At 45.6% G+C, this 144,179-nt stretch overlaps 1 protein-coding gene across 2 annotated transcripts; it reads right to left on the minus strand.

Moving 5' to 3' along the window:
• Positions 1–18,392: 18,392 nt before the first annotated feature.
• On the minus strand, positions 18,393–62,299 carry LOC138666937 (zinc finger protein 585A-like). Of its 2 annotated transcripts, none has more exons than XM_069755132.1 (7): positions 62,224–62,299; positions 61,099–61,245; positions 60,790–60,969; positions 60,583–60,706; positions 60,402–60,499; positions 55,335–55,425; positions 18,393–21,651 (listed from the first exon to the last, which is right to left on the minus strand). In XM_069755132.1, exons 2-7 carry the CDS (start codon positions 61,174–61,176, stop codon positions 19,202–19,204), a joined length of 3,021 nt encoding a protein of 1,006 aa, XP_069611233.1. In that variant the 5' UTR covers positions 61,177–61,245; positions 62,224–62,299; the 3' UTR covers positions 18,393–19,201. The 2 variants fall into 2 exon arrangements, with proteins under 2 accessions (XP_069611233.1, XP_069611232.1); XM_069755131.1 differs by having other exon boundaries at positions 18,393–21,654.
• Between the last annotated feature and the right edge of the window lie 81,880 nt (positions 62,300–144,179).

Genomic DNA, 144,179 nt, shown 5'->3' on the forward strand with positions numbered 1-144,179 from the left:
CTATGGACAACTGGCAAGGACTAATGAATCCTGCACACCTAAATAACCCAGTCAGACTGCAATCAGCAGATACACCTGACCAGGACTGCAACCCAGGGACAACTGCATTACCACCTACAACCACCGGAGGGAACCCAAAAGCAGAATTCACAACACCTTCTGCCTCACCAGGCGGAGTATCGTATCTTTGTCTCTGCAGTTAAGAAGACGCGCCAAAAAGGGCCAGGGTGGAGTTCCGGGGGGGGGGGGAGAGGCCTCGTTGGAACCCTATGGGCCCTCTCCACAGAAAATGTTGAGGAGAATCCATCTCCCAGGGAGGTTTTAAGCCAGTCCTCTAGGAATTGCTCAGGTTGCTGACCCTCCGAGCGCTCTGGCAGGCCAATAATTCGAATGTTATTACAGCGCAGTCTATTTTCCAGGTCGTCTGCTTTTTGTTTCCAGGCATTCACGGACCCGGCGGCTTTTGACAGTTTAGTTTCCATAGGGGTGATGGTATCTTCTATCTGAGACACTCTTGTTTCAACCTCCGAGATACGCCCTCTCATAGCTTGCATATCATGTCGCAAACGACCCACTTCAGTATGTACGTCTTCTATTTTCTCAGTAAGAGAAGATCTGGTGAGGGATATGGCCTGCATCAGTTGCTCAGACGCTTGTAATGACCGCCAATACGTCTTTTAACTGACCTGAGATATAAGAGAATAGCCTCCCATACAGATGACAATCCAGCATCTGTCGGTTGTACACTATAGCTGACAACTTGCTGTACCAGCCACGATCAGTATTTGCACCATCTAAATCTGTTTAACCCCTTAGATGCTGCTGTCAATAGTGACTACATCATTATAAATGGTTAACAGTGTGTGGGGGCTTCTTCTTTGTCATAATTGGTGCCCTCAGATCATGATTTTGTTGTCCTGATGTTTGCCATGGCAATTCATGACCAAATAGTGGCCTTAGAGTCTGCCGGGTGTAGTAATCTGTTTAGAAGTTAGCAACATTTAGGTGGTAAAAATACACATTTTCATTTCTGTCATACCACTTTGCATTAATTCCTGTAAAGCACCTGAAGGGTTAATAAACTACCTGACAGCAGTTTTCAATATTTCTGGGGGTGCTGTTTTTAAAATGGTATCACGTTTGTGGGTTTCCCAATATATGGGACCCCTAAAGTCACTTAAAACATGGATAAGTCCCTAAAAAAATAAATTTTGTACATTTCTTTGAAAAAATGAAAAATTGTTGCTACAATTTTAAACCTCCTAAAATGCTAACAAAATAAAATAACATTTTACAAATGGTGCTGATGTAAAGCAGACATGTGGGAAATGTTATTTATTAATGGTTTGCTGTTGTATGACTATCTGGATTAAAGGGATAATCATTCAAATTTAGAAAATTGCTCATTTTTTAACATTTTTCTAAAATTTTTGATATTTTTTATAAATAAACACAAAAAATGTTGAACAAAATTTACCATTATCATAAAGTATAATGTGTCATGAAAAAACAATCTCAAAATCACTGGGATTTGTTGAAGCGTTGCAGAGTTATTACCACATAAAGTGACACTGGTCAGATTTCAAAAATTTGGCTCGGTCACTAAGGGGTTAAGAGCCAGTTCGCCCTGTTCTCGCTCCTCATTACTGTCAGAAAGACGATTTTTGCGTTGGTTCTGCGTGGGATTATTTCTGAGAGTGCGTACATTGTCAGAGGCGTCTTCTCTGGCATATTTCTTTAATTTGTCAGCAGCCCCCGCTCCTTTAGAGTGCTGCATGGCGGTTAGCAGAAGGACCCTTCAGAGGGATCACACATATAGTTATAGCTGGTCTATTCCCCAATAGCTGATCCGGCAAAGTTAAATACTGAAATAGATCCTAGGGAGATCACCAGCCAGATAAGGGGATCGTCAGATATTTATAGAAGCAGCAACTCAGGATTCACCCAGGCACTACGCCCCAGAGCAGCCCACAGCTTCCACAGGCAGAACAGCAGGGAGGGAGGGGTTAATCCCTCCAAAGTTTATGGCACAAACAGGAGCTTGTCAAATAAGGGGGGTGCAGGGCCCAATCTTCCAGGGCACACACCGCACTACCCCTCTATTATTTCAGTGATGTGCTCACCTCCTGAGTTGTACCGTGGTCATGCTGTATAGCGCCGCTCTCCTTACTGCTGGAGAGCGTGCTGCAGTGATGGCTGCCGTCTCCCCAGGCACCGCCCAGACCCAGCACCTGTATATCAGCGTTCCACAGTGCTCCCGCTTCAGCGCAGGTGTCTGCCTCCTCCAGGGGGAATATATCTGGCTCCGGTAACTGCCAGCGCTGTGTCCTGTGTGCTGGAACACGCGCCCCAAGATGGCCGCCGCAGCACAGGGATTTTACCGCCCGTCCAGGCCACTTCACCTCCCGGCGTCTCAGGGCTCCGAAATTGCCACTTCCGGGGATCGACGGTCTCCTGGGGTCCTGAGAGCACCGTTCCAGCTGGTGCAGTCGGTGAGTCAGGGGATTTATGGCAGGATTAAGTTCAGGATGACCGGAGCTCTCCCGAGGTGCGTCCTCTCTCCTGGACTACATAGCCACGCCCCCCGACCCCCCTAATTTTGCCACTAAAAACTGGGAAAACTTATTGACTCGAGTATAAGCCTAGGTTTGGAAATGCAGCAGCTACCGGTGAATTTCAAAAATAAAAATAGATGCTCCATACCGTTCATTATTGCCCCATAAGATGCTCCATATAAAGCTGTGCCATATATAATGCTGCATACTGTTCATTATTGCCCCATAGATGCTTCGTATAAAGCTGTGCCACATATAATGCTCCATACTGTTCATTATTGCCCCATAGATGCTCCATATAAAGCTGTGCCACATATAATGCTCCATATTGTTCATTATTGCCTCATAGATGCTCCATATAAAGCTGTGCCATATATAATGCTCCATACTGTTCATTATTGCCCCATAGATGTGCCATATAAAACTGTGCCATATAGTGCTCTGCACCGTTCATTATTGCCCCATAGATGTGTCATATAAAGCTGTGCCATATAGTGTTCTGCACCGTTCATTATTGCCCCATAGATGTGCCATATAAAGCTGTGCCATATAGTGCTCTGAGCCGTTCATTATTGCCCCATAGATGTGCCATATAAAATGCTCCATACTGTTCATTATTGCCCCATAGATGTGCCATGTAAAGCTGTGCCATATAGTGCTCTGCACCGTTCATTATTGCCCCATCGATGTGCCATATAAAGCTGTGCCATATAGTGCTCTGCACCGTTCATTATTGCCCCATAGATGTGCCATATAAAATGCTCTATACTGTTCATTATTGCCCCATAGATGTGCCATATAAAGCTGTGCCATATAGTGCTCTGCACCGTTCATTATTGCCCCATAGATGTGCCATATAAAGCTGTGCCATATAGTGCTCTGCACCGTTCATCGTTGCCCCACAGATGTGCCATAGAAAGCTCTGCCATATAGTACTCTGCACCGTTCATTATTGCCCCATAGATGTGCCATAGAAAGCTCTGCCATATAGTGCTCTGCACCATTCATTATTGCCCCATAGATGTGCCATAGAAAGTTCTGCCATATAGTGCTCTGCACCGTTCATTATTGCCCCATAGATGTGCCATATAAAACTGTGCTACTGGTATATATATATTGCTGCGGCTGCTGCAATAAAAAAAAATGCCATACTCACCTCTCGCTGCCGCAGCTCCTCAGCTTCCCGTCTCGGCGTCTCTCCGCGCTGACTGTTCAGGCAGAGGGCGGTGCGCACACTAATACGTAATCGCGCCCTCTGACCTGAACAGTCAGTGCAGAGGACGGGAAGACTGAGCGGCGCCCGGCGGGTGGAACGTGGACAGGTGAATATGTAATACTTACCTGCCCTCGGCGTCCCACTCCTTCTCCCGGACAGCTGGTCTTCGGGTGCCGCAGCCTCTTCCTCTGTCAGCTGTCACTGGCACCGCTCATTAGAAAAATGAATATGCAGCTCCACCCCTATGGGCTGAAAATCTCAGCTTATACTCAAGTATATACGGTAGTTTTTGCATCACCACATTTTGAGAGCTATAATTTATCCATATTTTGGCCCACAGAGTCATGTGAGGTCTTGTTTTTTGCGGGACGAGTTGACTTTTTTATTGGTACCATTTTCGGGTATATGACATTTTTTGATCACTTTTTATTCCAATTTTTGGGAGGCAGAACGAACAAAAACCAGCAATTCCTGAATTTCTTTTAGAGGGGGCGTTTATACCGTTCCACGTGTGGTAAAATTGATAAAGCAGCTTTATTCTTCAGGTCAGTACGATTACAGCGATACCTCATTTATATTTTTTTATGTTTTGGCACTTTTACACAATAAAAACTATGTTATATAAAAAATAATTATTTTTGCATCGCTTTATTTTGAGAGCTATAACTTTTTTATTTTTCTGCTGATGATGCTATATGGTGGCTTTTTTTTCTGCGGGACAAGATGACGTTTTCAGCGGTACCATGTTTATTTATATCCGTCTTTTTGATCGTGTGTTATTCCACTTTTTGTTCGCCTGTATGTTGATAAAGCGGTGCTCACTGAAGGGGTTATCTAGTGGGATAGTTTTATAGAGCAGGTTGTTACGGGAGCGGCAATACCAAATATGTGTACTTTTATTGTTTTTATTTTTTATTTACATAAATAAATGGATTTATTGGGATTTTTTTTTTTTAATTTGGGGATTTTTTTATTTTTTTTATACATACTATTTTTTTTACTTTCTAACATTGTCCCAGGGTGGGACATCACTATATTAGATCAGATCGCTGATCTGACACTTTGCATAGCACTGTGTCAGATCAGCGATCTGACAGGCAGTGCAGGAGGCTTTCCGGCACCTCCTCTGAGCAGGCACCGGCTAGCCACTTTACTTCAGGACCCGGAAGGAGCCCCGCAGTCATCTTGGATCCGGGGACTCCTTCCAGAACACCGAACAACACGATCTTCAGGTCTCTGTAAACAAATCAATATTCAAGGCAACATTTGAAACAGTTCTTTTAAAGCTTCTTTGTAAAACCAGTAGAAAACACCTCAATAGGTGCTAACTATGTACAATAAAGTTTGTGAATCATTCACTGTCCATGATACGAATGTCCTTTAACCCCTTAGTGACAGAGCCAATTTGGTACTTAATGACCAGGCCAGTTTTTGCAATTCTGACCACTGTCACTTTATGAGGTTATAACTCTGGAACGCTTCAACGGATCCCGCTGATTCTGAGATTGTTTTTTCGTGACATATTGTACTTCATGTTAGTGGTAACATTTCTTCGATATTACTTGCGATTATTTATGAAAAAAACGGAAATATGGCGAAAATTTTTAAAATTTTGCAATTTTCAAACTTTGTATTTTTATGCCCTTAAATCAGAGAGATATGTCATGAAAAATAGTTAATAAATAACATTTCCCACATGTCTACTTTACATCAGCACAATTTTGGAAACAAAATTTTTTTTTGTTAGGGAGTTATAAGGGTTAAAAGTTGACCAGCAATTTCTCATTTTTACAACACCATTTTTTTTAGGGACCACATCACATTTGAAGTCATTTTGAGGGGTCTATATGATAGAAAATAATGAAGTGTGACACCATTCTAAAAACTACACCCCTCAAGGTTCTCAAAACCACTTTCAAGAAGTTTATTAACCCTTTACGTGCTTCACAGGAACTGAAACAATGTGGAAGGAAAAAATGAACATTTAACTTTTTTTTGCAAACATCTTAATTCAGAACCATTTTTTTTATTTTCACAAGTGTAAAAACAGAAATGTAACCATAAATTTTGTTATGCAATTTCTCCTGAATACGCCAATACCCCATATGTGGGGGTAAACCACTTTTTGGGCGCACCGCAGAACTTAGAAGTGAAGGAGCGCCGTTTGACTTTTTCAATGCAGAATTGGCTGGAATTGAGATCGGACGCCATGTCACGTTTAGAGAGCCCCTGATGTGCCTAAACAGTGGAAACCCCCCACAAGTGACACCATTTTGGAAACTAGACCCCTTAAGGAACTTATCTAGATGTGTGGCGAGCACTTTGAACCCCCATGTGCTTCACAGAAGTTTATAACGTAGAGCCGTGAAAATAAAAAATCGCTTTTGTTTACACAAAAATGATCTTTTCGCCCACAAATTCTTATTTTCACAAGGGTAACAGGAGAAATTAGACCACAAAAGTTGTTGTGCGATTTCTCCTGAATACGTCGATACCCCATATATGAGGGTAAACCACTGTTTGGGCGCACCGCAGAGCTTGGAAGTGAAGGAGCGCCGTTTTACTTTTTCAATGTAGAATTGGCTGGAATTGAGATTGGACGCCATGTCGCGTTTGGAGAGCCTCTGATGTGCCTAAACAGTGGAAACCCCCCACAAGTGACCCCATTTTGGAAACTAGACCCCTTAAGGAACATATCTAGATGTGTGGCGAGCACTTTGAACCCCCATGTGCTTCACAGAAGTTTATAACGTAGAGCCGTGAAAAAAAAAATGCATTTTTTCTACAAAAATGATCTTTTTGCCCACAAATTTTTATTTTCACAAGGGTACCAGGAGAAATTAGACCACTAAAGTTGTTGTGCAATTTCTCCTGAGTACGTCGATACCCAATATGTGGGGGTAAACCACTGTTTGGGCGCACCGCAGAGCTTGGAAGAGAAAGAGTGCCGTTTTACTTTTTCAATGTAGAATTGGCTGGAATTGAGATCGGACACCATGTCGCGTTTGGAGATTCCCTGATGTGCCTAAACAGTAGAAATCCCCAACAAGTGACCCCATTTTGGAAACTAGACCCCCCCATGGAACTTATCTAGATGTGTGGTGAGAACCTTGAATGCCCAAGTGCTTCACAGAAGTTTATAATGCAGAGCCGTGAAAATAAAAAATATTTTGTTTTCCACAAAAAAGATTTTTTAGCCCCCAAGTTTTTATTTTCACAAGGGTAACAAGAGAAATTGGACCCCAAAAGTTGTTGTCCAATTTGTCCTGAGTATGCTGGTACCCCATATGTGGGGGTAAACCACTGTTTGGGCGCACGGCAGAGCCTCGGAAGGAAGGAGCGCCGTTTTGGAATGCAGACTTTGATAGAATGGTCTGCGGGTATTATGTTGCGTTTGCAGAGCCCCTGATGTACCTAACCAGTAGAAACCCTCCACAAGTGACCCCATTTTGGAAACTAGACCCCCCAAGGAACTTATCTAGATGTGTGGTGAGAACTTTGAATGCCCAAGTGCTTCACAGAAGTTTAGAATGCAGAGTCGTGAAAATAAAAAATATTTTTTTTCACAAAAAAGATATTGTAGCCCCCAAGTTTTTATTTTCACAAGGGTAACAAGAGAAATTGGACCCCAGAAGTTGTTGTCCAATTTATCCCGAGTACGCTGATGCCCCATATGTGGGGGTAAACCACTGTTTGGGCGCACGGCAGAGCTCGGAAGGAGCGCCTTTTTGGAATGCAGACTTTGATAGAATGGTCTGTGGGCATTATGTTGCGATTGCAGAGCCCCTGATGTACCTAAACTGTAGTAACCCCCCACAAGTGACCCCATTTTGGAAACTAGACCCCCCAAGGAACTTATCTAGATGTGTGGTGAGAACCTTGAATGCCCAAGTGCTTCACAGAAGTTTATAATGCAGAGCCGTGAAAATAAAAAATATTTTGTTTTCCACAAAAAAGATTTTTTAGCCCCCAAGTTTTTATTTTCACAAGGGTAACAAGAGAAATTGGACCCCAAAAGTTGTTGTCCAATTTGTCCTGAGTATGCTGGTACCCCATATGTGGGGGTAAACCACTGTTTGGGCGCACGGCAGAGCCTCGGAAGGAAGGAGCGCCGTTTTGGAATGCAGACTTTGATAGAATGGTCTGCGGGTATTATGTTGCGTTTGCAGAGCCCCTGATGTACCTAACCAGTAGAAACCCTCCACAAGTGACCCCATTTTGGAAACTAGACCCCCCAAGGAACTTATCTAGATGTGTGGTGAGAACTTTGAATGCCCAAGTGCTTCACAGAAGTTTAGAATGCAGAGTCGTGAAAATAAAAAATATTTTTTTTCACAAAAAAGATATTGTAGCCCCCAAGTTTTTATTTTCACAAGGGTAACAAGAGAAATTGGACCCCAGAAGTTGTTGTCCAATTTATCCCGAGTACGCTGATGCCCCATATGTGGGGGTAAACCACTGTTTGGGCGCACGGCAGAGCTCGGAAGGGAAGGAGCGCCTTTATGGAATGCAGACTTTGATAGAATGGTCTGTGGGCATTATGTTGCGATTGCAGAGCCCCTGATGTACCTAAACTGTAGTAACCCCCCACAAGTGACCCCATTTTGGAAACTAGACCCCCCAAGGAACTTATCTAGATGTGTGGTGAGAACTTTGAATGCCCAAGTGCTTCACAGAAGTTTAGAATGCAGAGTCGTGAAAATAAAAAATATTTTTTTTTTCACAAAAAAGATATTGTAGCCCCCAAGTTTTTATTTTCACAAGGGTAACAAGAGAAATTGGACCCCAGAAGTTGTTGTCCAATTTATCCCGAGTACGCTGATGCCCCATATGTGGGGGTAACCCACTGTTTGGGCGCACGGCAGAGCTCAGAAGGGAGGGAGCACCATTTGACTTTTTGAGCGCAAAATTGGCTGTCGTGTTTGGAGACCCCCTGATGTACCTAAACAGTGGAAACCCCCCAATTCTAGCTCCAACCCTAACCCCAACACACCCCTAACCCTAATCCCAACCTGATCCATAATCCTAATCACTAACCCTAACCATAATCACAACCCTTACCCCAAAACAACCCTAATGTCAACCCTAACCATAACCCTAATCAAAACCCTAAATCCAACACACCCCTAATCCTAATCTCAACCCTAACCTCAAACCTAACCCTAATCCCAATACACCCCTAATCACAACCCTAACCTTAACCCTAATCCCAAACCTAACCCTAATCCCAAGCGTAAACCTAATGCCAACCCTAACCCTAATACCAACCCTAATCCAAACCCTAACCCTAATCCCAGCTCTAACCCTAACTTTAGCCCCAACCCTAGCCCTAACTTTAGCCCCAACCCTAACCCTAGCCCTAAGGCTACTTTCACACTTGCGTCGTTTGGCATTCCGTCGCAATCCGTCGTTTTGGACAAGAAACGGATCCTGCAAATGTGCCCGGAGGATGCGTTTTTTGCCCATAGACTTGTATTGCCGACGGATCGTGGCGGATGGCCACACGTCGCGTCCGTCGTGCACTGGATCAGTTGTGTTTTGGCGGACCGTCGGCACAAAAAAACGTTCAATGAAACGTTTTTTTGTACGCGCATCCGCCATTTCTGGCCGTAACTCCGCCCCCTCCTCCCCAGGACATAGATTGGGCAGCGGATGCGTTGAAAAACTACAGCTGCTGCCCACGTTGTGCACAATTTTCACAACGTGCGTCGGTATGTCGGGCCGACGCATTGCGACGACCCCGTACCGACGTAAGTGTGAAAGAAGCCTAACCCTAAATTTAGCCCCAACCCTAACCCTAAATTTAGCCCCAACCCTAACCCTAAATTTAGCCCAAACCCTAGCCCTAACCCTAGCCCTAACCCTACCCCTAACCCTACCCCTAACCCTAATTTTAGCCCCAACTGCTGTTCTCCTGCCGGCCGGCAGATGGAGACAGATGGCGGGCGCACTGCGCATGTGCCCGCCATTTTCTTCTGCCGGCGGCCAGGAGGAGCAGCAAGAGGATCCAGGGACACAGGTGAGTATTGTAGGGTCCCCGAATCCCCCTATTTCTCTGTCCTCTGATGTGCGATCACATCAGAGGACAGAGAATTACACTTTTCTTTTTTTTTTTTTTGCGGTCGCCGGTAAACAGTTAATTACCGGCGATCGCAAAACAGGGGTCGGTAAAACCGACCCCGATCATGCTCTTTGGGGTCTCGGCTACCCCCGGCAGCCGAGACCCCAAAGATTCTAGCGGGGCCGGCCGGCGGGCGCATTTTGAAGATGGCGGGGCCCACCGGGAGCCACGAGGAGCATCGGGGGAGCTAGGTGAGTATTGGGGGGCCACCTGGGACCCCTTTTCTCTGTCCTCCGATGTGCGATCACATCGGAGGACAGAGAAATTAAAAAAAGATCGCGTTTTGTTTTTTTTTGCGATCGCCGGTAAACGGTTAATTACCGGCGATCGCAAATGCGGGGTGGGTTAAAAAACCCCCGAATCATGTTCTCTGGGGTCTTGGCTAACCCCGGCAGCCGAGACCACGGAGAAAATCGGCCTCTGGGGGGCGCTATTCACTTTTTCCACAGCGCCGTTAATTAACGGCGCTGTGGTTTAAGTACCCTTAGCGGCCACCGTTAAAAGGCGTATCGGCGGTCGCTAAGGGGTTAAACAACTGAACTCTTTAGTGCAAAAACCTTGGCCAGGTAAAACGAACTTTCAAACAGTTAACTTATTCACAGTCATATTCAAGCTTATCTATTTTGGCTGCTTCCAAGGCAACACTTGGCACTGTTACTTCCTGGCCTGGGAAGATCATAAGTCAAGGTTACGCCTGGTGACAGGTAGACATCATGTGTCTTGTATTCGTGTACAGTCAGGTCATGTCCTGCAATAGGAGTTTGCATGGCCTGGGTATGCGTGATCATTGGTACTGTAGCCACTGCTGTTTCAGTTGTGGTTATGGTACACACTGTGGTCTTGATGAAGGCTTTAGGGGTTGGTGTTGAAATTGGAGCAGTAGTGGTGACCACTTTGGCTCTAGGTGGTGCTGCTGGTGTCTTAGGTCGGGTACCCTTTAAATTAAAAGCTGCGTCTTTGCTTCCTTACGTTTAAGGCATACCATCCCTTGTCACCAAAATGCCGAGTGAAAGATACAGTGTCCCCTGGATATAAGTCCCTGTCCAGGTGGCCTTCTCCGAGGTGAGATTTCACATCTCCCCAGTTGACAAACACCTCAGCATACAAGCCTGGCTCCTTGATGGACCCCCATCCTCTTTTTAGCTTAAAGGCCACTACAGTGCCCTGCCTCAGCGGGGGCCTGGTTAGTCTGTTTGACCTTGCGGGCCTGAGCCTTAGCGCATAGATCTTTCATCAAATGCTTTGCACCCACCCTGGTACGCCTTGTCCTTTTCCTTCCACTTATAGGCGAGCTGCTGCTGATACTCCTCCCAGTTAAGGACCTCCATTATTTCTCCTTCTTGCCTTTCTGCCCCGGGGAACCCCATTAGACCTGTCCCAGGGTTTTCCCAGGGATACACTCTCTGTTCGGCGTATTATCTCGCCTGGCATACTGGTGGGTGGGATCGGGGCTCTCATAAGGCATTCCATCCCATTGGCCTGGTCCCATTCCCCCAGGATCTGAATCCGTCAGGATCTATAACATGGTGGTGCAGCTAGCGGGCCCACTAGGAGTTCCTCGTCTAATGGGGCACAGTCGGTCTCCTTACCTGCTGCTGTGGTGTCTACGGTGCCGGTCTCCTCCGCTGTTATCAGGGGCTGCCAGATAGGACGCTGCTCCTAGTTTCACTCCCAGCGCCGCCTTCCATTTGGTCTTGGCACTCAGCTGCATCCGCAGGAGTTGGTCGCTCAGCTCCTTCACCTCCTCTTTCAGGAACTCTGGTACTTCTGGTGACAGCTCACTGCAGCTTCCATCCTGGTGGCTGGGGGAGTCCTCACCTTCCACCCCACACTCCGGGTCCGGTCTGCTCGCCAGGTCATCCTTCACGTTCCTTGCTGCATCCTCATCTGGTTCCCGCTCTCTCCTTTGGGGGCGGTGCTTCATCTTCCTCCTGCCATTCAGGATCAGGAGGCGGATCTCAGTTGCTGATGGGCATGACCTCATGGTGCAAAAGTATTTGGAGTGGGCGGCCATTGCTTTCGCGCCCCACAGCTAGTCCCTGCCCATGATGGTGCACCTTTCTTCTCCAGCGCTCCTAGTGGCGCTATGATGGTGGCAGTTTTGGCAGCAATTCACAATTAACAGTCTTTCAGCACAACACAGTCTCTTAGGCACACATGACCCGATTCTCAGGGTCAGTCCATCCTGTTCGTGATGCCAAAATGAGTCACCCTCCAGGGCCTTGGGGTACCCGGTACCGGGTCCGGTGTTCACAGGGGGATGTCACGGTGGCGACCCGGTTCGTGGCCCTGGGCCCCCATGTAAAAGGGAAATTGATTAAAGTTCATATTCGTGACGCCAGCTGTGGTGTTCTGTCAGTGGGCATCAACGCTGCTTTAAGGGGTCCTCTGGGGAGCTAGATGGTACAACTTCCCACAGGTGAAGTATATCCCCAGGGCTCCCGTTGTGTGGATGGAAGATGGTGTATGGTGAAGTAAAGAATGAGGACACATGTTTGCAGTCTCTTTACCTGGTTTACTGAAGACTTCAGGCAGCCACAGTCTAGGGCACCAGATCACAGGACAGGCAGGGTCCCGCTGGCTTGGAAGCGAATCCAGAGTCCCCTTTACCAGGTGGAGTTAAAAGCCTTCCTCATAGCGCGGTGGTGTTGTAGTCCCTTACTGCCTATGATGTCTGATAAGGTCCTCACAGTTGTCTCTGTCCTCCATGAAGGTGGGACATAAACCCATATGGCAGGTGACTCGAGTCTTTTTACAGGATCTCTATCATGACCCGGGCTCTATGTGTCACTGTGCCTCCTGGGTATTAGGGCGAACAGGTGATATATAATCCAGCTGTCCTGCCGGTTTCTGCTGTCAGTCTTAGAGTCCCTCACAACCTCAGTGTTCCGGCTACCGGTAATCTGCACCAGCCAGGGAGGTAGCTAATTCACTGCTCTGCTCCACTGGTATAAATCTCCTGTGCATCGCGCTCCTGGACGCTCACTGCAATCTGTTCTGCTTTCAGTATAATCTCGTTTAATCCCGTAGAATGTAAGTCTGCAAGGACAGGGTCCTCTCCCCTCTGCACCAGTCTGTCTTTGTTTACTGTAAACGTTATCTGGAACCCCTTTTCTCATGTAGAGCACCATGGAATTAATGGCACTATATAAATAAATAATAATAATCTCTGTCCAAGAGCTGCAGCACTTTCTTGTGGCTGCACGGCCCCTCATATGTTCTTCCTGCCTCTGCTCCAGTCTGCTGTCCGGCACTATCTGACTCACTTTCCCTCCAAACCACAATATACTGTATGTATGTATGTATATATATATATATATATATATATATATATATATATATATATATATATATATATATATATACACACAGGGGAGTCACCTGGAGATAGGATCAAAAGCTCCCCCTTGTGGCCTGGAGGGTGAACATGTTGTGTGTATTGTGATTACCTGATAAAAGATATCCTTCATCGCTTCCAAGCGTAACATCACTCTCCCCGTGAGGAAAGCAATGCCACTGTAACCAGGACCCTGGGGTGTTACACTTGATTGCAGTTGTTGCTGCTAAGGGCGGCCCAACCAGTTATTAGGTTTAGAGGGCAATCACTTTTCACACAGGGCCCTGTAGGTTTGGATTTTTTTCCTGTAATAATAAAGACCTTCATTTAAAAACTATTTTGTGTTATCTTTATCTAATATTTACTTTTGTTTGGTGATCTGACACATGTACCTGTGACAAACAACAGACAAAGCTTTGTCCGCAGCCCCCAATGCCTCTCCTCTTGACTTCTCAGCCCTGTTCCAAAGCCAGCTTTTCCACCATGACAGATGATCAGCTCTCCATCCTTCTATCAAGATCACATCTCACCACTTGCACTCTTGACCCGCTCCCATCCCACCTCATCCCTACCCTCGCAAAAGTCTTCATCCCAACCCTAACACAACTCTTCAACTTCTCATTTACAAACGGTGTCTTCCCCTCATCCTTCAAACATACATCAATCACACCTATCCTCAAAAAACACTCCCTCGACCCATCCTGTGTCCAGGTATCGCCCGATATCCCTTCTCCCTTATGCCTCAAAACTACTGGAACAGCATGTCCATCTTGTACTGTCCTCCCACCTCTCCTCCTGCTCCCTCTTTGACCGGTTACAATCTGGCTTCTGAACACATCACTCAACTGAAACTGCCCTAACTAAAGTGACCAATGACCTACTAACTGCCAAGAGCAAGCGGTACTTCTCTGTCCTCCTCCTCCTGGACCTGTCTTCTGCCTTCGACACTGTGGACCACTCCCTCCTGTTACAGATCCTCTCATCTCTTGGCATCACAGACTTGGCCCTATCCTGCATCTCATCATATCTAACAGACCGGACATTCAGTGTCTCCCTCTCCCACACCACCTCATCTCGCCCCCTGTCTGTCGATGTTCCCCAAGGCTCAGTTCTAGGACCCCTTCTCTTCTCCATCTACACCTTTGGCCTGGGACAGCTCATAGAATGCCACGGTTTACAATATCATCTCTACGCTGATGACACGCAGATCTACCTATCTGGACCCGACCTCACTTCCTTACTGACCAAAATCCCACAATGTCTGTCTGCTATTTCTTCCTTCTTTTCTGCTCGTTTTCTAAAACTGAACATGGACAAAACAGAATTCATCATCTTTCCCCCACCTCACTCTACCCCTCCACCCGACCTATCCATCAATGTCAATGTCTGCTCACTTTCCTCGGTCCCGCACGCTCAGTGCCTCGGGGTGATCCTTGATTCTACCCTCTCTTTCAAGCCACATATCCAAGCCCTTGCCTCCTCTTGCTGATTCCAACTCAAAAACATTTCCCGGATCCGTACATTCCTTGACCATGTAACCACAAAAACATTAGTACATGCCCTTATCTCCCACCTCGACTACTGCAACCTCCTACTCTCTGGCCTCCCCTCTAGCACCCTGGCACCACTCCAATCCATCCTAAACTCTGCTGCCCGACTAATCCACCTGTCTCCCCGTTACTCCCCAGCCTCTCCTCTCTGCCAGGCCCTTCACTGGCTTCCTATTGCTCAGAGGCTACAGTTCAAAACACTAACAATGACATACAAAGCCATTCACAATCTGACTCCTCCATACATCTGTGACATGGTCTCCCGTTACCTACCTACACGCAACCTTCGATCATCTCATGATCTCCTACTCTACTCCTCTCTCATCTCTTCCTCCGACAACCGCATCCAAGACTTCTTCCGTGCTTCCCCTATACTCTGGAACTCTCTACCCCAACACATCAGGCTCTCACCTACCACGGAAACCTTCAAAAGGAACTTGAAGACTCACCTCTTCCGACAAGCCTACAACCTGCAATGATCCCCAGTCTACTGAACCGCCACATGACCAGCTCTACCCTCACCTAGTGTATCCTCACCCATCCCCTGTAGACTGTGAGCCCTCGCAGGCAGGGTCCTCTCTCCTCCTTTACTTGTGTGTGCCTTGTTTTACTCATGTTTATTGTACTTGTCTATATTTGCCCCATTCACATGTAAAGCGCCTTGGAATAAATGGCGCTATAAAAATGAATAATAATAATAATAAAACATGCAAAATAGGAAATGTGTGTGCATATGTCTATGTATACACATATATATATGTGGGGAAAATGGAGAAGACATGCTAAGTGCTAGCTCACAGGCCACTGCAACGCATGATGGAGCTTGTAGTATTAGAAAACAGTACACCTGGGGACAAGAAGTGATTGAAAAACATCAGAGTTGCATCTGGCAGACACCAAGTGATGCTATCTGCATGATAAAGGTATATATCTATAATAGGAGTATGGATGCATTTACTGGCCCATAATAGATTAATAAATAAAAAATGAAACGAATTAGGGTAGTGGATAACGTTTTAAATATTTGGTACAGAAACCTTTGTTTGAAATGACAGAGGTCAGACATTTCCTGTAGTTCTTGACCAAGTTTATACACACTGCAGCAGGGATTTTGACCCATTCCTCCATACAGATCTGCTCCAAATCTTTCAGGTTTCAGGGCTGTTTCTGTGTAACATTGATATTCAGCTCTCTCCAAAGATTTTCTATTGGTTTCAGGTCTGGAGTCTGGCTAAACACACCAGGACCTTGAAATGCTTCTTACGGAGCCTGTTGTGAATTCTGCTCTTGTGTTCCCTCCAGTGGTTGTAGGTGGGAATGCAGTTGTCTCTGAGTCTCAGTCCTGGCCAGGTGTATCTGCTGATTAAAATTCTGACTGGGATATTTAGGTGTGCAGGATTCATTAGCCCTTGCCAGTTGTCAATGCTCCTTGTGAAGTCTTGGATCACTTTCTGGCTTCTCCTGCTTAGCTGCCAAATTCAGCAAAGATAAGTGTTTGGTTTTTGTGTCTGTGGCACACTGCTGTGTGCTTGTTTTTGTTTGTATTCCTACTCTGATTGTAGAATTCGCTGGAGTTGCAGATATACGCTTCTACATCTTTAGCTAGATGTAGGAAGTTTTTGTATATTCTGCTGTGGATATTTTTGAAGGGTTTTAATACTGACCGCACAGAACTCTGTCCTATCCTGTCCTATTTAGCTAGAGTGGCCTCCTGTGCTAAATCCTGTTTTTCTGCCTGTGTATGTTTTTTCCTCTCCGACTCACCGCCAATATTTGTGGGGGGCTGTCTATCCTTTGGGGATCTGCTCTGAGGCAAGATAGTATTCCCATTTCCATCTTTAGGGGTATTTAGTCCTCCGGCTGTGACGAGGTGTCTAGGATTGTTAGGTACACTCCACGGCTACTTCTAGTTGCGGTGTTAAGTTCAGGATTGCGGTCAGTATAGTGACCACCTTCTCCAGTGAAAGTTCTCATGCTGCTCCAAGGTCACCGGATCATAACAGGAGCCATTCCTTAGTTGCTCTTGCTTTGTGTTTTGGGTCATTGCCATGCTGAAAGACCCAGCCACAACCCATCTTCAATGCACCTACTGAAAGAAGGAGGTTGTTGGCCAAAATCTTGCGATCCATGACCCATTCATCCTCCCTTCAATGTAGTGCAGTTATCCTGTCTGCTTTGCAGAAAAGCACCCCCAAAGTATGATGTTCTCCCCACCATGCTCCATGGTTGGAACAGTGTTCTTGGAGTTGCACTCATTCTTCTTCTTCCTCCAAAAATGGCGAGAGGAGTTGATAGCAAAAAGTACTATTTTGTCTCATCTGACCACATGATCTTCTCCCTTGCCTCCTCTGGATCAACCAGATGGCCATTGGTGAACTTCTAACGGGCCTTGACATATGCTGGCGTGAGCATCAGGACCTTGCGTGCCCTGAAAGATTTTAATACATGACAGCGTAGTGTGTCTGTAGTACTACTACTGACATCCCTGCATGGTGTCCCCTTCCCCCTCCATGCAGGGACGCCGGCTTACTCACTGCCCCAGACCCTAGGCACAATCATCTGCATTTTCTTGCTTCCTGGTTGTGTGAGTGCTGCAGCGGCGCACCTAGTACACACATGTGCACACTCCTTCATTCTTAAAGGGGCAGCACAAGCATATACTAAATACCCTCCAGCTTGTTTTCCAGAGCTATTTAGTATAATTACTACACCTGTAAGATGGCTTCCAGCCAATTGCTAGGAGTTATCCTGTTGAGACCTTAGCAATGATGTACAATGTGTGGGACATAGGAGAGACTGTTGGGGATAAGGGAATACTCTAATTTTACCCCATTATGGCAAAATCAGCAACTGGTGGACTTTGACAAATTTACTGGTTTCAGAGGTTGGGAATCAAGGGGAATTCAGACTTTAGATCAGTTAGTAGGAAATGTAACACTTAAAAGCTTTAACAAACTACAAAAAAGAGTTTGGATTGCCTCACGGCCTCGTCTTTCGATACCTACAACTTAGATCTGCATGCCTAGCTCAGTTTAGTGCTGTGGCACCGGATATACGAAATAAATATTTACTAGACTCAATAGCAGCGGCAAAATACACGACCGGCTTAATTTCAAACATCTATCAGAAACTCTCTCACAGTCTCGCATGGGAGTCCATCCCCTGACAGCTACATTAAAATAGGAAGCAGATGTGATACGAATTATGAAGTTTTGAATCCCCAATGGCTGTAGATCTTTCGCGAACATTGTATCAAGCTTACAAACTTATTGCACAACATTGGCCAGATGCTCAACCACCGACAGTTAATAAGTTAATAAATAAGCAAAACAATATTATTTGGTTGGAAATTTGACAACATCTGGGGAACCTGGTTGAATGTTCGATGTCTACCATCTGGAGGATGGCAATTTCTGGCTTCATGAACACTTGTAGTATCATCAATCCAGGTTAAATTAGATAAGTAGGGCGAGTACACATGCAAACTAATTATGATAACGGAATGGCAGATATTCTAATGTATACACACCACAAAAAAAATATGAATACAGATTTCTCTGGAGTATTATCGAGGGAGGGATGGTTGTATTAGTTTGAATGAAAAACAAAAAAATCGAATCCTTGGAAGAAGACAACTTTATTATATTTTATGTAGAACAATAACATATAATGATACCATGTAACATTGAAAATATCTTTGTCCTACCGATGTCTCTTTGTACAAACTATTGTGTCATTTTCTTAATAAAAATGATCTCATAAAAAAGTGTGTCTTATAGACCAAGAAATATAGTAATTTCTAAAGTAATTTCTCTTTCTCATTCAATAATAGGTCTGTCTGTTATATGTTTTTGTACAATTTGTCAATAATGTATTTAGTTTGAGTTATTTTTGATGGTCAACAAAATACTATTTTCCAGTAATTCATTTTTCACACTCTAGGTATGATAATGTCATTTCCTCTGTATGGGATTTTGAATTCTCATTCCTCATCTTTGGTCCTGTTAAAATATAAACACTTCTATAAACCTCCCATGCTGGCGCGGTTCCAGCAGTGTCAGCACTTGCATTTCGGGGGCTCAGGTTTTTATGTCATATGAGCCCTGCTTCCAATTAGCGCTGCCTTCACTGTTCTCACCTTCAGACAAATCGAACAATAAGAGTTAGTCAAAGAGAAGTCACAGCACTGGCTTCATGTTCATGTTCAATACATCGAGGGCAGGGACAGTGAAGCTGGGGCTGATTGGGCACAGGGCTTGTGTGATGCAACAACCTCATATGAGCCCCAGGAATGTGAGTGACGATACCACTGGAACAGCACTGCTACGGAAGGTGAATATGATTTTTTAAAATTTTAACAAGGCAAAACATGATGACAACTCCTTTAAGAAAATACAATTTCCGTTTAAAACATTTCCCACATTAAGAATGTGAAAAAGGCTTTTCCCCTGTGTGGGTTCTCTGGTGGTGATCAAGAACCGATTTCCGGGTAAAACATTTCCCACATTCTGAACATGAAAAAGGCTTCTCCCCTGTGTGAATTCTCTGGTGCTTAAGCAAATCTGATTTCTGGTTAAAACATTTCCCACATTCTGAGCATGAAAAAGGCTTTTCCCCTGTGTGGGTTCTCTGGTGGTGAACAAGATGCGCTTTCTGGTTAAAACATTTCCCACATTCTGAACAGGAAAAAGGCTTCTCCCCTGTGTGGGTTCTCTGGTGGTGATCAAGAACCGATTTACGGATAAAACATTTCCCACATTCTGAACATGAAAAAGGCTTTTCCCCTGTGTGAATTCTCTGGTGCTTAAGCAAATCTGATTTCTGGCTAAAACATTTCCCACATTCTGAGCATGAAAAAGGCTTCTCCCCTGTGTGGGTTCTCTGGTGCTTAAGCAAACCTGATTTCTGGCTAAAACATTTCCCACATTCTGAGCATGAAAAAGGCTTCTCCCCTGTGTGGGTTCTCTGGTGGTGAACAAGATGCGCTTTCTCGTTAAAACATTTCCCACATTCTGAACATGAAAAAGGCTTCTCCCCTGTGTGAATTCTCTGGTGCTTAAGCAAATCTGATTTCTGGCTAAAACATTTCCCACATTCTGAGCATGAAAAAGGCTTCTCCCCTGTGTGGGTTCTCTGGTGGTGAACAAGACGCGCTTTCTCGTTAAAACATTTCCCACATTCTGAACAGGAAAAAGGCTTCTCCCCTGTGTGACTTCTCTGGTGCGTAAGCAAATCTGATTTCTGGTTAAAACATTTCCCACATTCTGAACACGAAAAAGGTTTCTCCCCTGTGTGAATTCTCTGGTGGTAATAAAGAACTGATTTTCGGTTAAAGCATTTCCCACATTCTGAACAGGAAAATGGTTTCTCCCCTGTGTGAATTATCTGGTGGTCATCAAGAACCGATTTTCGGTTAAAACATTTCCCACATTCTGAACAGGAAAAAGGCTTCTCCCCTGTGTGAATTATCTGATGGTTAAGCAAACCTGATTTCTGGCTAAAACAATTCCCACATTCTGAACAGGAAAAAGGCTTCTCCCCTGTGTGAGTTCTCTGGTGCTTAAGCAAATCTGATTTCTGGCTAAAACATTTCCCACATTCTGAACAGGAAAAAGGGTTCTCCCCTGTGTGAATTCTCTGGTGCTTAAGCAAATTATGTTTCTGGCTAAAACATTTCCCACATTCTGAACAGGAAAAAGGTTTCTCCCCTGTGTGAATTCTCTGGTGGTAATAAAGAACTGATTTTCGGTTAAAGCATTTCCCACATTCTGAACAGGAAAATGGTTTCTCCCCTGTGTGAATTATCTGGTGGTCATCAAGAACCGATTTTCGGTTAAAACATTTCCCACATTCTGAACAGGAAAAAGGCTTCTCCCCTGTGTGAATTATCTGGTGGTTAAGCAAACCTGATTTCTGGCTAAAACAATTCCCACATTCTGAACAGGAAAAAGGCTTCTCCCCTGTGTGAATTATCTGGTGGTTAAGCAAACCTGATTTCTGGCTAAAACATTTCCCACATTCTGAACAGGAAAAAGGCTTCTCCCCTGTGTGACTTCTCTGGTGCTTAAGCAAATCTGATTTCTGGTTAAAACATTTCCCACATTCTGAACACGAAAAAGGTTTCTCCCCTGTGTGAATTCTCTGGTGGTAATAAAGAACTGATTTTCGGTTAAAGCATTTCCCACATTCTGAACAGGAAAATGGTTTCTCCCCTGTGTGAATTATCTGGTGGTCATCAAGAACCGATTTTCGGTTAAAACATTTCCCACATTCTGAACAGGAAAAAGGCTTCTCCCCTGTGTGAATTATCTGGTGGTTAAGCAAACCTGATTTCTGGCTAAAACAATTCCCACATTCTGAACAGGAAAAAAGCTTCTCCCCTGTGTGAGTTCTCTGGTGCTTAAGCAAATCTGATTTCTGGCTAAAACATTTCCCACATTCTGAACAGGAAAAAGGCTTCTCTGCTGAGTGGGTTCTTTGGTGTATAACAAAATCTGATTTCTGGTTAAAACACTTCCCACATTTTGAACAAGAACATCTGTTCTCTGCTGTGTGAATTGTTTTATGTTTAAGAAAATGCTTTTCAAGGGGAAAACTATTTCCATATTCGGAAGGTGAAAACGGCTTCTTTGATTTAGGAGCAGTTCGTTTTTTAATGCTTATTTTGTGACTTTGATTTTCCTTAGTAGTTGGTAAGGAATCAGAAGACAGGACCCATTTCAAAGGATCAGATGACAGATCTTTGCTGTGAAGGCATGATGGTATATCTGGCGTAATGACATTCACTTCAATTGTATCCCGTGTGATCTCAAGATCATCTGATTTAAAAATTGAAGATGACAGCTGCCCCTCTGATCTCCTGGTACAGTAATCTGCTAAGAATAAAACCAATTATTTTTCCACTAAATATCAAATTTAATATTTTTTGAACATTTCTACTTAAACGGTCAGTAAAAATGGCAAGTTATGTAATATATTTGAATTATTGACCAGCAAAATGACAGTTCACAGTCTAATAGAAAACATCATAGGATGAACCAGTGGAGCGTTGCGTTCAACAGTCAACAGTTTGTTCATGCTGCCTCCCAAATATGAAATAAAAAGCCATCAAACAATGTTATGTAGACAAAACAATACCAATGAAAAGTTCTACTCATCTTACAAAAAACAAGTCCCCTCTCAGGTCCATCATCTGTCAATGGAAAAACAGAGGTTTCTACATAATTAGTGGCTTGAAAAGCAACATCGCTTCCATAAACCAGTCTAGCAAAATTAACTCTTCCAAAGTCAAATCTCCCCCTCGCTTCCGAGCCTTGCAGTGTGCTCAAACCACATTTAGCATCCATGTATTTGGCATTACTATAGCGAGAAGAACCCACTTAATTTATGGTGCGTGTGTCTTCTGGAGCACAATCTGAGCACTATGTGTTGGGTAATAAAATGGTATATTTTCCATTTTTACTCTCCAACATCCACTGCGCGCTAATTAGCGGAAAGTGGCTGTGGAGTCAAAATTGTCACTACTCCTAAAGATTAATTCACAGAGGGTTATACTGTCCAAAATGGAGTCACTTTACGGGGATTTCTGACATTTTGTCATATTAGGGCTTTTACAAATGCTGTGTCCCATCTTCTCTGGGATCTGCTCTTATGCCGTCTGCTTATTCATTCTATAGGCGGCGCTGGTAATGGAGGAGACATCAGAACCAGAAGCTCTGGGGGGCGCAGACTGTCGAGCCACCAAGTTTAAGTTGCCTGCAACCTGTGATACCATCCATTCTGGCAGGGTACCATTCATTCTGGCAGTTTGGGTGTGCACGCTGTCCAGCCAGAATAATCTGCTCCCTACTTCAGCCAACTGGAAAGCACCGCACCCCACTAAAGCTTGAAGCATATTGCTGGAAGCTGCGAGATACAGGCTGGTTCTCTGGTTCAGTCCTCTGTACTCAGCTCCCAGCTTGGGTATTTGTTTCCTGTTGTGACTCCGGCCTGTTTATTGACTACTCTTGTGTCTTGAGTTTGTATTTTCTCTTCCCTCATGATTGTAGCCAGACTACCTGACTATTCTTCTTGTCATCTCATACTACTGAAATGCAAATATCAATGTGGCCCAAGCCTAGGGGTCTGTGTGTAAATCCAGATGTAAAGGGGTTAAAGAAGTTAAAGGATGATGGGCAAAACTGTGACTACATAATACACCTACTGAAATAATCAAGCTGAACAGTCTTTTTAAGTATAAAAAGAAAAAATGAGTAACTAACGGCAAAATCTCTTCGGGGTAATTAGAGTATGGAACTCAGTGGCTCTTAGCAATATAAACTATCGTAAAGGCCAATATTTTCTATCACATTAATTTCAACAAGAAATATACTTTTAAATAAAACTATATATAAGGCTGTGTGCGCACTTTGCGTATTTGCTACACGGTTTATGCATCTTTTGGCAGAAAAACGCAGCTAACAATACACGCGGTTTTTTATGTGTTTTTGCATATCCAAAGAGCTAAATAAAGATATATTTAAAAAAAATAATAATTGTGATGTAATTTCCATGTTCAACCTCTTCAGCCAGATATCCTCATTAATATTAAATAAAGACACACACCAGCCTATTTAGGAGCATTAACATAATTAACCTACATATGCTGTAACAAAAAAGAAATTGTCAGAAATCTGCATGAAATGCAATATCTGTTTTATAGTTCAAAATATTTAAAAAAAAATTGCCTGGGCTCCCGCATAATTTTCATAACCAGCAGAGGGAAAGCCGACAGCTGATGTAAATATTCTGGGAAGGAGCCAATAGCCAAAGATTCGCAGGCTACGAGTATAAATATCAGCTCACAGCTATTTGCTTAGTCTTTACTGGCTAGTTTACAAGGAAACCCCAGAAAAAAAATTGACATGGATTCCTCCTATAAGCTCGAACCAGCTAAGGCTTGACAGACAGCTGCAGGCTGTTATTAATAGCCTGAAAAGGGACCATGGATATTGGCAGCCCCCAGGTTAGAAACTTCAGCTCTCAGCCACCCGAGAAATGGCACATCTTACAGATGCGCCAGTTCTGGCACTTAGCCTCGCTCTTCCCACTTGCCCTGTAGCGTTGGCAAGTGGGGCTCATATTTGTGGGGTTGATTTCGCCTTTGTATTATCAGGTGACATCAAGCCCACAGGTTAGTAATGGAGAGGCTTCTATAAGACACCTATCCATTACTAACCCTAATGATATTGTATAAAACAGAGACACCCAGAATAAAGTTTTTTATTTGAAATAATCACAGACTCCTTTATTGAATCAAAATGTACCATATTTACTGAATGCCTAAGAATGCCTAATCTCCAACTCCCCTGTCTCCTGCAAACAATCAAAAAAATAATAAACCAACATATACTATCCTGTCCGCCGTAGTCCATTTAATACCAAGTGTCCCACGGCGATCTCACGTGTAGAACAGTCACATCAGGAGATGTGACTGCTATACCCGGACTCCAGCGATACATTGACAAGAGGTAATTATTCCCGCAGTGTATCACTGTGCTGCTGTGAAAGTTCACCAGAGTTCATCAGCTGATCAGCTGCGATTCTCTCACTTAGGGCACTACCGCTGTGTGAGAACTTTCCCACGCAGCGATGCCGTAAGTGAGAGCACCGGAGCTGATCAGCTAATCAACTCCAGTGAACTCTCACGGTGGCTCAGTGGTACAATGCGGGAGCGACTACCTCCTGTCAAAAGATGTAGCCAGATGGGAGTAGTAGTCCCATCAGACGACGCATGGGTATGCATGTCCGTCACATGAGTACACACACACACACACACATTTTCCGCCCACACACAGAGACACACGCACGTATTCTCCGCCCACACACAGAGACACACGCATATTCTCCGCCCACACACAGACGCATACATATTCTCCGCCTACACTCTTCCTCCTTTTGACAGTATTTCCCTTTGACAATTTGCAGCATTTTTGACAGCAAATCTGAAGCTAGTCCGCAAACCGTTTTACACCTGCGTTTTTGCTGCAGATTTGACTGACTCAGTTGAAGTCAATGAGTCAAAAACGCAGCAAAAACGCAAAAACCGGTTTTTACGTACCGGTAATAGGATTTTACAGAGTCCACGACAGCACCCACAACGAGAGAGGGGATCCGCCCACCTTCCGGACAGGAACCTACAGGTTAAAAAGGGGCGGTCCCCCTCGCCCTCCAGTTTGTGTTCCAGAGTACAAGGGATACCGCCAATGCATCAGTACATGACAAAATTATCTTAAACACTACTAAATACCACCACCTCTATAGAGTGATCTCTAAGGCACACCTTCCAACAGAGTGCAGGAATAAGTAACTAAATACGGGGGGGAATGTATGGGTGCTGTCGTGGACTCTGTAAAATCCTATTACCGGTACGTAAAAACCGGTTTTCCTATCGCCACGACAGCACCCACAACGAGAGACTTTCAAAGACTATTTAACTGGGAGGGACCACAGCACTAAGTACTGAACGGCCAAACTGTAAGCTGGAATTAGCAGATAGATCAAGGCGATAGTGCTTATAAAAGGTGGAAGGTGATGACCAAGTTGCCGCCTTACATATCATTTCAATGGGGACATCTGCCTTCTCCGCCCAGGATGATGCCATGGCCCGAGTGGAGTGCGCCCTGATGCCTTCTGGTGGTGTTACTTCCCTGGCAGAATAGGCAAGACATATCGCTTCTCTAATCCATCTAGCGATAGAGTTCTTCGTGACACCAGAACCCTTTTTCTGATTCTTGAAAGAAACAAACAGAGCCCTACTCTGTCTCCAGCTTTGTGTCCTATCCAGGTATTCTAATATCGCCCTCTTTACATCTAGGGTATGATATTTTTTCTCCTCTTCTGAACCTGGATTTTCATAGAAAGATGGTAAATAAATCTCCTGACTTCTATGAAATTTAGTTGCTACTTTTGGTAAGTATGCAGGATCAGGTTTTAAGACAATCTTATCCTGTAGAATTATCAGATAGGGAGGATCTACTGATAACGCATGTATATCACTGACCCTCCTGGCAGATGTTAATGCTAAGAGTAGAGCTGTTTTTAAGGTTAAATTTTTCATTGAAATAGAGTCTAATGGCTCGAACGGAGGTTCAGTCAACGCCTCAAGCACCAAATTTAAATCCCAAGGGGGTATTCTTACAATATGGATTGGGTTAGAACGCTGACATGCCTTAATAAACTTAGCAACCCATCTATTACCAGCTATATCACTGTTATATAGAGCTCCCAAGGCTGAAACTTGAACTCTTAGAGTGTTGACTGCTAAACCCAATTCCCAGCCTTTCTGAAGGAATTCTAAAATAGCTGAAATCGGAGCCTTATCTCCTAATGGTTGCTGATAAAACAAAAGGAATTTTTTCCAAATTTTTGTGTAGATCTTTGTAGTGACCTCCTTCCTACTTTTCAATAAGGTAGCTATTAAAGCATTAGAGAACCCCCTCTCCTTCAGAAGCTCCCTCTCAAGTTCCAAGCCGTTAAGTGAAGAGTCTCCAAATTTGGATGATGAAATGGACCTTGAGAGAGGAGTTCCGGAACCACTGGCAACACCCAGGGATCGGTCACAGACATTGTCCTGAGGAGAGAGAACCAAGGCCTCCTGGGCCAGAAGGGGGCGATTAAGATCACTCTGGCTCTTTCCTCCCGGATTTTCCTGAGAACTATCGGAATCAGACACATTGTTGGAAAGGCATATGCCAGCTGGAAGTCCCAACGGACATGAAGGGAATCCACTATAATTGGTTGGTCTGCTATCTGTAAAGATGCGAACATTCTGACCTTCCTGTTCTTCCTCGTAGCAAACAGATCTATTGTCGGCAACCCCCACAGATTGACTATCTGATCGAATATCTGTTGGTTTAGGGACCACTCACCCTGATGAAGGGAATGGCGACTGAGGTAGTCCGCCTCTATATTGAGTTCCCCTTTTATATGAACTGCCGACAGGGATTGTAAGTGTTTCTCGGCCAGAGACAATATCTGTGCTGTAGTGGTCATCAGGGATCGAGACCTTGTCCCCCCCTGATGATTGATGTAGGCTACCACAGTCATATTGTCTGTTTGTATCTGTACATGCATATTCCTCAGGGATGGTAGTAAGGAAAGAAGAGCCTGATTGACTGCAGTAAGCTCTCTTAGATTTGAGGAATTCTGGGACTCTTGAATCGACCATCGCCCTTGGGTTAGAATGTCTCCCATATGGGCTCCCCAACCGAACTGACTGGCATCTGTTGTAATTATGTTGTCCGGAGTGATGGTCCAGAGAACTCCTTTTGACAAATGTGCTGGATTGAGCCACCATCTCAGATCGTGAAGAGTGGCGGGTGATAATTTGAACCTTCTGCTCAGAGCACCGTGAAGATCTTTTTCTGCTTGAAGAACTTCGTATTGAAGCATTCGGGTATGAGCCTGAGCCCATCTTACCGCTGATATACACGCAGTCAAAGATCCTAGTAGAGACATTGCGTCTCTTAAACTTAAGTTTGGAGCTTTTCTTACAGCCATGATCCTTTGAACGATCTTCCGCTTCTTCTCTTCTGGTAGGAAGGATGACTGATCTTCTGAGTCTAGAAGAACTCCTAGGAACATTTGACGTCTTGTGGGTTCCAGTTTTGACTTTTCCCAGTTGATAATCCATCCGAGCTCCTGTAGGGATGATATTATGGCATTTACCCTAGACGTACACTGATCAATTGAATTTCCTACTATCAAAGAATCGTCTAGATAGGGCACCACAAGGGTTTCTCTCTCCCTGATATGGGCCATTACTTCCTTACAACCTTACAACTACATTACAACCTTAGTAAAAACTCTAGGTGCCATGGACAGGCCAAAGGGCATTGCCAAAAATTGAAAATGCTTAATCTGATGGTTTACCCATACTGCCATCCTGAGGAATTGCTGGTGATTTCTGTGAACTGGAAGATGGTAGTACGCATCTTTTAGATCCAAGACCGACATGTAGCACCTAGGAAACAAAAGCTTAGTTGTTGACTTAATGGATTCCATCTTAAAAGCGTGGTACTGAAGATATTTATTCAATTTACGTAAATTTATGATAGTCCTAAAGGACCCATCAGGTTTAGAGATTAAGAATAGCGGAGAATAAAAACCCGTCTTCTCCTGATGTTTTGGTACTTCTTCAATAACTCGCTTTGTAAGCAATTGTTGAATCTCTAATTCTAAGGCCTGTTGTTGGGCCGGAGTGTCCAGTGATGTTATCACAAAATGATCTCGGGGAGTTCTCAAAAATTCTAATTTTAATCCGGACTCAACCACCCCCATTATCCAGGCACTAGAAGTAATCTTTTTCCATTTATCTGAGAAGAACTTTAGTCTTCCCCCTACTGGTAGATCTGTTTTATCTGTAATTACGCCTACGCCTTGAGAAAGATGAAGGGTTCTTATAGTATCCACCTTTCTTCTTTTGATCTGATGTTTCCCAGTCGTGATTATATCCCTGCTGGTCTGCCTGGAATCTTCTGAAAGGCATGCGTCTTCGGAAGGCGTTCCTAAAAGTGGGATTAAACGTTTTAGGAAATCCCTTCTTCCTATCTTCTGCCTTTGCAAGGATGTCATCCAGCACCGGGCCGAATAGGTACTCACCCCTACATGGAATGGAGCAAAGTTTAGCTTTAGCCTGAGCATCCCCCTTCCATGTCTTTAGCCATAGTGCCCGTCTGGCTGCATTCGAAAGACCTGCCGATCTTGCGGCCAATTTCAGAAAATCAATTGAGGCATCTGCTAGATAAGCTGCTCCTTCTCTGACCTGAGACAGGGAATTTAACAATTTGTCCCTGGGTACCTTCGCTTTAAGCTGCTCCTCCAGCTGAGTCACCCAGACCATGATTGATCTGGCCGTACAGGTGCCTGCGATAGCAGGCTTAAAGGCTCCAGATGATGACTCCCATAGTTTTTTAAGGAGCATGTCAGCCTTTCTGTCTGAAGGATCCTTGAGGAGCCCTACATCTTCTAACGGAAGTGAGGCTGTTTTCGAAGTAGAGGCTACTGCCGCATCTATTTTCGGAACCTTCATCCACTGGGATAAAGTGTCATCTTCAAAGGGGTACCTTCTTTTTGCAGCTGAAGGTAAAAACCCTTTATCCAGCTTGTCCCACTCCCGTCTGACCAGATCTTTAACTGAATCCACCACTGGGAAAGCTTTCCGACTTCTCTGGCTCAGCCCTGCGAACAGGATCTCCTGGGTTGTTTTCGGTTCTTTACTCTCTGCAACCCCCATAGTTGCACGGACTGCCTTAATTAAGGTTTCCATACCATCCGTGGAAAAGCAAGGCCTTCCCTCCTCATCTGAAGAGGATGCCGAAGAACTTTCCGAACACTCGCCCTCTTGTACCGAAGGGCTGGAATCGGACACCAACTCCACACTGCTTTTTTCATGCCGTCTGGTTTTAAGGGATGATTTTATTTCTTCCCTAATTGCCTCCCTCAAATCCGATACCCGGAGAGGGGCCTCTTCTTCTAACATACGACATATGCATGATTGGCATAATTTCTTTACATAGGTGTCAGGTAGAGGCTCTGTGCATACAGCACACTGCTTATGCTTAGATTTGGAGACCTTTTTCCCCTACAATAAAGCATAGTGTAGAAAAAACAGCTGTATCAGGCAATGGTCTACATATTACACTCACCACTGCTGGAAAATGTAGAGTACCAGTTTTTGAGGGGGTGAGGTGCGACGTGACGCTGGTTTGCCAGGGTCCTGCTGCCCACGTTCACCGCTATGAGACCTGTGCTTTCCTGCCTGTCGGTGTTCGGCGTCTCCTGCCGAAGACATGTTGCCGCACACACATCTCACCTGAGCGCTGCTCCTTTTCAAAAGTCCCGCGCTCCTCCTCCCGGTCTCCTCTGGAAGTTGTTACTCTACTTCCGGGTCATAAGCGCCGACCTGCTCCTGCAGCGTCGCGCGCGTGTGAACGACCCAGCGCGGCATGCCTTCCCCCGGGAACGTCACCGCTCTTTGCCAGACGAGGGGGGAAGCTGGACACAGGACTTCCCCCGATGCTGCTTCCGGGCTCCCGACTCTGCCGTTCTCCCTGGACACCGCACAGAGGCTTGGCGGACCCGGGTAAGACGAAACGACCTGTAGGCTCCCACCGTCCGGACAGGAACCCAAACTGGAGGGCGAGGGGGACCGCCCCTTTTTAACCTGTAGGTTCCTGTCCGGAAGGTGGGCGGATCCCCTCTCTCGTTGTGGGTGCTGTTGTGGCGATAGGAAAAGAATTGATATGCTGCAGAAAATAAAACAATACAAATACGGACAGAAATTTACTGATAATGTGCAGTACACTTCAGGATTGTCTTTGATTTCCCTTGCTTTAGTATTCTATTGCATTTTTGGAGCATTTACAGACGTAAAAAAAAAATGCCACGAAAATGGATTGTGTGCATATAGCCCAATAGTGTAGAGCAGACACTTGATAAATCTAGATCTCAAGCATTTGGAAAAGGGAATGGAGACCTTTTTAACCCCTTAACGACCAAAGGTATTTTTGGTTTTGCATTTTCATTTTTTGCTCCACTTCTTCCCAGAGCCATAACTTTTTTTATTTTTTGTTAAATATTGTAACATGAAGGCTTGTTTTTTGTGGGTTGAGCTGTATTTTTGAACGAGAGCTTAGTTTTAACATATTGTGTACTGGAAAACGGTAAAAAAAATTCCAAGTGCAGTGAAATTGAAAAAAAGGGCAATTCCACAGTTGTTTTTTGTCTTACTTTTTTACTATATTCACTAAATACTAAAACTGACCTGCCAGTATGATTCTCCAGGTTAACCCGAATTCATAGACACCAAACATGTCTATGTTCTTTTTTATCTAAGTGGTGAAAAAAAAAATTCCAAACTTTGTTAATAAATAAATAAATAAATAAATAAATAGCACCATTTTCCGATACCCGTAGCTTCTCCATTTTTCATGATCTTGGGTTGGGTGAGGGCTGATTTTTTGCGCACTGAGCTGACGTTTTTAGTTATACCATTTTGGTGCATATACGATGTTTTGATCATCAGTTATTGCATTTTAATGCAACGTCATGGAAACAAAAAAAAAAGAAAGTAATTCTGGCAGTTTGACTTTTTTTGTCGCTACGCCGTTTAGCAATCAGGTTAATTCTTTTTTAATATTGATATATTGGGTGATTCTGAACTCGGCGATATCAAATAGGTTTATGTTTGATTTTTTTATTGTTTTAAATGGGGCAAAAGGGGGTGATTTGAACTTTTATATATTTTTTTTTTAAACATTTGTTTCTTCTACTTTTGGCATGCTTCAATAGTCTCCATGGACACTTCTATTTTGGACTAGAAGCTGCCATAACCCGATCGGCTCAGCTACATACAAGCGATGATCAGATCACCTGGATGTAGCAGGATTACTCACTTGTATGTGCTCCCACCACATGCAAGCTAGCAGTGACAACCATATAGGTCTCCAGGAGACCTCTGGTTGTCATGCCAACCCATCGGTGACCCAATGTCGGAAAGGGATTAAGGACTACCACGGAGTTACAGACTCAGATAACTGCGGCAGGGTGATCCCACCACAATCAAAATATCATGCAGATGAACAGGTAAAAAAAATAGACAGTTTTTTTATTCTATGATACATCCCCAACAACAACGTATGTATGAGGGGAGAGCTCAAACACTAAACCAGAGTTGCACCCATTTATGGTGAACCACTGGAGAAATTATGAGTCGTGTCTAGAAGAGTAGAGAAAGTATTAGTGCCCCCCATTTCAGGAGACATTGTACATTAATCAGAATTATTGAGGATTGTAAGCCTAATGTACCGAATATTCTCGAGTATAAGCCGACCCGATAATAAGCCGACCCCCTCATTTTGCCACAAAAAAACTGGGAAAACTTAATGACTCGAGTATAAGCCTAGGGTGGGAAATGCAGCAGCTACCGGTAAATGTCAAAAGTAAAAATAAATACCAATAAAAGGAAAATTAATTGACACATCAGTAGGTTAAGTGTTTTTGAATATTCTTATTGAATCAGGAGCCCCATATAATGCTCCATAAAGTTTATGATGGCACCATAAAATGCTCCATATTAAAATATGCCCCATATAATCCTGCATAAAGGTTAATAATGGCCCCATAAGATGCTCCATAGACACATTTGCCCAATATAATGCGGCACAAACATTGATTATGGCCCCATAAGATGCTCCATACAGTGTTGTGAATTCTGTAGTCGAGCTCCCTCCTGTGGTCGTGAATGGTACTTCGGTGAGTTCTGTCCGTGGGCTCCCTCTGGTGGCTGTGAGTGGAGCTGCTGCTTCTGAGGTTCCTTACACAGGTGACGTGGTTTATCCTTTGGTTGGCTTCTCTATTTAACTCCAATTAGATCGATACTCCATTCCAGCTGTCAATGTTTCTGCATTGGTTCAGTTCGCTCTTGGATCTTTCTGGTGACCTGTCTACTCCAGCAGAAGCTAAGTTCCTGATAGTATCTAATTCGTTCATTGTTTTCTTGTCCAGCTGGATATCATGATTTTGTCTTGCTAGCTGGAAGCTCTGGGATGCAGAGTGGCATCTCCGCACCGTTAGTCGGTGCGGAGGTCTTTTTGCACACTCTGCGTGGTCTTTTGTAGTTTTTTGTGCTGATCGCAAAGCTACCTTTCCTATCCTCTGTCTATTTAGTAAGTCTGGCCTCCCTTTGCTGAAACCTGTTTCATTTCTGCGTTTGTGACTTTCATCTTTACTCACAGTCAATATATGTGGGGGGCTGCCTTTTCCCTTGGGGAATTTCTCTGAGGCAAGGTAGGCTTTATTTTCTATCTCTAGGGCTAGCTAGCTCTTAGGCTGTGACGAGGCGCCTAGGTAGAGTCAGGAGCGCTCCACGGCTATTTCTAGTGTGTGTGATAGGATTAGGGATTGCGGTCAGCAGAGCTCCCACATCCCAGAGCTTGTCCTGTGTGAGTTTTAACTATCAGGTCATTCCGGGTGCTCCTAACCACCAGGTCATAACAATGCAGACATTTGCCCATATAATGCCGCACAAACGTTAATTATGGCCCCATAAGATACTCCATATAGACACTTGCCCCATACAGTACTGCACAAACGTTATGGCCCCATAAGATGATCCATACAGACACTTGCCCCATATAGTGCTGCAGAAATGATGATTATGGCCCCATACAGACACTTGCCCCATATAGTGCTAAACAAACGTTGATTATGGCCCCATACAGACACTTGCCCCATATAGAGCTGCACAAACGTTATGGCCCCATAAGATGCTCCATACAGACACTTGCCCCATTTGCTGTTGCTGCGAAAAAAAAAAATCACATACTCACCTCTCCGTCGCTCAGGCCCCTGGCACTTTCAATATTCACCTGACTTCGATCCGGCGCCACTCCATCTTAAGCGTCTTCTGCACTGACGTTCAGGCAGAGGGCGCGCACTAACCACGTCATCGCGCCCTCTGACCTGAGCGTCACTGCAGAAGACGCTGAAGACGGAGCAGCACCCGGAACGGGGAGCAGGTGAATATCGCACAGCGCTGCGCTCCCCGTTATACTCACCTGCTCCTGGAGCTGTGAAGTTCCTGTTTCCCTGGCGCCGCAGCTTCTTTCTGTACTGAACGGTCACCGTTACCGCTCATTACAGTAATGAATATGCGGCTCCACCCCTATGGGAGGTAGAGCAAGCATATTCATTACTGTAATGAGCGGTACCATGTGACTGCTCAGTACAGGAAGAAGCTGGGGTGCCGGGGAGCCAGGGACCGCGCCAGGAGCAGGTGAGTATAATTAGACGCCACCGCTCCCCCTCCCCTGACGACCCCTGGGTATGACTCGAGTATAAGCTGGGAGGGTTCAGCCCCCCAAAATAGAGCTGAAAATCTTGGCTTATACTCGAGTATATACGGTATTTTATGATGTGGAGTGAATCCATGAAACCAGGGCTCGAGCCATGCTAAAACATCTCCTGCAGGGGTGAATAAATGTACAGTACAGACCCAAAGTTTGGACATATAATTTCACGTGTTAATTCATAGTTTTGATGCCTTCAGTGTGAATGCACAATTTTCATAGTCATGAAAATACAGAAAAATCTTTAAATGAGAAGGTGTGTCCAAACTTTTGGTCTGTACTGTATATTACAGCCATCAGCACCACACAGCTTAGAGATATATCATGGCACAGGTGTAATGTTTTTTATGTAGTTTATCACAATTCTCCTTGAAGTTATTTGGTTTTAAAAGAAAAGCCGGATTACTTACCAGTAATGCCCTTTTAATGAGCCACGACAGCACCCACTTGAGAGAGGGACCTGCCCATAGGAACAGGAAACCTACAGAGATAAAAAGGGCGGTCCCACTCTCCTCCTCAGTTGTTTTTCAGAGTACGAGAGGAACCGCCATTGTTAAATTAATATATATGTCCATAAACTTTTGTACATTTTATCTTATTTATATTCATCCATGAACAAAATATACCGTATATGTAACCATACATAGCAACTAGGGTAGGAAGTGACAGGGTGCTGTCGTGGCTCATTAAAAGGGCATTACCGGTAAGTAATCCGGCTTTTTACCCTTCGCCACGACAGCACCCACTTGAGAGATTTACAGAGAACCTTCACCTGGGTGGGATCACTATTCTGAGGACAGCTCTCCCGAATGCCAAGTCAGATGTAGAAGATAGATCAAGTCTATAATGCTTATAAAAGATCAAGGGTGATGACCAGGTTGTGGCCTTACATATGAGCTCGATGGAGATGTCTTTATTCTCTGCCCACGAGGATGATACAGCCCAGGCCGAATGCGCTTTCACTCCTTCTGGAGGATTTTTGCTTTTTGATAAGTAGGCCAGACAGATGGCATCTCTGATCCAGCGGGACAAGGTAGCCTTCGTAACCCCGTGGCCTTTTCTGTGACCCTGAAAACATACAAACAGAGCCCTACTCTGTCTGCAGGACTGGGTTCTCTCTTTGTAATTTAAGACTGCTCTTTTCACATCCAACATATGTAGCTTCTCTTCCTCTGGATTTGATGGATTGTCATAAAAGGAAGGCAACACGATCTCTTGAGATCTATGGTTACAGGATGCTACTTTGGGAAGATATGATGGATCAGCCTTGAGAACCACCCTGTCCTGGTATATCATTAAGAAAGAAGGGTCGGGGGACTTCCGGGAGGCGGAGCTTGTGAATGGCCGCTTCTTAGTAGAGCTCCTGGACCAAGGGCGCAAATTCCAGCCAAAGCGCCAATTTCTCCTACCCGGAGACCAGGATAAGGACCGGACAAGGGGCACCCTGTTATGGCTGGCAATCAGGCAACACAGCGTGCAGTAATCAGCGCACATACAGAGATCTGGCAATAACCCAAAACAATAGGACGAGCTCTGAGACGTGGAATCTCTGTAGACTGCAGTACCTGATCTATCCTCACACAACTGGAAGCAGCAGTGGATTGCGCCTATCCACTACCTATGCAACTCGGCACTGCCTGAGGAGCTGACTAGCCTGAAGATAGAAATACAAGCCTGACTTACCTCAGAGAAATACCCCAAAGGAATAGGCAGCCCCCACATATAATGACTGTTAGCAAGATGAAAAGACAAACATAGGAATGAAATAGATTCAGCAAAGTGAGGCCCGATATTCTAGACAGAGCGAGGATAGCAAAGAGAACTATGCAGTCTACAAAAAACCCTAAAACGAAAACCACGCAAAGGGGCAAAAAGACCCACCGTGCCGAACTAACAGCACGGCGGTGCACCCCTTTGCTTCTCAGAGCTTCCAGCAAAAGATAATAACAAGCTGGACAGAAAAAACAGAAAACAAACTAGAAGCACTTATCTAGCAGAGCAGCAGGCCCAAGGAAAGATGCAGTAGCTCAGATCCAACACTGGAACATTGACAAGGAGCAAGGAAGACAGACTCAGGTGGAGCTAAATAGCAAGGCAGCCAACGAGCTCACCAAAACACCTGAGGGAGGAAGCCCAGAGACTGCAATACCACTTGTGACCACAGAAGTGAATTCAGCCACAGAATTCACAACAGTACCCCCCCCTTGAGGAGGGGTCACCGAACCCTCACCAGAACCCCCAGGCCGACCAGGATGAGCCACATGAAAGGCACGAACAAGATCTGGGGCATGGACATCAGAGGCAAAAACCCAGGAATTATCTTCCTGAGCATAACCCTTCCATTTGACCAGATACTGGAGTTTCCGTCTAGAGACACGAGAATCCAAAATCTTCTCCACAATATACTCCAATTCCCCCTCCACCAAAACAGGGGCAGGAGGCTCCACAGATGGAACCATAGGTGCCACGTATCTCCTCAACAACGACCTATGGAATACATTATGTATGGAAAAGGAGTCTGGGAGGGTCAGACGAAAAGACACCGGATTGAGAATCTCAGAAATCCTATACGGACCAATAAAACGAGGTTTAAATTTAGGAGAGGAAACCTTCATAGGTATATGACGAGAAGATAACCAAACCAGATCCCCAACACGAAGTCGGGGTCCCACACGGCGTCTGCGATTAGCGAAAAGCTGAGCCTTCTCCTGGGACAAGGTCAAATTGTCCACTACCTGAGTCCAGATCTGCTGCAACCTGTCCACCACATTATCCACACCAGGACAGTCCGAAGACTCAACCTGTCCTGAAGAGAAACGAGGATGGAACCCAGAATTGCAGAAAAATGGAGAGACCAAGGTAGCCGAGCTGGCCCGATTATTAAGGGCGAACTCAGCCAACGGCAAAAATGACACCCAATCATCCTGGTCAGCGGAAACAAAACATCTCAGATATGTTTCCAAGGTCTGATTGGTTCGTTCGGTCTGGCCATTAGTCTGAGGATGGAAGGCCGAGGAAAAAGATAGGTCAATGCCCATCCTACCACAAAAGGCTCGCCAGAACCTCGAGACAAACTGGGAACCTCTGTCAGAAACAATATTCTCAGGAATGCCATGTAAACGAACCACATGCTGGAAGAACAAAGGCACCAAATCAGAGGAGGAAGGCAATTTAACCAAGGGCACCAGATGGACCATTTTAGAAAAGCGATCACAGACCACCCAAATGACAGACATCTTTTGAGAAACGGGAAGGTCAGAAATGAAATCCATCGAAATATGTGTCCAAGGCCTCTTCGGGACCGGCAAGGGCAAAAGCAACCCACTGGCACGTGAACAGCAGGGCTTAGCCCTAGCACAAATTCCACAGGACTGCACAAAAGCACGCACATCCCGTGACAGAGATGGCCACCAGAAGGATCTAGCAACCAACTCCCTGGTACCAAAGATTCCTGGATGACCGGCCAGCACCGAACAATGAAGTTCAGAGATAACTTTACTAGTCCACCTATCAGGGACGAACAGTTTCTCGGCCGGACAACGATCAGGTTTATTAGCCTGAAATTTCTGCAACACTCTCCGCAAATCAGGGGAGATGGCAGACACAATGACTCCTTCCTTGAGGATACTCGCCGGCTCAGATAACCCCGGAGAGTCGGGCACAAAACTCCTAGACAGAGCATCCGCCTTCACATTTTTAGAGCCCGGAAGGTATGAAATCACAAAATCAAAACGAGCAAAAAACAACGACCAACGGGCCTGTCTAGGATTCAAGCGCTTGGCAGACTCAAGATAAGTAAGGTTCTTATGATCAGTCAAAACCACCACGCGATGCTTAGCACCCTCAAGCCAATGACGCCACTCCTCGAATGCCCACTTCATGGCCAGCAACTCTCGGTTGCCCACATCATAATTACGCTCAGCAGCAGAAAATTTCCTGGAAAAGAAAGCACATGGTTTGAACACTGAGCAACCAGAACCTCTCTGTGACAAAACCGCCCCTGCACCAATCTCAGAAGCATCAACCTCGACCTGGAACGGAAGAGAAACATCAGGTTGACACAACACAGGGGCACAGCAAAAACGACGCTTCAACTCCTGAAAAGCTTCCACGGCAGCAGAAGACCAATTAACCAAATCAGCACCCTTCTTGGTCAAATCGGTCAATGGTCTGGCAATGCTAGAAAAATTACAGATGAAGCGACGATAAAAATTAGCAAAGCCCAGGAATTTCTGCAAACTTTTTAGAGATGTCGGCTGAGTCCAATCCTGGATGGCCTGAACCTTAACCGGATCCATCTCGATAGTAGAAGGGGAAAAGATGAACCCCAAAAATGAAACTTTCTGCACACCGAAGAGACACTTTGATCCCTTCACGAACAAGGAATTAGCACGCAGTACCTGGAAAACCATTCTGACTTGCTTCACATGAGACTCCCAATCATCTGAGAAGATCAAAATGTCATCCAAGTAAACAATCAAGAATTTATCCAGATACTCACGGAAAATGTCATGCATAAAAGACTGAAAAACAGATGGAGCATTGGCAAGTCCGAACGGCATCACCAGATACTCAAAATGACCCTCGGGCGTATTAAATGCCGTTTTCCAATCATCTCCCTGCCTGATTCTCACCAGATTATACGCACCACGAAGATCAATCTTAGTAAACCAACTAGCCCCCTTAATCCGAGCAAACAAGTCAGAAATCAATGGCAAGGGATACTGAAACTTAACAGTGATCTTATTAAGAAGGCGGTAATCAATACACGGTCTTAGCGAACCATCCTTCTTGGCTACAAAAAAGAACCCTGCTCCCAATGGTGACGACGATGGGCGAATATGTCCCTTCTCCAGGGACTCCTTCACATAACTGCGCATAGCGGTGTGTTCAGGTACGGACAAATTAAATAAACGACCCTTAGGGAATTTACTACCAGGAATCAAATCGATAGCACAATCACAATTCCTATGCGGAGGAAGGGCATCAGACTTGGACTCTTCAAATACATCCTGAAAGTCCGACAAGAACTCTGGGATGTCAGAAGGAATGGATGACGAAATAGACAAAAATGGAACATCACCATGTACTCCCTGACAACCCCAGCTGGTTACCGACATAGAGTTCCAATCCAATACTGGATTATGGGTTTGTAGCCATGGCAACCCCAACACGACCACATCATGCAAATTATGCAGTACCAAAAAGCGAATAACTTCCTGATGTGCAGGAGCCATGCACATGGTCAGCTGGGCCCAGTACTGAGGCTTATTCTTGGCCAGAGGTGTAGCATCAATTCCTCTCAACGGAATAGGACACCGCAAAGGCTCCAAGAAAAATCCACAACGTTTAGCATAATCCAAATCCATCAGATTCAGGGCAGCGCCTGAATCCACAAACGCCATGACAGAATATGATGACAAAGAGCACATTAAGGTAATGGACAAAAGGAATTTGGACTGTACAGTACCAATAACGGCAGAGCTATCGAACCGCCTAGTGCGTTTAGGACAATTAGAAATAGCATGAGTAGAATCACCACAATAGAAACACAGTCTGTTCAGACGTCTGTGTTCGTGCCGTTCTACTTTAGTCATAGTCCTGTCGCACTGCATAGGCTCAGGTTTACTCTCAGACAATACTGCCAGATGGTGCACAGATTTACGCTCGCGCAAGCGACGACCGATCTGAATGGCCAAGGACATAGACTCATTCAAACCAGCAGGCATAGGAAATCCCACCATTACATCCTTAAGAGCTTCAGAGAGACCCTTTCTGAACAAAGCCGCTAGTGCAGATTCATTCCACAGAGTGAGTACTGACCATTTTCTAAATTTCTGACAATATACTTCTACATCATCCTGACCCTGGCATAAAGCCAGCAGATTTTTCTCAGCTTGATCCACTGAATTAGGCTCATCGTAAAGCAATCCCAGCGCCTGGAAAAATGCATCAACATTACTCAATGCAGAATCTCCTGGTGCAAGAGAAAACGCCCAGTCCTGTGGGTCGCCGCGCAAAAAAGAAATAATAATCAAAACCTGTTGAATAGGATTACCAGAAGAATGAGGTTTCAAGGCCAAAAATAGCTTACAATTATTTCTGAAGCTCAGGAACTTAGTTCTGTCACCAAAAAACAAATCAGGAATCGGAATTCTTGGTTCTAGCATCGATTTCTGATCAATAGTATCTTGAATCTTTTGTACATTTACAACGAGATTATCCATTGAGGAGCACAGAGCCTGAATATCCATGTCCACAGCTGTGTCCTGAAGCACTCTAATGTCTAGGGGAAAAAAAAGACTGAAGACAGAGCTAAGAAAAAAAAATGATGCCAGGATTTCTTTTTTCCCTCTATTGGAAATCATTGAATGGCTCCTTGTACTGTTATGGCTGGCAATCAGGCAACACAGCGTGCAGTAATCAGCGCACATACAGAGATCTGGCAATAACCCAAAACAATAGGACGAGCTCTGAGACGTGGAATCTCTGTAGACTGCAGTACCTGATCTATCCTCACACAACTGGAAGCAGCAGTGGATTGCGCCTATCCACTACCTATGCAACTCGGCACTGCCTGAGGAGCTGACTAGCCTGAAGATAGAAATACAAGCCTGACTTACCTCAGAGAAATACCCCAAAGGAATAGGCAGCCCCCACATATAATGACTGTTAGCAAGATGAAAAGACAAACGTAGGAATGAAATAGATTCAGCAAAGTGAGGCCCGATATTCTAGACAGAGCGAGGATAGCAAAGAGAACTATGCAGTCTACAAAAAACCCTAAAACGAAAACCACGCAAAGGGGCAAAAAGACCCACCGTGCCGAACTAACAGCACGGCGGTGCACCCCTTTGCTTCTCAGAGCTTCCAGCAAAAGATAATAACAAGCTGGACAGAAAAAACAGAAAACAAACTAGAAGCACTTATCTAGCAGAGCAGCAGGCCCAAGGAAAGATGCAGTAGCTCAGATCCAACACTGGAACATTGACAAGGAGCAAGGAAGACAGACTCAGGTGGAGCTAAATAGCAAGGCAGCCAACGAGCTCACCAAAACACCTGAGGGAGGAAGCCCAGAGACTGCAATACCACTTGTGACCACAGAAGTGAATTCAGCCACAGAATTCACAACAGCACCCGTGGTAGTCCCAGCTCTCCGGACCCCCCGGGAGTCACGAGGCGCAATCAGCGCCACATACCTCGCAGCACGTGGCGCCGCTCCCGGCCAGCAAGGTCGGAGGCGGTGAAGAGATCGGAGGAGAAAGAGTGCTCGGCACACAGCGGCACCGATCTTAGCCAGGAAGGAGGGCAGGAGTCACTGACAAGGATCCGAGGCGTCCCAGGACAGTAAGCGGCACCAGAGGGGTGCAGGAAGATCAGCGCGGGAAGAGAAGGTGAGCCGGCGCCATTTTGCTGGAAAGCGCGCCAGTCCTCACAGCCCGCTGCGCACCGCTGGAGGGGAGAGGAGAGCCAAACCGCAACTGCCGCCGCTAGGACAAGGTGAGCGGCACAGGGGACATATACATTACCATTGCACGGGGGAAGCAGGTGAAGGCTGCGGGACCTGGAGTACTCCAGCGGAAGGCGTGCCAGACCCCCCCCCACACTGTGGACATTGCCCCGTGGAGACTTATAGGAGATAGCAGCGCCGGTGCAGGAGAAGGTGAGCAGCACCCCTGACCTGGGTCAGTCATAACGCCAGCAGGGGTGTGAGGCGAGGAGAGAAACGTTTCTGAAAGTTTGCAGGAAGCACACCTGCTGCACAAACTGCGTAGCTGGAGCTCAGTACTGGCTCCTGTCACAGCCCTATAGTAACTACAGTGTATATGCAACATTTTTAGACGGCACAAAGTTTTAAGCGAAAGCTCACCTGATGCACTGACGTAAGAGACCTTTAAACTCATCCCCAGATGTAGTTACCAAGCACAAAGATATCACTGACAACTTAACAAATACTTCAGGCATCCATCTAACCATGGACAAATTTGTGGGTAAAAATGCCAAGGCCGGCAGAAGTTCTACACGTAACCAGGCAGGCACATCTCCGGTATCACAAAAAGCTGATACCAATACAGATAACCCACAGTCAATCGCAACCGCTATCATAGAACGGCTGATGCCTGAGATAGACAATCGTTTGGCAGCTTTCCAAACTTCATTGGACACAATAGTCTCACAAGTTAATACCCAGGGCGCACGCATAACAGATGCGGAACAAAGAATATCAGACCTGGAGGACTCCACCATAACTCTCACAGACAAACTAGATGATAAAGAAAAGATCATTTCGGATCTTATAGACAAAGTAGATGACCTTGAAAACAGAAGAATGGACAAACGAGCTAAAATGAACAATTTTATTGAAGACAAAAATCTAAAAGAGTATATAAATACAACAACAGTACAGACAACAGTAAAACAGATGCAATGAAAAAAGAAAGGCAACACTAGTGCCACGCACAAGTAAAAATGGTCAGGTAAACCATACAAAAAGTACATATAAGTATATGCCTATAAATGACCAAAGTAGGTGAGCTTGATTACTCCACATGCATAAATATCCAATTGAATGATTGTGCTAATAGCTAATAAAGCATAGGAGCAGCCACACCAACAATAGAAGGCTCTATGGCGTACCACATCAATAAGGAGGTTCAGGGTATAAACATGCAAACAATTACTTTAATACAATCCTAGTACTGTAAGGAAACCCATACAGCCTATTGGGAATAGTATGTGCCGATATTTTTGGGGACGTCCCGTAAATATCTAGTAGATGAGGCCAAAAATAAATCCTTAATGGTAGCAAAGGATAGAGGTGGATAGTAAGAAATATAACTGAAAACAATGAACCAACCTGCTGCTTGTGCGCCCCCCGAGGAAGCAACGTATGCGAAACGCGCGTTGGGGCCCCTCTTTCCACGCACAAGCAGCAGGTTGGTTCATTGTTTTCAGTTATATTTCTTACTATCCACCTCTATCCATTGCTACCATTAAGGATTTATTTTTGGCCTTATCTACTAGATATTTACGGGACGTCCCCAAAAATATCGGCACATACTATTCCCAATAGGCTGTATGGGTTTCCTTACAGTACTAGGATTGTATTAAAGTAATTGTTTACATGTTTATACCCTGAACCTCCTTATTGATGTGGTACGCCATAGAGCCTTCTATTGTTGGTGTGGCTGCTCCTATGCTTTATTAGCTATTAGCACAATCATTCAATTGGATATTTATGCATGTGGAGTAATCAATGCATGTGGAGTAATCAAGCTCACCTACTTTGGTCATTTATAGGCATATACTTATATGTACTTTTTGTATGGTTTACCTGACCATTTTTACTTGTGCGTGGCACTAGTGTTGCCTTTCTTTTTTCATATTGGGTTTCTTATATATATATTATGGCGGAGTATTGACTTTGTTTGCCCTCCCTATAGGTTTACTGACCTTGAAAACAGGTCCCGTCGCAACAATTTGAGACTTATAGGCCTCCCAGAGTCTATCCCTCCCTCGGAGCTAGTAAAAATTACATCTGAGTGGCTGCCTAAAACTCTTGGGGTATCGCCAACATCGGGCGTCGTGGCTGTTGAGAGAGCGCATGGACTAGGACCCCCGAGGGGAGGAGAAGGGGACAGGCCGCGTCCAGTCATCTTTAAAATCCTGGACTTCCAAGATAAAGTTCGCATCTTGGCAGCATTTAGAAAACAACGTACTCTGCTGTATGAGAACCACAAACTACTACTGTTCCAGGACTACTCGGCCGCTATGGCAGCCATACGCAAAGCCTTCAACCCTGCTTGTAAAATACTGGTGGATAAAAACATTCGCTTTAGTCTGCAATATCCTTCGATCCTGCGCTTTGTCATGGAGGGGAAAAACCGGTCCTTCAGTGATCCAGGAAAGGCTCTGGAATTCCTTCGGGAAGCACCCGGGGCTCACTCTAATTTGAATAATTCCTGAATAAGAAAGCTACTTTAATATGTCATTATTATGTGATATCGTGTTTATGATAATACTCCTGTGCCCTTAAGCGGCATGTTTATTTTCTATGTTATGCTCACTCTAAGGTTGAGTACATCTGTTATTGTTATAAAGTTAAATTGGGGAAGGGAATTGGGAGGGGGGAAGGGCTCTGCTTACGTACACTTAAATCTTGGGTCCTGGGAGATCTTACGCTCACTCGCTGGGATGGGTGGAGATCTCACTTACAACTTATGCAGGTGGGTCTGGCGGTCACCCGAAAAGGGATAGGTTAATGACTGACCAGGCAGGCACTAAAGACACCACTATCCGCTCCTTGCAATGGTGCTCATGGAATGTCAATGGACTAAACTCCCCAGTCAAGAGGAAAAAAGTTATACATTTTCTACAAAAACAAAATTTCCACATAATTTTTCTTCAGGAAACACATTGGATTAAGGGTAGTCATCCCTCTCTGTTAAGCAGAAAATATACACTCTGTGCTGAGGCCTCATACACAAAAAAAACAACGAGGAGTAGCTATACTGATATATAATGGCCTCAATTATGAGATACTTGACACTCTAGAAGATCCTCAAGGCAGATTTCTGCTGGTTAAAATTATGATTGAAGGAATGTGTTTTAATCTAGTCAACATTTACGCCCCAAACACGCCTGAGGTTCAGTTTCAGGTTAAACTAAGAGAGAGATTGGTGGGGTGGGATACGTCACGGGTAGTCATGGGAGGTGACTTCAACGAGGTAGCAGACATCTCCATGGATAGATCTAACCCTAAAGAAACTCATCGTTTGGTGCAGGATAGTGGTATTCAATCACTAATAGATCACTTTGATTTAATTGACATATGGAGACTACAACATCCCTTGGAGAGGGACTACTCTCATTACTCCCATGTACATGATTCACATGCCAGGATTGATTGCTGGTTGTTACACGAGTCATTGTTACCCTTAGTAACACAATCAAATATACAAAACATTCATATCTCAGATCATGCTCCGGTGACGTTTCCATCCAAACTAGTATCCCCAATCCACCAGGAGAGGAGGTGACGCTTTCCTTCATACCTATACCAATCAGATGATTTCAGAAAATACTTACAAATGTCATGGGGAGTATATAAAAACGATAATCAGGTCCACTGTGATGACGCACACTTGTTTTGGATGGCCTCTAAGGCCGTGTTGAGGGGTCAAATTATCTCCTATGTCAGCCATAAAAAAAAAGACATTATGAATAGAGCTAAGGAAACACAAAAATCAGTAACCCAAGCCTACAAGGATTTTAAACTAAATAACACCCCACTGACAAAGGAAAATTTTTTGAAGGCTAAGGAAGAGGCAGATACTCTGGCCCATGAAATGGCTTTATTCAACTTAGACTACCAAAAACAAAAATATTTTAAATGGGGTAACAAGCCGGGGAAGGTGTTGGCATCTCTCACAAGGCCATATAGGAAACCAACGAGAATATACAAAATACAACAACGTAATGGTCACACTTTAATTAAAAATGAAGAGATAGTGGATGAGTTTCGTTCTTTTTTCAGCGAGTTATATAGGTCAGAGGCAGGAGGAGGGAGTGGGGAATTCCTCAAAAACCACCTTGCTCCAGCGCTCACAGAGGAAGAGAGTGAAACCATTAACTCCCCAATAACACCTTCAGAAATCGTACAGACTTTATCTAAACTTAAAGTATCCAAAGCACCAGGCCAAGACGGGTTCAGCAACGAACACTATAAGATCCTAGGTACATGTATAGCTCCCCACTTGAGTGAGTTATTTAATAAGATAGTTGGACTTGGTCACCTGCCAGACCGGTTTAATGAGGCGGTGGTTATTGTTCTCCCAAAACCAGGTAAAGACCATACTCAGGTTGAGGGATATAGACCTATCTCATTATTAAATTCAGACTTTAAAATTTTCACAAAAATCCTGGCAGATAGACTACAGAAAATAATTCCAAAATTGATATCGCCACAACAAACTGTATTCATTCACGGGAAATCCATCACGTACAACATTAGGACAGCTGTGAGCGCCATATCTTATAGTAGAGCAAATAAACATATGAAAACTATTGTGGTAAGTCTCGACGCTGACAAGGCGTTTGATAGAGTAGCATGGAATTATCGATATGATCTGCTATCATTCCGAGAGTTTGGCCCGTGGTTTTGTGAAGCGGTCAAATCAGTTTACAGACAGCCATTGTCCATGATGTCCGTGAACAATGTTCTATCTAGACCCTTTGAGATTCAGAGGGGGACACGACAGGGTTGCCCTTTGTCTCCACTTTTGTTCGACATAGCATTAGACCCCTTCCTGAGAACACTACAGAACGAGGCAGCTTTTGAGGGGGTGAGGGTGGGAGCTACATCTGTAAAAATCTCAGCCTTTGCTGATGATGTTCTTTAATTCATTGCCAACCCGGAAAAAGCAATCCCGGCCATCATGCATATCTTAGAGAGTTTTGGTAGATGCTCTGGATTCAAAGTTAACTACAGTAAATCTGAGGCCTTGGCGGTTTTTAGATCCGGGAGGTTGAGCGACCCCACATTCCCATTCCACTGGTGCCAGGAATCTATCAAATACCTGGGGATACGGTTACCTGCAGACCCATCTATTTTATATAGAGCTAATTACAAACCACTAATCTCCTCCATAATTGATCTTCTCCATTCCTGGAAACACTTCACACTGTCGTTCTCTGGTAGATGCCATTTAATTAAAATGATAGTTTTTCCTAAACTGCTATACACCTTTCAGACTCTGCCCCTTCCCCTAACTCGATCAGATCTGAATTTGTTGAACCTAAACTTCCGAAAATTCATTTGGGGGGTTGGTGGTAGATCACGCATAAGTCTCGCAAGACTACAGGCGACTAAATTGGAGGGTGGTGTTAATTTTCCTGATCTGGGAAGATATAACTTAGCAGCTAACCTCAGATATGCAATTGATTGGATTAGGGGTCTTTCTCACTTTGCAAATGTTGAATTGGAGCAACAATTTTACCCACACATTTCGCTACCGGCTTTATTACATCTAGGCGGGGAGGACCTCCCAGTGGGAATACATGACCACCCATCACTATGGCAAACGATGCAAACTTGGCGACAATGTAGGAAGATTTGTAAGCTAAGGTACAATCTATCCCCCTTCCAGACCTTTTTGGGAAATCCGGGGTTTCTGAGGGGCTCTGTACCGTCTTTTTATAAGCTTTTGGCTTCCCAGGGATGCGGGCAGGTAATAGACCTCCTGGATCTTAATTTCTCAATAATATCCTTTGAAACGGCGTCACAACGATTCCCATTATTTAACAATAAACCGTTTTTATTTCTCCAGGCGCGTAGCTTGGTACAGAAATGTCAGTCAATGGGGGGGATGGTGGAGGGGAGGACCAATTTAGATGGGTTTATCCGAAATGCAAAATCTCACCCGGCTTCTATAAGTAACATTTATTCAATATTGCGTAGGAAATGGGTGGGGGAAGGGAAAACCACGGGAGTGGCTAGGTGGCTGAGGGATATGCCATGCTTGGAGGTGAGTGACCTCTTTAAAGCTACCATGGCACAAAGAAAGACTCTGCCATACAGCAGTTATACTGACATGGCACTTTTAATATTACATAGAGCCTATATCACACCTTGTCTGCAATCTAAGATGTCCCCATCCATCGTCTACCTATGCTCCAAATGTAAAGCCCATAATACTGACATATATCATCACTTATGGAGCTGCCCGCAAATTCGGGGACTATGGGGCGAAGTACATAAAGAATTGCAAAAAATTTGTGAGGTGGGCTTCACACTCACTCCACAATGGGCCATTTTTAATATCCTAGATGAGACATCTCGCAAATTACCCAAACACATCAAGGCAACACTTACGATATGGGCTTCAGCAACAAGGAAGAGTATTTTGCACCAGTGGTTGAGTCCTTTGGTCCCTTCGCTCCCTTTCATTCGCACAAAAATTCAGTTCATATTCAGAATGGAGTGGTTGGACGCACTGACCAACAAAGAAAAACAAGTAGGCAAATTCTTTTCCACATGGGCTATATTTATTCCATCGCTCCCTTTAGAGACTAGCGAGAAACTGAGAGCACAGTTTGAAAATACTCAATGGTATTTATTACAGCGGATAGGTGGTAACTCACCAATTCCATGAGATACTGTTATGACCTGGTGGTCAGGACAATAATGGACCTGGTGGTTAAGAGCACACGGAATGACCTGATAGTTACTGATAATAAGGACGAGCTCTGGGACGTGGGAACTCTGCTGACTGCAATCCCTAATCCTATCAAACACACTAGAAATAGCCGTGGATTGCGCCTAACGCTCCCTATGCAAATCGGCACAGCCTAAGGAACTAGCTAGCCCTGAAGATAGAAAATAAAGCCTACCTTGCCTCAGAGAAATTCCCCAAAGGAAAAGGCAGCCCCCCCACATATAATGACTGAGTAAAGATGAAAATACAAACACAGAGATGAAATAGATTTAGCAAAGTGAGGCCCGACTAACTGAACAGACCGAGGATAGGAAAGGTTACTTTGCGGTCAACACAAAACCCTACAAAAAGCACGCAAAGGGGGCAAAAAGACCCTCCGTACCGAACTAACGGCACGGAGGTACACCCTCTGCGTTCCAGAGCTTCCAACAAGCAGAAAAAAACAAATAGACAAGCTGGACAGAAAAAAACAGCAAACAAATAGCAAAGAGGAACTTAGCTATGCAGAGCAGCAGGCCACAGGAACGATCCAGGAGGAAACAGGTCCAATACTAGAACACTGACTGGAGGCCAGGATCAAAGCACTAGGTGGAGTTAAATAGGGTAGCACCTAACGACTTCACAACATCACCTGAGGAAGGAAACTCAGAAGCCGCAGTACCACTTTCCTCCACCAACGGAAGCTCACAGAGAGAATCAGCTGAAGTACCACTTGTGACCACAGGAGGGAGCTCTGCCACAGAATTCACAACAGCTCACGCAAGCGTCGATCGATCTGAATGGCCAAGGACATAGACTCATTCAGACCAGCAGGCATGGGAAACCCCACCTTGACATCCTTAAGGGCTTCAGAGAGACCCTTTCTGAAGATTGCTGCCAGGGCACATTCATTCCACTGAGTGAGCACAGACCACTTTCTAAACTTCTGACAATATATCTCCGCTTCATCCTGACCCTGACACAGAGCCAGCAAGATTTTCTCTGCCTGATCCACTGAATTAGGTTCGTCATAAAGCAATCCAAGCGCCAGGAAAAACACATCAACATCACGCAATGCCGGATCTCCTGGCGCAAGGGAAAATGCCCAGTCTTGAGGGTCAACACGTAACAAAGAAATAATGATCCTTACTTGTTGAACAGGGTCACCTGAGGAGCGAGGTTTTAAGGCAAGCAACAATTTACAATTATTTTTAAAATTCAAGAACTTAGATCTATCACCAAAAAACAAATCAGGAATTGGAATCCTAGGCTCTGACATCGGATTCTGAACCACAAAATCTTGAATGTTTTGTACCCTTGTAGTGAGATTATCCATCCAAGAGGACAGACCTTGAATATCCATGTTTACACCTGTGTCCTGAACCACCCAGAGGTAAAGGGGAAAAGAGAGACAAGACACACTGCAAAGAAAAAAAAATGGTCTCAGAACTTCTCTTATCCCTCTATTGAGATGCATTAGTACTTTGGGCCACCTGTACTGTTATGACCTGGTGGTCAGGACAATAATGGACCTGGTGGTTAAGAGCACACGGAATGACCTGATAGTTACTGATAATAAGGACGAGCTCTGGGACATGGGAACTCTGCTGACCGCAATCCCTAATCCTATCAAACACACTAGAAATAGCCGTGGATTGCGCCTAACACTCCCTATGCAACTCGGCACAGCCTAAGGAACTAGCTAGCCCTGAAGATAGAAAAATAAAGCCTACCTTGCCTCAGAGAAATTCCCCAAAGGAAAAGGCAGCCCCCCACATATAATGACTGTGAGTAAAGATGAAAATACAAACACAGAGATGAAATAGATTTAGCAAAGTGAGGCCCGACTAACTGAACAGACCGAGGATAGGAAAGGTTACTTTGCGGTCAGCACAAAAACCTACAAAAAGACCACGCAGAGGGCGCAAAAAGACCCTCCGCACCGACTCACGGTGCGGAGGCGCTCCCTCTGCGTCCCAGAGCTTCCAGCAAGCAAGACAACAATAAAAAATAGCAAGCTGGACAGAAAAATAGTAAACCAAAGAAATACAAGCTGAAACTTAGCTTCTGCTGGGAAGACAGGTCACAAGAACGATCCAGGAGTGAACTAGACCAATACTGGAACATTGACAGGTGGCATGGAGCAAAGATCTAAGTGGAGTTAAATAGAGCAGCCAGCTAACGAATTAACCTCGTCACCTGTGGAAGGAAACTCAGAAACACCCACCAGAGGAAGTCCATGGACAGAACCAGCCGAAGTACCATTCATGACCACAGGAGGGAGCCCGACAACAGAATTCACAACAAGATACTTCTATGGTCAAGTGTACGCAGAGTCTGGAGGTTCATGTTTTGGTTTATGTAGGGGAGGGAGGGTTTTGGGATACAATATCATTAATATTGTTACATTACTGTATTATCAATATTGGAAATGTATGATTTGTACTGTTTCATAAAACTCTAATAAACAGATTTTCAAAAAAAAAAGAAAGAAGGGTCTATGGAGAGAGCTTGGATGTCCCCTACTCTTCTGGCCGAGGTCAAGGCTATCAATAAGGCAACCTTATACGTGAGATTTTTTAGAGAAATAGAATGTAAGGGTTCAAAAGGGGGTTCAGTTAAAGCATCAAGAACTAGATTCAAGTCCCAGGGAGGTAAACGTGGGATATGTACTGGGGTACATCTTTCGCATGCTCTAATGAATCTTGCTATCCACCTGTCCCCTGCTATTTTAGCATTATAGAGGGCTCCTAAAGCGGACACCTGAACCCTTAATGTATTGACTGACAAAACCAATGCATGGCCTTTTTGTAGGAACTCTAGCATGGCTTTAATAGGAACCTTGCTAGAGAAGGGTTTTGTATAGAAAGTCAGGAACTTTTTCCATACTCTACTGTATACTAAAGTTGTAGATTTCTTCCTGCTTAACAGTAAGGTGTTAATTAGTTCTCGAGAAAACCCTCTTAATATCAGTATTTGCCTCTCAAGTTCCACGCCGTTAGGTGAAGGCCTTTCACTTGTGGATAGTAAAATGGACCCTGAGACAGTAGGTCTGGGATCACTGGCAGAATCCAAGGATCGCAAACTGACATCGCTCGAAGACAAGAGAACCAAGGCCTTTTTGGCCAGAATGGTGCTGTCAGAATGATCCTGGCCTTTTCTTCCCTTATCTTCTTGATGACCAACGGAATCGGCATCATTGGAGGAAAGGCATAGGCTAGGTCGTAGTTACACAGGTACTGGAGCGAGTCTATTATGTCTGGATGATCTACTTCATTTAAGGAGGCGAACATCTGCACTTGTCTGTTTTTTCTGGTGGTGAACAGGTCTATTTGTGGAAGACCCCATATCTTCACTATGCTCCTGAATATTTGAGGATTGAGAGTCCATTCTCCTTGGCGGAGTGTATGGCGACTTAGGAAGTTGGCTTTTGAATTTTCTACTCCTGTAATATGGAGAGCGACAGAAAATTGGGTTCTGCTAGGTTGAAAATGTTTGCCGCTGAAGACATTAGACTTCCTGATCGCATTCCGCCTTGACGATTTAAATATGCGACGGTTGTTGTGTTGTCTGATAGGATTCTCATATGGGATCCTTGGAGCTGAGGAAGGAAAGCATTTAAGGCATAATTAACCGCTTTTAGTTCCTTCCAGTTGGAGGACTGCTGAATCTCTACCGTATTCCAGCGACCTTGAGCTATATTTTTACCGAAATAGGCTCTCCACCCCTCTGGGCCTGCGTCAGTGGTGACTATTTTAGAGGAGATTATTGTCCATGAGACACCTCTGGACAAATGATTTTTATCTAAACCACCAATGCAGTGAATTAATCACGTCTTTTGATAGGGTAATTTTTGTATTTAAATGACCATGACAATGTGATTGTGCATACAGAATCTCATGTTGCAAGGCCCTAGTATGATATTGGGCCCATTGAACCGCAGGGATGCAGGAGGAGAGTGAGCCTAAAAGAGACATGGCATCTCTTAGGGACATTTGAGGATTAGACCTTGCCATAGTAACTTTTGAAATTATGGTTAATTTTTTGGATTCTGGTAAGAAACATTTTTGACTTACAGAGTCTAAGATTAGTCCTAGGAAGGACTGAAGTGTTTCTGGATGAAGCCTGGATTTTTTGAAGTTCACAATTCAACCTAAAGCCTGCAAAGATGAAATGGTATTAGCCAAACGTTCTTAACATTGCGAGGCTGAATTTCCAATTATTAAAAAGTCATCTAGGTAAGGTACGAATAACGTATCCTGATGACGCAGATAAGCCATCACCTCGAGCATGACTTTTGTGAAAACCCGAAGAGCTATGGAAAGGCCGAATGGCATAGCCGTAAATTGGAAGTGACGGATCCAGCCCTGTAGGTTGACCGCCACTCTGAGGTATTGTTGATGTTCTGCATAGATGTGAAGATGGTAGTATGCATCCTACAAATCTAGACCCGTCATGAAACATCTAGGAAACAAAAGTTTAATAGTGGACCTTATTGAATCCATCTTGAAGGTGTGGTCATGCAAAAAGGAATTTAATCTTTTTAGGTTAATTATAGTACGAAAAGAACCATCCGGTTTAGGAACCAGAAACAAAGAGGAATAAAATCCTCTCCCTTCCTGATCCTTTGGTACTTCTGTAGGAACATTCTTAGCCAAAAGACTCAGATGACTGAAGCTCTTCTTGATGTTCCGGCGCTCTCAGTGATGTTACAATAAAATTATCCCTTGGTAGTTGGGAAAATTCTAATTTTAGTCCGGATTTTACTAGACGAAGGATCCACTGGTTTGAAGTTATACTTTCCCATTTGTGGTGAAAATATTTCAGTCTTCCACCCACGGGGATTTCATTACTGATGGTATCTACCACATCTGGATGTTTCGGGATTACTAAATACGGCACCTTTCTGTTTTGTTTCCCAGCGATCCCTTTGTGGCTCATATGGCCTTCTCCTGTTAAATGGCCGTCTTCTAAACGCTCTCCTATAAGAAGGAAGAAACTGTTTAGGAAATCCCTTCCTTCTTTCTCCTGCTTTATTGAGTAGGTCGTCAAAAACCTTTCCAAACAGGAACTCACCCTGGCACGGGATTTTACATAGTCTGGATTTTGACTGTGCATCCCCCTTCCATCCTTTCAACCAGAGGGCTTGACGAGCCGCGTTGACCAGGCCTGCTGATCTCGCTGCCAGTTGGAGAGAATCCGCTGAAGCATCCGCTAAAAATGCCACAGCACTTCTGATCAGTGGAACTGTCTGGAGAATTTTTTCTCATGTGATCTTGCCTTTTACCTGTTGCTCCAGCTGGTCTATCCAAACTAATAGTGACCTAGCTGTGCATGTGCCTGATATGGCCGGTTTAAAGACTCCTGTGTTAGTCTCCCAAGATCCTTTAAGGGGAGCTTCAGTCTTACGATCTAGTGGATCTAGTAAGATTCCTGCGTCTTCTACCGGAAGGGAAGATTGCTTTGAGGTGGATGCTACTGCCGCATCTACCTTAGGGACTTTAGACCACACTGCTAATTCCTCATCACTAAAAGGGTAACGCCTTTTGGAAGATGATGGGAGAAACCCTTTGCCCTGTTTGTCCCATTCTTTTTTTACAGGGTCTTTAATAGCGGAAATGACTGGAAAGGCACGCTGTTTTTTCTGGCTTAGTCCTGCAAACATGATATTCTGAACCGACCTGACCTCCTTAGTATCTGGACACCCCATAGTGTTCCTAACGGATTTTATAAGGTTGTCTATACTGTCGACTGGAAAACATGCTCCCGCCTTCATCCTCAGAAGAGCTGGGAGATGATCCTGAGGTATTGGAGGATCAGATTAAGCCCTCTCCAGACTCTGAACTGGAGACGGGAGAAAGGCGCTTACTTCCATGTTTCTTTAGGGATTTTGATCCCGGAGACTGGATCTCCTGCCTTATTATGGCTCTGATATTTGTGATCGTAACAGCCGCCTCATCCTGTAAGGTCTGATCTATACAGCTTTGACACAATCTTTTAAGATACGTGTTGGGCAGGGGTTGCACACACAGAGCACACTCCTTATGCTTAGATTTATTGGTCTTCTTGGCCTAAGGGGAGAGGCAGAGAAGGAAGGGATCAGCTTATAGGTAGAGGATCATAAACACTCACCCAGTGAAGCTATCATCTTCATCATCATCATCATACCGGTTTTGGAGGTGGAGACGCTGTGTGGGGTCTGAGTAGATCTGGATCTCTACTCCTCGTTTTACTGCTCATGTGAGTGTCAGATCCTTACATGGAACGACCACTCCTTTTTGCCGATGATTTTGAGCCCTTAGCGCTGCTTTTGACAGCGCTATCTTGCTCCACCGCTGGTGGATGCTCGTTATGCGACGGGGACAGCATACTGAGCGAATAGCTCTGTGCCCCGGCCTGCCATTTCAATTGCGCAGTCATCTGCATTGCGCCGCCTGCCGCGAACCGGAAGTGCTCCGACCACTTCCGGTTCAATGAAGCAGCACGGACTTACCCGCACAACGCAGCCGCCACCGCCTCCTAGCAGCGCACTCCACCACTGGTAACTGGAAGATCGGCCCCACACACATGCCTCCTCCATAGGCCAGGCTTTGTCGCCCGGAACCTGCCGGATGGTGACCAGACGAGGGGGGAGGCTGCATGCAGTGGCTCCCCTGCCGCTGCTACTGATATCGCAGCCCCTGCTGTCATCGAGAGGACCACACAGGCGGGTGCACAGGCTCAGGTAATCTGGAGGTGCTCCAACCACCTCCATCTGTAGGAATCCAGGGATTTCCGATAGGAACAGGAAACCAACTGAGGAGAGGAGGACCGCCCTTTTTATCTCTGTAGGTTTCCTGTTCCTATGGGCGGGTCCCTCTCTCAAGTGGATGCGGTCGTGGCGAGGGGTAAAATTTAAAATTCGGTATAAAGGGAAACTGTTACAGTACAGAAATTCACACTTGGCCCTCACTGCACATTTAATGTTGTCGATCATAAAAGCAAAGTTTGTCCAGAAAGACTGGACCTGGTCTTGTAGGGACCATATGAGCACATTCAGCAGCACAGAAGGGGGAGAAGGTAAATTCATCCAATAAGATAACAGGGTTATAGGATTCCAACAGCATCATTACCCTCCGATTTCTCTTACAGGCCCATCATAGTATTTTTCTTCAAGTGGCTTTCTAACTTGTCAGCACATTCTACGTACACTGTCATTTGACTTTGCAGTTTACAGATCTGGGCAGGTTACGACCAGCATCTCCTGATTTCAGGGTGTAGGTTGGCCCTCCAGGCTATATATTCTATAGAAAGGGCTTTTAAAGTCCAAAGTCATTTGAACAGTTTTGGGTGGAGGAGAATGTTGTGGTCTAGAGGCAAAATGGTGATCACACGATTGTGATACAGCCAGACTACACCACCGATAAAGCAGCCACAGACAGTGGCTGAGAAGAATCTGTGACTTCTCTGCATTTAGTGGTTACTACTCACCTGGGTAGTCATCTGGAGGAATCTTCTCTTTACACCTCTCATCACCCCTCACACATGTCTCTGCAGTATTAATATGGGTCAGATCTTCATCCTGAAACAAATATTGTAAAAGTCACAGACAGATGGAGAAGTCACATCTATGATCAGCTCTAATCCTGCCATCTCCACCATTCTTATTACAAACAGGATAAACCGGATTACTTACCGGTAATTGTATTTTAAGGAGTCCACGATAGCACCCACTGAGAGAGGGGATCCACCCCCAGGAACAGGAAGCCTACAGATAAAAAGGGGTGGTCCCCCTCCCCTCCTCAGTTAGATTACAGAGTACAAGAGGAACCGCCAAGAAAACATTAGAACATCTTCATAAAAACTACTCAATATGTATAAACATATACCACCATCACCCGGAGTGAATTACTTACACATCTCTATTATGTGCTACTAAGGGAGGGAAGTGGGTTCTTTCATGGACTCCATAAAATACAATTACGGTAAGTAATCCGTTTTTTTATTCTCGCCATGACAGCACCCACTGAGAGACTTCAGAGAACCATCATCTGGGAGGGACCACCGTATTGGGGACAGGTCTCCTGAAAACCAAGTCAGAAGATGATGACAAATTGAGTCTATAGTGGCTGTAAAAGGTAGATGGTGAAGACCATGTTGCAGCATTACCTATCAGATCAATCGAGATGTCCGCCTTCTTAGCCCAGGAGAATGCCATAGACCATGCCGAATGTGCCCTTATTCCATCCGGAGGACCTTCACCCTTTGCTGAATAAGCCAGACAGATTGTATCTGTGATCCAACGTGATAAAGTGCTCCTTGTGACTCCAAACCCCTTCCTGTGGCTCTGAAAAGACACAAACAGAGCCCTACTCTGCCTTCAGGGATATTTAATATGTACTTTAATGATATGTACTTTAATGCGACAGACAGACGACGGACCTATCAGGGCATCAAAGACCAGATCAGGTCCTAGGGAGGCAAGCGAGCAATGTGTACAGAGTCGCTACGCTCACACGCTGAAATAAACCATGCAACCCATCTAACTCCCGCAATATTACGACTAGATAGGGCTCCCAAAGCTGATATCTGAACCTTTAATGTGTTAACTGAAAAACCCAGCTCCCAACCCTCGAAAATTGCAGCAACTGGAACCTCACTAGAGAAAGGCCCAGTATGAAAATTAAGGAACTTCCTCCACACTCTACTGTATATCTTGGTTGCGGATTCTTTCCTACCCTGCAGACTGGTACTAATCAGGTTGTCAGAAAACCCCCTTAATTTCAACAACTGCCTCAAGTTCCACGCCGTCAAGTGGAGACCTCTCACCCAAGGATGACAGGATGGACCCCAAGAGAGCAGGCCCGGATCTGATGGGAAGATCCAGGGGTCGGATATGGACATGGCCCTGAGCTATGAAAACCAAGGTCTCTTGGGCCAGAAAGGAGCAAAGAGAATTATCCTTGCTCTCTCGTCCCTGATCTTCCTGATGACTTGTGGAAGCACCATCATTGGAGGAAACGCATAGGCCAGACTGAAGCGACAAGGGAACTGGAGGGAGTCGACCAACTCCGGCTGATCTGCCCTGTTCAGGGAGGCAAATCTTTGGACCTTTCTGTTGTCCCTGGTAGCAAACAAGTCCATTTCCGGAAGCCCCCACAAGTCCACTAAATTCCTGAATACTTGGTGACTGAGACCCCATTCTCTCTGATAGAACGTATGGCGACTGAGGAAGCCGCTTTAAGATTTTCCACTCCCCTGATGTGAAGGGCTGAGAGAGACAAGAGATGGGCTTCGGCCAGTTCGAGAATATCCACCACAGTAGACATCAGCACTTTTGATCAAGTTCCGCCTTGCCAATTTACGTATGCAACTGACATGGTATTGTCCGACAAAACGCTCACATGCGTCCCCCACAGCTGTGGGAGAAAGTGATGTAGAGCATGACTGACTGCCTTTAATTCCTTTAGATTTGAGGAGTCATCAGCCTCCTCTATGGACCTCTGCCCCTGGGCCAGGTTATCGTCCATATGAGCTCCCCATCCATCAGGGCTAGCATAGTAACTATCCTGGACGGTTTCACTACCCATGGAATCCCCTTCCCTCCTGGTCTCCCGGGACCTCCACCACGACATGCTTAGATAACAGACATAAAACCTCCAACTCAAGAGCCTCCTGTTGTGCCGGGGATCTAAGAGAGGTGATGACAAAGGAATCTGAGGGGATTCGGACAAAACTCTAGTTTCAACCCCGATGTTATTAAGCCCAGGGTCCAGGGATTAGAAGTGATCTCCCGCCATCTGTGTCAAAAAATTTTTAACCTGCCACCCACAGGAGGGTCAGGGTCAATGGAATTTATTACTCTTCCTGGGAGAGGATCCGCTAAAATGGGAACCTTTTTGTTTGGTCTCCTTTGTCTCCCAGCGATCTCAGTTTTCATAATTCCACCTTCTACCGAATGGTCACTTTCTGAAGGCCCTCCTGTAGGACGGAACAGACTGGTTAGGGAACCCCTTTTGTCACTCTCCCGCCTTGGTGAGGATCTAATCGAGCACGCTGCCAAACAGGAACTCACCCTGGCATGGAATTGTGCACAATTTAGACTTTGCGCATCCCCCTTCCAGCCCTTCAGCCATAGGACACGACGAACAGAATTCACAAGACCAGCTGACCTTGTTGCCAGGCGTAGGGAGTCCACAGAAGCATCAGCTAGATATGCTGTAGTTCCCCTGATCAATGGACTAGAGGACATCAGCCTCTCTCTAGACAATCCTTTCTTGATCTGTTCCTCCAGCTGGTCCACCCAAACAAGCATTGACCTTCCTGTACATGTGCTGGATATAGCCGGTCTAAAGGCTCTGGTGCAGGACTCCCATGATCTTTTAAGTAATGTCTCTGATTTGCAGTCTAGAGCAGTGTTTCTCAACTCCAGTCCTCAGGACCCACCAACAGGTCATGTTTTCAGGATTTACTTAGTATTGCACAGGTGATAATTTCATTACCTGCTCAAGCATTAATTCCATCACCTGGGCAATACTAAGGAAATTCTGAAAACATGACCTGTTGGTGGGTCTTGAGGATTGGAGTTGAGAAACACTGGTCTAGAGGGTCAGATAGGACCACAGAATCTTCTACAGGCAGGACAAAATGTCTAGAAGTCGAGGCCACTGCGGAGTCCACCTTGGGAACCTTGGACCAAGCTGTCAGGTCATCTTCCTCAAAGGGACAAAGGGATACCTCCTCCTGGAAGATGAAGAGAGGAACCCTCGCGCTGTCCCTGCTTGCTCCATTCCATCCTGACCAAATCCTTCACCACACCAATAACCGGGAAAGCTCATATCTTTTTCTGCGAGAGACCTGCAAACATAATTTCCTTTGTAGATCTAACCTCTTTCACCACTAAAAGCCCCATCATATTTCTAACTGATTTCACCAGGTTATCCATACTTTCTATGGGAAAAAAAGATAGCCCTTCTTCACCAGATGACGATGAATCAGAAGCACCAGAGGATCCGGCCTGGTCACTACCGTAAGCAGAACTGGAGACAGGGGTAACACTCCTTGCTTTAGACTTATGTTTGTTAGGCCTGTTTGAGCATCCTAAGGACTGAAGTTCCTCTCATCATTAATCGTATATCAGCGCATCTAACTGAGGACTCCTCCTCTAAAGTCTGGCTGATACAATGCTGACACAGTCTTTTAACATAGAGGTCAGGAAGGGGTTGTGAGCACAATGCACATTCTTTGTGCTTGGCTTTTTTAGTTTTCTTAGCCTGATAGGGAGGTACACAGAAAGAAGGTGAATCAGCTTAGTAGGCAGAGTCATGTAAGGGTACCGTCACACAGTGGCATTTTGATTGCTACGACGGCACGATCCGTGACGCTCCAGCATCGTAACAATATCGCTCCAGCGTCGTAGACTGCTGTCACACTTTGCAATGTACGACGCTGGAGCGATAATTTCATGACGTATGTGCGATGTAGAAGCCGTTGGTTACTATGCACACATCGTATACAATATCGTGCACACCTTTGTTACACCATGCGATCATGCCGCCACAGCGGGACACTAGACGACAAAAGAAAGTTTCAAACGATCTGCTACGACGTACGATTCTCAGCGGGGTCCCTGATCGCAGGAGCATGTCAGACACAGCGAGATCGCTGGAACGTCACGGATATATCGCTGGAACGTCACGAATCGTGCCGTCGTAGCGATCAAAATGCCACTGTGTGACGGTACCCTTACACTCACCCAGTGAAGCTGTGATGTGGTACCGGTTCTGGAAGTGGAGGCACAGCACGAGTTCTAGATGGTACAGCTTACTCCGTACACTCTTGTTAGTGGAGTTGCCCTCTTGGGAGCGCCCAATGCTGTTCTTGGGATTGCTGTCCGGCTGCACTTCCATCACCTGTGGGTGCACCTCAGATTCTCCTGGAGAGGACATCTTTGGGACACATTGGCAGCAGGACGCCGCCGGATCTTATACTTAGAGCCCGTCCATCTCCAGAACAAGCCTCCCCGGACCCCAGGAAGTGAACCCAAGCAATTTCAGTTCAGTTCAGTAATGCTGAATGGGCAGTGCGCATACGTGGGCCTAAACTCGGAAGCACTGCCCGATGGAAGAGCAGGGCAGCCGATGCACGCATCCCGCTCCACAAGACAAGTGCCGGTCTGGTCATACTGCACCGCGTGAGCCAGGATAGCCATCAGACGAGGGGGAAGTCTGACAGGCAGGGATCTCCAGACGCTGCTTCTGGTGCCGCAGCCCCTGGTGTTCCCCAGACACCACACAGGTGGCATGCACAGGCCCAGGTAACCTTTCCTGTGCAGCTTCCCGCAGGAACAAGAAACCAACTGAGGAGGTGAGAGGGACAGCCCCTTTTTATCTGTAGGTTTCCTGTTCCTGTGGGCGGATCCTCTCTCTCAGTGGATGCTGTCAGCGATAATAAAAAAAAACAACATAATACTACTGGTGGATAGAACAAAACTGAACACAAAACCTTCACAGTTGTCTACACATCATTGGGGAGATCTCATGACACCTCTCTATCTACCTGATGATCCTGAGGAACATTGGTATCTCCTTGTTTACAGTCCTGTGGAAGAAGAGGACGGGGACATCTCTCTGGTGTTGTCCTCCTACTGGATAGATCTGGAGGAAACACATAAAGGGACTGAATTCATTCTTTACATACAGATAATTATAGGCTGTCTGTATTTAGTCCAGTCCATTACCTGGTGATTTTAGGAACTGGGGAATCTCCATCATGATGTCCTTGTACAGATCTTTGTGTCCTTCTAAATACTCCCACTCCTCCATGGAGAAATAGACGGTGACATCCTGATACCTTATAGGAACCTGACACATACAATGATACCGTCATCCCCCCAATCCCTTCATAGCATTACTGTATAATGTCCCAACATTCCCAGCAGTGTCACCTCTCCAGACAGCAGCTCAATCATCTTGTAGGTGAGTTCTAGGATCTTCTGGTCATTGATGTTCTCATGTATCAGGGGGTGAGGTTGAGGCCCCGTGATTGGGTTCAGGGGTCTTCCGCATTCCTCAGACACAGGGTCCTGACAGCGCTCACTAGAGGTCTTCTTCACTACTGTGTAATCCTGGTTATGGAGAGACACATTAATAAATCTCACTACAGACATTTCCAGATTCCTCACCTCTCCAGTTCTGTCCATCTGTTATTCCCATAGATGAGAATGATGTAATGTGACATCATCAGAATCTCTCACCTCTCCAGTAAGCCGGAAGAGGATCTCTAGGGTGAGGTGTAATATCCTCTCCGCCATCTTGTCTCTGTCCATATCCATCTTTGATGGGTTAATAAGGAAAATTCCCTCAATAGTAGATCTTCACAGAGGATTGGATATTGTAGATACCTGAATGAGAAGAAGATGAGCCGATGTAACATCATAAAAATCCTGTAGATAATAAGGGGAAACATATAAGAAGATAGAACTTGTAGATGTTGTACTCTCTAGTCTTGTATGGACTGGAACGTAAGTTGAATTGCTGACTAAGACATCTCCTCCATGCTCCCAATCACTGCCTATATTACTCACTGCTTTGGCAACTGATTGGCTGTAAGAATCATAACTTCGTTAGGACTGAGCAGAAAATACAGAGACTGGCGGGAACCCAAGCAGCAATGGTATATTTGCTATTTTACAGTGTTTAGTTTTCTTCTTTCCATCTACTAATAAAACCTATATATTTAGGCCACAGACAACAAGCAGTTTCTTCCTCGGAGTCGGCAGCTGAATACGTTCCTCATAGACTCATCTTCCATAACGCTAATTCTCGTCTCATTTACCGACACTGGAATCGGCATTAGCAATACTGCAGGAGATATTCATTACACGTGACAGGAGAAATAACTACTTCATGATGAGGACGACATCTTCATCTTCTACTACGGCTCTAGAAACAGATTTGTCCAGAGTCCGTCACTGACTCCATCACCACCGGCCGTCTATATGAAGGTTTCCCGACAATACTGTGTGGGGCCCCGAACTATGAGAGTAATACAGGTTTCCTTGGTTCCCGTCTTTCATAGTTGGGTCGTTTGTATCTATCAGCGGAAAAGCAACAAAACCATTGTGATTCTTATAAGGAGACAACACAAACCCCCTAAATATAACATTTTATAACAACCCCACAATCTGTGACTCTTCAGGGTAAATCGCTCTCTCCCCATTGGATTAGAGCTGATACTATGAAGCTAAAGGGACTAAACAGACTTTCTGTCACCTCCATAAAGGGGCACTTTACTGTGTTTGTCAGAACTGTCCGAGGATTATTAGAGGTGATAGTTTCCCCCAATTAGAAGGGACACCTGTGGATATTGGGGTCTTTACCTGCTACAGTCCTGGTGTGGACCCTCCACCCGCACTCCACCTATATGGCAGCTCTGTGCACACAGGACCTGTGATGAGGTCACAGGAGGGGAGGAGTCAGGGGTCACATGATCAGGGGCCTCAGTGTATGCAGGACTCTGCTGTGCTGGTTGTCATGGTGCTGGATGAGGGGAAGTTTATGTGTGGGGTCAGGAGGGGTTTACAGTGTGGATGTAGCAGAGCCGTGTGTGTACGGGGTGTACGGAGCAGAGCCGTGTGTGTACAAGGTGTACGGAGTGGAGCCTTGTGTGTACGAGGTGTACGGAGCAGAGCAATGTGTGTACGAGGTGTACGGAGCGGAGCCGTGTGTATGAGGTGTACGGAGCAGAGCCGTGTGTGTACGAGGTGTACGGAGCGGAGCCGTGTGGGTATGGGGTGTACGGAGCAGAGCCGTGTGTGTTCGAGGTGTACAGAGCAGAGCCGTGTGTGTATGGGGTGTACGGAGCAGAGCCGTGTGTGTACGAGGTGTACGGAGCGGAGCCGTGTGTGTACGGAGTGTACGGAGCGGAGCCAGGTGTACGGAGCAGAGACGTGTGTGTACAAGGTGTGCGGAGCGGAGCCATATGTGTACGAGGTGTATAGAGTGGAGCCGTGTGTGTACAAGGTGTACGGAGCGGAGCCTTGTGTGTATGAGGTGTACAAAGCAGAGCCGTGTGTGTACGAGGTGGATGGAGCAGAGCAATGTGTGTACGAGGTGTACGGAGCGGAGCCGTGTGTGTACGAGGTGGACGGAGCGGAGCCGTGTGTGTTCGAGGTGGACGGAGCAGAGCCATGTGTGTACAAGGTGGACGGAGCGGAGCCGCATGTGTACTAGGTGTATGGAGCGGAGACATGATTATAATCAACCTTTGGGGGCTAAATGGTTTTCTATCCTTGACCTTAGAGGGGCTTATAATTTGATACGCATCAAGAAGGTTGATGTGTGGTGATGGGAGAGCGTGCTCAGTACTTGATCGAGTATCCGGGTATTTGGGGGTCACACTCACGTGTTTACCGCCTATTAGACAGCCAATAAACACTCGGGGATTGCCCGCCATACACAGTAATGACTGTTATGAAGGCAATCCAGTGACACAGTGTGCCAGCAATCAGAGCACATACAGTGATCTGACAATAACCCAAAAACAATAGAACGAGCTCTGAGACGTGGAATCTCTGTAGACCGCAATACCTGAACCTATCCTAAACACAACTAAAGGCAGCTGTGGATTGCGCCTGACACTACCTATGCAACTCGGCACAGCCTGAGGAGCTGACTAGCCTGAAGATAGAAAAACAAGCCTGACTTGCCTCAGAGAAATACCCCAAAGGAAAAGGCAGCCCCCCACATATAATGACTGTTAGCAAGATGAAAAGACAAACGTAGAGATGAAATAGATTCAGCAAAGTGAGGCCCGATATTCTAGATAGAGCGAGGATAGCAAAGAGACCTCTGCAGTCTACAAAAAACCCTAAAGCAAAAAACCACGCAAAGGGGGCAAAAAGACCCACCGTGCCGAACTAACGGCACGGCGGTACACCCTTTGCGTCTCAGAGCTTCCAGCAAAACGAATTGACAAGCTGGACAGAAAAAGTAGCAACAAAAGCAAAGAAGCACTTATATAAGCAGAGCAGCAGGCCACAGGAAAGATCCAGAAGCTCAGATCCAACACTGGAACATTGACTAGGAGCAAGGAAGACAGAATCAGGCGGAGTTAAATAACAAAGAAGCCAACGAGCTTACCAGAACACCTGTGGGAGGAAGCTCAGAAGCCGCAGTACCACTTGTGACCACAGGAGTGAATTCAGCCACAGAATTCACAACAGTACCCCCCCCCTTGAGGAGGGGTCACCGAACCCTCACCAGAGCCCCCAGGCCGACCAGGATGAGCCACATGAAAGGCACGAACAAGATCTGGAGCATGGACATCAGAGGCAAAAACCCAGGAATTATTTCCTGAGCATAACCCTTCCATTTAACCAGATACTGGAGTTTCCGTCTAGAAACACGAGAATCCAAAATTTTCTCCACAATATACTCCAATTCCCCCTCCACCAAAACCGGGGCAGGAGGCTCAACAGAAGGAACCATAGGTGCCACGTATCTCCGCAACAACGACCTATGGAATACATTATGTATGGAAAAGGAGTCTGGGAGGGTCAGACGAAAAGACACAGGATTGAGAATCTCAGAAATCCTATATGGACCAATAAAACGAGGTTTAAATTTAGGAGAGGAAACCTTCATAGGAATATGACGAGAAGATAACCAAACCAGATCCCCAACACGAAGTCGGGGACCCACACGGCGTCTGCGATTAGCGAAAAGTTGAGCCTTCTCCTGGGACAAGGTCAAATTGTCCACTACCTGAGTCCAGATCTGCTGCAACCTGTCCACCATAGAATCCACACCAGGACAGTCCGAAGACTCAACCTGTCCTGAAGAGAAACGAGGATGGAACCCAGAATTGCAGAAAAATGGAGAGACCAAGGTAGCCGAGCAGGCCCGATTATTAAGGGCGAACTCAGCCAACGGCAAAAAGGACACCCAATCATCCTGGTCTGCAGAAACAAAACATCTCAGATATGTTTCCAAGGTCTGATTGGTTCGTTCGGTCTGGCCATTAGTCTGAGGATGGAATGCCGAGGAAAAAGATAGGTCAATGCCCATCCTACCACAAAAGGCTCGCCAAAACCTTGAAACAAACTGGGAACCTCTGTCAGAAACAATATTCTCAGGAATGCCATGCAAACGAACCACATGCTGGAAGAACAAAGGCACCAAATCAGAGGAGGAAGGCAATTTAACCAAGGGCACCAGATGGACCATTTTAGAAAAGCGATCACAGACCACCCAAATGACTGACATCTTTTGAGAAACGGGAAGGTCAGAAATGAAATCCATCGAAATATGTGTCCAAGGCCTCTTTGGGACCGGCAAGGGCAAAAGCAACCCACTGGCACGTGAACAGCAGGGCTTAGCCCTAGCACAAATCCCACAGGACTGCACAAAAGTACGTACATCCCGTGACAGAGATGGCCACCAGAAGGATCTAGCCACTAACTCTCTGGTACCAAAGATTCCAGGATGACCAGCCAACACCGAACAATGAAGTTCAGAGATAACTTTACTAGTCCACCTATCAGGGACGAACAGTTTCTCCGCCGGACAACGATCAGGTTTATTCGCCTGAAATTTTTGCAACACTCGCCGCAAATCAGGGGAGATGGCAGACACAATGACTCCTTCCTTGAGGATACTCACCGGCTCAGATGAACCCGGAGAGTCGGGCACAAAACTCCTAGACAGAGCATCCGCCTTAACATTTTTAGAGCCCGGAAGGTACGAAATCACAAAATCGAAGCGGGCAAAAAATAACGACCAACGGGCCTGTCTAGGATTCAAGCGCTTGGCAGACTCGAGATAAGTAAGGTTCTTATGATCAGTCAATACCACCACGCGATGCTTAGCTCCTTCAAGCCAATGACGCCATTCCTCGAATGCCCACTTCATGGCCAGCAACTCTCGGTTGCCCACATCATAATTACGCTCAGCAGCCGAAAACTTCCTGGAAAAGAAAGCACATGGTTTCAACACTGAGCAACCAGAACCTCTCTGTGACAAAACCGCTCCTGCTCCAATCTCAGAAGCATCAACCTCGACCTGGAACGGAAGAGAAACATCTGGTTGACACAACACAGGGGCAGAACAAAAACGACGCTTCAACTCCTGAAAAGCTTCCACAGCAGCAGAAGGCCAATTAATCAAATCAGCACCCTTCTTGGTCAAATCGGTCAATGGTTTGGCAATGCTAGAAAAATTACAGATGAAGCGACGATAAAAATTAGCAAAGCCCAGGAATTTTTGCAGACTTTTCAGAGATGTCGGCTGAGTCCAATCCTGGATGGCTTGGACCTTAACCGGATCCATCTCGATAATAGAAGGGGAAAAGATGAACCCCAAAAATGAAACTTTCTGCACACCGAAGAGACACTTTGATCCCTTCACAAACAAAGAATTAGCACGCAGGACCTGGAAAACCATTCTGACCTGCTTCACATGAGAGTCCCAATCATCTGAGAAGATCAAAATGTCATCCAAGTAAACAATCAGGAATTTATCCAGATACTCACGGAAGATGTCATGCATAAAAGACTGAAACACAGATGGAGCATTGGCAAGTCCGAACGGCATCACTAGATACTCAAAATGACCCTCGGGCATATTAAATGCCGTTTTCCATTCATCTCCTTGCCTGATTCTCACCAGATTGTACGCACCACGAAGATCTATCTTAGTGAACCAACTAGCCCCCTTAATCCGAGCAAACAAGTCAGATAACAATGGCAAGGGATACTGAAATTTAACAGTGATCTTATTAAGAAGGCGGTAATCAATACACGGTCTCAGCGAACCATCCTTCTTGGCTACAAAAAAGAACCCTGCTCCCAGTGGTGATGATGATGGGCGAATATGTCCCTTCTCCAGGGATTCCTTCACATAACTGCGCATAGCGGCGTGTTCAGGCACGGATAAATTAAATAATCGACCTTTAGGGAATTTACTACCAGGAATCAAATTGATAGCACAATCACAATCCCTATGCGGAGGTAGGGCATCGGACTTGGGCTCTTCAAATACATCCTGATAATCAGACAAGAACTCTGGGACCTCAGAAGGAGTGGATGACGAAATAGACAAAAATGGAACATCACCATGTACCCCCTGACAACCCCAGCTGGATACCGACATAGAGTTCCAATCCAATACAGGATTATGCTTTTGCAGCCATGGCAACCCCAACACGACCACATCATGCAGATTATGTAGCACCAGAAAGCGAATAACTTCCTGATGTGCAGGAGCCATACACATGGTCAGCTGGGTCCAGTACTGAGGTTTATTCTTGGCCAAAGGTGTAGCATCAATTCCTCTCAACGGAATAGGACACCGCAAAGGCTCCAAGAAAAACCCACAACGTTTAGCATAATCCAAATCCATCAGATTCAGGGCAGCGCCTGAATCCACAAACGCCATGACAGAATACGATGACAAAGAGCATATCAAGGTAATGGACAGAAGGAATTTGGATTGTACAGTACCAATGACGGCAGACCTATCGAACCGCTTAGTGCGCTTAGGACAATGAGAAATAGCATGAGTGGAATCACCACAGTAGAAACACAGACCATTCAGACGTCTGTGTTCTTGCCGTTCAACTCTGGTCATAGTCCTATCGCACTGCATAGGCTCAGGTTCAATCTCAGGCAATACCGCCAAATGGTGCACAGATTTACGCTCACGCAAGCGTCGACCGATCTGAATGGCCAAAGACATAGACTCATTCAAACCAGCAGGCATAGGAAAACCCACCATGACATCCTTAAGAGCCTCAGAGAGACCCTTTCTGAACAAAGCTGCCAGCGTAGATTCATTCCACAGAGTGAGTACTGACCACTTCCTAAATTTCTGACAATATACTTCTATATCTGTTGTGAATTCTGTGGCTGAATTCACTCCTGTGGTCACAAGTGGTACTGCAGCTTCTGAGCTTCCTCCCTCAGGTGTTCTGGTGAGCTCGTTAGCTGCTTCGTTACTTAACTCCACCTGATGCTGCTATCCTTGCTCCTTGTCAATGTTCCAGTGTTGGATCTGAGCTTCTCCGTATTGTTCCTGTGTCCTGCTGCTCTGTATAGCTAAGTGCTTTTTTGCTATTTTGTTGCTTTTTTTCTGTCCAGCTTGTCTTTTGTTTTGCTGGAAGCTCTGAGACGCAAAGGGTGTACCGCCGTGCCGTTAGTTCGGCACAGTGGTCTTTTTTGCCCCCTTTGCGTGGTTTTTGCTTTAGGGTTTTTTGTAGACTGCAAAGTTCGCTTTACTGTCCTCGCTCTGTCTTAGAATATCGGGCCCCACTTTGCTGAATCTATTTCATTCCTACGTTTTGTCTTTTCATCTTACTCACAGTCATTATATGTGGGGGGCTGCCTTTTCCTTTGGGGTATTTCTCTGGGGGCAAGTCAGGCCTATTTTTCTATCTTCAGGCTAGCTAGTTTCTTAGGCTGTGCCGAGTTGCATAGGTAGTTGTTAGGCGCAATCCACAGCCGCTTTTAGTTGTGTTTAGGATAGGATTAGGTGTGCAGTCTACAGAGTTTCCACGTCTCAGAGCTCGTTCTTTTGTTTTTGGGTATTTGTCAGTTCACTGTGTGCGCTCTGATCGCTAGGCACACTGTGTCTCTGGATTACCTTCATAACACCTTTCATTAGCAGACATAACAGTACAAGGAGCCAAACTAATGATTCTCAATAGAAGGAAAGAAAAAGTTCTGACATCATTTTTTTTTTTTTTTTTTTTCTGCTCTGTGTTCATTTTTTTTTTTCCCCTAGACATTTGGGTGATTCTGGACACAGGTGTGGACATGGATATTCAGGGTCTGTGCTCTTCAATGGATAATCTCGTTATAAATGTACAAAAGATTCAAGACACTATTGATCAGAAATCTATGTTAGAACCAAGAATTCCTATTCCTGATTTGTTTTTTGGAGATAGAACTAAGTTTCTAAGTTTCAAAAATAATTGTAAGCTATTTCTGGCCTTGAAACCTCATTCTTCTGGTAATCCTATTCAACAGGTTTTGATTATTATTTCTTTTTTGCGCGGCGACCCTCAAGACTGGGCATTTTCTCTTGCGCCAGGAGACCCTGCATTGAGTAGTGTCGATGCGTTTTTCCTGGCGCTCGGATTACTGTACGATGAGCCTAATTCGGTGGATCAGGCTGAGAAAAATTTGCTGGCTTTGTGCCAGGGTCAGGATGATATAGAAGTATATTGTCACAAATTTAGGAAATGGTCAGTACTCACTCAGTGGAATGAATCTGCGCTGGCAGCGTTGTTCAGAAAGGGTCTCTCTGAGGCTCTTAAGGATGTCATGGTGGGATTTCCTATGCCTGCTGGTTTGAATGAGTCTTTGTCTTTGGCCATTCAGATCGGTCGATGCTTGCGCGAGCGTAAATCTGTGCACCATTTGGCGGTATTGCCTGAGGTTAAACCTGAGCCTATGCAGTGCGATAGGACTATGACCAGAGTTGAACGGCAGGAATACAGACGTCTGAATGGGCTGTGTTTCTACTGTGGTGATTCCACTCATGCTATTTCTGATTGTCCTAAGCGCACTAAGCGGTCCGCTAGGTCTGCCGTCATTGGTACTGTACAGTCCAAATTCCTTCTGTCCATTACCTTGATATGCTCTTTGTCGTCGTTTTCTGTCATGGCGTTTGTGGATTCAGGCGCTGCCCTGAATCTGATGGATTTGGATTATGCTAAACGTTGTGGGTTTTTCTTGGAGCCTTTGCGGTGTCCTATTCCATTGAGAGGAATTGATGCTACACCTTTGGCCAAGAATAAACCTCAGTACTGGGCCCAGCTGACCATGTGCATGGCTCCTGCACATCAGGAAGTTATTCGCTTTCTGGTGTTGCATAATCTGCATGATGTGGTCGTGTTGGGGTTGCCATGGCTACAAACCCATAATCCAGTATTGGATTGGAATTCCATGTCGGTATCCAGCTGGGGTTGTCAGGGGGTACATGGTGATGTTCCATTTTTGTCAATTTCGTCATCCACCCCTTCTGAGGTCCCAGAGTTCTTGTCTGATTATCAGGATGTATTTGAAGAGCCCAAGTCCGATGCCCTACCTCCGCATAGGGATTGTGATTGTGCTATCAATTTGATTCCTGGTAGTAAATTCCCTAAGGGTCGATTATTTAATTTATCCATGCCCGAACACGCCGCTATGCGCAGTTATGTGAAGGAATCCCTGGAGAAGGGACATATTCGCCCATCGTCATCACCACTGGGAGCAGGGTTCTTCTTTGTAGCCAAGAAGGATGGTTCGCTGAGACCGTGTATTGATTACCGCCTTCTTAATAAGATCACTGTTAAATTTCAGTATCCCTTGCCATTGTTATCTGACTTGTTTGCTCGGATTAAGGGGGCTAGTTGGTTCACTAAGATAGATCTTCGTGGTGCGTATAATCTGGTGAGAATCAGGCAAGGAGATGAATGGAAAACTGCATTCAATACGCCCGAGGGTCATTTTGAGTATCAAGTGATGCCGTTCGGACTTGCCAATGCTCCATCTGTGTTTCAGTCTTTTATGCATGACATCTTCCGTGAGTATCTGGATAAATTCCTGATTGTTTACTTGGATGACATTTTGATCTTCTCAGATGATTGGGAGTCTCATGTGAAGCAGGTCAGAATGGTTTTTCAGGTCCTGCGTGCTAATTCTTTGTTTGTGAAGGGATCAAAGTGTCTCTTCGGTGTGCAGAAAGTTTCATTTTTGGGGTTCATCTTTTCCCCTTCTACTATCGAGATGGATCCAGTTAAGGTCCAAGCCATCCAGGATTGGATTCAGCCGACATCTCTGAAAAGTCTGCAAAAGTTCCTGGGCTTTGATATTTTTTATCGTCGCTTCATCTGTAATTTTTCTAGCATTGCCAAACCATTGACCGATTTGACCAAGAAGGGTGCTGATTTGGTTAATTGGTCTTCTGCTGCTGTGGAAGCTTTTCAGGAGTTGAAGCGTCGTTTTTGTTCTGCCCCTGTGTTGTGTCAGCCAGATGTTTCTCCTCCGTTCCAGGTCGAGGTTGATGCTTCTGAGATTGGAGCAGGGGCGGTTTTGTCACAGAGAGGTTCTGATTGCTCAGTGATGAAACCATGTGCTTTCTTTTCCAGGAAGTTTTCGCCCGCTGAGCGTAATTATGATGTGGGCAACCGAGAGTTGCTGGCCATGAAGTGGGCATTCGAGGAGTGGCGTCATTGGCTTGAAGGAGCTAAGCATCGCGTGGTGGTATTGACTGATCATAAGAACTTGACTTATCTCGAGTCTGCCAAGCGCTTGAATCCTAGACAGGCCCGTTGGTCGTTATTTTTTGCCCGCTTCGACTTTGTGATTTCGTACCTTCCGGGCTCTAAAAATGTGAAGGCGGATGCTCTGTCTAGGAGTTTTGTGCCCGACTCTCCGGGTTTATCTGAGCCAGCGGGTATCCTCAAGGAAGGAGTCATTGTGTCTGCCATCTCCCCTGATTTGCGGCGGGTGCTGCAAAAATTTCAGGCGAATAAACCTGATCGTTGTCCAGCGGAGAAACTGTTCGTCCCTGATAGGTGGACTAATAAACTTATCTCTGAACTTCATTGTTCGGTGTTGGCTGGTCATCCTGGAATCTTTGGTACCAGAGAGTTAGTGGCTAGATCCTTCTGGTGGCCATCTCTGTCACGGGATGTACGTACTTTTGTGCAGTCCTGTGGGATTTGTGCTAGGGCTAAGCCCTGCTGTTCTCGTGCCAGTGGGTTGCTTTTGCCCTTGCCGGTCCCAAAGAGGCCTTGGACACATATTTCGATGGATTTCATTTCTGACCTTCCCGTTTCTCAAAAGATGTCAGTCATTTGGGTGGTCTGTGATCGCTTTTCTAAAATGGTCCATCTGGTGCCCTTGGCTAAATTGCCTTCCTCCTCTGATTTGGTACCTTTGTTCTTTCAGCATGTGGTTCGGTTGCATGGCATTCCTGAGAATATTGTTTCTGACAGAGGTTCCCAGTTTGTTTCAAGGTTTTGGCGAGCCTTTTGTGGTAGGATGGGCATTGACCTATCCTTTTCCTCAGCTTTCCATCCTCAGACTAATGGCCAGACCGAACGAACCAATCAGACCTTGGAAACATATCTGAGATGTTTTGTTTCTGCAGACCAGGATGATTGGGTGTCCTTTTTGCCGTTGGCTGAGTTCGCCCTTAATAATCGGGCCAGCTCGGCTACCTTGGTTTCTCCATTTTTTTGCAATTCTGGGTTCCATCCTCGTTTCTCTTCAGGACAGGTTGAGTCTTCGGACTGTCCTGGTGTGGATTCTGTGGTGGACAGGTTGCAGCAGATCTGGACTCAGGTAGTGGACAATTTGACCTTGTCCCAGGAGAAGGCTCAACTTTTCGCTAATCGCAGACGCCGTGTGGGTCCCCGACTTCGTGTTGGGGATCTGGTTTGGTTATCTTCTCATCATATTCCTATGAAGGTTTCCTCTCCTAAATTTAAACCTCGTTTTATTGGTCCGTATAGGATTTCTGAGGTTTTCAATCCTGTGTCTTTTCGTCTGACCCTCCCAGACTCCTTTTCCATACATAATGTATTCCATAGGTCGTTGTTGCGGAGATACGTGGCACCTATGGTTCCATCTGTTGAGCCTCCTGCCCCGGTTTTGGTGGAGGGGGAATTGGAGTATATTGTGGAGAAGATTTTGGATTCTCGTGTTTCTAGACGGAAACTCCAGTATCTGGTTAAATGGAAGGGTTATGCTCAGGAAGATAATTCCTGGGTTTTTGCCTCTGATGTTCATGCTCCCGATCTTGTTCGTGCCTTTCATGCGGCTCATCCTGGTCGGCCTGGGGGCTCTGGTGAGGGTTCGGTGACCCCTCCTCAAGGGGGGGGTACTGTTGTGAATTCTGTGGCTGAATTCACTCCTGTGGTCACAAGTGGTACTGCAGCTTCTGAGCTTCCTCCCTCAGGTGTTCTGGTGAGCTCGTTAGCTGCTTCGTTACTTAACTCCACCTGATGCTGCTATCCTTGCTCCTTGTCAATGTTCCAGTGTTGGATCTGAGCTTCTCCGTATTGTTCCTGTGTCCTGCTGCTCTGTATAGCTAAGTGCTTTTTTGCTATTTTGTTGCTTTTTTTCTGTCCAGCTTGTCTTTTGTTTTGCTGGAAGCTCTGAGACGCAAAGGGTGTACCGCCGTGCCGTTAGTTCGGCACAGTGGTCTTTTTTGCCCCCTTTGCGTGGTTTTTGCTTTAGGGTTTTTTGTAGACTGCAAAGTTCGCTTTACTGTCCTCGCTCTGTCTTAGAATATCGGGCCCCACTTTGCTGAATCTATTTCATCCCTACGTTTTGTCTTTTCATCTTACTCACAGTCATTATATGTGGGGGGCTGCCTTTTCCTTTGGGGTATTTCTCTGGGGGCAAGTCAGGCCTATTTTTCTATCTTCAGGCTAGCTAGTTTCTTAGGCTGTGCCGAGTTGCATAGGTAGTTGTTAGGCGCAATCCACAGCCGCTTTTAGTTGTGTTTAGGATAGGATTAGGTGTGCAGTCTACAGAGTTTCCACGTCTCAGAGCTCGTTCTTTTGTTTTTGGGTATTTGTCAGTTCACTGTGTGCGCTCTGATCGCTAGGCACACTGTGTCTCTGGATTACCTTCATAACACCTTTCATTAGCAGACATAACATATATCATCCTGACCCTGGCACAAAGCCAGCAAATTTTTCTCAGCCTGATCCACTGAACTAGGCTCATCGTAAAGTAATCCGAGCGCCAGGAAAAACGCACTGACATTACTCAATGCAGGGTCTCCTGGCGCAAGAGAAAATGCCCAGTCTTGAGGGTCGCCGCGCAAAAAAGAAATAATAATCAAAACCTGTTGAATAGGATTACCAGAAGAATGAGGTTTCAAGGCCAGAAATAGCTTACAATTATTTTTGAAATTAAGAAACTTAGTTCTATCACCAAAAAACAAATCAGGAATAGGAATTCTTGGTTCTAACATAGATTTCTGATCAATAGTATCTTGAATCCTTTGTACATTTATAACGAGATTATCCATTGAAGAGCACAGACCCTGAATATCCATGTCCACACCTGTGTCCTGAAACACCCAAATGTCTAGGGGAAAAAAAACAACTGAACACAGAGCTGAGAGAGAAAAAAAAAACGATGTCAGAACTTCTTTTTTCCCTCTATTGAGAATCATTAGGTTGGCTCCTAGTACTGTTATGAAGGCAATCCAGTGACACAGTGTGCCAGCAATCAGAGCACATACAGTGATCTGACAATAACCCAAAAACAATAGAACGAGCTCTGAGACGTGGAATCTCTGTAGACCGCAATACCTGAACCTATCCTAAACACAACTAAAGGCAGCTGTGGATTGCGCCTGACACTACCTATGCAACTCGGCACAGCCTGAGGAGCTGACTAGCCTGAAGATAGAAAAACAAGCCTGACTTGCCTCAGAGAAATACCCCAAAGGAAAAGGCAGCCCCCCACATATAATGACTGTTAGCAAGATGAAAAGACAAACGTAGGGATGAAATAGATTCAGCAAAGTGAGGCCCGATATTCTAGATAGAGCGAGGATAGCAAAGAGAACTCTGCAGTCTACAAAAAACCCTAAAGCAAAAAACCACGCAAAGGGGGCAAAAAGACCCACCGTGCCGAACTAACGGCACGGCGGTACACCCTTTGCGTCTCAGAGCTTCCAGCAAAACGAATTGACAAGCTGGACAGAAAAAGTAGCAACAAAAGCAAAGAAGCACTTATATAAGCAGAGCAGCAGGCCACAGGAAAGATCCAGAAGCTCAGATCCAACACTGGAACATTGACTAGGAGCAAGGAAGACAGAATCAGGCGGAGTTAAATAACAAAGAAGCCAACGAGCTTACCAGAACACCTGAGGGAGGAAGCTCAGAAGCCGCAGTACCACTTGTGACCACAGGAGTGAATTCAGCCACAGAATTCACAACAGTACCCCCCCCTTGAGGAGGGGTCACCGAACCCTCACCAGAGCCCCCAGGCCGACCAGGATGAGCCACATGAAAGGCACGAACAAGATCTGGAGCATGGACATCAGAGGCAAAAACCCAGGAATTATCTTCCTGAGCATAACCCTTCCATTTAACCAGATACTGGAGTTTCCGTCTAGAAACACGAGAATCCAAAATTTTCTCCACAATATACTCCAATTCCCCCTCCACCAAAACCGGGGCAGGAGGCTCAACAGAAGGAACCATAGGTGCCACGTATCTCCGCAACAACGACCTATGGAATAAATTATGTATGGAAAAGGAGTCTGGGAGGGTCAGACGAAAAGACACAGGATTGAGAATCTCAGAAATCCTATACGGACCAATAAAACGAGGTTTAAATTTAGGAGAGGAAACCTTCATAGGAATATGACGAGAAGATAACCAAACCAGATCCCCAACACGAAGTCGGGGACCCACACGGCGTCTGCGATTAGCGAAAAGTTGAGCCTTCTCCTGGGACAAGGTCAAATTGTCCACTACCTGAGTCCAGATCTGCTGCAACCTGTCCACCACAGAATCCACACCAGGACAGTCCGAAGACTCAACCTGTCCTGAAGAGAAACGAGGATGGAACCCAGAATTGCAGAAAAATGGAGAGACCAAGGTAGCCGAGCAGGCCCGATTATTAAGGGCGAACTCAGCCAACGGCAAAAAGGACACCCAATCATCCTGGTCTGCAGAAACAAAACATCTCAGATATGTTTCCAAGGTCTGATTGGTTCGTTCGGTCTGGCCATTAGTCTGAGGATGGAAAGCCGAGGAAAAAGATAGGTCAATGCCCATCCTACCACAAAAGGCTCGCCAAAACCTTGAAACAAACTGGGAACCTCTGTCAGAAACAATATTCTCAGGAATGCCATGCAAACGAACCACATGCTGGAAGAACAAAGGCACCAAATCAGAGGAGGAAGGCAATTTAACCAAGGGCACCAGATGGACCATTTTAGAAGAGCGATCACAGACCACCCAAATGACTGACATCTTTTGAGAAACGGGAAGGTCAGAAATGAAATCCATCGAAATATGTGTCCAAGGCCTCTTTGGGACCGGCAAGGGCAAAAGCAACCCACTGGCACGTGAACAGCAGGGCTTAGCCCTAGCACAAATCCCACAGGACTGCACAAAAGTACGTACATCCCGTGACAGAGATGGCCACCAGAAGGATCTAGCCACTAACTCTCTGGTACCAAAGATTCCAGGATGACCAGCCAACACCGAACAATGAAGTTCAGAGATAACTTTACTAGTCCACCTATCAGGGACGAACAGTTTCTCCGCCGGACAACGATCAGGTTTATTCGCCTGAAATTTTTGCAACACTCGCCGCAAATCAGGGGAGATGGCAGACACAATGACTCCTTCCTTGAGGATACTCACCGGCTCAGATGAACCCGGAGAGTCGGGCACAAAACTCCTAGACAGAGCATCCGCCTTAACATTTTTAGAGCCCGGAAGGTACGAAATCACAAAATCGAAGCGGGCAAAAAATAATGACCAACGGGCCTGTCTAGGATTCAAGCGCTTGGCAGACTCGAGATAAGTAAGGTTCTTATGATCAGTCAATACCACCACGCGATGCTTAGCTCCTTCAAGCCAATGACGCCATTCCTTGAATGCCCACTTCATGGCCAGCAACTCTCGGTTGCCCACATCATAATTACGCTCAGCAGCCGAAAACTTCCTGGAAAAGAAAGCACATGGTTTCAACACTGAGCAACCAGAACCTCTCTGTGACAAAACCGCTCCTGCTCCAATCTCAGAAGCATCAACCTCGACCTGGAACGGAAGAGAAACATCTGGTTGACACAACACAGGGGCAGAACAAAAACGACGCTTCAACTCCTGAAAAGCTTCCACAGCAGCAGAAGGCCAATTAATCAAATCAGCACCCTTCTTGGTCAAATCGGTCAATGGTTTGGCAATGCTAGAAAAATTACAGATGAAGCGACGATAAAAATTAGCAAAGCCCAGGAATTTTTGCAGACTTTTCAGAGATGTCGGCTGAGTCCAATCCTGGATGGCTTGGACCTTAACCGGATCCATCTCGATAATAGAAGGGGAAAAGATGAACCCCAAAAATGAAACTTTCTGCACACCGAAGAGACACTTTGATCCCTTCACAAACAAAGAATTAGCACGCAGGACCTGGAAAACCATTCTGACCTGCTTCACATGAGAGTCCCAATCATCTGAGAAGATCAAAATGTCATCCAAGTAAACAATCAGGAATTTATCCAGATACTCACGGAAGATGTCATGCATAAAAGACTGAAACACAGATGGAGCATTGGCAAGTCCGAACGGCATCACTAGATACTCAAAATGACCCTCGGGCATATTAAATGCAGTTTTCCATTCATCTCCTTGCCTGATTCTCACCAGATTGTACGCACCACGAAGATCTATCTTAGTGAACCAACTAGCCCCCTTAATCCGAGCAAACAAGTCAGATAACAATGGCAAGGGATACTGAAATTTAACAGTGATCTTATTAAGAAGGCGGTAATCAATACACGGTCTCAGCGAACCATCCTTCTTGGCTACAAAAAAGAACCCTGCTCCCAGTGGTGATGATGATGGGCGAATATGTCCCTTCTCCAGGGATTCCTTCACATAACTGCGCATAGCGGCGTGTTCAGGCACGGATAAATTAAATAATCGACCTTTAGGGAATTTATTACCAGGAATCAAATTGATAGCACAATCACAATCCCTATGCGGAGGTAGGGCATCGGACTTGGGCTCTTCAAATACATCCTGATAATCAGACAAGAACTCTGGGACCTCAGAAGGAGTGGATGACGAAATAGACAAAAATGGAACATCACCATGTACCCCCTGACAACCCCAGCTGGATACCAACATAGAGTTCCAATCCAATACAGGATTATGGGTTTGCAGCCATGGCAACCCCAACACGACCACATCATGCAGATTATGTAGCACCAGAAAGCGAATAACTTCCTGATGTGCAGGAGCCATACACATGGTCAGCTGGGTCCAGTACTGAGGTTTATTCTTGGCCAAAGGTGTAGCATCAATTCCTCTCAACGGAATAGGACACCGCAAAGGCTCCAAGAAAAACCCACAACGTTTAGCATAATCCAAATCCATCAGATTCAGGGCAGCGCCTGAATCCACAAACGCCATGACAGAATACGATGACAAAGAGCATATCAAGGTAATGGACAGAAGGAATTTGGATTGTACAGTACCAATGACGGCAGACCTATCGAACCGCTTAGTGCGCTTAGGACAATGAGAAATAGCATGAGTGGAATCACCACAGTAGAAACACAGACCATTCAGACGTCTGTGTTCTTGCCGTTCAACTCTGGTCATAGTCCTATCGCACTGCATAGGCTCAGGTTCAATCTCAGGCAATACCGCCAAATGGTGCACAGATTTACGCTCACGCAAGCGTCGACCGATCTGAATGGCCAAAGACATAGACTCATTCAAACCAGCAGGCATAGGAAAACCCACCATGACATCCTTAAGAGCCTCAGAGAGACCCTTTCTGAACAAAGCTGCCAGCGCAGATTCATTCCACAGAGTGAGTACTGACCACTTCCTAAACTTCTGACAATATACTTCTATATCATCCTGACCCTGGCACAAAGCCAGCAAATTTTTCTCAGCCTGATCCACTGAACTAGGCTCATCGTAAAGTAATCCGAGCGCCAGGAAAAACGCACTGACATTACTCAATGCAGGGTCTCCTGGCGCAAGAGAAAATGCCCAGTCTTGAGGGTCGCCGCGCAAAAAAGAAATAATAATCAAAACCTGTTGAATAGGATTACCAGAAGAATGAGGTTTCAAGGCCATAAATAGCTTACAATTATTTTTGAAATTAAGAAACTTAGTTCTATCACCAAAAAACAAATCAGGAATAGGAATTCTTGGTTCTAACATAGATTTCTGATCAATAGTATATTGAATCCTTTGTACATTTATAACGAGATTATCCATTGAAGAGCACAGACCCTGAATATCCATGTCCACACCTGTGTCCTGAAACACCCAAATGTCTAGGGGAAAAAAAACAACTGAACACAGAGCTGAGAGAGAAAAAAAAAATGATGTCAGAACTTCTTTTTTCCCTCTATTGAGAATCATTAGGTTGGCTCCTAGTACTGTTATGAAGGCAATCCAGTGACACAATGTGCCAGCAATCAGAGCACATACAGTGATCTGACAATAACCCAAAAACAATTGAACGAGCTCTGAGACGTGGAATCTCTGTAGACCGCAATACCTGAACCTATCCTAAACACAACTAAAGGCAGCTGTGGATTGCGCCTGACACTACCTATGCAACTCGGCACAGCCTGAGGAGCTGACTAGCCTGAAGATAGAAAAACAAGCCTGACTTGCCTCAGAGAAATACCCCAAAGGAAAAGGCAGCCCCCCACATATAATGACTGTTAGCAAGATGAAAAGACAAACGTAGGGATGAAATAGATTCAGCAAAGTGAGGCCCGATATTCTAGATAGAGCGAGGATAGCAAAGAGAACTCTGCAGTCTACAAAAAACCCTAAAGCAAAAAACCACGCAAAGGGGGCAAAAAGACCCACCGTGCCGAACTAACGGCACGGCGGTAAACCTTTTGCGTCTCAGAGCTTCCAGCAAAACGAATTGACAAGCTGGACAGAAAAAGTAGCAACAAAAGCAAAGAAGCACTTATGTAAGCAGAGCAGCAGGCCACAGGAAAGATCCAGAAGCTCAGATCCAACACTGGAACATTGACTAGGAGCAAGGAAGACAGAATCAGGCGGAGTTAAATAACAAAGAAGCCAACGAGCTCACCAGAACACCTGAGGGAGGAAGCTCAGAAGCCGCAGTACCACTTGTGACCACAGGAGTGAATTCAGCCACAGAATTCACAACAAATGGCATAAACATGTTGGCTACTGGCATTACTCTGACTGCCCGCCGCATAGTACCATCAAGTCTGTATAAAACCTGGTGACGCCATGTTTGGAGCATTGTACACGGACATAGTGTAGGGAGAGTTTCTGCTGGTGTTACATTAAACCAACAGCCCTTTTCCAGACTAACTCAAATACAAGTGCTTCTCACAAAATTAGAATATCATCAAAAAGTTAATTTATTTCTGTTCTTCAATACAAAAAGTGAAACTCATATATTATCTAGAGTCATTACAAACAGAGTGATCTATTTCAAGTATTTATTTATGTTAATGTTGATGATTATGGCTTACAGCCAATGAAAACCCATAAGTCATTATCTCAGTAAATTAGAATAATTAACAAAAAACACCTGCAAAGGCTTCCTAAGCATTTAAAAAGGTCCCATAGTCTGTCTCAGTAGCTCCACAATCATGGGGAAGACTGCTGACTTGACAGATCTCCAGAAGGCAGTCACTGACACACTCCACAAGGAGGGTAAGCCACAAAAGGCCATTGCTAATGAAGCTGGCTGTTCACAGAATGCTGTATCCAAGCATATTAATGGGAAGTTGAGTGGAAGAAAAAAGTGTGGTAAAAAAGGGTGCAGAAGCAATCGGGATAACCGCAGCTTTGAAAGGATTGCTACGAAAAGGCCACTCAAAAAATTTGGGAAATTCACAAGGAGTGGACTGCTGCTGGAGTCATTCGTTCAAGAGCCACCACACACAGACATCTCCAGAACATGGGCTACAAGTGTCGCATTCCTTGTCTCAAGCCACTATTGACCAATAGACAACGCCAGAAGAGTCTTACCTGAGCCAAGGAGAAAAAGAACTGGACTGTTGTCAGTGGTCCAAGGTGTTGTTTTCAGATGAAAGTAAATTTTGCATTTCATTTGGAAATCGAGGTCCCAGAGTCTGGAGGAAGAGTGGAGAGGCCACAATCCAAGCTGCTTGAGGTTTGGTGGGAAGTACCACAATCAGTGATGGTTTGGGGAGTCATGTCATCTGCTGGTGTAGGTCCACTGTGTTTTATCAAGACTGAAGTCAGTGCAGCCGTCTACCAGGAAACTTTAGAGCATTTCATGCTTCCCTTGCTTTTTTGGAGATTAAAATTTCATTCTCCAGCAGTCCACACTGCAGAAGAACCAATACTTGGTTTACAAACAACAGTATCACTGTGCTTGATTGGCAGCAAACTCGCCTGACCTTAGCCCCATAGAGCTGAGCTGTGGAGTCTATAGTTTTGACTTGAGATGTGGATACTGTATATAGATTTTTAAACATGTCTTTCCCTCTTGCGGGCAGCATGTGCAGATGGCCGTGTGTATCCTTTGTAGACACCCATATATTTTGCAAATAATATCTTATGATGTGTGTATGCATCTATATATTCATCTTCTGAAGTGCAGGCAGTATTTGCATATCCATAATTTACATATTTTACTTACATTTTCTGCTGCATTAAAGGGACACAAAAGCCTCTCAGTATAGCTTGCTACCAGTCCCCTTTGTTACAGCTGCGAACGCAGATGCATCCACGTCGCCAGACCACGATGACGTGGGGTGGGCGTCCCAGGTGGGAATGGAATGTGGACCCACTGGACCACAGAAGGGAACCTGGACCTACCCAGACTAGGGAAGGGCAGTGAACAGGGTCTGTGGCAGCTGAGCTTGTGGACAAGATGGTGACATGCAGAACTAGATAACATCACACAATTTCAGGTAAGAAAGATAAAGTTTACTCTAGCAAAATCACAGTACATAAACAGAACATAACTATGCCAGGCTCCAGATTACTCACGTCAAGAAAGGGTACATGTCTCAGGGAAACAGACGAAGGCAGGAGGACATCACAGATTGATGCAGGCCAGGGTTATCTGGCACGAGCATACTAGGATGGCCTCTCTCTCAGGCTTCAGCCATAGCACAGGATCAGCGGGAGAACATCAGACACCGACCTCGGACAGACATCAGACAATAGCATGGGTCATCACAGGTTGATGTAATCCAGGGTCATCTGGCACGGGCATACTAGGACTGCCTCTCTATCAGGCCTTAAGCATAGCACAGGCTCAGCAGGATAACATCAGACACCGACCCAGGACAGACATCACAGTGTGGACCCTGGGGTATCGGTGGGACATCGGGACACAAGCAGAACATCTGGACACAGGCTGGACATCTGGACATAGGCTGTGCATCTGAACATCAGGACACAGGCTGGACATCTGGACACAGGCTGGACATCAGGACATCTGGAAACGGGCTGGACATCAGGACATCTGAACACAGGCTGAACATCAGGGCACAGGCTGGACATCAGGACATTGGACACAGGCAGGACATTGGAGCACTGGCATGACATCGGTACACCGCTGTGCTGGCCTAGGTCATCAGCTGGGACACCGATGGCACAGAACCAGTCAGCGGTGGTTGGTCTCTGAGAACCAGACAGCGGTCGCCAGTCTCTAGACATCGGACATCATCTCCAGACAGTGGCTGTCAGGCCTCTAACTACGGCCGTCAGGCTCCGGGAATCGGACCTAGGAAGGTACTCAAGCTGGATGGTGCCAGCACCGCCGAGTTGGACTGGGGCCAGACTGAGTTAGCACTGCATAGCAGGCTGAGCACAGCATAGTAAAAATTCAGCAACTCAGCAACTAGCTCAGCAAAAACACCAGATTCCATCTTTAAAGGACGAACCCAGGTTAGTTCAAAGTCACTGGGTACAGGGTTTCAGACACAGAGGGACTTCAAAAACATAACACAGAGGACACAGTTCAGACAGGGTCAGGTACACGAATGGAAACAGGATCAAGGGTTTGGACCTGAAAATGCAGCCCTCAAGGAAAACAAAACAACAGAAACGGGCCTGGATTTGTAGCCTCCAGGAAAGGCGGATCTGGGTACTCAGCCCCCAGAGCAGGCGGAAAAACAAGACACAAACAGAAACGGATCTGGGTACTCAGCCCTCAGGGCAGGCGGAAGAACAGGGTCAGCTTTCCCAGAACTGAATGCAGGCAGAACAGGAGCTGAACACCGCACACACATGGCAAGACTCAGACTTATTGTAAAGCTCTGGCAACGCCCAAAAGGAAAGAGGGAGTTTAAATAGGAGCTGCCCCTCAGCAATAGGCTGGGGAAGGCAACTCAGGTGCACACACTAACCCTAATAAAAGCAGGGAAGGTGTGGCCACGACCACCCTAAGCACAAACAGAAACCATTACAGAACAGTTAACACAGGAACTGAGGCTTAGGGCACCTGACAGCGGCTGCAAGCCTGGACACATGTGGAAAGTCAGGCACCAGCTGCAGAGGGCCTTGCAACCCGTGGATAGCTTCCACAGTGGCAGCCAGGAACCGCACATGCGGATGGTCATGCAGCAGAGCAAAGCCATCACAACACATGTACAGCTACACAGAGGAGCAGGGAACTGAGCTGCATCCATACAGGTAACAGACAACAGTATCCCTGCTAGTTAGGCGGAGAGGAGCAAAGGGTTAAAGCAGAGACATGCAGAGTAACACCAGAGAAACAAGGTACAAACCCACTGGCATTACATCCTCTAAAGAAGGAAATTGAGTTTTTCAAAACGTGTAAGACTAGGACTGGTATTCTTGCTCTGTGGACTATGTGACGTCACACGCTGCTGTACCTGTGCCCATATTGCCTTGGTTTTTGTGTTCAGACACGTCACCATCCAGGCCCGCCTGTTCGCTACATTGCAGCTCTACTTGCTTCTTTATTTCGCCAAGGACCTCCGTACAGCACCGAGTGCAGCTCTTGTTTCAAGTGGATGCAGCTAAGAACTTTGCTGGACTGCATAGCGGGGAATGGGGTAATTACATACTTCATTACTGTATAGTGTTTCCTCTGTTTGCTGAGGTTTTTAATGTGTAGCTGAATGTGTGAAGGAACAAATTAAGAAAGATTCTCCATTTTGTGCTTTGACTCCATTTTCTTGTTGGTTAAAGATAAATTCTGTTATTTAATTAGGTAAAAGGTTACAGCTGCCATGAAGTAATTTTATCTTGTTTTTCTTAAGTCTGTTATTCAACTAATAAAATAATGCACCTAAGTGCAAGTAGGTATGCGCTTGATAATTGCCAATAAAAATTATGTGCAATAGAGAATAAAATAACCCCTATGGGTAATAGACTAAGGCGCAAGCAAGTGTGCGCTTGATAATAGCCGATAAAATCTGTGTGCAATAGAGAATAAGATAACCCCTATGGGTAATACACTAAGGCGCAGTTTCTCAATATGTCCACCAGAGAATTGTCCTTATTTACACCGGTAATCAATAGTCAAAGTGCTAGGCATGAATGTTCCTACCTCCGGTGATAAGTCTGTGATGAATAATGAAACCGCCGTGCTGCCGCTGTATTTCCAAGGAGCTTCAGGCACAACGTGCTGATGCAGAGTCCAGACTGGTGGCTGCCCCGGCCGGTAGCAGCCACCTGAAACTAACCTCCGGGTTGGAACGGGGTCCTGAGATGTCGGACGTGTAGTGAGGGTCAAACAACCCTGAAGAAGGAGACAGCAGTCTCAGAAACGCGTCGGTTGTTTGACCCTCACTACGTTCCGTATTCACTCTCGGGCTCCGGTAACGGTCACGTGACTAGACACGTCACGCAGGTCCTGCGCCTCACTCGGACCTACCGCTCTCACACCACGCAGCATCCAACATCTCAGGACCCCGTTCCCGATCTGCTCGATCCCCCATACAGAGGCACACGTCTCCGTCCGGTCATTTTCAACGCCCTGTAGATTAATTTGGAAATCACTGAGTTAACCGTGAAGGATCACTTTAGATCCTCCCTCAACAAATGCATATTGGCACATACGCTACGATGGCAGGGCGGGCAGATTAGGCTAATATCCATACTTTAATTTTTATAAATCACCTGTTTGCAGCCTGGTTTGTCACTACCCCTAAGTTTGCTATTCGGTGTACAGTGCACACAAACTACCTCATATTGTGTTTTTATTGGTTTTCATTTACATATATACCTATTGTGCTGTTGATGTACTGTATACACAATAAACGGGGGCCAGAGATCTGCTTGATCCCCCATACAGAGGCACACGTCTCCGTCTGGTCATTTTCAGTTGCCGGCAACGCCCTGTAGATTAATTTGGAAATCACTGAGTTAACCGTGAAGGATCACTTTAGATCCTCCCTCAACAGTTGGTGCCTGAAACGTGGGGCCCCAAACAGGAACGCCTCTGCCCCCCGGAGGACAACAAGACAAAGGACCCTCAGACCGGACACAGGCACTGGAAAATTGGGACTGATCATGCCCCACAACAACCACGGTAAGTTGGCAGTTATAGTGTCCAGACTGACCGTTTGGTGTGGTTTTCCTGTGTGTGTGCTGCAAAGAGGATCTGAGGTTTGTCCCCGATGGTGGGGTGATTCTTGGGTGGAATCATATAGAGGTGTATGGGAGCCCAGTGCTCGAACCGTACCTCATAAGGTACGGACACCCCGGATTGACCAGTGATGCAATTCTCTTTATAGTCAAAATATCCTGAATTCCTGATCACTGCTAGAATCAGGCGCGGTGAGGTGATTGAAGATGGGTAGGATGCGTAACTCAGGAATATATAGATATATATGTATATGTCCAGGGGTATCTGGAGGGAAAGTCTGAGACGCCCTCCTCCTTTCACTGAGTACCGCGTTTTTGGGTTGTCCCAGGGGGGGACAGGTAGACCCAGTGGATTAGACTATACGGCTGCTCTAGTACGATGCACGACTAAAGTAAGGATATTTAGCTCTAAAGGAGAATCAGTTTCCGTGGAAGTAAAAGAAGACTTTGAATTTGTGTGAAGAATCTGATACTGTTAGCCCAAAAACGGGGAAAGAAATCTGTCAGGAATGCAAGAAAGATATTCTCAATCATGGGTTTTTCTAAGGTGGTCTAGTTTTTCATATGAATTGTGTGATGAAGGTTTTATAGAAATTAATTAAGTCTGAGAACTGCTATATTCTGTTTCTGTGTGAAATTTCTAAGATACCTGATGGGAGGGGTCAAACAGCTGCGCTATTGCTTTCTTCTTTCTGTGCTGAGGAATGCTGTGATTTTCTTATCTCTGCTGTGTCTCTGGTATGGAGGGGGCACGTAGCTTCGTTCTTTCTGTATTTTCACCAATATATCCTGGACTGCCGAGAAGTTCTATGGGCGTCTTATGGTAGTATTTAAAGATCTGGGATTCTCATTGTAACAAAAAGCCCATACACACCTTTTTGTAGTAGCTTTAATGTCCGGCCTTAAATCTGAATTGAAAGAGGCAATAATGTCAGTTAGACCCGATATTGAGACTTCCACTCCGGATGATGCATTAAAAGTAGTAAAAAAAGGTTTTCAGAACTTAACCCACTCTGCATCAACAGGGAAATCAAAGGTTAAACCAGTAGCCGCAGCGATTTCTGCTCCAATCTTAGCCCCCACCGCAGCTACAAGGACACAGCTGGTTCCTTATCAGTGGCCCATGCAACAGACTCCAGCTCCAGCCCTCCTCCCATACACAAATCCAGTCCCATACTCCAATATCCCTTTTAACCCTATGTCTGGGAACCTCCCTCCCAAGCCCTGCCATGTCAATTCTCAGACCAAGTGCTTGTTTTAATTAGAGTAGATGCCAGACCCAATAAATATACTCTCACAAAATCCATCCCTGTGGGACCTTTCCCTGAAGTTACTGCTCAGTTCGTAATCTCTCCCTCATGTTCGGTAAATTTACTGGGGGCAAATTTATTATCACAGTTCCGCTCCAGAATATAATTCCAAGATGATGGTCAGATGGTACTTACGTTATATAACCCCTATGCAGATGAACATAATGAGATGTGTATCTTACATGCCCTTTCCACGGTTATGATGGCCCTGATAGGCCCAGATCCACCCCCAATAATGCCTGTAGAACCAGTAAAAGTGTTTCTCAAACTTGGTGCCCCTTTTCCCAAAGTCCATCAATACCCTTTGAAACATGATCAGGAGCAGGGCCTCAAGGAGCAAATACAAACGTTACTCGATAATGGTGCCCTGGTACCCTGTGTTTCCCCATGTAACACGCCTTTGTTTCCCGTTAAGAAAAAACCCCACCCGGCCAACCCCCTGTGTACCGGCTAGTACAAGATCTACAGGCAGTTAATGCAGCTACTGTTCTGGAAACATCGGTGGTGCCTAACCCACATACTCTTTTGTCCCAGATATCTCAGGATGCTGCTTGGTTCACAGTTATCGACCTTGCCAATGCCTTCTTCAGCATTCCATTACACCTAAATTGCCAGTTTCTGTTTGTATTTATTTATCAGGGACGACAATTGACGTGGACAGTTATGCCACAAGGGGCCCAAAACAGTCCCAATCAGTTTGCAAAAAAAATATGGGCGAGTGTCTTTTACCCTGGCAGTTAGAACACCCCTATGTCACGCTGCTTCAGCATGTGGATGATTTCTTGTTGTGTGCACAAACAGAGCGGGACCCATTGCTGCCACTGTTAGCCTCCTCAAGTATCTGGCAGATCTGAATTGTCGGGTTTCGGCCTCAAAACTTCGGTTTTGCCTTGGTCAAGTGATATTTTTGGGTCACTGTCTCCTTCCTTGGTGCCAGATACCTCACAAAAGAAAGAAAAATAGCCGTCAGCTCCCTTCCTTTCCCAAAAGATGAGACTGAACTCCAGCGTTTTCTTGGACTATGTACCTATTTTCGTCAGTGAATACCGGACACATACTGCATAATGCAACCTCTCTACAATGCCCTGAAAGACGGTTCAAGATATGCTGATGATTTTGGCAGATTCCACACCGGATACGCTGTTACTACGGAAGATACTGTATTGCCCGAAGCTGCACTCCCTCCCTCCCTGTCAGCACAAGAAGTAGAACTTCAGGCTCTGTCTACTGCATGTGTTGTGGCCAAAGACAGGCGGGCTAATATATACACGGACTCACAGTATGCATTTGGTATTGCTCATGATTTCGGAGCCCTATGGGCCAATCGAGGGTTTATTACTACCGCCGGGACTCCAGTGAAGAATGCTGAAGCTGTTAAAAACCTCATGGACTCAATCAAATTACCTACCCAGGTGGCCATTATCAAGGTCAAGGCGCACGGTCCTAGAAACAGTCCACAGACTGTTGGTAACACCTTTGCGGATATTCAAGCAAAAGCTGCTGCTCTCCTACCCGTTGAAATGATCATTCCAACTATGGTGACCACACGCTCTCAGCGTAAACAGTTACAAGAAACACTGACTCTACAGGAACCTGATGATCCACGACAGAGTGAGGTTTTCTGCCGGACCCCGCGAGACCGCTTAATGGCGATGCAGAGAATGTTGCCAAAGGAAGAAGTGAAACAGTGGAAGGCTGATGGAGCATGTATGGACAATGGTCTCTGGAAAAAGGACCAATTTGTGTGTCTCCCTAAGCGGATGTACCCTGCTATTGCCACGTGGGCACATGGGCCCACACATCGAGGAAAAAACAGGCCCTAGCCCTGGTACAAAAATCCTACTGGGCTTCAGGTATTTCTACAGTCCTGACAGCACTCAACCGTGCATGTAACATCTGTCAGACCTGTAATCCCGGTCATCTTCAACGTGTACCCCCGAAGCACCTTGCTAAGCCTGACTATCCTTTCCAAAGGCTCCAGGTGGACCACATCACGTTGCCTAAGTCTGGAAGGTATGAATATTGTCTGGTGGTTGTCGACATGTTCTCCAGTTGGCCAGAACCATTCCCTGTTACTAACATGACTGCAAAGATTACAGCGAAGAAACTGGTGATGGAAGTTATATGCAGATATGGTGTTCCCGAAGTCATCAAAAGTGACCAAGGCCCGGTCTTTTCTTCTCATGTGTATCAGGAGGTTCTGACAATGCTTGGATCCACTGTAGCCCTTCATACTCCGTACCATCCACAATCCAGTGGGAAAGTTAAGAGGCTGAATGGCACACTGAAGAGACAATTGACCAAAATGATGCAGGAGACTACGGCTCCATGGCCAGAGCTCCTACCCATTGTACTGTACCACATTCGTACCACCCCTATTGCAAAACATGGCCAGTTGCAAATTTCCAGTCTAAGTAGTTGTCAGAAGAAACTGATCGTGCTGTTCAATATGTTATTCAGCTTAGTAAAAATCTTGCTAACACCCATGTTTTAGTTTCTTCTTCCCTTCCAGATTCAGTAGAAACTGACATTTGTCACAACTTGAAGTCTTGGTGGTTTTATGGTCGTGAAAAGTCATGTCAGAAAATATGGGCTAGAACCCTTGTATGACGGTCCCTACCAGGTCCTCAGTATCACTCTTATGTCAGTAAAGCTGGAAGGAAGGCCGACGTGGATCCACGCATCGCACTGCAAGCTGGTCAAACAGACAAGTAGCAAATAAGGGGACATAATGTTTTGGTTTTTCGTATTTCCATACAATAATATTGGTAACCGCATGGGACAGCCTAAATTCTCCAATATCCTTGAATAATAAGTTTGTACAATATCATGAAAGATTAGTAGTACAGATGGGTATAGCCAATAAAATTGTCAGGTCTATTTTCATTTATCCTATGATTACACAAATGTGGGATAAATTGGTTAGGGCCACAGACGATCTAGATGATCAAATTTGGGATATATTGGATATAGTTAATACTACTGTTGCTGTTGTGAGGCTGTGGCCTCTGATACAGCTAGGGGGCGCTGTTTGTTCTCCCCAGAATGTGCATGTAGACGGATGAAGTCTATAGGTGTGCATGAGAGTTACGGATCTCCGGTCCGGGTTTTCCAGGTGGCTGAAGGCCACAGGTTTGTGTGTGTTTAAAAACCCTGCAGTAAGGGGTATGGGTGTGTCAGGTGTCTGGCCTGGTCAGGCCAGGTGTGCGAGGTGCACGTCAGGGTCAGTCTGGTGTGTGCTGGTCTGCAGAGTGCATGGAGGCCAGCAGAGCCAGCACCCAGGGCAGCTGAATAGCCTGGCACCCGCAGCGTACACAGAGATGCAAGTCGTCCATGGTACTGGTCTCGGATGTGGACAGTCCTGTGCCCGGAGGTGGATGTCCTGTGCCCGTAGGAGTCAGATGTGGACAGTCCTGTGCCCGGAGGTGGATGTCCTGTACCCGAAGGAGTTGGATGTGGACAGTCCTGTGCCCGGAGGTGGATGTCCTGTGCCCGTAGGAGTTGGATGTGGACAGTCTTGTGCCCGGAGGTGGATGTCCTGTACCCGAAAGAGGACTAGCATGTGCAACGATTGCAAACAGGTGGACATGGTGCCCGGCTTCTATCCGGAGGATATCCTGAACTGTGTACGACTGTGTGAGTAAAGAGACTGCGATACAGCGATGCAGGACACCCACGAGAACTAGTCAGAGGAGGGCTGGCGTGTGTAGTGTCTGCAATATATGAGGCTGTGTGTATGGAGATGTATAGAGACTGTGAGATGGCGTGCGGTCGCCCAGGGAAACTGGACAAGGGAAGTCTGGCCTGTTTAGGGACCGCAAATCTAAAGCCATGTGATATGTATTGCTTTGAACTGGTGTAAACTGGTCACTGATAATATCCATTGAAGTTATATGCATTTATGTGAATTGGATTTTAATGCTGTGAAGAAACACATTAAAAGAGACTTTTGTGTTTGAATTTGTTGGTCACTGCTTCTTCACTGCGTACGATGCTACTGCAGCTTTACACTGTCCAAAACCAACTTATCATAGTCATTAGTCAACATACTGTAGTACTGGATTACTTAACAGCAGCACAGGGCGGTATGTGTCAGGTTATTGGACCAGCTTGCTGTTATTATATAGATCCCAATAGCACTATGAAGTTAAAGTTAGAAGATATTAAAAGACTCAGATCAATATGATAAAGACAATGACCGTAATAAGGACAGTTGGTGGGCAGACACTTTCTCCTTTCTTAATCCAGCCAATTGGTTTAAGGGATTTTGGGGCTGGATAGCTGGAATCTTGCAAAGTTTGTTACACATCGCTGCCTTTATCCTTGTCATGTATGTAATACTAAAACTTGTTCTTTGGTGTATTTCTGTATGTATTAGGAAATTCTGCACTAAGACAGCTAATGATGATACCAAAAGTGTTGCCACCCCTGCTCTTCTCTACACCGATTTCACAAAGTTACCTGATGAAGATGTTGAAGCCAAGCGCATGGCTATTTTCAAAAGATTCCCACCACTGTTATCAATAATTGTTATTCGTAAATTCTAGTGTACAGGGGGGACGGGTACGCCGCAACAGCCATGGCTGGTAACATGGCACCAGTCATGTGAAGACCAGTACCTGTTATGATCTGGTGGTTTAAGAGCAACATGGGACGAGCTCTGAAGGAGGTGGTACCTGTACTGACCGCAGTTCCTAAGCTCAACACAACACTAGAAGTAGCCGTGGGATGTTCCTGTCACTCCCTAGACACCTCGTCACAGCCTGAGAACTAACTACCCCTAAAGATAGAAACAGGAAAGCTATCTTGCCTCAGAGAAAATCCCCAAAGGATAGATAGCTCCCCACAAGTAATGACTGAGTGGAGAGGGAAAAGACATACATAGAATGAAACCAGGATGTAGCATAGGAGGCCAGTCTAGCTAGAAAGGACAGGACAGGATACTGTGCGGTCAGTATAAAAACTACAAAAAGTCCACACAGAGTTTACAAAAATCTCCACACCTGACTAAAGGTGTGGAGGGTAAATCTGCTTCCCGGAGCTTCCAGCTAACTGAATTAATCCATACTGACAAGCTGGACAAAACATAGAATGCGCAGAACAATTAAGTCCACAACAAGTGGACCGAGAAGAGCAAAGCAAGGACTTATCTTTGCTGAAATGGTCAGGATATCAGGGAAATCCAAGCAGAGATGTGAATCCAACCAGAAACCATTGACAAGTGGCACTGGCTGAAGAGAAGAGCCAGGCATAAAAGCCGAGCAGAAAGACAATCAGTGGAAGCAGCTGCAGACTGCTAAATCCAAGGAGCAGCCATTCCACTTAAAACCACCGAAGGGAGCCAAAGAGCAGAACTCACAAAAGTGCCACTTACAACCACCGGAGGGAGCCCAAGAGCGGAATTCACAACAGTACCCCCTCTTGAGGAGGGGTCACCGAACCCTCACCAGAGCCCCCAGGCCGATCAGGACGAGCCAAATGAAAAGCACAAACCAAATCGGCGGCATGGACATCGGAGGCAACAACCCAAGAGTTATCCTCCTGGCCATAACCCTTCCACTTGACAAGATACTGAAGCCTCCGCCTCGAAAAACGAGAATCCAAAATTTTCTCAACCTCATATTCCAACTCTCCCTCAACCAACACCGGGGCAGGAGGATCAACCGAGGGAACAACGGGCACAACATATCTCCGCAACAAAGATCTATGGAAAACATTATGAATGGCAAAAGAGGCTGGAAGAGCCAAACGAAAAGACACCGGATTGATAATTTCAGAAATCTTATAAGGACCAATAAACCGAGGCTTAAACTTAGGGGAAGAAACCTTCATAGGAACATGACGAGAAGACAACGAAACCAAATCCCCCACACAAAGCCGGGGACCAACACACCGACGGCGGTTAGCAAAACGTTGAGCCTTTTCCTGAGACAACGTCAAATTGTCTACCACATGAGTCCAAATCTGCTGCAGCCTGTCCACCACAGAATCCACACCAGGACAATCAGAAGGGTCAACCTGCCCCGAAGAAAAACGAGGATGAAAACCAAAATTACAAAAGAAAGGTGAAACCAAAGTAGCCGAACTAGCCCTATTATTAAGGGCAAACTCGGCCAACGGCAAGAAAGCCACCCAATCATCCTGATCAGCAGACACAAAGCATCTCAAATAGGTTTCCAAGGTCTGATTAGTTCGCTCAGTTTGGCCATTTGTCTGAGGATTAAATGCCGAAGAAAAAGACAAATCAATGCCCATCCTAGCACAAAAGGCCTGCCAAAACCTAGAGACAAACTGAGAACCTCTGTGAGACACAATATTCTCAGGAATGCCATGCAAACGAACCACATGCTGAAAAAACAATGGAACCAAATCTGAGGAGGAAGGCAACTTAGGCAAAGGTACCAGATGGACCATTTTAGAGAACCGGTCACAAACCACCCAGATAACAGACATCTTCTGGGAAACAGGAAGATCCGAAATAAAATCCATGGAAATATGCGTCCAGGGCCTCTCAGGGACAGGCAAAGGCAAAAGCAACCCACTAGCGCGGGAACAGCAAGGCTTGGACCGGGCGCAAGTCCCACAGGACTGCACAAAAGCACGCACATCCCGCGACAAGGAAGGCCACCAAAAGGACCTAGCAACCAAATCTCTGGTACCAAAAATCCCAGGATGACCAGCCAACACTGAACAATGAACCTCAGAAATTACCCTACTTGTCCATCTATCAGGAACAAACAGCTTCCCCACTGGACAGCGGTCAGGTTTATCAGCCTGAAATTCCTGAAGCACCTGCCGCAAATCAGGGGAGATGGCAGAAAGAATCACCCCTTCCTTAAGAATGCCAACCGGCTCAATGACTCCAGGAGAATCAGGCAAAAAACTCCTAGAGAGGGCATCAGCCTTAACATTCTTAGATCCCGGAAGATACGAGACCACAAAATCAAAACGGGAGAAAAACAGGGACCATCGAGCCTGTCTAGGGTTTAGCCGCTTGGCCGACTCGAGGTAAATCAGATTCTTATGATCAGTCAAGACCACAACGCGGTGCTTGGCTCCCTCAAGCCAATGACGCCACTCCTCAAATGCCCACTTCATAGCCAACAACTCACGATTGCCGACGTCATAATTGCGCTCCACAGGCGAAAACTTTCTGGAAAAAAAAGCACACGGTTTCATCAAAGAACCATCAGAATTCCTCTGAGACAAAACGGACCCTGCCCCAATCTCAGAAGCGTCAACCTCAACCTGAAAAGGAAGAGAAACATCTGGCTGACGCAACACAGGGGCAGAAGTAAATCAGCGTTTAAGCTCCCGAAAGGCCTCAACAGCTGCAGAGGACCAATTCACCACATCAGTGCCTTTCTTCGTCAAATCAGTAAGGGGCTTAACCACACTGGAAAAGTTGGCAATGAAACGGCGATAGAAATTAGCAAAGCCCAAAAATTTCTGAAGGCTCTTCACAGATGTGGGTTGAATCCAGTCACGAATGGCTTGGACCTTAACAGGATCCATTTCCATAGACGAGTGAGAAAAAATAAAACCCAAAAAAGAGACCTTCTGAACTCCGAATAGGCACTTAGACCCCTTCACAAATAAAGCATTATCACGAAGGATCTGGAATACCATCCTGACCTGCTTCACATGAGACTCCCAATCATCGGAAAAAATCAAAATATCATCCAAATATACAACCATGAATTTATCAAGATCATTGCGGAAAATATCATGCATGAAAGATTGGAACACAGATGGAGCATTAGAGAGCCCGAATGGCATCACAAGGTATTCAAAATGGCCTTCGGGCGTATTAAATGCAGTTTTCCATTCGTCACCCTGTTTAATACGAACAAGATTATATGCCCCTCGAAGGTCAATCTTAGTAAACCAACTAGCCCCCTTAACCCGAGCAAACAAATCAGAAAGCAAAGGCAAGGGGTATTGGAATTTGACCGTGATCTTATTAAGAAGACGATAATCTATACAGGGTCTCAAGGAGCCATCCTTCTTAGCAACAAAAAAGAAACCCGCTCCCAATGGTGACGAAGACGGCCGAATATGCCCCTTCTCCAAAGACTCCTTAACATAACTCCGCATGGTGGCATGCTCTGGCACTGACAGATTGAAAAGTCGGCCCTTAGGGAACTTGCAGCCAGGAATCAAGTCAATAGCACAATCACAGTCCCTGTGCGGTGGAAGGGAACTGGACTTGGGCTCATCAAATACATCCTGGAAATCCGACAAAAACTCAGGGACCTCAGAAGAGGGGGAAGAGGAAATTGACATCAAAGGAACGTCACTATGTACCCCTTGACAACCCCAACTAGTCACAGACATAGTTTTCCAATCCAGCACCGGATTATGTTCCTGTAACCATGGAAAACCCAGTACAACAACATCATGCAGGTTATGCAACACCAGAAAACGTCAATCTTCCTGATGTGCTGGAGCCATGTACATGGTCATCTGAGTCCAGTACTGAGGTTTATCCTTGGCCAATGGTGTAGCATCAATGCCCCTCAAAGGAATAGGGCTCTGCAAAGGCTGCAAGGAAAAACCACAGCGCCTGGCAAATTCTAAGTCCATTAAGTTCAGGGCAGCGCCTGAATCCACAAATGCCATGACAGAAAAGGACGACAATGAGCAAATCAGGGTCACAGATAAAAGAAATTTAGGCTGTACAGTACTGATGGTAACAGACCTAGCGACCCTCTTAGTACGCTTAGGGCAGTCAGAAATAACATGAGCAGAATCACCACAGTAAAAACACAGCCTATTCTGACGTCTGAATTCCTGCCGTTCTGTTCTAGTCAAAATCCTATCACATTGCATAGGCTCAGGACTCTGCTCAGAGGACACTGCCATATGGTGCACAGCTTTGCGCTCGTGCAGACGCCGATCAATCTGAATGGCTAGAGACATAGATTCGCTCAAACCAGAAGGTGTAGGGAAGCCCACCATAACATCTTTAAGGGCTTCAGAAAGACCTTTTCTGAAAATTGCAGCCAGAGCATCCTCATTCCATTTAGTGAGCACAGACCATTTTCTAAATTTCTGGCAGTATAATTCTGCCGCTTCCTGACCTTGACACAGGGCCAACAGGGTTTTTTCTGCATGATCCACAGAATTAGGTTCGTCATACAATAATCCGAGCACTTGAAAAAATGCGTCTACATTCAGCAATGCCGGATCCCCTGATTCAAGGGAGAATGCCCAGTCCTGAGGGTCACCACGCAGCAAGGATATGATGATTTTAACTTGCTGAATGGGATCACCAGAAGAACGGGGTTTCAAAGCAAAAAACAATTTGCAGTTATTTTTAAAGTTCAAAAACTTGGATCTGTCCCCCAAAAAAACAAATCAGGAGTAGGAATTCTAGGCTCTAAAGCCGGAGTCTGGACAACATAATCTTGGATACTCTGTACTCTTGCAGCAAGTTGATCCACACGAGAAAACAAACCCTGAACATCCATGCCAGAGCATAAATCCTGAACCACCCAGAGATCAAGAGGAAAAAATAGACAAAACAGAGCACAGAAAAAAAATGGCTCAGAATTTTTTTTTCCTTCTTTTGAGATGCATTTAATTCATTTTTGGCCACTTGTACTGTTATGATCTGGTGGTTTAGGAGCAACCTGGGACGAGCTCTGAAGGAGGTGGTACCTGCACTGACTGCAGTTCCTAAGCTCAACACAACACCAGAAGTAGCTGTGGGATGTTCCTGTCACTCCCTAGACTGTTATGACCTGGTGGTTAAGAGGCCACACTGAAATGACCTGGTGGCTAAAACGCAACATGGAACGAGCTCTGAGAAGGTGGTATCTCTACTGACCGCAATCCCTAATCCTAAAAACACAACTAGAAATAGCCGTGGGATGTTCCTGACACTCCCTAGACACCTCGTCACAGCCTCAGATATAACTACCCCTAAAGAAGGAAATAGAAAGCTATCTTGCCTCAGAGAAACCCCCAAAAGGAAAGACACCCCCCCACAAATATTGACTGTGAAAGGAGAGGGAAATGACGAACACAGAAATGAAATTAGATTTCAGCAAAGGGAGGCCGATACTAAACTAGATAGACAGAGAGCAAAGGATACTGTGCGGTCAGTATTAAAAACTACAAAATCCATGCAGAGTATACAAAAATGAACTCCACACCGACTCACGGTGTGGAGGGGCAAATCTGCTTTCCCAGAGCTTCCAGCTAGCCTGAATAAGACATAGTGACAAGCTGGACAAAAGAGACAAAATGTAAAGCAATAGAGTCCAAACAAATGGACAAACAAAACTAGCAAAACTTATCTTTTGCAGACAAGGACTGGCCATTTGAGAAATCCAAGGGAAGAATCAAATCCAAACAAGGACATTGACAGCAGGCAAGAACTAACGCCCAGAGCAGGTTTAAATAACAAACCCAGGCAAGGCGATTAGTAAAGACAGCTGCTACAGCCACCTAACGGAGCAGCAGTTCCACTTGAAACCACCAGAGGGAGCCCAAGGGCAGAACTCGCAAAAATACCATTAGCAACCACAGGAGGGAGCTCCAGAACGGAACTCACAACACTAGACACCTCGTCACAGCCTGAGAACTAACTACCCCTAAACATAGAAACAGGAAAGCTATCTTGCCTCAGAGAAAATCCCCAAAGGATAGATAGCCCCCACAAGTAATGACTGTGAGTGGAGAGGGAAAAGACATACATAGAATGAAACCAGGATGTAGCATAGGAGGCCAGTCTAGCTAGATAGAAAGGGCAGGACAGGATACTGTGCGGTCAGTATAAAAACTACAAAAAATCCACACAGAGTTTACAAAAATCTCCACACCTGACTAAAGGTGTGGAGGGTATATCTGCTTCCCAGAGCTTCCAGCTAACAGAATTAATCCATACTGACAAGCTGGACAAAACATAGAATGCGCAGAACAATTAAGTCCACAACAAGTGGACCGAGAAGAGCAAAGCAAGGACTTATCTTTGCTGAACTGGTCAGGATATCAGGGAAATCCAAGCAGAGATGTGAATCCAACCAGAAACCATTGACAAGTGGCACTGGCTGAAGGGAAGAGCCAGGCATAAAAGCCGAGCAGAAAGACAATCAGTGGAAGCAGCCTCAGACTGCTAAATCCAAGGAGCAGCCATTCCACTTAAAACCACCGGAGGGAGCCCAAGAGCAGAACTCACAAAAGTGCCACTTACAACCACCGGAGGGAGCCCAAGAGCGGAATTCACAACAAGTACCCCTCGAGCTTATAGCTTTGGATAGTACCTCTGATGCTGGACATTACTTAACAAAATTTATCTATTGGGGAATGTGAAGGAACAAACTAAGAAAGATTCTCCATTTTGTGCTTTGACTCCATTTTCTTGTTGGTTAAAGATAAATTCTGTTATTTAATTAGGTAAAAGGTTACAGCTGCCATGGTGTAATTTTATCTTGTTTTTCTTAAGTCTGTTATTCAACTAGGCTATGGTTCATAATTGGTATAAAGACCTTGAATGTTCTGACTCGTGCCAGGGAGGGGACTCAGGGGTGTATCGCTATACAAGACTGAGGCACCTGTTAGTATGTCTTTTTTATGCCAAAAAGACATGACCATATCTGTAGTTTCCGTTTTTTTCTGTATACTCATGGGTTAAGTTTTTCCTGCATTCTTATAGGTTAAGAACTGTGAGCATGTTCTTATGCTGATTGGTTGAAGTATAATTTCTGTGACTATGAAAAGTCATACACAATAAACGGGGGCCAGAGATCTGCTCGATCCCCCATACAGAGGCACACGTCTCCGTCCGGTCATTTTCAGTTGCCAGCAACGCCCTGTAGATTAATTTGGAAATCACTGAGTTAACCGTGAAGGATCACTTTAGATCCTCCCTCAACAAATGCATATTGGCACATACGCTACGATGGCAGGGCGGGCAGATTAGGCTAAACTCCATACTTTAATTTTTATAAATCACCTGTTTGCAGCCTGGTTTGTCACTACCCCATAGTTTGCTATTCGGTGTACAGTGCACACAAACTACCTCATATTGTGTTTTTATTGGTTTTCATTTACATATATACCTATTGTGCTGTTGATGTACTGTATACATAAAGTTTTTTACAATTAAGCATACTCGCTGTGAGTCCTATGTGTTCCTGGGAGTCTGGGACCGACATAATAGCGAGAAAGGTATATACCTATTTATGGTTTCCTGAGTGCATCTTATGTAAATTTGTAGACGTTTGACTGGGTGTTCAATATACCGTATTTTCCGCTTTGTAAGACGCACTTTTATTTCCCCCAAATTGGGGGAGAAATGGGGGTGCGTCTTACAATCGGAATAGTGAATAAAATAGGGGAAAAGTAGTAAATATTTCTTACTGAGGGGCTGGCGGTGGCTGCGGAGCAGACTGGTTGTAAGCTGCGGTGGGGCAATGGAGCAGGCCTGGAGCTGGGGGTGGCGGCGCGGTCATCTCCGGTGTTTGTCGCTGCCATCCCCGGTGTTCGGCTGTGCGCGGGCGGCATAATGCTGGCCGGCGCCATTGAACTTCCGGAATTGGAATCCGGAGTTTCCGGTTTCTTGAATCCTGTGCCTGTGTCTACTACACAGGACTTCAAGAAAATGGCAGCCGAATCAGCGCATGCGCAGATAAAGCTCGCTGTTACTGAGCTCCGATCTGCGCCTGCGCTGAAGTAAACCAGCTAATACAGGTAGCTAGCAGCAGGGAAAATTCTGGGCTCCGCTGCACACGGAGCCCTAAAGCAGAGGAGGGAGAGAAGCATGATTCTCCTCCTCCTTTGCAGGGAGAGATATTGATTGGTGGAGGGAACTGTTGCTGAGCTGTCTCCACCAATCAGATATCTTATCCCTGCACAATGTATAGTGTAACACTTGTTATTTACACTAGTCCGAGATCCGTGGGAGAGGTGAGCACACATTGAAGTTTATAAAGCACAACCCCCATCATCCTTCAGAATATACTGTACCAATGGGTGTATTTTGATGGATGATGGGGGTTGCAGCCATATGTAGCGTAACAGATCCCCACAACAGTGCATCATCAGCAGATCCCCCCCAATAATTGTTTACCTTGCAGATCCCCATAACAGTGCGTCACCACAGATCCCCCATAACAGTGTGTCATCCACAGATTCCCATAACAGTGTCACCACAGATCCCCCATAACAGTGCGTCATCTGCAGATCCCCATAACAGTGTGTAACCACAGATCCCCATAACAGTGTGTCATCCGCAGATCCCCATAACAGTGCGTAACCAAAGATCCCCATAACAGTGTCACCACACATCCCCATAACAGTGTGTCATCTGCAGATCCCCATAACAGAGTGTCATCCGCAGATCCCCATAACAGTGCGTAACCAAAGATCCCCATAACAGTGCGTCATCCGCAGATCCCCATAACAGTGTGTCATCCGCAGATCCCTATAACAGTGTGTCATCCGCAGATCCCCCTAACAGTGTCACCACAGATCCCCCATAACAGTGTCATCCGCAGATCCCCATAACAGTGTCACCACAGATCCCCCATAAGTGTGTCATCCGCAGATCCCCATAACAGTGTGTCACCACAGATCCCCCATAACAGTGTGTCACCATAGATCCCCCATAAAAGTACGTCACCACAGATCCCCATAACAGTGCGTCATCCGCAGATTCCCCCAATAAGTGTGTACCCTGCATATCCCCCATACCAGTGCGTCACCACAGATCCCCATAACAGTGCATCATCCGCAGATTCCCCCCAATAAGTGTGTACCCTGCAGATCCCATAACAGTGCATCACCACAGATCCCCCATACCAGTGTGTCACCACAGATCCCCATAACAGTGAGTCATCCGCAGATCTCTCAATAAGTGTGTACCCTGCGGATTCCCCATACCAGTGCGTCACCACAGATCCCCATAACAGTGCGTCATCCGCAGATCCCCATAACAGTGTGTCATCCGCAGATCCCTATAACAGTGTGTCATCCGCAGATCCCCCTAACAGTGTCACCACAGATCCCCCATAACAGTGTCATCCGCAGATCCCCATAACAGTGTCACCACAGATCCCCCATAAGTGTGTCATCCGCAGATCCCCATAACAGTGTGTCACCACAGATCCCCCATAACAGTGTGTCACCATAGATCCCCCATAAAAGTACGTCACCACAGATCCCCATAACAGTGCGTCATCCGCAGATTCCCCCAATAAGTGTGTACCCTGCATATCCCCCATACCAGTGCGTCACCACAGATCCCCATAACAGTGCATCATCCGCAGATTCCCCCCAATAAGTGTGTACCCTGCAGATCCCATAACAGTGCATCACCACAGATCCCCCATACCAGTGTGTCACCACAGATCCCCATAACAGTGAGTCATCCGCAGATCTCTCAATAAGTGTGTACCCTGCGGATTCCCCATACCAGTGCGTCACCACAGATCCCCATAACAGTGAGTCATCCACAGATCTCTCAATAAGTGTGTACCCTGCGGATTCCCCATACCAGTGCGTCACCACAGATCCCCCATAATAGTGTGTCGTCCGCAGATCCCCCATAACAGTGCATCACCACAGATCCCCCATAACAATGTTTTTCATTCATCATAGGTGTAGAAAAAGACATGGGCTACACATCTAAAATCATAAGTTGATCTAGGCAAAATGAAACTGAACATGAAGTTCTTAGTTTAACAATCTGATTAGACTATATGAAGCCGCTAGCACATGACGGCAAACCTTAGTGAGCAAAAATTTGCGGAACCCCTCTTACAGTCTCCAGCCTTGCAGCATGAGTACTGTGAGGCACCAGGTACCCACCCTGCTGGTTCATTGTCACTGTGGTGGTGGTTGGCACATTACTCCGCACATTTAAAGGGAACCTGTCACCCCGAAAATCGCGGGTGAGGTAAGCCCACCGGCATCGGGGGCTTATCTACAGCATTCTGGAATGCTGTAGAAGAGCCCGCGATGTATCCTAAAAGATGAGAAAAAGACGTTAGATTATACTCACCCAGGGGCGTTCCCGCTGTTTGTCCGGGTCCGGCGCCTCCCATCTTCATCAGATGACGTCCCCTTCTGGTCTTCATGTTGCGGCTCCAGCGCAGGCGTACTTTGTCTGCCCTGTTGAGGGCAGAGCAAAGTACTGCAGTGCACAGGCGCCGGGCCTCTCTGACCTTTCCCGGTGCCTGCGCACTGCAGTACTTTGCTCTGCCCTCAACAGGGTGGAGCAAAGTACGCCTGCGCTGGAGCCGCAGCATGAAGACCAGAAGAGGACGTCATCTGATGAAGATGGGAGGACCCGGACCAACAGCGGGAACGCCCCTGGGTGAGTATAATCTAACGTCTTTTTCTCATCTTTTAGGATACATTGGGGGCTTATCTACAGCATTCCAGAATGCTGTAGATAAGCCCCCGATGCCGGTGGGCTTACCTCACCAGCGATTTTCGGGGTGACAGGTTCCCTTTAAGACTACAGTACGGTATTTAACGTTATTGGCACACTGAGATTTGCCGTGACTTGGCACAAGGCTTTACAAGTCTGATCATAATGTTAAAGTAAAAACTTCTTGTTCAGTTGAATACAGTACATTTTTGCCTAACACCACTAGATCAACTTGTGATTTTTGGATGTGCAGCCCATGTATTTTCTACAGCAATAGTACCGTATTCATTCATGCTCTCAATTGCAATGCCCCCATTACTATGAAGGACAGAGCTGACAGTTGTTTCACTACTGTATTTTGTTGCAGAACAATACCGTACAGTTAGCTGCTGCATATTGCGCATTTTTCAAGAATGTCAAAGCAGAAAAGGCATGCATATAAAATTCCCTTTAAACTGGAGGTGATAAAATACGCTGAAGAGCATGGGAACAGAGCAGCAGAGAGACATTTTGGACCGCCTCCAACTGAAAAAATGATAAGAGAGAGAGTGGAGGAAACAGGAGGATGAGCTGCAGAAAGCGGGAAAAAGCAGATCTGGCGTGGTGCAAAGTGGCCAGAGTTAGATGTGGACGTAAAAGAGTGGATCATAGGCCACAGAAATAATGGCCTTTCGGTCTCAACGAAAATGATCATATTCGAAGCCAAGCGGATTGCTGCTGAGAAAGGCATCAATGACTTCACTGGATCACCATCATGGTGCTTCAGATTTATGAAGAGATGTGGCCTTGCTATGCGCACAAAAACAAGAATTGTGCAAAAAATGCCACAAGAATATGAAGCTAAGATACTGTCTTTCCACAAGTTTGTAATTGACAGCAGAAAGAAAAATGGATATGAATTAGGCCAGATTGGGAATATGGATGAAGTCCCTCTAACCTTTGACGTGCCATCCAACAGAACTGTTGAGGCAAAGGGTTCAAAAACCGTAACGGTAAAAACTGCAGGACATGAAAAAAACCACTACACAGTTGTGTTGTCCTGCTGTGCCGATGGCACGAAACTGCCACCAATGTTAATTTTTAAAAGAAAGAACATGCCCAAAGAAGCTATCCCACGAGGAGTTGTTGTGCACGTTCACGAGAAAGGATGGATGGACGAGAATGGAATGAGATTGTGGGTTGATAAAGTGTGGTCCAAACGTCCTGGAGGACTTCTGAAAAAAACAGCCCTGTTAGTGCTAGACCAGTTCAGGGCACATATTAGTGAAAACACAAAAAAAGTGTTTAAAGAAGTCAAGACCCATCTTGCGGTAATTCCAGGGGGGCTTACCAGCCAGCTGCAACCTCTCGATGTTTCTATAAACAAGCCATTTAAAGTCTACATGCGAGAAGAGTGGAATAAATGGATGGCTGCTGGCAATCATGACCTGACACCAACTGGACGCATGAAGAGGCCCACTATCACTCAAGTTTGTGAGTGGGTGAAGACATCATGGCAGTCAGTAAAGGACGAAACAATTATACGTTCATTCAAAAAATGTGGGATTAGTAATGCCTTGGATGGCACTGAAGATGGTATGCTATATGAGGACAGTGAAGAAAGTGACACTAATGACTGTGTGGACCTGAGCTTCCTAAACTCTGACAGCAGTGATGAGGAATTTCTGGGATTCACTGACTAGAACATTGTGGTGCTTGAGGATTAAAGTTTCTCCTCACTTGTTAGCCAGAACATGGCTTTTTGTCGTTACTTACGGTACATGGGACTGTTCTTACATGTTACCCACAATGCTGCTGTTGACTGCTGTTGAGTCTACTATGTTAAAATATTTTGTTATTTAATTAAAGGTTTTTGCACACTATTTGGCTCAAAATATTTTTTTCCTTATTTTCCTCCTCTAAAACCTAGGTGCGTCTTATAATCAGGTGCGTCTTATAAAGCGAAAAATACGGTACCTGTTTGCAGCTTCTGTTTTCTCCCATAGGCTGTCCTTCTCTGAAGGCTTTTAGCACAGGTGTTTCTCATTTTGTCTAATTGGAATCCCCCCCAAAAATATTTGGTGCGGGCACAGAAGAGCATATCTCACAATTTTGCATCCCTTACAAAATAATTTTCCTCCTATTGACGCACATTGATTGTCTTTTGATTGCACCTATAAAGAATGATGCCAACAAAAACTGCCCACCCAAACATGATATGATACCCTCACATTGAATTCCACCACATATGCAATATGATGACCCTCCTGTACCACCCACCTCAACTCCCCTGGAAAACTGTGGTGACCCCAACACTGTATGATACCCAACTGTCCAAATATGACCCCCACATAGCCCTACATACATTATAATAGCCCACAGACAGTATAATGGCCCCAACACAACCATCCACACTGTGTAATGGCCCCGCTAGCCCTTAAAACAATATAATCCACTCTACACAGCCTTCCAAACAGCATAAAAGCTCCTACCCAGCCCTCCGCACGTTACGATGGACCCCACATAACCTTCACAATTTAATTACTCGCATTCATTATAATAGCCTTTCAAACAGTATTATGGGCTCTACATAGCCCTGAACACAGTATAATGGCCCCCACAAAGTGCTGAAAAAGTATAATGGCCTTGCAAACAGTACAATGGCCCTCACATAACCCTTCAAATAGTATAATGTTACCACATAGTCCACCATATAGTATAATGGCCACCACATTGCCTTCCATTTAGTATAATAGTCCACACATCTATAATATAACGCTGGGAGCGTCACTCTGTCCGAAGCCTCGATAGACTGCGCAAGCGCAAGCGCCGGCGCAGTCTGGGCCTCACATAGCGACGCTCCCGGGAGATCGCGGTGTGCGTTCACACTGAACGCACACCGCGATCTCCACCGCAGAAGCAGGGACCGCTAGGAGGGTGAGTATCGCCTATATTCACCTGTCCCCGTTCCATCGCTGAGCGGCGCCATCTTCCTGGTCTCCTCGGCCTGTGGCCTTCAGTTCAGAGGGCGCGATGACGCTTAATGCGCGCCGGCGCCGCCCTCTGACTGAACAGTCACAGCCAGGAGACCGGGAAGATGTCGGCGCTCAGCGATGGAACGCCGGACAGGTGAGTATAGTAAGTGCTGGGGGGGGCCTGAGCTGGCGGCGATACCGGCACCTGACCCCCACAGCGCGCCGATGTCCCCGCCTGCTCATGCCCCCCAGCACTCGGCGCCGAGCGGATCAGAGGCAGTATGGGGACGCAGGATGCAGCAGCACATAACAATGGGGACGCAAGATGCAGCAGCACATAACAATGGGGACGCAGGATGCAGCAGCACATAACAATGGGGACGCAGGATGCAGCAGCACATAACAATGGGGACGCAGGATGCAGCAGCACATAACAATGGGGACGCAGGATGGAGCAGCACATAACAATGGGGACGCAGGATGCAGCAGCACATAACAATGGGGACGCAGGATGCAGCAGCACATAACAATGGGGACGCAGGATGCAGCAGCACATAAGGATGGGGACGCAGGATGCAGCAGCACAAAAGGATGGGGACGCAGGATGCAGCAGCACATAACAATGGGGATGCAGGATGCAGCAGCACATAAGGATGGGGACGCAGGATGCAGCAGCACATAAGGATGGGGACGCAGGATGCAGCAGCACATAAGGATGGGGACGCAGGATGGAGCAGCACATAAGGATGGGGACGCAGGATGGAGCAGCACATAACAATGGGGACGCAGGATGCAGCAGTACATAAGGATGGGGACGCAGGATGCAGCAGCACATAAGGATGGGGACGCAGGATGGAGCAGCACATAACAATGGGGACGCAGGATGCAGCAGCACATAAGGATGGGGACGCAGGATGGAGCAGCACATAACAATGGGGACGCAGGATGCAGAAGCACATAACAATGGGGACGCAGGATGCAGCAGCACATAAGGATGGGGACGCAGGATGGAGCAGCACATAACAATGGGGACGCAGGATGGAGCAGCACATAACAATGGGGACGCAGGATGCAGCAGCACATAAGGATGGGGACGCAGGATGGAGCAGCACATAACAATGGGGACGCAGGATGCAGCAGCACATAACAATGGGGACGCAGGATGCAGCAGCACATAAGGATGGGGACGCAGGATGGAGCAGCACATAACAATGGGGACGCAGGATGCAGCAGCACATAAGGATGGGGACGCAGGATGGAGCAGCACATAACAATGGGGACGCAGGATGCAGCAGCACATAAGGATGGGGACGCAGGATGGAGCAGCACATAAGGATGGGGACGCAGGATGCAGCAGCACATAAGGATGGGGACGCAGGATGGAGTAGCACATAAGGATGGGGACGCAGGATGCAGCAGTACATAAGGATGGGGACGCAGGATGCAGCAGCACATAACAATGGGGACGCAGGATGCAGCAGCACATAACAATGGGGACGCAGGATGCAGCAGCACATAAGGATGGGGACGCAGGATGCAGCAGCACATAAGGATGGGGACGCAGGATGGAGCAGCACATAAGGATGGGGATGCAGGATGCAGCAGCACATAAGGATGGGGACGCAGGATGCTGCAGCACATAAGGATGGGGACGCAGGATGCAGCAGCACATAAGGATGGGGACGCAGGATGGAGCAGCACATAAGGATGGGGACGCAGGATGGAGCAGCACATAAGGATGGGGACGCAGGATGCAGCAGCACATAAGGATGGGGACAAAGGATGCAGCAGCACATAAGGATGGGGACGCAGGATGAAGCAGCACATAAGGATGGGGACGCAGGATGGAGCAGCACATAAGGATAGGGACGCAGGATGGAGCAGCACATAAGGATGGGGACGCAGGATGGAGCAGCACATAAGGATGGGGATGCAGGATGGAGCAGCACATAAGGATGGGGACGCAGGATGGAGCAGCACATAACAGGATGGGGACGCAGGATGGAGCAGCACATAAGGATGGGGACGCAGGATGCAGCATGAACATAAGGATGGGGACGCAGGATGCAGCATGAACATAAGGATGGGGACGCAGGATGCAGCATGAACATAAGGATGGGGACGCAGGATGCAGCATGAACATAAGGATGGGGACGCAGGATGCAGCATGAACATAAGGATGGGGACGCAGGATGCAGCAGCACATAAGGATGGGGACGCAGGATGCAGCATGAACATAAGGATGGGGACGCAGGATGGGAGCAGCACATAAGGATGGGGACGCAGGATGGGAACAGCACATAAGGATGGGGACGCAGGATGCAGCAGCACATAAGGATGGGGACGCAGGATGGAGGAGCACATAAGGATGGGGACGCAGGATGGAGCAGCACATAAGGATGGAGACGCAGGATGCAGCATGAACATAAGGATGGGGACGCAGGATGCAGCATGAACATAAGGATGGGGACGCAGGATGCAGCATGAACATAAGGATGGGGACGCAGGATGCAGCACATAAGGATGGGGACGCAGGATGCAGCAGCACATAAGGATGGGGACGCAGGATGGAGCAGCACATGACAGGATGGGGACGCAGGATGGGAGCAGCGCATCACAGGATGGGAGCAGCGCATGACAGGATGGGGACGCAGGATGGAGCAGCACATACCAGGATGGAGACCATATACCAATATAAATGCTCGCCACCCGGGCGTAGAACGGGTTCAATAGCTAGTACAATATAATGGGCCACAATGTACTCACTGATTTAAAATAATAAAATACTCAACTCTCCTGGTTTCCCTGCTTGTCCAGTCTCCATAGTCTGTGCTCTGAAACTCTTCACTTCTCAGCACAGTGACACAATTAAATGACGCACCTACAAAGGGAGAATGATGGTGACGGTTTCCCTATTTCATCATTGCTTTCAACTGTATTGGCATCCAGGATGCCAATACAATTCAACCTACGATGTTGGGTGGGACCCTCTGCCTCACAGACCCCATAGCAGCTGCAAGGTTTGTGCCATTGGCGGTGCGGCACTGCTTCCAACAACATTCTAGTCACCTCAGTACTCATCTGTCCAGATTGGAGTTAATTCAGGAAGATCCTCGCAGAAGTAACTCCAATCTAGCGACAAAGAAGGAGAAAATGGTCAGCTCAGCCACATATGGAAGATCCATGAAGAGGAAACGTGTGGTGCCAGAGGAAACAGGTAGGTACAGAAATTCCAGCATCCAAATCTTCATAAAACACTATTGAAAAAAATATTTATACGGTCACAAGTCCAGTAACCGTCTGTTACACGCAAACACGTTTCCGACTGCTGTCTTTATTTATTGCACATACAATTGTGAATTGGTCACAAACATGATCAAACATGACCAATCACAAGGAAAGAAGGTCACAGCAGGTAAGAAAGAACTTCAGTAAAAAAGAGATTTGAAAACATGATAATCAGGGGTGCACAAAAAATGATGGGGCCGAGAAGAGCAGATCTCACTTTACAGCACTTACAGAGTAATGTTCCTCCTATTGAAGCCCTAGATTCCCCTTTAATTGCTCCTATAAAGTGTGATGCCAACTAAATTGCCCCCCAAACACAGTAAGATACCCCCAAAGTAAATTCCAACAGAGTACTCTCCGCATGCACAGTATGATGATCCTACTGTACATGGGGCTGGAACAAGGCATTTTGTTGCCCTAGGCAGTTGAAGCCGATGCCCCCACCCACATGAACCCTCATCCCCATGTAAAGAAATAGGTCGGAGACTAATTTAACCCCTTAGTGACAGAGCCAATTTGGTATTTAACCCCTTTACCCCAAGGGTGGTTTACACGTTAATGACCAGGCCAATTTTTACAATTCTGACCACTGTCCCTTTATGAGGTTATAACTCTGGAACACTTCAACGGATCCCGTTGATTCTGACAATGTTTTCTCGTGACATATTCTACTTCTTGATAGTGGTAAAATTCCTTTGATATTTAACTGCGTTTATTTGTGAAAAAAAAATGGAAATTTGGCGAAGATTTTGAAAATTTCGCAATTTTCCAACTTTGAATTTTTATGCAATTAAATCACAGAGATATGTCACACAAAATACTTAAGTAACATTTCCCACATATCTAATTTACGTTAGCACAATTTTGGAACCAAAATTTATTTTTGTTAGGGAGTTAACCAGTGGTCCCCAACTCCAGGCCTCGAGGGCCGACAACAGTGCAGGTTTTCAGGATTTCCTTAGTATTGCACAGGGGTTGGAATCATCACCTGTGCAGATGATCACATTACCAACGATGCAATACTAAAGAAATCCTCAAAACCTGCACTGTTGGAGGCCCTCGAGGCCTGGAGTTGGGCACCCCTGGAGTTAACGGTTAAAAGTTGACCAGCAATTTCTCATTTTTACAACACCATTTTTTTTTAGGGACCACATCTCATTTGAAGTCATTTTTAGGGGTCTATATGATAGAAAATAACCAAGTGTGACACCATTCTAAAAATTGCACCTCTCCAGGTGCTCAAAACCACATTCAAGAAGTTTATTAACCCTTTAGGTGTTTCACAGGAATTTTTGGAATGTTTAACCCCTTAGTGACAGAGCCAATTTGGTACTTAATGACCAGGCCAATTTTTGCAATTCTGACCACTGTCACTTTATGAGGTATAACTCTGGAACGCTTCAACGGATCCCGCTGATTCTGAGATTGTTTTTTGTGACATATTGTACTTCATGTTAGTGGTAACATTTCTTCGATATTACTTGCGATTATTTATGAAAAAAACGGAAATATGGCGAAAATTTTTAAAATTTTGCAATTTTCAAACTTTGTATTTTTATGCCCTTAAATCAGAGAGATATGTCACAAAAAATAGTTAATAAATAACATTTCCCACATGTCTACTTTACATCAGCACAATTTTGGAACCAAAATTTTTTTTTGTTAGGGAGTTATAAGGGTTAAAAGTTGACCAGCAATTTCTCATTTTTACAACACCATTTTTTTTTAGGGACCACATCACATTTGAAGTCATTTTGAGGGGTCTATATGATAGAAAATAATGAAGTGTGACACCATTCTAAAAACTACACCCCTCAAGGTTCTCAAAACCACATTCAAGAAGTTTATTAACCCTTTACGTGCTTCACAGGAACTGAAACAATGTGGAAGGAAAAAATGAACATTTAACTTTTTTTGCAAACATCTTAATTCAGAACCATTTTTTTTATTTTCACAAGTGTAAAAACAGAAATGTAACCATAAATTTTGTTATGCAATTTCTCCTGAATACGCCAATACCCCATATGTGGGGGTAAACCACTGTTAGGGCGCACCGCAGAGCTTGGAAGAGAATGAGTGCCGTTTTACTTTTTCAATGTAGAATTGGCTGGAATTGAGATCGGACGCCATGTCGCGTTTGGAGAGCCCCTGATGTGCCTAAACGGTAGAAATCCCCCACAAGTGACCCCATTTTGGAAACTAGACCCCCCATGGAACTTATCTAGATGTGTGGTGAGAACCTTGAATGCCCAAGTGCTTCACAGAAGTTTATAATGCAGAGCCGTGAAAATAAAAAATATTTTTTTTTCCACAAAAAAGATTTTTTAGCCCCCAAGTTTTTATTTTCACAAGGGTAACAAGAAAAATTGGACCCCAAAAGTTGATGTCCAATTTGTCCTGAGTATGCTGGTACCCCATATGTGGGGGTAAACCACTGTTAGGGCGCACCGCAGAGCTTGGAAGAGAAGGAGTGCCGTTTTACTTTTTCAATGTAGAATTGGCTGGAATTGAGATCGGACGCCATGTCGCGTTTGGAGAGCCCCTGATGTGCCTAAACAGTAGAAATCCCCCACAAGTGACCCCATTTTGGAAACTAGACCCCCCATGGAACTTATCTAGATGTGTGGTGAGAACCTTGAATGCCCAAGTGCTTCACAGAAGTTTATAATGCAGAGCCGTGAAAATAAAATTATTTTTTTTTCCACAAAAAATATATTGTAGCCCCCAAGTTTTTATTTTCACAAGGGTAACAGGAGAAATTGGACTGCAATAGTTGTTGTCCAATTTATCCCGAGTACGCTGATGTGCCATATGTGGGGGTAAACCACTGTTTGGGCGCACGGCAGAGCTCGGAAGGGAAGGAGCGCCTTTTTGGAATGCAGACTTTGATAGAATGGTCTGTGGGCATTATGTTGCGATTGCAGAGCCCCTGATGTACCTAAACTGTAGTAACCCCCCACAAGTGACCCCATTTTGGAAACTAGACCCCCCAAGGAACTTATCTAGATGTGTGGTGAGAACTTTGAATGCCTAAGTGCTTCACAGAAGTTTAGAATGCAGAGTCATGAAAATAAATTTTTTTTTTTTCACAAAAAAGATATTGTAGCCCCCAAGTTTTTATTTTCACAAGGGTAACAAGAGAAATTGGACCCCAGAAGTTGTTGTCCAATTTGTCCCGAGTACGCTGATGCCCCATATGTGGGGGTAACCCACTGTTTGGGCGCACGGCAGAGCTCAGAAGGGAGGGAGCACCATTTGACTTTTTGAGCGCAAAATTGGCTGTCGTGTTTGGAGACCCCCTGATGTACCTAAACAGTGGAAACCCCCCAATTCTAGCTCCAACCCTAACCCCAACACACCCCTAACCCTAATCCCAACCTGATCCATAATCCTAATCACTAACCCTAACCATAATCACAACCCTTACCCCAAAACAACCCTAATGTCAACCCTAACCATAACCCTAATCAAAACCCTAAATCCAACACACCCCTAATCCTAATCTCAACCCTAACCTCAAACCTAACCCTAATCCCAATACACCCCTAATCACAACCCTAACCTTAACCCTAATCACAAACCTAACCCTAATCCCAAGCGTGACCCTAATGCCAACCCTAACCATAATACCAACCCTAATCCAAACCCTGACCCTAATCCCAGCTCTAACCCTAACTTTAGCCCCAACCCTAGCCCTAACTTTAGCCCCAAGCCTAACCCTAGCCCTAAGGCTACTTTCACACTTGCATCGTTTGGCATTCCGTCGCAATCCGTCGTTTTGGACAAGAAACGGATCCTGCAAATGTGCCCGCAGGATGCGTTTTTTGCCCATAGACTTGTATTGCCGACGGATCGTGACGGATGGCCACACGTCGCGTCCATCGTGCACTGGATCAGTTGTGTTTTGGCGGACCGTCGGCACAAAAAAACGTTCAATGAAACGTTTTTTTGTACGTCGCATCCGCCATTTCTGACTGCGCATGCGTGGCCGTAACTCCGCCCCCTCCTCCCCAGGACATAGATTGGGCAGCGGATGCGTTGAAAAACTACAGCTGCTGCCCACGTTGTGCACAATTTTCACAACGTGCGTCGGTATGTCGGGCCGACGCATTGCGACGGCCCCGTACCGACGTAAGTGTGAAAGAAGCCTAACCCTAAATTTAGCCCCAACCCTAACCGTAAATTTAGCCCCAACCTTAGCCCTAACCCTAGCCCTAACCCTACCACTAACCTAACCCTACCCTAACCCTACCCCTACCCCTAACCCTACCCCTAACCTAACCCTAACCCTACCCCTAACCCTACCCCTAATTTTAGCCCCAACTGCTGTTCTCCTGCCGGCCGGCAGATGGAGACAGATGGCGGGCGCACTGCGCATGCGTCCGCCATGTTCTTCTGCCGGCGGCCAGGAGGAGCAGCAAGAGGATCCAGGGACACAGGTGAGTATTGTAGGGTCCCCGAATCCCCCTATTTCTCTGTCCTCTGATGTGCGATCACATCAGAGGACAGAGAATTACACTTTACTTTTTTTTTTTTTTTTTGCGGTCGCCGGTAAACAGTTAATTACCGGCGATCGCAAAACAGGGGTCGGTAAAACCGACCCCGATCATGCTCTTTGGGGTCTCGGCTACCCCCGGCAGCCGAGACCCCGAAGATTCTCCCGGTGCCGGCCGGTGGGCGCACTGCGCATGCGCCCGCCATTTTGAAGATGGCGGCGCCCACCGGGAGACACGAGGAGCATCGGGGGAGCTAGGTGAGTATTGGGGGGCCACCTGGGACCCCTTTTCTCTGTCCTCCGACGTGCGATCACATCGGAGGACAGAGAAATTAAAAAGAGATCCCGTTTTGTTTTTTTTGCGATCGCCGGTAAACGGTTAATTACCAGCGATCGCAAATGCGGGGTGGGTTAAAACCCCCCCGAATCATGTTCTCTGGGGTCTCGGCTACCCCCGGCAGCCGAGACCCCGGAGAAAATCGGCCTCTGGGGGGCGCTATTGACTTTTTCCACAGCGCCGTTAATTAATGGCGCTGTGGTTTAAGTACCCTTAGCGGCCGCCGTTAAAAGGCGTATCAGCGGTCGCTAAGGGGTTAAATAAAAATGAACATTTAACTTTTTTTCACAAAAAATTTATTTCAGCTCCAATTTGTTTTATTTTACCAAGGGTAACAGGAGAAAATGGACCCCAAAAGTTGTTGTACAATTTGTACTGAGTACTCTGATACACCATATGTGGGGGTAAACCACTGTTTGGGCGCAAGGGAGAGGTCGGAAGGAAGGAGCGCCGTTTGACTTTTCAATGCAAAATTGACAGGAATTGAGATGGGACGCCATGTTGCGTTTGGAGAGCCACTGATGTGCCTAAACAGTAGAATGAGTAGAACTAGTAGGGTAATGACTGGCACAAGATGGAGGCATCAGTGAAGAGGCTGGACAGAAATATGACCCTGGCTGCCGCAGTTAAGATGGATTGGAGAGGAGAAAGTTTGGAAAGAGGGAGACCGATCAGAAGAGAGTTGCAGTAGTCCAGACAAGAATGAATAAGAGCGACAGTAAGAGTCTTAGCAGTTTCAAAGGTGAGAAAAGGTCGGATTCTGGAGATGTTTTTAAGATGCAGGTGACAGGAGCGAGTGAGTGATCGGATATAGGGAGTAAAGGAAAGTTCGGTGTCGAATATCACCCCAAGACAGCGGGCATGCTGCTTGGGAGTTATGGTTGAACCCTCCAGGGTAATTTCGATGTTGGGTAGAGTGAGGTTAGTAGAGGGGAGAAACACAAGTAGTTCAGTTTTGGAGAGATTTAGTTTCAGATAGAGGGAGGACATGATGTTAGGGTACCGTCACACAGTGCAATTTTGATCGCTACGACGGCACGGTTCGTGACGTTCGAGCGATATAGTTACGATATCGCAGTGTGTGACACGCTCCTGCGATCAGGAACCCCGCTAAGAATCGTACGTCGTAGCAGATCGTTTGAAACTTTCTTTCGTCGTCTAGTGTCCCGCTGTGGCGGCATGATCGCATGGTGTAACATATATCGTATACGATGGGCGCATAGTAACCAACGGCTTCTACATCGCACATACGTCATGAAATTATCGCTCCAGCGTCGTAGATTGCAAAGTGTGACAGCAGTCTACGACGCTGGAGCGATATTGTTACGATGCTGGAGCGTCACGGATCGTACCGTTGTAGCGATGAAAATTGCACTGTGTGACGGTACCCTTAGAGACAGCAGACAGACAATCCTTGGTATTTTGAATTAGGGTAGGGGTGATTTCGGAGGAAGAAATGTATAATTGGGTGTCGTCAGCATAGAGATGGTACTGGAACCCAAATCTGCTGATTGTTTGTCCAATAGGGGCACTGTATAGAGAGAAGAGGAGGGGGCCCAGGACTGAGCCCTGCGGAACCCAGATAGTAAGGGGACGACAGGAAGAGGAGCCGGCAAAAGATACAGTGAAGGAGCGGTCAGAGAGGTAGGAGGAGAACCAGTAGAGGGCTGTGTCCTTGAGGCCTATGGAGCGGAGCATGGTGAGAAGCAGCTGGTGATCCACAGTGTCAAATGCGGCAGAGAGATCCAGGAGAATCAGCAGGGAGCCATGACCTTTGGATTTAGCTGTTATTAGATCATTAGAGACTTTAGTGAGGGCAGTTTCAGTGGAGTGTAAAGAGCGGAAACCAGATTGTAAGGGGTCAAGAAGAGAGTTATCCGAGAGATAGCGGATTAGACGTGAGTGGACCAAGCGTTCCAGGAGTTTAGAGATGAAGGAAAGGTTAGAGACAGGTCTGTAGTTAGCCATGCAGTTCTGGTCCAGGGATGGCTTTTTAAGTAAAGGGGTAATGATGGCATGTTTAAATGAGGAGGGAAAGATGCCTGAGGAAAGAGAGAGGTTAAATATTTTAGTCAGGTGAGTGATGACCACTGGTGAGAGAGACTGCAGGAGAGGTGAAGGAATGGGGTCACTATTGCAGGTTGTAGGCTGAGCAGAAGTGAGGAGCTTGGAAAATTCTTCTTCTGAAACAGGCTCAAAGATGTCTAGTGAGCTTGAGGTGCAGCAGGGAAGGGGATCCAGGCACTGAGGAAATTGGGCTGAGATATCCTGATGGCTGTGGTTGATTTTTTCTAGGAAATAAGTGGCCAGATCCTCACCACTGAGATTGGAGATGGGGGCCTGTACTTTAGGTTTCAGGAGGGAGTTTAAGGTTTCAAAAAGTCGTTTTGGGTTGTTGGATAGTGAGGTGATGAGGGTGGTGAAGTAGGATTGTTTGGCCAGAGAAAGGGCAGAGTTATAGGTTTTGAACATGAACTTATAGTGGATGAAGTCTTCTGCTAAGAGAGATTTTCTCCACTGCCGCTCTGCACACCTTGAGCAGCGCTCAAGAAAGCGTGTTTGCATAGTGTGCCAGGGCTGCCGTTGTCTGTGTCGGGTCTTTCTGCGTATAGAAGGTGCTGCTTCATCCAGGGCATTCTTCAGTGTAATATTGAAGTGTGACAATGCTAAGTCTGGACAGGAGAGTGAGGAGATGGGGGCTAAAGATGTGTGGAGGTTGTCCATAAGCTGCTGGGTATGTGTGTAAGTGGGGGTGTCCCGGGTGAGGAGACATGTTGTGGATTCTGTTTTTGGGCTCCCTCTGGTGGTTACAGATGATACTGGGTGACTTGTGTTCTCTGCTGTCTCTGGTGTCCACCTGTTCTATCAGGATATGGGAGTTTCCTATTTAACCTGGCCTTCTTGTCATTTCCTCGCCGGCGATCAATGTAATCAGTGTGTCTTGTTACCTCTGCGTCCCGCTTCTGTTATCTTCAGGACAAGCTAAGTTTTGATTTTTCTATTTCACGTTTTGCTTAATTTTAGTCTTAGTCCAGCTTGCAGATATGTGATTCCTTTTTGCTGGTTGCTCTAGTGGGCTGATATTACTCCTCATGTTCCATGAGTTGGCACATGAGTTCAAGTAATTTCAGGATGGTTTTTTGAAGGGTTTTTCGCTGACCGCGCAGTTCACTTTTGTATCCTCTGCTATCTAGCTTTAGTGGGCCTCATTTTGCTGAATCTGTTTTCATATCTACGTATGTGCTTTCCTCTCATTTCAACGTCATTACATGTGGGGGGCTGCTATTTCTGTGGGGTGTTTCTCTGGAGGCAAGAGAGGTCTGTGTTTCTTCTAATAGGGGAAGTTAATCCTTCGGCTGGCGCGAGACGTCTAGGAATCATCGTAGGCACGTTCCCCGGCTACTGCTAGTTGTGTGTTTAGGTTCAGGATCGCGGTCAGCTCAGTTTCCATCACCCTAGAGCTCGTCTTGTTTTTTGCGCTTGTTCTTTTGTGGTCCCCTGCCATTGGGATCATGACAGTATCGCCGGCCAAAAATCTGGTAATCGTATTGGCTGAAGTAGGAGGAAAAGTAGTCTGAGGAAGTTTTTTTTTTTTTTTTTCCCTCAGTGTTTGCTGCCTAGCCTTAATTGCAGCCTGGCTGCTTCTTACCTCCTCTTAATCCTTGAATGGCTCTGACCTCAGCTGTTTATCATGGATGTCCAGAGTTTGGCTTCCAGCCTGAATAATCTTGCTGCTAAGGTTCAAAATATACAAGATTTTGTTGTACATGCTCCTATGTTTGAACCTAGAATTCCTATCCCAGAGTTTTTTTCTGGAGATAGATCTAGTTTTTTGAATTTTAGGAACAATTGCAAGTTGTTTCTTTCTTTGAAATCTCGTTCCTCTGGAGACCCTGCTCAGCAGGTCAAGATCGTTATATCTTTCCTGCGGGGTGACCCTCAGAATTGGGCATTTGCATTGGCACCAGGGGATCCTGCGTTGCTCAATGTGGATGCGTTTTTTCTAGCATTGGGTTTGCTCTATGAGGAACCTAACCTAGAGATTCAGGCTGAAAAAGCTTTATTGGCTCTCTCTCAGGGGCAAGATGAAGCAGAAATATATTGTCAGAAATTTCGGAAATGGTCGGTGCTTACTCAGTGGAATGAGTGCGCCCTGGCTGCAAAATTCAGAGATGGCCTTTCTGAGGCCATTAAAGATGTTATGGTGGGGTTCCCTGCGCCTACAGGTCTGAATGAGTCTATGACTATGGCTATTCAGATTGATCGGCGTTTACGGGAGCGCAAACCTGTGCACCATTTGGCGGTGTCTTCTGAACAGGCACCTGAGACAATGCAATGTGATAGAATTCAGTCCAGAAGTGAACGGCAAAACTATAGGCGGAAAAATGGGTTGTGTTTTTATTGTGGTGATTCAGCTCATGTTATATCAGCATGCTCTAAACGCACAAAAAAGGTTGATAAGTCTGTAGCCATTAGTACTTTACAGTCTAAGTTCATTCTGTCTGTGACTCTGATTTGTTCATTATCAGCCATTTCCGTCGATGCCTATGTGGATTCAGGCGCTGCCCTGAGTCTTATGGATTGGTCATTTGCCAACCGCTGTGGGTTTAGTCTGGAGCCTCTGAAAGTCCCTATTCCTTTGAAAGGAATTGACTCTACACCTTTGGCTATGAATAAACCTCAGTACTGGACACAAGTGACCATGCGTATGACTCCCGTTCATCAGGAGGTGATTCGCTTCCTGGTACTGTATAATTTACATGATGTCTTAGTGCTTGGTCTGCCATGGTTACAAACTCATAACCCAGTCTTGGACTGGAAAACAATGTCTGTGTTAAGCTGGGGATGTCAGGGGGTTCATGATGATGCACCTCCGATTTCTATTGCTTCATCTACTCCTTTTGAGGTTCCTGTATTTTTGTCTGATTATCGGGATGTTTTTGAGGAGCCTAAGCTCAATTCGCTTCCTCCTCACAGGGATTGCGATTGTGCTATAGATTTGATTCCTGGCAGTAAATTTCCTAAAGGTCGTTTGTTCAATCTGTCAGTGCCAGAGCATACTGCTATGCGGGATTATGTTAAGGAGTCCTTGGAAAAGGGACATATCCGTCCATTTTAGTCCCCTTTGGGAGCAGGTTTTTTTTTCGTGGCCAAAAAAGATGGTTCCTTGAGGCCTTGTATAGATTACCGTCTTTTGAATAAGATTACAGTCAAATATCAGTATCCTTTGCCATTGTTGACTGATTTGTTCGCTCGCATTAAGGGGGCTAAATGGTTCACTAAGATTGATCTTCGGGGTGCGTATAATCTTGTGCGGATAAAGCAGGGTGATGAGTGGAAAACCGCATTTAATACGCCTGAGGGCCATTTTGAGTATTTGGTGATGCCTTTTGGACTTTCTAATGCTCCTTCTGTCTTCCAGTCCTTTATGCACGATATTTTCCGTGAATATCTGGATAAATTTATGATTGTGTATTTGGATGATGTTTTGTTTTTTTCTGATGACTGGGAGTCCCATGTTCAGCAGGTCAGGAAGGTGTTTCAGGTCCTGCAGGCCAATTCTTTGTTTGTAAAAGGTTCAAAGTGTCTCTTTGGAGTCCTGTTATGTCTGCTAATGAAAGGTGTAATGAAGGCAATCCAGAGACACAGTGTGCCTAGCAATCAGAGCGCACACAGTGATCTGACAAATACCCAAAAACAAAGAACGAGCTCTGAGACGTGGAAACTCTGTAGACTGCACACCTACCTATCCTAAACACAACTAAAAGCGGCTGTGGATTGCGCCTAGCAACTACCTATGCAACTCGGCACAGCCTAAGAAACTAGCTAGCCTGAAGATAGAAAAATAGGCCTGACTTGCCCCCAGAGAAATACCCCAAAGGAAAAGGCAGCCCCCCACATATAATGACTGTGAGTAAGATGAAAAGACAAAACGTAGGGATGAAATAGATTCAGCAAAGTGGGGCCCGATAATCTTAGACAGAGCGAGGATAGTAAAGCGAACTTTGCAGTCTACAAAAAACCCTAAAGCAAAAACCACGCAAAGGGGGCAAAAAAGACCCACCGTGCCGAACTAACGGCACGGCGGTACACCCTTTGCTTCTCAGAGCTACCAGCAAAACAAAAGACAAGCTGGACAGAAAAAAAGCAACAAAATAGCAAAAAAACACTTAGCTATACAGAGCAGCAGGTCACAGGAACAAGCAGTAGAAGCTCAGATCCAACACTGGAACATTGACAATGAGCAGGGATAGCAGCATCAGGCGGAGTTAAGTAACGAAGCAGTTAACGAGCTCACCAGAACACCTGAGGGAAGAAGCTCAGAAGCTGCAGTACCACTTGTGACCACAGGAGTGAATTCAGCCACAGAATTCACAACAGTACCCCCCCCCTTGAGGAGGGGTCACCGAACCCTCACCAGAGCCCCCAGGCCGACCAGGATGAGCCGCATGAAAGGCACGAACAAGATCGGGAGCATGAACATCAGAGGCAAAAACCCAGGAATTATCTTCCTGAGCATAACCCTTCCATTTAACCAGATACTGGAGTTTCCGTCTAGAAACACGAGAATCCAAAATCTTCTCCACAATATACTCCAATTCCCCCTCCACCAAAACCGGGGCAGGAGGCTCAACAGATGGAACCATAGGTGCCACGTATCTCCGCAACAACGACCTATGGAATACATTATGTATGGAAAAGGAGTCTGGGAGGGTCAAACGAAAAGACACAGGATTGAGAACCTCAGAAATCCTATACGGACCAATAAAACGAGGTTTAAATTTAGGAGAGGAAACCTTCATAGGAATATGACGAGAAGATAACCAAACCAGATCCCCAACACGAAGTCGGGGACCCACACGGCGTCTGCGATTAGCGAAAAGTTGAGCCTTCTCCTGGGACAAGGTCAAATTGTCCACTACCTGAGTCCAGATCTGCTGCAACCTGTCCACCACAGAATCCACACCAGGACAGTCCGAAGACTCAACCTGTCCTGAAGAGAAACGAGGATGGAACCCAGAATTGCAAAAAAATGGAGAAACCAAGGTAGCCGAGCTGGCCCGATTATTAAGGGCGAACTCAGCCAACGGCAAAAAGGACACTCAATCATCCTGGTCAGCAGAAACAAAACATCTCAGATATGTTTCCAAGGTCTGATTGGTTCGTTCGGTCTGGCCATTAGTTTGAGGATGGAAAGCCGAGGAAAAGGATAGGTCAATGCCCATCCTACCACAAAAGGCTCGCCAAAACCTTGAAACAAACTGGGAACCTCTGTCAGAAACAATATTCTCAGGAATGCCATGCAACCGAACCACATGCTGAAAGAACAAAGGTACCAAATCAGAGGAGGAAGGCAATTTAGCCAAGGGCACCAGATGGACCATTTTAGAAAAGCGATCACAGACCACCCAAATGACTGACATCTTTTGAGAAACGGGAAGGTCAGAAATGAAATCCATCGAAATATGTGTCCAAGGCCTCTTTGGGACCGGCAAGGGCAAAAGCAACCCACTGGCACGAGAACAGCAGGGCTTAGCCCTAGCACAAATCCCACAGGACTGCACAAAAGTACGTACATCCCGTGACAGAGATGGCCACCAGAAGGATCTAGCCACTAACTCTCTGGTACCAAAGATTCCAGGATGACCAGCCAACACCGAACAATGAAGTTCAGAGATAAGTTTATTAGTCCACCTATTAGGGACGAACAGTTTCTCCGCTGGACAACGATCAGGTTTATTCGCCTGAAATTTTTGCAGCACCCGCCGCAAATCAGGGGAGATGGCAGACACAATGACTCCTTCCTTGAGGATACCCGCTGGCTCAGATAAACCCGGAGAGTCGGGCACAAAACTCCTAGACAGAGCATCCGCCTTCACATTTTTAGAGCCTGGAAGGTACGAAATCACAAAGTCGAAGCGGGCAAAAAATAACGACCAACGGGCCTGTCTAGGATTCAAGCGCTTGGCAGACTCGAGATAAGTCAAGTTCTTATGATCAGTCAATACCACCACGCGATGCTTAGCTCCTTCAAGCCAATGGCGCCATTCCTCGAATGCCCACTTCATGGCCAGCAACTCTCGGTTGCCCACATCATAATTACGCTCAGCGGGCGAAAACTTCCTGGAAAAGAAAGCACATGGTTTCATCACTGAGCAATCAGAACCTCTCTGTGACAAAACCGCCCCTGCTCCAATCTCAGAAGCATCAACCTCGACCTGGAACGGAAGAGAAACATCTGGCTGACACAACACAGGGGCAGAACAAAAACGACGCTTCAATTCCTGAAAAGCTTCCACAGCAGCAGAAGACCAATTAACCAAATCAGCACCCTTCTTGGTCAAATCGGTCAATGGTTTGGCAATGCTAGAAAAATTACAGATGAAGCGACGATAAAAATTAGCAAAGCCCAGGAACTTTTGCAGACTTTTAAGAGATGTCGGCTGAATCCAATCCTGGATGGCTTGGACCTTAACAGGATCCATCTCGATAGTAGAAGGGGTAAAGATGAACCCCAAAAATGAAACTTTCTGCACACCGAAGAGACACTTAGATCCCTTCACAAACAAAGAATTAGCACGCAGGACCTGAAAAACCATTCTGACCTGCTTCACATGAGACTCCCAATCATCTGAGAAGATCAAAATGTCATCCAAGTAAACAATCAGGAATTTATCCAGATACTCACGGAAGATGTCATGCATAAAAGACTGAAACACAGATGGAGCATTGGCAAGTCCGAACGGCATCACTAGATACTCAAAATGACCCTCGGGCGTATTGAATGCAGTTTTCCATTCATCTCCTTGCCTGATTCTCACCAGATTATACGCACCACGAAGATCTATCTTAGTGAACCAACTAGCCCCCTTAATCCGAGCAAACAAGTCAGATAACAATGGCAAGGGATACTGAAATTTAACAGTGATCTTATTAAGAAGGCGGTAATCAATACACGGTCTCAGCGAACCATCCTTCTTGGCTACAAAGAAGAACCCTGCTCCCAGTGGTGATGATGATGGGCGAATATGTCCCTTCTCCAGGGATTCCTTCACATAACTGCGCATAGCGGCGTGTTCGGGCACGGATAAATTAAATAATCGACCTTTAGGGAATTTACTACCAGGAATCAAATTGATAGCACAATCACAATCCCTATGCGGAGGTAGGGCATCGGACTTGGGCTCTTCAAATACATCCTGATAATCAGACAAGAACTCTGGGACCTCAGAAGGGGTGGATGACGAAATCGACAAAAATGGAACATCACCATGTACCCCCTGACAACCCCAGCTGGATACCGACATGGAATTCCAATCCAATACTGGATTATGGGTTTGTAGCCATGGCAACCCCAACACGACCACATCATGCAGATTATGTAGCACCAGAAAGCGAATAACTTCCTGATGTGCAGGAGCCATGCACATGGTCAGCTGGGCCCAGTACTGAGGTTTATTCTTGGCCAAAGGTGTAGCATCAATTCCTCTCAATGGAATAGGACACCGCAAAGGCTCCAAGAAAAACCCACAACGTTTAGCATAATCCAAATCCATCAGATTCAGGGCAGCGCCTGAATCCACAAACGCCATGACAGAAAACGACGACAAAGCGCATATCAAGGTAATGGACAGAAGGAATTTGGACTGTACAGTACCAATGACGGCAGACCTAGCGGACCGCTTAGTGCGCTTAGGACAATCAGAAATAGCATGAGTGGAATCACCACAGTAGAAACACAGCCCATTCAGACGTCTGTATTCCTGCCGTTCAACTCTGGTCATAGTCCTATCGCACTGCATAGGCTCAGGTTTAACCTCAGGCAATACTGCCAAATGGTGCACAGATTTACGCTCGCGCAAGCGTCGACCGATTTGAATGGCCAAAGACAAAGACTCATTCAAACCAGCAGGCATAGGAAAACCCACCATGACATCCTTAAGAGCCTCAGAGAGACCCTTTCTGAACAAAGCTGCCAGCGCAGATTCATTCCACTGAGTGAGTACTGACCATTTCCTAAATTTCTGACAATATACTTCTATATCATCCTGACCCTGGCACAAAGCCAGCAAATTTCTCTCAGCCTGATCCACTGAATTAGGCTCATCGTACAGCAATCCGAGCGCCAGGAAAAACGCATCGACACTACTCAATGCAGGGTCTCCTGGCGCAAGAGAAAATGCCCAGTCTTGAGGGTCGCCGCGCAAAAAAGAAATAATAATCAAAACCTGTTGAATAGGATTACCAGAAGAATGAGGTTTCAAGGCCAGAAATAGCTTACAATTATTTTTGAAACTTAGAAACTTTGTTCTATCTCCAAAAAACAAATCAGGAATAGGAATTCTTGGTTCTAACATAGATTTCCTTTCAATAGCATCTTGAATCTTCTGTACATTTAAAACGAGATTATCCATTGAAGAGCACAGACCCTGAATATCCATGTCCACACCTGTTTAAACGAGTCCACAGAGCACACAGGTACTATATATACACGTGTCAATGTGGGCAATAATTTATATAGAGTGCTCAATAGAAGTAACAAGTGCGCTGTGGAAGAATTTGTGGAGAACCCACTCAACCAGAGATAGAAACTACCATAGCCAGTATATAGATAAAAGCAAGAAAGAACACCAAGCAGGAATTATATCTCAAAAAACGCCTTTATTAAATACAATTGGCAAAGTACATTTTATACACTCAAAATTCTACGTATGAGGACAAAAATATATATATATATATATATGTACCCGTATAAAAACAGTATTATAATAAAAAAATCTTTTTATATAAAAGAGGAATTTTGGTACAGGCTGACCCCAACCGTATCTTTATGTATAGGAGGGTGTGTGGCTCCCACAGGATGTAAAAATATATATCCTATTTTAACCACAGCCAATCTTAAGTAAAAATGATAAAATCGGACACACCAAAACGCAGTACATGTATATAATAGACTGCACAAACTAAAGTGCAATGTGCCAAAATTCAGTAATACAAAATCACAAAATATAAAAGAAGTGGGTGATAAAAAATGCCTATTGAATAGAAAATATATATGTAACAATGGCTCACAATAGCAGTGCAAAAAAATTACAAAGAAGTGACAAGAGCAAGCACAGAAAAGCAGTCTATCACAACTCAATGAATACTGCGTGTAAGCAGGCGCCGAAGTGCCAAAGTGTCAGATTTAGCAGGGAAAAAGTGCACCATTACCCCACCTGGGCACAATGCTGCTGGTTATACTGCAAAAAAGTCGCTAGAGCACCACAGATTACCAAATGAGGTGCAGCTGCCTAGGCAATCCAAGTGTGGACTATAGAGAAAATGGGGAGCGCACTATACCTTAATTATAATAACTGGGTCAGCAGGGTCAGCCAGGTCCTCTTAGAACGCGCCCCGACGCGCGTTTCGGATATTAATCCTTCGTCCCCCTGAGAGGAAACTCCAGTATCAGGTTAAGTGAAAGGGTTATGCTCAGGAAGATAATTCCTGGGTCTTTGCCTCTGATGTCCATGCTCCCGATCTTGTTCGTGCCTTTCATATGGCTCATCCTGGTCGTCCTGGGGGCTCTGGTGAGGGTTCGGTGACCCCTCCTCAAGGGGGGGGGGTACTGTTGTGAATTCTGTGGCAGAGCTCCCTCCTGTGGTCACAAGTGGTACTTCGGCTGATTCTGTCTGTGAGCTTCCGTTGGTGGAGGAGAGTGGTACTGCGGCTTCTGAGTTTCCTTCCTCAGGTGATGTGGTGAAGTCGTTAGGTGCTGCTCTATTTAACTCCACCTGGTGCTCTGATCCTGGCTTCCAGTCAATGTTCTAGTATTGGACTTGCTTCCTCCTGGATCGTTCCTGTGGCCTGCTGCTCTGCATAGCTAAGTTTCGCTTGAGTTATTTTTGTTTGCTGTTTTTTTTCTGTCCAGCTTGTTTATTTGGTTTTTCTTGCTTGCTGGAAGCTCTGGGACGCAGATGGTGTACCTCCGTGCCGTTAGTCGGTACGGAGGGTCTTTTTGCCCCCTTTGCGTGGTTGTTTGTAGGGTTTTGTGTTGACCACAAAGTTACCTTTCCTATCCTCGCTCTGTTCAGAAAGTCTGGCCTCACTTTGCTAAATCTATTTCATCTCTACGTTTGTCTTTTCATCTTAACTCACAGTCATTATATGTGGGGGGCTGCCTTTTCCTTTGGGGTATTTCTCTGAGGCAAGGTAGGCTTATTTTCTATCTTCAGGCTAGCTAGTTTCTCAGGCTGTGCCGAGTTGCATAGGGAGCGTTAGGCGCAATCCACGGCTGCCTCTAGTGTGGTTGGAGAGGATTAGGGATTGCGGTCAGCAGAGTTCCCACGTCTCAGAGCTCGTTCTATGTTTTTGGGTTATTGTCAGATCACTGTATGTGCTCTGACTACTATGTCCATTGTGGTACTGAATTACCTAATCATAACACAGCGCTCTGGGACGGGAGAAAACAAGGTCCAGAGTATTCCCGTCCTCATGCGTAGGAGAATTAGTAAACTGTGAGAGGTTGAATGAAGAAGTTAGAGAAAGAAGATGAGAGGCAGATTGGGGGAGAAAATCAATGATGGGGATGTTAAAGTCTCCAATGATGATGGCGGGGATGTCACAGGATAGAAAGTGAGTAAGCCAGGTGGCAAAGTGGTCTAGAAACAGGTGGGAGGAGCCTGGAGGGCGATAAACAACCGCCACCCGCAAGGGGAAGGGCTTAAAGAGTCTGATGGCATGGACTTCAAAGGAAGGAAATGTAAGTGAGGGAACCGGGGGGATGACCTGGAATGCACATTGTGATGAAAGGAGTAAACCAACACCTCCACCCTGTCTGTTCTCAGGTCTGGTGGTATGTGAAAATTTCAGCCCACCAAACGAGAGCGCGGCAGTGGTGTCTGAGTGCTGGATCCACGTTTCTGTAATAGCCAGAAGGTTAAGGTAATTAGAGAGGAAAAGATCGTGAATGTAAGTTAGTTTGTTACACACAGACCGTGCATTCCAGAGAGCACAGTGGAAAGCAATAGGAGAAGGCATACACTGAATGTTAATAAGATTAGCAGGGTTTCTATATGTAGCTGGAGGAGAGTATTGTATGCTGGTGGAGGGAGGTCCAGGGTTTGGGGAGATGTCACCTGCAACTAGTAGAAGGAGATAAATCAGAAACAGCAGGTGGTGGGATGATTTGTATGAACGTTTTGAGTGCTGCATGGCGGTAGTGGCTGGTTTGGAGTGTGTAAGAAATGTCAGTAGAGCCTCAGAGTTCAACATGGGAGAGGGGAGAAGGGAGGGGTGGATATAGAGAGAGTGCCCAGAAAGTGTTAAAGGGCGGGCGAGTTGTGAGAAAGCAGAAGTAGAAACAAATAAGCAGATTGATATGATCAATGCATAATGTTGTACGACTGACCAAGAAGCATGATTGTTTGGAAAACTTATGCACCTTACCTGTCTCCTGTCCAACTGCCATTGTATAACTGCCACGCACTTTAAACTGTCGCACTTAAAATCTGTTGCACTCGCGAACATGCACGCGTCCTATCCCAGCCACACTAAATATATATGAAATGGAGTGACTGCTAGCATCAGGAGCCAAATGGTCCCAATCAGCAATCAACCAATTAACATAAGGCCAGAGCAGGCATTACTATGGAGGGTAAACAACCAATGCTGAACAAAGCCATAAAACAGTGGGAAAGAGGAATAAAGAAAAAAAAATAGCTTTGAACACTTTAAATCAGAAACCAAGAACAGAGGGAAAAAATAAAAATAACACAGGATGGATGGATAAAATACCCTGAGCAAAGCTTGACATCATTTTACTCTGTCATAGCCTGCCAGCCAATCACAATCTATTTGCGGTTTATTTCCCTTGGCGCATGCGCACTATCCTTCTGTCAGTGCCGAAGCGCCATCTTGGATGTGGCTTAATGTCTTCTTATGCGCCTCACTTTTAAAAATGCCTGTATGTTATATGTATACAGCAATACACACATGGTATGATCGTATCCCTAGGAAACCATATATTTTTAGTTATATTTTCTAATGATAGATACTATATGGCTTCATGGCTTTAGTTTACACTCTGACACAACGGACGGCACCTTCCTCAGGCTGTCTCCGTTTGCTGATGTCCCTCCAACTTGATACATAGCCCTTCAAGGCCATGCCATCGCTATTGGAGGATCCATATAAGTGATTATATATTGACAAATATCTATTCATATAATAGGCTTTCTTACACCACTATCTTTTACCATGCATTACTTTTATTAGATTAATAGGGCATTGTTACTGGCCGACAGTTATGACACCTTAAGTATAAAAAATAAACAAAAATAAAAAAAAAAAAAGAAGAAAAAAGCAATAGAAGAAAAAAATATAATTCATCCTCCATGTGGTTATATTCCATCCGCCGGCAGGCTGAAGATTGCGTGCAAGTTGCTAGACGTGAAGATATCACTAAAACAATATAAAGTAATATTAAAATAGGAGCGCTATAACAAGATGACAAAATTCATTTATATACCATGCTCCAAACCTTAAACTAGGAGTCCATATACACCCGATTCCTAGGTATACATTTACGGGGCTAATACATGTTAGGGTGAATTTTAAATTCCACATTGAGTCCTATCGGCTTTCAAGTGTTAAGTTCATAAATCCATCTAAGATCTTGTTTTTTTAGAAGGCATACTCTGTCCCCTCCTCTCCTTTGTACAGGGATCTTATCTATGATTTTAAATCTGAGATCTTTCTCTGTGTATCTCAATTCTGTGAAGTGTTTTGAAACCGGGAGGTCTAATCGTTTTTTTCTGATTGAGTGTCGGTGATTAGTAATGCGTACTTTAAACTCACAAGTCGTTTCCCCTACGTACCATAATTTACAGGGACACTCTAACAGATAGATCACATGATCAGAGTTACATGTTAAAAATTGCTTAATTTCATATTCCTTACAAGTATCTGGATGTTAGAGAGTGGGACCCTTCAACATATAATTGCAATTTACACATGACAGACATGGGAAACAACCCTTCTGGCTCACCCCGGTAATTGTGGTCTGACATATATTTTTTAAAGGGCCAATATCTGATTTCACTACATAGTCTTTGATATTTCTGCCCCTACGATATGAAAACAGTGGGGGCTCTCTGAATTCTTTTATTCCTGGTAAACAATTACCCAGCATTCCCCAATGTTTTCTAATTATCCCTGCTATATTTCCACTCTCCTCAGTATATGTCATCACACACGGTATTCTAGTCAATAATTTCTTCTTATTTTGGCCATCCTTTCCCAACAATTCTTTCCGATCTTTGTTTAAGACTACATTTTTGGCAATATTTATTACTCCTTGTGGGTACCCCCTATTCACAAATTTCTTTACTAAGGTATCTATAACACCATCTATCTCCCCATCCTCTTTTACAATCCTACGTACCCTTAGTAGTTGGCTAAGTGGTATTGATCTCACCATTTTGCGAGGGTGTTGGCTGTCGTAGGTTAGGAGGTTGTTTCTATTGGTTTCTTTGACAAACAGATTAGTTGTCAATTCTCCATTATTTTGTCAAAAGGAGACCAAATCAGAAGAAGGCAATTTAGGCAAAGGCACCAAATGAATCATCTTAGAGAATCGTTCACAAACAACCCAGATAACCGACATCCTCTGGGAAACAGGAAGATCGGAAATAAAATCCATAGAAATATGCATCCAGGGCCTCTCAGGGATCGGCAATGGCAAAAGCAACCCACTAGCACGGGAGCAACAAGGCTTGGCCCGCGCACAAGTCCCACAGAACTGCACAAAAGAACGCACATCACGCGACAATGAAGGTCACCAAAAGGACCTACCAACCAAATCTCTGGTACCAAAAATGCCAGGATGACCAGCCAACACGGAACAGTGAACCTCAGAAATCACTCTACTAGTCCATCTGTCAGGAACAAACAGTTTCCCCACAGGACAGCGGTCAGGTTTGTCAGCCTGAAATTCCTGAAGAACCCGTAGTAAATCAGGGGAAATGGCAGAAAGGACCACCCCCTCTTTCAGAATACCGACCGGCTCTAAGACCTCAGGAGAATCAGGCAAAAAAACTCCTAGAGAGGGCATCAGCCTTAATATTCTTAGAACCCGGAAGGTACAAGACCATGAAATCAAAATGAGAAAAAAACAAGGACCATCGAGCCTGTCTAGGATTCAACCGTTTGGCAGACTCGAGGTAAATCAGATTCTTATGATCGGTCAAGACCACAATACGGTGCTTAGCTCCCTCAAGCCAATGTTGCCACTCCTCAAACGCCCACTTCATAGCCAACAACTCTCGATTGCCGACATCATAATTGCGTTCAGCAGGCGAAAACTAAGAAAAAATGAAGGCACACGGTTTCATTAAGGAACCAACAGGATCCCTCTGAGACAAAACAGCCCCTGCCCCAATCTCAGAAGCGTCAACCTCAACCTGAAATGGAAGAGAAACATCCGGTTGACGCAACACTGGAGCTCCCTGATGTCATGATCGAGATGTGGGGGGAGATCCGGCTGGACACAATCCGCTGTCTCGTCAGGAGCCTGTCCAGATGTGGAGCAGCTGCACACACTGCTGAGTGATAAACGTCACACAAACTGGATTTGCCTGCATGTATTTTTTTTTTCTTTTTCCTTTTGATTTTCGAATGATCCAGGATCCGGCCCTCATTTGTTGATGACTTTGGTTTCTATTGACAACAAAATTTACAATTTAATTTTAGCAAAAATGTTTAACTTGAACCTTTCGTCCATTGAGATCTGACACATGACATGAGCCCTTTGTTGTTTTGAGCAGTATGATTTCCTTTGTTTGCCTGACATCCTTCATACTATATGCTCATTATGGCGTCATCTTTTTCTCCTGCTGATTTGGTCTTGCTATATATGTTTTTCTTCTGCTGGTAGCTGTCATACTATAGGATCAATATGGCGGTGTATTCATTTTCTTCTTCTTCCCATTCATTGTTTCTAAGACCTGAAATATCACATACCTGCGTGATGGTGGTAGTGGGGGGACAGACTTCCTCGGGTAGCGCTGGCTTCCTCAGACAGGTCTGACCACTCGGATTATCAGCTTGAGATGGTTTGTGGTGTCCGGTGATGGTCTGCGTCATAGTTGGGATGTTTGTGCAGCTTCTTAAAGTCTAAACTAAGCCCAAAAAATGGCAACGTTTGCCACAATAACTCTACCCAGCTTTCCCAGACTCTGGAATGGCAGCTCTGCCTGTGTACATCCTCACAGCTATAGCTGCATAGGTGGCCTTGGATGCGGTTACCATAAGTGGGCCATACGGGCAAGGTGTTATTGGGCCGGACGTCGTCTCTGGTTCTGTATGTAATGTGCCCACTGTACCTTACATACAGTATGATTTCTCCGCAGGGCCGGTGGGGTGGTAGCCACAGAGTAGGACGCCGCCTGGAGTTTACTGCCCGGTTGACTTCTGTGCCAAAGAGGAGAAGCAGAGCATTTTGGTGAATTTCCTCCTACCGTCTCGTATTTACCTCAACTTTCCTGTGCCATGCAGTGCTAGCCTTGGAAATATCAAGAAGGTGAGGTCTGTTGTGAATTCCGTTCTTGGGCTCCCTCCGGTGGTTGTAAGTAGCATTTTTGTGAGTTCTGCTCTTGGGCTCCCTCCTGTGGTTTTGAGTGGTATGGCTGCTTCTTGGATTTAGTTTCTGCAGCTGTTTTCACTGATAGTCTTCCTGGCTCGGCTATATTAGTCTGGCCTTATCCCTCATTCAATTCCAGTTGTCAATTGTTCCAGCCTGGAGTTATTGCTCTTTGGATTTTCCTGACTCTCTGACCAGTTCAGCAAAGCTAAGTCCTTGCTTGTTCTTTTGCAGTTCACTTGTTGTGGACTTTGTTGTTCAGCACTCTCTATGTTTTGCTCATTTGTCCAGCTTATCAGTATGGATCTATTCAGCTAAGCTTGAAGCTCTGGGCAGCAGAGTTTGCCCTCCACACCTTTAGTCAGGTGTGGAGATTTTTGCATTTCTCTGCGGTGGACTTTTTCTAGTTTTTTTACTGACCGCACAGCGTTCTGTCCTGTACTATTTCTATCTAGCTAGAAGTGGCCTCCTGTGCTAAATCTTGTTTCATACTACGTATGTCATTTCCTTCTCCTCTCACAGTCATTATTTGTGGGGGGCTAAACTATCCTTTGGGGATTTCCTCTGAGGCAAGATAGTTTTCCTGCTTCTATCTTTAGGAGTAGTTAGCTCTTAGGCTGTGACGAGATGCCTAGGCAGAGTTAGTAGCATTCCACGGCTACTTCTAGTGTTGCGTTGAGCTTAGGGACTGCGGTCAGTATAGTTACCACCTGCTCAGAGCTAGTCGCATGTCGCTCCTTAATCACCAGACCATAACAGAGGTCTACTACTCCCATCTGCACACATTTTTGCTTTGTAATTGCAAATGAGACAGACGTGGTGTGTGGGTCACTTGTAGTGAGGGATAAGCGGCTTCAGAGTGAATTTGACGCCGCTTATCTCTGGTGTCCATTCTCATGTTTGCATCTTGTTGTATATTAATATTATGGTATTTACTGTTAATTGTTATTGCTATTTGGACAAACCTTTGTCATTTCCCAGGTTTGCTCCCATTAAAAGGAAAATACCTATGCTGACCCATTGTGTTACCTGCCGGATCTGCCATGAATGGCAAAAATCGATGATGTGAAAGTAGCCTAAGTCACTGCCAACAGTGTCTACATTAGTCATAGTCACCAATGGGGGAGGCAGCACGAAAAGTGCCTAGGGCAGCACAAACTCAAAAGATGGCCCTGGGTTACCCCAACATATGGGGTATCAGCGTACTCAGGACACATTGTGTTAAGGACTGGTGGAACGCACCAAGTACAAGATGAAATGGAACTAGGTGTGTTCGCAGTCCGAGGTCCACCGTGCAGGTAAAAACCCTGCTGCTAATAAGACGGACTATATGGCGGTACTATAAGTATACACACACAAGTTAACTTCACCCTGCGTGAAGGAAGCGATCCTGTTGCGTCACAGGACCGCGGTACCGCACAGAGCGCGAGCAACAAGTCAGCGAACTCAACCCCAACTAGGATTGAAGTCCGATTAGACACTTGCTGGCACAACACCGCAACTGGGTGTGTAAGGAAACTAAATAATAATATAAAGGCACAAGAGTGCGTGCGGTGCCGCACTGACGGACGCCACTAACCACCCAGGCTTGGGTCAGGAAAGCGCAGAGCAAGTGCACGGCGCCGTACAGGCGAACACAGCAATTGGTAGCTGTAATGTGTGTTACGTGCTGTTGGATAAGTCGGGCTCTAGATAGCAAACATACACCTTCCGCGAACAATCATTCAATAGGGAGGGTTATTTAAAGAGCGACTTTCACTCACAACACACACATATTTAGAAGACAATACTAGCGCATGGCCGTGCGGTCATGCACAGTTTATATAGCTGCAGCACAGGAAACAGCTACAGAAGTTTTGCCCTTTCAGGACCTGCCAAAAGGACCAATGGAATGTGCTGCAGTACCTGAGCATGTGACCCTCGATCTCCAACGGGAGATCCTGCCCTGGGCATGCTCAGACAGAGAAAAGCAGGACTTAGATCCAGAAACGTCCACTCGCCGCTGCCCAGCACTGGCTTCAATGGCAGAAGCAGGAAAAGCAGCAGTAACTCTTCGCACAGTCAGACTGAGCGAGACGCTGGGATCGACGTCCCTGCTGAGCAGACTCCACTGCGGCTGGAGAAGAATGGGAGACCGCAGCGGAGACGGATCGAGATTCCCCCTGTGCAGCAGAGGAAACTCGACTCCTAACATTACCCCCCCTCCTAGGGCCCCCCTCCTTGGGCCTCGCTACGTTCGAAGGCAGCAATGAGCTGCGGGGCCCGAATGTGCTCAACAGGCTCCCAGGACCTGTCCTCGGGGCCATAACCCTTCCAGTCTACCAAATAAAATTTTTTGCCACATACCACCTTGAACCCCAAAATAGCGTTCACCTCATAATCGTCCGTAGACGAACCCGATGTCCCAGCAGATGACTCGGAAAATCGGGACATATACACGGGTTTCAAGAGGGACACATGAAAGGTGTGGGTGATAACCAGGCGTGGCGGAAGGGCCAAACGATAGACCACAGGATTAACCTGCTCGAGGACCTTGAATGGACCCAAGTAGCGAGGAGAAAATTTAGTGGACTCAACTCGCAGCCTGATGTTATGGGCGGAGAGCCACACGAAGTCTCCAGGAGCAAAGGTCGGAGCGGGGCGCCGATGAGCATCGGCGGAGGACCTCATTCTCTCCTTAGAGGCCCGAATGGCATCCTGAGTGCAGTCCCAAATATCCCGTGCCTCCACAGCCCAGTCTGCCACCCTGGAGTCGGCGGAAGACACGGGCATAGGCACAGGTACCCGTGGATGCTGACCATAGTTGAGGAGGAATGGGGTTTGTCCAGTGGGGTCGGCTACGGCGTTGTTCAGTGCAAACTCTGCCCATGATAGCAAGGATGCCCAGTCATCCTGCCTGGCTGAAACAAAATGTCGCAGGTATGTGACCAAGGTCTGGTTGGCCCTCTCTACCAACCCATTCGTCTCAGGATGATAAGCGGAAGAGAGATTCAACTCAATACTGAGAAGACGACAAAGCTCTCTCCAGAACCGAGACGCAAACTGGGGACCCCGGTCACTGACAATTTTTTTCAGGCATACCATGTAGGCGGAAGATGTGTTTAATGAACAACGCTGCCAAGGCCCGTGCAGAAGGTAACCGTGGTAGCAGCACCAAATGCACCATTTTCGAGAAATGATCGGTGATGACCCAAATGATGGTACAGCCGCGAGACTTGGGTAAACCCACAACAAAGTCCATCCCGACCATCTCCCAGGGCCTATCTGCCACCGGCAAGGGATAGAGCAACCCAGCTGGCCTTTGACGCGGAGATTTATTTTTGGCGCAGGAGACACACGCCAGAATATAATCCCTGACATCCCGGACCATATGCGGCCACCAGTACGTCCTCGCCAGTAGCTCAGATGTCCTCTTTGTCCCAAAGTGTCCACCCACCCTGGACGAATGAGCCCAAGAGAGAACCTCCAGTCGCAAATTAATGGGCACAAAAGTCTTGCCTGGAGGCACAGACTATAGCGAAACTGGCGCTACGGTTCTCAGGCTCTCGGAAGGGACAATAAGCCGAGGCTCCTCTTCCTCCTCCTCAGTTGACATAAGGGAGCGAGAGAGAGCGTCAGCACGGATATTCTTCTCCCCGGCGAGATAATGAAGGGAAAAGTGGAACCGGGAGAAGAACAGGGACCATCTGGCCTGGCGAGAATTTAGCCGCTGGGCTGTTTGCAAATAAACCAAATTTTTGTGGTCCGTGTAAACTTGGAAGGGAAACCGCGCACCTTCCAGAAGGTGTCTCCACTCCGAAAAGGCCAACTTCATTGCTAGCAACTCCCTGTCCCCGATGGAGTAGTTTCTCTCCGTTGGCGTGAAGGTCTTAGAGAAGAAGAAGCATGGATGCTTCCGACCTTGAGCATCCTTTTGATAGAGGACTGCTCCAGCACCAACGGATGAGGCATCCACCTCCATTAGGAATGGCTTATCCACATCGGGACGATGTAAGATGGGAGCGCTAGCAAAGTGGGACTTAATAGAAGTGAAGGCCTTGGAGACCTCTTCCGACCACAATTTGGGATTCGCTCCCTTCTTGGTGAGGGCTACCAAGGGAGCTACCAGAGTTGAGAAGTGGGGAATGAACTGGCGGTAATAGTTTATGAACCCCATAAAGCGCTGCACCGCTTTAAGAGAATGGGGCTCTTGCCAGTCCATCACTGCCTGTAGTTTGGCAGGATCCATAGCCAATCCCTGGGCGGAGATGATATAGCCCAGGAAAGGTAAGGACTCCTGCTCAAACACACACTTCTCCAACTTCGCATTAAGAGAGTTTGCCTGTAGGAGGTCGAAGACTCTGCCAACATCTCTCCGGTGGGAGTGAATATCTGGAGAAAAGATGAGAATATCATCCAGATAGACTACAACCGAGGTGGAAAGCATATCCCGGAAGATGTTGTTGACAAAGTCTTGGAAAACGGCAGGTGCGTTGCAGAGCCCGAAGGGCATCACCAGATACTCATAGTGCCCATCTCTGGTGTTAAATGCCGTTTTCCATTTGTCCCCCTCACGGATGCGAATCAGGTTATAAGCACCCCGCAGATCTAGTTTAGTAAACACTCTAGCTCCCCGAAACCTATCGAAAAGCTCAGATATCAAAGGCAAAGGGTACTTGTTCTTAACTGTGATAGCATTAAGACCCCTGTAGTCTATGCATGGACGTAGTTCTCCATTCTTCTTCTGCACGAAAAAGAACCCTGCCCCAGCAGGTGACACTGACTTCCTGATGAACCCTCTTGCCAGATTCTCTTGAATGTACTGAGACATTGCCTCCGTTTCCGGGAGAGATAATGGATAGACTCGACCCCGGGGAGGCTCAGCACCAGGCAAGAGATCAATAGGACAGTCATAGGGGCGATGGGGCGGAAGGGTCTCCGCTGCCTTTTTGGAGAACACGTCTGCATAAGACCAATATTGCTTGGGGAGAGAGGAAAGATCTGCGGGTACCTCTGTAGTAGCAACCTAAACGCACTCTCGATGACACCTGTTCCCACAAGATTCACCCCATCCCAGAATTCTGCCTGAGGACCACTCGATGTGAGGAGAGTGGTACCGTAACCAAGGTATCCCCAAGAGAACCTCATCAATTCCCTCAGGAATGACGAGTAGAGATATAATCTCCTGATGAGATGGTGACATGGACAGAGTAAAAGGGATAGTTTGATGTGTAATCTGTGCGGGCAGTGTCGACCCATTCACCACTTGTACCGGTACTGGTTGAGATAGCATGACCAGAGGAATTGCGTGACGTTGGGCGAAGGCTGAAGACATAAAATTGCCCTCCGCCCCAGAATCCACGCAGAGTTCTACCGAGTGAGAGGATGAGCCCAATGTTATTGTCCCCTTAAAGGACAATTTGGAGGCAAACGTCGCCGTGCCTAGTGCACCTCCACCAACTACCACTAGACACTGACGTTTCCTTGACCGCTGGAGACATCTGGAGGCAAGATGTCCTGACTGTTGGCAAAGATGACAAATCTGGAGTGCACGAGCGGTCAGGGACTTAGATCCCGCTCGTGACTCTACCACAGGCTCATGGGGCTCAGAAGCCTGGTCTGGAGATTCCAAAGGTTTGGCGAAGGTGGGAGCCAGCCGAAACCTCTGCCTACACTGGGCTCGCTCTAACCTCCACTCGTGAAAACGAAGATCAATACGAGTGGATAGAGTTATTAATTCCTCCAGTGTGGCGGGAATCTCCCTAGTAGCCAGGGCGTCCTTAACGTGGTCAGCCAGCCCCCTCCAAAAAATATTGGAATGAGGGCTTTATCCAACCACTCCAGCTCAGATGCTAAGGTGCGGAAGTGGACGGCAAAATGACTGTCCAAGGACGAGCCCTGAGTCAATGCCAACAATTGGAGCGCCGTATCATGGGTGACACGAGGTCCTAAAAAGACCTGTTTCAGAGTGATCAGAAACAACGGAGCACTCTGCACCACATGATCGCTCCCATAGCGGCGTAGCCCACTACAACGCCCTGTCCGATAGAAGAGACACTATAAATCACACCTTAGCCCGCTCTGTAAGGAAACGAGAGGCCAGAAGCTCGAGATGGATAGAGCACTGACTCACGAAACCCCTACAAGACTTACTATCACCAGAGAATTTCTCTGGAAGCGGGAGGCGAGTTAGAGTCGGGACAGGAGCGGCAGTGGACAAGGTGGCTGCAGCAACACTAGCAGCCTGAACAGCGACAGCAGTGACATCCACAGCTGAGATTGAACGCTCAAGAGCCGCCAACCTTCCCTCCAGCTGCTGGATGTACCGCTGTGAACGCTGATCGTCCATCATTTACTAGCCAGACCTTGGCGCTAGTATTATGTTAAGGACTGGCGGAACGCACCAAGTACAAGATGAAATGGAACTAGGTGCGTTCGCAGTCCAAGGTCCACCGTGCAGGTAAAAACCCTGCTGCTAGTAAGACGGACTATGTGGCGGTATTATAAGTATACACACACAAGTTAACTTCACCCTGCGTGAAGGAAGCGATCCTGTTGCGTCACAGGACCGCGGTACCGCACATAGAGCGCGAGCAAGAAGTCAGCGAACTCAACCCCAACTAGGATTGAAGTCCGATTAGACACTTGCTGGCACAACACCGCAACTGGGTGTGTAAGGAAACTAAATAATAATATAAAGGCACAAGAGTGTGTGCAGTGCCGCACTGACGGACGCCACTAACCACCCAGGCTTGGGTCAGGAAAGCACAGAGCAAGCGCACGGCGCCGTACAGGCGGACACAGCAATTGGCAGCTGTAATGTGTGTTACGTGCTGTTGGATAAGTCGGGCGCTAGATAGCAAACATACACCTTCCGCGAACAATCATTCAATAGGGAGGGTTATTTAAAGAGCGACTTTCACTCACAACACACACACACATTTACAAGACAATACTAGCGCATGGCCATGCGGTCATGCGCAGTTTATATAGCTGCAGCACAGGAAACAGCTACAGAAGTTTTGCCCTTTCAGGACCTGCCAAAAGGACCAATGGAATGTGCTGCAGTACCTGAGCATGTGACCCTCGATCTCCAACGGGAGATCCTGCCCTGGGCATGCTCAGACAGAGAAAAGCAGGACTAAGATCCAGAAACGTCCACTCGCCGCTGCCCAGCACTGGCTTCAATGGCAGAAGCAGGAAAAGCAGCAGTAACTCTTCGCACAGAGTCAGACTGAGCGAGACGCTGGGATCGACGTCCCTGCTGAGCAGACTCCACTGCGGCTGGAGAAGAATGGGAGACCGCAGTGGAGACGGATCGAGATTCCCCCTGTGCAGCAGAGGAAACTCGACTCCTAACACATTGGACAACAACTTTTGGTGTCCAATTTCTCCTGTTACCCTTGGGAAAATATAAAACTGGGGGCTAAAAAATAATTTTTGTGGAAAAAAAAGGATTTTTTTTTCACGGCTCTGTGTTGTAGTAGTAGTAACTGTAGTGAAACACTTGGGGGTTCAAAGTTCTCACAACACATCTAGATAAGTTCCTTGGGGGGTCTAGTTTCCAATATGGGGTCACTTGTGGGGGGTTTCTACTGTTTAGGTACATTAGGGGCTCTGCAAACGCAATGTGACGCCTGCAGACCATTCCATCTAAGTCTGCATTCCAAATGGCGCTCCTTCCCTTCCGAGCTCTCCCATGCGCCCAAACAGTGGTTTACCCCCACATATGGTGTATCAGAGTACTCAGTACAAATTGTACAACAATTTTGGGGGTCCATTTTCTCCTGTTACCCTTGGTAAAATAAAACAAATTGGAGCTGAAATACATTTTTTGTGAAAAAAAGTTAAATGTTCATTTTTATTTAACCCCTTAGCGACCGCCGATACGCCTTTTAACGGTGATTCCCCCCACACATGGGGTACTAGCGTACTCGGGACAAATTGGACAACAACTTTTGGGGTCCAGTTTCTCCTGTTACCCTTGGGAAAATACAAAACTGGGGGCTAAAAAATAATTTTTGTAAAAAAATATGATTTTGTATTTTTACGGCTCTGCATTATAAACTTCTGTGAAGCACTTGGTGGGTCAAAGTGCTCACCACACATCTAGATAAGTTCCTTAGGGGGTCTACTTTCCAAAATGGTGTCACTTGTGGGGGGTTTCAATGTTTAGGCACTACTAATAGTTCTACTAGGAAGATGGCCGCCCCCACCGATGAAAGGGATGACAGCGCAGATCGCGCGCTGTGTCTTCACGTGGGCGCAGGGAATTCGGAAATTGGACATGCGCACACCACTACACCACCAACGGAAAGCTGGGGAAGAAAAGAGCGCTGTGAACACGCCCACCCGACCTGACCAGCCTGATTGACAGGCAAAAACGGCGACTTTGGTAATGTATTTCTCAGCATACATGGGGAATCAGGGTACACTACATACACTATAGTAACACACAGCGCAGGCCCTATTTAACAGTATTTATAGCTCAATCTGAAAAAACGGGGTGACAGGTTCCCTTTAATATTTTTCATTTTTATGCTTTTTTTTTAGCTATAGTCCTTTTATTTGCATATATTAGCAGACCCTATAATGACAGCTCTGGCAATGTTTATTTTCAAAGAAAGCATTTGTAATGCTCAGATAAAAATATCTATCTCTTCTCTTTCCCTAAAGAACATGTATGTAACTGGTTAATGTTAAAATCACACACAACAATATTGTTTTGGACGCTATCAAATGACAACCTTGTACAAAGTTAAAACTTAATTAAAATAAAAGAATAATGACCTAACTGGCTGTTTGTGTGATATTGTAAAATCATTTATTGTTTCTACTACTTGGCAATTGTTACATTTAGTTATTTTTATTTTTTCCTTGGATTTTTCTAGTCATTACAATTATTTTGCATTATTACATGGATTTTTGCATTATTTCACAGTGAATGATGAGTTCAGGAGGCAAAGGTGGCGGAGAAGTGGCCATGAGTGCAGAAGTATTATTTCTATAAAGATATATTGCAAGGTTTCTTATGTATGCCCAGTTATTTATTCAAAGTTTATTAAAACATCAGTGATCCCTTAACCAAGAAAAATCAGGAGAAACACATCTGTTATACAAAATGTTTAAGGTCAACAAAACACTGATTCAAAATGGTTCTATAATGGACAATTCATTTACCCATATTTATATAGAAAAGGTAAAAATCACAACTGAAGAAGAAGCCAGTAATACATGAACAAAAGTAACACCCGGAAAATAAAATACTGTAACATAAGTAAAACATTATATTCAATAATATTCATATTTTAACCTTATATGTTTTGTTTGCGGCAGTTCAGAGAAATCAAAAACCATATCATGTTTGGTGCACTATATTAAATGATTTTTGCATATAAACTTACGTTATCTTAACCCAATGATTCTTGATAATGCAAAAAGAAAGGGGATTACTAATGCTGCTAGGTTATTTCTAGGTACCCAGATAAGGTCATTTTTGTGATAAAATGTAATGAAAACTGTAAATGATCTAGCCTAAGCAAATAAATAGTGCAAGTCACATATCTAATGAGAAAATTATTATTTAAATGATTATAACTTTAAACCATAACGCAGAAAAATAAACTGTGGTACATATGTTTGACTGTGATTTTAGAATTACTCACTTATCGCCACAGAGTTGAGCTTTAGAAATACAGAATAACCTTTCAAACGAAAGATTTCAAACTCAATGTGGACAAATCTGAACTCATCATCTTTCCTCCATCCCACAAATCTTCCTTACTTGACCTATCTATCGCAGTCAATTACATCATGCTTTCCCCTGTACCCGATGTCCGCTGCCTCGGAGTAACCTTCGACTCTGCCCTGTCCTTCAAACCACACATCCAAACTCTTTCCACCTCCTGTCGCCTCCAGCTCAAAAATATCTCCAGGATCCGTCCTTTCCTCAACCCCCAATCTACTAAAATGCTTGTGCACGCCCTCATCATTTCCCGCCTTGACTACTGCAACATCCTTTTCTGTGGCCTCCCTGCTAACACCCTTGCACCTCTCCAGTCCATCCTTAACTCTGCTGCCCGACTAATCCATCTCTCTCCTCGCTACTCCTCCGCTTCCCCCCTCTGCAAATCTCTTCACTGGCTCCCATTCCCTCAGCGTATCCAGTTCAAATTGCTAATACTGACCTACAAAGCCATCCACAACCTGTCTCCTCCATATATCTCTGAACTAATCTCTCGATATCTTCCCTCACGTGACCTCCGGTCCTCCCAAGACCTCCTTCTCTCCTCCACACTTATTCGCTCCTCATCCAATCGCCTCCAAGACTTCTCCCGAATATCCCCCATCCTCTGGAACTCTCTGCCCCAACACGTCCGACTATCAACCACAGTCGGATCCTTCAGACGGAACCTGAAAACTCATCTCTTCAGGAAAGCCTACAGCCTGCACTGACACCGCTGCTGCCTCATCACTATCGAAGCTACCGCCTCACCAACACCGGAGCTACCGCCTCACCAACACCGGAGCTACCGCCTCACCAACACCGGAGCTCCTGCAACCCTCAACCTACTGTCTCCTTCCCCATAATCCTGTAGAATGTAAGCCCCTCTGTATCAGTCCGTCATTGTTAGTTTGTTTACTATATGTGATATTTGTAACTTGTATGTAACCCCTTCTCATGTACAGCACCATGGAATCAATGGTGCTATATAAATAAATAATAATAATAATATAAAGTGCAGTGTAAATAAGATGACTGCCGTCTGTATTTGAACCAGAATGTTACAAACTATCTATATATACATATATATATATATATATATATATATATATATATATATATATATATATATATATATATATATATAGAGGAAGGAGATATAGTGTATATTGGATCCATTTGTGAAGAAATAGTGTATATTGGATGTTACATGGAGCTGTGCAATAGAGATCCATAAACCCATTGCATAAGCCTTTTTCACATTATCATCAAGGGTAATTTTCATCATTTTTGTTTTATAACTGGAATGGCCAATTCTGTAGCATTATTCTCTCCATAACTATTATGTGGGAGCCCTTGATAGAACACCCCTTAGACCCCATTAAAATCATTGGTGTATGTCCGGATTTGAACGTAGCTATTTGGCTCTATTTTAAGCTATAGATATTACAATAGTCTGAACAGAGCCTAAGATGTAACTTCATATGAAACTACTGTGATACATTATAAAGTACAAAATAGTTTTGAAGCTTTGTGTAGAAATATATCAGACAAAGAATATAAAACTACTAGACACTCTAAAAGGATAGTTAAAAGTAACTATTAATATGAATACTAGTGATTATAAAACACTCGATTTTTTTAGATTTCTGGTTAAGATTTAAAATTATTCTTACACATGCGTACCGTTGCAGATATATAGAGTATATAAAGAGTATTATAAATAGGCCAGGTGTTTACATTTAATATATAGTTAAGAAAAAGTTCTACTTACTTGTTAAAATCTTTCTCATGCACACTGAAAAAAATGTGGAATATCGCAGTTCAAATGAAATGGGAAAAGGATTCTATTTGTAGGATGTCTCTTACTCATAAAGCTAAATAGGCATGACTGTGATCAAAGTTTTCTTGGACATTATCTGTACAGGATGCGGCCTCTGTGCTTGTTGGCTAGTTTATCTGTTATCCACCCCGGGCGTGGCTATTTTATCTGTTAGCCACACAGGGCACGTAGTTGGCTATCACAGCTAACACAGCCCCTGGACACGCTGAAAAATTATGCTGCCACTGCAAAATAATTGTAATGACTAGCAAAATCCAAGGAAAAAATAAAAATAACTGAATGTAACAATTGCCAAGTAGTAGAAACAATAAATGATTTTACAATATCACACAAACAGCCAGTTAGGTCATTATTCTTTTATTTTAATTATGTTTCAACTTTGTACAAGTTTGTCATTTGATAGCGTCCAAAACAATATTGTTGTGTGTGATTTTAACATTAACCAGTTACATACATGTTCTTTAGGGAAAGAGAAGAGATAGATATTTTTATCTGAGCATTACAAATGCTTTCTTTGAAAATAAACATTGCCAGAGCTGTCATTATAGGGTCTGCTAATATATGCAAATAAAAGGACTATAGCAGACCAGCAAAGTGAAGTTTTACATTTGTTTTTGATGTATCATGTGAAACTGCGTTTAAATCAATAGCCACAAAATATTTAGAAAAAGAATCTTTTATCCAACAACATTTCCAATTGAACAACCTGTGGAACATAAAGAACTTCACAGCTAGATGACAACAGACTGGTATTTTTTTCCCCCCCATAGCATAGTATATATTTTACAAAAAAAAAATCATAATAAAAAAAGCATGAAATGAAAAATATCAAATTCCTATGCACATATGAACAAAAGAGGAAGTGTCTGTGTTCATCTGAAAAAAAAAAAACCTGACAGATCATGTTAGGAATACTCTTTGTTGCATCTAGAACTGAACATAACTAAGATTGTCTTTGCCTTTAATTCTCCTGGTTCTCAAAACACCATGTATTGGGTTTTATTACAAAAAAATCTAATCTGGACACATTGGAAAATTAGAGAACATTGCAACTAAAATACATATTACAGAACCAAGCTCATTAAACTTTTACAATAGCGTGCCTTTGCTTTTATAATCGTATAAAACACACCACTTCATACTTGCGGGTGTTGTAATATGGCCACATACATAATGTGCCCATATAATGAGACTGGTGTTATAAACCACGTGTAAAAATGAGAGTCCTAGGATATAATTATATAAAATGGCATGGTGTGTTATAAAACATGAATAAAACACAATGCCCTGATACTCATAGCAGCTACAGCAGCATACATATAATATGAAAATCTAATAGGATATAAAATAAAACAAATTAAGAAAATCTAATATAAAACAAATACTGGAATAATATCAAACAATATCAAACTATATCAAAAGGGGAAGTCAGCCAGACTCAGGGACAGCTGGCTGACAGGAGGAGGGGTGGGGTTACACACTTTGATACACTTTGATAGGGGGCGGGGCACCTGTCAGATTGAGTTTGACGAATCATCTGAATGATACACTACTGTCAGTAATGGTACCGTCACACTGAACGATATCGTTAGCGATCCGTGACGTTGCAACCTCCTGGCTAGCGATATCGTTAAGTTTGACACGCAGCAGCGATCTGGATCCTGCTGTGACATCGTTGGTCGGCGCAGAAAGTCCAGAACTTTATTTCATCGCTGGACTCCCGCAGACATCGCTGAATCGGCGTGTGTGATGGCGATTCAGCGATGTCTTCACTGGTAACCAGGGTAAACATCGGGTTACTAAGCGCAGGGCCGCGCTTAGTAACCCGATGTTTACCCTGGTTACCAGCGTAAACGTAAAAAAAAAACAACACTACATACTTACATTCCGGTGTCTGTCCCCCGGCGCTGTGCTTCTCTGCACTGTGTAAGCGCCGACGTCACCGCTGTGCTTTCCGGCTGGCGCTCACTGTCAGTGCAGAGAATCACAGCGCCGGGGGATAGACACCGGAATGTAAGTATGTAGTGTTTTTTTTTTTTACGTTTACGCTGGTAACCAGGGTAAACATCGGGTTACTAAGCGCGGCCCTACGCTTA

The sequence above is a fragment of the Ranitomeya imitator genome, chromosome 2 (assembly GCF_032444005.1).
Source record: "Ranitomeya imitator isolate aRanImi1 chromosome 2, aRanImi1.pri, whole genome shotgun sequence".
Lineage (NCBI taxonomy): Eukaryota > Metazoa > Chordata > Amphibia > Anura > Dendrobatidae > Ranitomeya > Ranitomeya imitator.

What these genes read in the sequence shown, in the direction of transcription:
- LOC138666937 (XM_069755131.1), bottom strand. Translation starts at nt 61,176, where the DNA reads ATGGATATGGACAGAGACAAGATGGCGGAGAGGATATTACACCTCACC. An exon ending in TTGAGCTGCTGTCTGGAGAG is followed by an intron (nt 60,707 to 60,789) that starts GTGACACTGCTG and finishes TGTATGTGTCAG; the next exon opens with GTTCCTATAAGGTATCAGGA. An exon ending in ATGTTCCTCAGGATCATCAG is followed by an intron (nt 55,426 to 60,401) that starts GTAGATAGAGAG and finishes TATTTGTTTCAG; the next exon opens with GATGAAGATCTGACCCATAT.